This window comes from Sceloporus occidentalis, unplaced genomic scaffold (assembly GCF_023333645.1).
Source record: "Sceloporus occidentalis isolate IW3139 unplaced genomic scaffold, rSceOcc1.0.p SCAF_27, whole genome shotgun sequence".
NCBI lineage: Eukaryota > Metazoa > Chordata > Lepidosauria > Squamata > Phrynosomatidae > Sceloporus > Sceloporus occidentalis.
The window spans coordinates 4706624-4850802 of record NW_028317007.1 but is presented as its reverse complement, the minus strand read 5'-3'; the positions used below and the strand labels follow the sequence as shown (position 1 = coordinate 4850802).

Genomic DNA, 144179 nt, shown 5'->3' with positions numbered 1-144179 from the left:
TGTGTGTGGAAAACCAAATGCAAAAAAATGACTACCACAAAGTTTGACAAAGACTGGTGGTAGATATGGTGCATGGAAAGAGTTAAAATACTAGCATTTGAAATACCCTGGGGTGTCTAGTTTTCAAAAATATATGGGTTTATTAGGCACACTGAAATGGCCCGGCTCAAAGATGTACCAAATAGGGCATGGGCAGTGGATCCCCAAATGCCAAAGTTCAACATTGAAAAATGCACATGCCCCAAATGTGGCCCTTTTGCCCCCAAACAGCCAGGCAAAATCATTCATGTGGGGTATCGCTGCGCTCAGGAGATGTTGCTGAACACATATTGGGGTGTTTTGTGATAGTGACATAAACTAGAACATTTTAATTCATACCTGAAGTAAAATGTGTATGACAAAACAAATGCAAAAAAATGACTACCATAAAGTTTGACAAAGACTGGTGGTAGATATGGTGCATGGAAAGAGTTAAAATACTAGCATTTGGAATACCCTGGGCTGTCTAGTTTTCAAAAATATATGACTTGATGGGGTAAATTGCATTGGCCGGGTTCAAAGATACCCGAAATGGCACATGAGGGGAAGAATTACCAGATTTGGAAAAAATGGCTTTGAAATAGCAAAACGCTACCTGTACTTATTGCCCCATAATGGGTAGAAAAAAGCAAAAAAACATAAAAACATTGGGTATTTCTAAACTCAGGACAAATAGTAGAATCTATTTAGCAGGTTTTTTCATTACCTTTTATAGATGAGTAAAAGATTTTTCAACTAAAAGTTAGAAACAGTCATTTTTTTCTAAATTTTTCACCATATTTTATAATTTTTTTAATAGTAAATAATATGATACAATCAAAACAATGTCATCTAAAGAAAGCCCTTCTTGTCCTGAAAAAAACAATATCTAATGTGTGTGGGTTCAGTAAACGGGAAAGAAGAAAATTACAGCTAAACACAAGCAGCGCAGAAATGTTAAAAAGGCCATTGTCACAAAGGGTACAAAAAGTAAAATCAGCCTTTGTCTCGAAGGGGTTAAATGGAGACAAGGTTTTGTTTTTAAATTAGAATCATCATGGACAATTTACCTAAATTCTAAACGGAAGGAACTCCAGACATAATTTGGACTTTGTTACCCCATACAAATGCATGGAGGGATTCTTCACCACGTCTGGAGCATTTTCCTACCCCCTAACTCTTTGCTTGCAAGAGATGTGAAACATCTGGTGCCAAACATGGATTTACACAGGAGTGGTACAATGCAGCGGCTTCTAAATGTAAGTAAGGAAATGCGCTCTTTGTTGGTGACTTGTATGGGACATTGGGAATTCACATTAATTGAGTTTGCAGAACTAATAAAATGGTGGTGTTTCTTTAAATTTAAACTAGTAATGTTCCTACACAGTCATTTTCATTTAAACTATGATAGAAGACAGGCTTTCGTGACAATACAAGCATCTGGTTCCTGTCCTAACTCAAAAGTACAATATAATATGCCAAGGATGAATGAATGCCAGGCAACAAAGGCATTTGTTGAGTATAGTATATGATAGGATATATTTATTTACTTATGTATTCAGAAAGCTATAACATATAGCTACAGAAAAAATAGAAAACAGAGTAGTGACACATAAATGCAATTGCTTTGTTTGTTTAATGTTCATAACATGGGCATCTGCAGGGGGGACGAGAGAGGACTTGTCCCCCTTTAAAATTTTCTAACTTAAATTTCACTCATCAATCAAAAAAAACCAGGGGCATTTTAAATAATTAATTAAATTATCTATCCTGCCAAACAGGTATGGTTCTCGACAACCTCTACAAAGGCAGGGATAAATCTATTTAAAGCTCTCCTGTCTCTAATTTCCTTTAAAACCCAGGTCCACTGCGGCATGAAGGTAGGCTGAATATCAGAGAGGAGTCGTAGTGTGCTCCTAGACCTTGCATGACGAGACATGACTGTGCAGATGCACTGCACATCCCTGCACAAAGCTAGCCCAGCCAAGAATAATAAATAAAATAAGACAAGTGTGCACTGTATCAGTGAGGCTGTTACAGCATCAATCATGATGATCAACAATGTTGGCAGTGGCAACACTTTATATCTTTCTGATGAAGGCATGCTCCATGGAAATCAGCTGGGTATAGTGGCCCCACCCATGCTCCACCTTATTTTGCCTATGGCCCATACCTTGGGTTTGGTATTTTGACCCCTATGGAAAAATGTCTGTGCGTGACCATGGTTAATAACCATATATTTTCTATTAAGAACACCTTTACATACTGCATGCACTTGAATTTATACCGCATTTTAATCTCAATCCCTTCAATAAATGCTTTGACTCAAAGGACTACCATTTGTAGTGAGATGGGGTTAAACATTGTGAATAGATAATACATAGAGCCTACCTCTTATAGAGGAAGCAATTTTATTTTTCTAAACTCAATGACATATCCACCCATCCATGACAGATCATTCCTGATTAATACTGTATATTTCTTAAATATCTGTAACATGCTGAAATTGCCCTTCAAAATAACGAATTAATTACCGTTCTAGGTGATTGGCATAGTTTGATTGGCACTGGTTACTGTAAAACATTTATCTAGTAAGTATTAACAATTATGACTAATGCCATGTTTGACAGTATTATTTTTTAAGAATATACTTTTCATGTCATTTATAAAAGCAGAGAAAAAGGAGAGAGAAAGAGGGCAGATGATGGAAAAATCTCTGTGCATAGATTTATCATACACAAATATTTTAGAATGAAGGATATAGCCCTATAGAGGGACATTGACACCCATTCACACCTTCACTCTACATTAAGCATCCAATGTCCCAATTGTATGTATCATATTAATATGCATTACATGTTAGTATGTAAGCAGGGATCTTATATATTTATTGGTTTATTGATTTCAGTTTCTCAGATTAAGTTTGTAATACTGTCTAAGCAGTAATCTGTTTTTAATTGATGTGGCTTCTGTCCCATTTCCCTATTGCTAAATAATCATTGTTTTGTATTATAGATGTTTTATACTGTATTTGCCAATATATATATATATATATATATATATATATATATAATAAAATGTATACTGCAAATCCTCTGAAAAATACCCCTCGTCTTATATTTAAGGTTGTTTTATAATCCGATCTCTAATAGAGGTCTGACTCTAAGACTAAGATCCAGATCCCCCGCAGCGCTGCAGGGGACCTGGACCCTCCTCTCTGGTAGCGGGTAGACAACCTCTGCTGCTGCCCGGCACTTCTGCAGGGGGTTTTTCGTCATAGAAGCCCCAGCGGAAGTGCCAGGCAGCAGCAGAGGTTGTCTACCGGCTGCCAGAGAGGTAGACAGAAATATGTTGTCATTGAATCCATTATAAGACTAGAAATGTAACTGTAAAATGTCATATTTCAGTAAAGAGGTTGATGACTGGGGCTTGAGATGATATTTGAAAATGTATGCAATTTCCCTCTGAGGGTTTTTTTTTGTTTAGGACTTAAGAGGGAAAAGTCACTACAAGTCAACAAGGCTTAGAACACTAATGGATGTTGAAGGTTACTTGATTGGTTGAGCCCAGCCAAGGTCATTTACAAGTCTGTTAGAATGCACAAATCATTAATGCTGGTACTTTTTAATGAAAAACAAGTAATTGGATGGGGGTGATTTCTTCCATGTTGTAGAGACCACAGACTGAATTATATTGCCTACTCATCATTGTTAGGGATTGTCTGAGGGGGCTCAGGGGGTAAATGAGTTTATATATGAGGTGTCACACTTTTGGTATTTTTCTATACATGTAGTCAAAATGTAATAAATAGAAAGTTAAATAAAAAATTCAGATTCACCATCCGTCAACATGAACACTAATGTAATAATTGTAATAACGGTTGTCTGACGTTTCCACATTCCTACTCTGTACATCCTTGAACAATAAGCACATATAAACTACTTTGCGCAAGTTTTATGCTTACATTATTTTAATATAAGCATATATCAATATAAATGCAAGAGGGTCTTGTATAGGTCTCACAAGGGTTCTTTTCCCTATGTGATTTTTGGGTGGTCAAATTGTTGTGGTTAAAGATTATTGCTTGGGGCCATGTGAGTATTGAAAACAATAGATTTCAATCTTGATGAATTTTAAGAATGCATTCAAACAGAGAAATTCATAGGTCAGCTTTTAGATTTCTTCAATGTTCTTTAGATAATATTATCCTCACTGTATATTTATTCCAGAAGACTTTTTTTTCAGTTATCACTTTTATTATATAATGTTGATCTATTCTTAGAGCTTATAAATATATGTTCCTCGTGTCCAAAAAAAAATCCAACGTTGGTTCTACTAATGCCTCCTGTGTTCACAATTGGGATCCACCAACAAGCTATATACAGGCTTTAAGGACATTCAATTTAACTACACTTGTGAGCTAGGATATAGTTGCAACCATTCCCCTGTTTAATTTATGCTCACTTCATGAGAACGGACACATAACATCATGACACCAGCACATCAATTCATCTTTTGAGCATTCTGTGCTCTGTGGTAGAAATAACCGCTAACGAATGTAGTGTAGGTATTGATAAGTGAAAAAAGGTAGTGCTTCACTTTAAGTGCATTCTCTTTACTCCATTGCATACTTTATTATGAGGTATACCTGTAGTGACAAGTAAGAGACTTGTGTTCTAGTTTTATGAAATTCAAACTACACAAGTATAAACTTTAATACTATAGGCCATAATCAACACAACCATGAATTCTCTTTGTTTGGTCTGATATCCCGGAATCACACCAAACTTCCAGGTTAGCCTTGATCCATAGGTAGGGAGCACCTTCAGGCTCAGTATCTAAGGATGAGAATTATGCTGTTCCACCCCCAGTGTCTAGTTTGCTATATAGTGAGTTATGCTGCACAACTGTAGTTGGCTGGCTCAATATATACCGATGGGAGTTATGCAGTACAAAAATTAGTATCTGGCTCAATATATAGTAATAAGATTTATGCTGTATAACATATGTCAGGCTTACTATCTGCTTATGCTCACTATTAGCTACACTGTATGTAATCTGTCTGGCTAACTGTATACTGACTATAACACCTACACATGTATAATGGGGGTTATAGTATATAAGGTTACTTCACTGTCCTGTTGTCCCTAGTGTCCCATTAAACTCATGTAAAACTCTTCCTCAGGCCCCAACCAGCACAAAATGTGAATAAATCACTTGGTTGGGGAAAAACATTTTACTATTATTTTTTCATTCTCTGCAGTTCTAATATTATTAATTTCCTTTTTATTTACTTATCTACTTAGGATCCCTACAGAAAGATCATCTATATTGCACTCAAGGCTCAACACTACCCTATGTTTGTAAATGCAATATATTATCTTGTATAACACTTATATGTTTACTTGACAATCTACGCTATTTTTTTTTGCAAATCAAAGGACATTTCCAAGTTCTTTAAAAGGTTGTACCTTTTTATGCATTTTTGGACACCTTCCTTTCCTGTATACCTCACATGGAGGGGACACCATAATTATATTGTATTTTAAGAGAAACACATCTTTTCATACCATTTGTATGCTTTTTAGATGTTTATTTGTGATTAAGGGTATCGCAGTTCAGATTGCAGCTTCACTATCACTTAAGAGCTATAGACACACCTTGTTTTTTCATTGATATAGTTATATTATACATCTTAGAAAGAGATGTTTAATCCCTAAATATAAATTGTTCATGTGAAAGAACATTTTATTCCATTAAGAAAGACGTATGAAGATATTTCCATACCTTACCAGAATCACATAATAATCATTGAAATTGTATGTGTTGTTTTAGTCAGTGTAAACAGTGTTCCCTTGTAATAAGTCTCTTGAGAACTTTCAGTGCAATACATTTCTGCCAGAGATAACAGGATGTTGGTGGTGGGAAACAAAAATGCTTCCCCCAAACTGTGAAAAAAAACAATATGCACAATCTCAGCTATGCTAAGCTGTATCAGGCAATGGAACTGTTTCCACATATTTTGTTAAATGCAAAAGGAAAAAAAGCATTTACAAAGCATAAATGTAAAACAAAGCCCATTCAGTGTTAAGGAATAACACAAATGTGTATTTTACTTGTGCGTGTAAAACTATAAAAGTGAAACTTTTCTTGAGCAATTTGCTACTTTTAAATAAAGGGCAGTAAATATGGTAAAAGGGGCACATTTAAATCAAGCTTTTTTATATATACGGTATATACCGTATTTGCTCGCTTATAAGACGACCCTGATTATAAGACGACCCCCCAAATCTTAATATTAATTTAGGAAAAAAAGAAAAAGCCTGAATATAAGATGACCCTATAGGAAAAAAGTTTTACCAGTAAATGTTAATTCATTTAAACTATTTTTTTAATAAAAATAGAGAAAAATATTTTGGTTTTATTTACTTCTATTTTCCAACCTGCCCCCCAGTTATGCACATCTGCCCCAGAAATGCCTTATACCCCCCTATATGCCACTGTGCCCCATGATATGCCTTTTAACCCTCTAAATGCCACTGTGCCCCATGATATGCCTTTTAACCCTATATGCCACTGTGGCCCATGATATGCCTTTTAACCCTATATGCCACTCTGGCACTTAGAGGGTTAAAAGGCATATTATGGGGTAGAGTGGCATATAGGGAGGTTTAAGGCATTTCAGGAGGCAGAGTGGCGTATAGAGGGTTAAAAAGGCATTTCTGGAGGCAGAGTGGCATTAAGGGGGTTAAAAGGCATTTCACAGAACACCCTGCCTCCAGAAATGCCTTATGCCCCCCCATAACACTCCCCCCCCGACCCACTTACCGGTACTTCTGAGTCTCCTGTCATGTAGCTGGGGCAGCGTGTAGACTCACGCTGCAGCCGGAAGGAAGGAGGCGATGCACGCAGACAACCCCCGCTGCTAGCCACGCCTCCTTCCGGCTGCAGCGTGAGTCTACACGCTGCACACCGGGGACTCTGAAGTACCGGTAAGTGGGGCGGGGGGGGTTGAGACAGGAGGTCTCATAGTCAGACTTTGAGGTCTGATTATAAGACGACCCCGATTATAAGACGAGGGGTATTTTTCAGAGCATTTGCTCTGAAAAAAACCTTGTCTTATAATCGAGCAAATACGGTATATATATATATATATATATATATATATATATATTGTGTGACAAAACCTGTTGCACGAGGGCCATAAATGTCACAGTTAAGGTTCTTAAACACAGTACTCTAGGGCAATCAGAGTCAGGAACACCAACGTGTAGCAAAAAAAATGGCTTTATTTTAACTGTTCAAATGCCAAACCCCAAAAAACTAAATCATAAAAAGAAAAACCTAGCTCCCAATTGGAGCCATCTCTAACTAAACTATACTGGCCCAGACTGACCAGCCTAATCACCCACTAACTTGACCTCCCAGCCAGACCCAGCTACATCAAGCTTTGGAAAACCTCCCCAGACAGCACACAAAATGTCCAGGCAGGTATTGCCTCACTTGGCTCAGGGATTGTCGTCTTCAGGGCCTCTCGTTGCCCTGGGAGCGCAGGGAAACTTCCTCTTCCCCCAACAGTCTCCCTGATTATCAGGCTCCAGGGTTTTTTTTAATGCCCAGCACCTGTGGCTGATGTCGGCCCCATAGGGATCCCGGGCTGAATCGTTGCACAGATCACTGGTGAGACCTCACTTGGAGTATTGTGTACAGTACTGGAGACCATATCTCCAGAAGGATATAGCAATGTTGGAGAAAGTGCAGAGAAGGGCTACTAAAATGGTTTATGGATTACAAGATAAACCTTACCAGGACAGGTTAAAGGATCTTAACCTATATAGCCTGGAAAAAAGACGGGACAGGGGGGATATGATAGAAACATTTAAATACTTAAAGGGAATCAACAAGGTAAAGGAAGAGAGTTTATTTAAAAGGAGAAATACTACCACAACAAGAGGACACAAGCATAAACTAGAGGGGCAAAGGTTTAATGGTAACATCAGAAAATATTACTTTACGGAATGGGTAGTGGACGCATGGAATAGCCTCCCACCAGAAGTGGTAGATGTTAATACAGTAAAGTCATTTAAGCAAGCATGGGATAGGCATAAGGCCAAGCTAGATATAGGATAAGGGCAAGTACTAAAGGAAAGTACTCAGAGGTTGGGCAGACTGGATGGGTCTACTGGTTCTTATCTGCCGTCACTTTCTATGTTTCTATGTTTAATCCTGCAGACTTTTAGCCTCATGTTAAAGCCGGCATGGATTTTCTACATGGTGTGGAACGGGCCATTGGCCCACCCTGCTCTCCAATTGCTCAACCCCAGGGACCTATATTCATGATCTGGATAGCACCCGTCACTCCCTGGGGTTTACAGTGTCACACCATATATATATATATATATATATATACAGGGTTGTGAAACAGGCAGTTAATTTTCTCTTTTAGTGAATGAAAGCCTTAGAGGGTTGTTAGAGATTAGAATGAAATATAAATCTAGTTTGTCAAATGTACAATTAATCTGTGTGTTTGCCATCATGGATTAGCCAACAATGAAAACACTATCTACTTACTCACCTGACACAATGGACTAAAACAGACGGTGACTGATTTGTTAAACCCACAGGAACACGTTCTAGTTCTGAAAGGTTATGTGAGTAATTTAATCTAGCAAAACAGCCAAAACATATATAAAAATGCTGGGATAAATGGTAAGAGTCTTAGAAAAGGATACCATATGTTCCAGAACATTGTCAGCCAATAATTTGTCAGCACTTTCTGGCATGGCAAAGACAATTTTATAAATGTTACAGTGAATGGCAAATAGATACTCAGATATACCTATTAAATCAACAATATTATAAATACCATCAGAAAACAATTATTATGTTAGTGAAATGTATAGTTAGTCATGAAAAGAGTTCTTAAATAAGGAGTGGCATCAATCGGGGGTCCATCTACATTTCAAGCACAAAGGAGATGTGCAGAAAGTTCCAAATGTAGATCATATCTACTATGCATGCATTATTTCATTTTTGTGTGGGAACACTCCATGCATGTCAACTCCAGTGCTTGCCCTCCTCCCTTTATATGTAATCCAGAAGGAGAGGAGCTGGACCACAGGATGCCCCATTTTAGGGCAGAAAAAGGGCACATAGACTGCGAAAAAAGGCAGGAAGTGGGTTGCGCTAAACTTCTAGTCCTCACCTGGACATTAAGGGGACACCCCAGCCCTCAAATGAACTTTAATTCATATGATAGCTGTGTAGTCCCTTTACATTTTTATGTTGTCCATTTCGCAAATGCATGAGGGCATTCTGCAGAATTCTCCATATGTATATCTAAACACTCCCAACTAATTGAATCTGGGCTAAATGTGTGAACATGATCATGAACTATTTTTGTTCTATCTAGTGGTAAGTAGCTACATACTAAAGTAATTTATTTTTCTTATATTGGTAATGTTTTTTTTTTTAGTTTGGTGTGAATTAAATATAGAAAATCACTGAGGAAAAACATCAGATACCTACACCCACACTATCATTTGACTTGCTGCTTTTTCCAGCAATAGCTTATTAGAACACAGTGTAATATTTTCCTGGCATAAAATAGTTTATTTCTAACAGAGAATCCAAAAAACGGAGGCAAACATTTATGTTTCAAAAAGAATTTGTCTAATTTAGATATAGTAATTACAGTCAGGGCCGGCCCTACAATGGAGCTGAGTGGGGCAATTGCCCCAGGCCGCTCTTTTGAAGGGGCGGCACTTTGCCGCCCCAAGCGCTTTTTTTTTTTTTTGAGGCAGAGGCGAGAGAGGGGCGCCGAGTGGTTTTCGCTTACCCGCTTGGCGCCCCTCTCTCTCTTCTGCGAGCCCTCTAGCTCGGTCCCGGTGCTGGCTTGTAATGCTGAGCGCCGGAAGTGATGTCAATTTCTGGCGCTCAGCATTACAAGCCGGCACCGTGGCAGAGCACTGAGACTCGCCACAGGACTGTTTAAAGGTAAGTACAAAGGGGGGGGGGTAGATAATGGCGTCGGTGAAGTTTAAAATGCCGCCCCCCCCCGGCATTGGTGGGGGTGGTGGGGCTTCATTTTAAAGTCTTGGGCTGGCCCTGATTACATAATAGAAAACATATATAAAAAGTATACACACCCCTTTTAAAATGCCAGGTTCTTGTGGTGTTAATGAATGAGACAAAGATAAATCATATCAGAACTTTTTCCACCTTTAATGTGACCTATAATGTGAACAATTCAATTGCAAAACAAGCTGAAATCTTAGAGGGCAAATTTTTTTTTTTTAAACTCACAATAACCTGGTTGCATAAGTGTGCACACCCTCTTATAACTGGGGCTGTGGCTGTGATTAGAATTAACCAATCACATTCAAATTCATGTTAAATAGAAGTCATTACACACCTGCCATCTTTTAAAGTGACTCTGATTAATCACAAATAAAGTTCAGCTGTTCTAGTAGGATTTACCTGAAATTTGCTTAGTTGCATCTCAGAGCAAAAGCCATGGTCCGCAGAGAGCTTCCAAAGCATCAGACTGGTTGCTGGAACCTGGGTACCTGTGCAGACAGTCGCATGTCGCTCATATCTTGTGGATGTTGAGGAAGTCCCTACCACCACAATAGAGTGGTTTTGAGAGTAGCAGAAAAAAACCATGATAAAAACCTATGACCATCTTTCATATAACCCTGCAGAGTAGCTCATTGACCCTACTCCTGCTAGACCAAGCAGGGAAAGCAGAGATTGCGCATCTGTTACATACGATGCATACTAAGAAGAGGACTTAAAGCACGTTAATAAACAGCCTGTGTTTTTGTGCCAAGCACACCATTTGCAGCTTCTAGAGTTGAGCAGCCCACTGTGTGTAAGATCCCTGTGATCTCTCAGTGAATGTCCACTTGACAGACTCAATCTCTAATAGATCTGCCAGTGACAAAATGTTTATGACTTACATAGTTACATACTTACATAGGCTGACAAAAAGACATGCGTCCATCAATTTCAGCCTTTCCCACAGCTGTTGCTGTTGATCCAAAAGAAGGCCAAAAAAATGTTATGAATATTATGTTTTTGCATGTATTCATCCAGATGCTGTTTAAACTTCTGTACAGACGCTGATAAAACTACCTCTGCAGGCAGAGAATTCAACATCCTTATTGTCCTAACTGTAAAAAAACCTTTCCTTTGCCTTGGACTAAATCCCCTTTCTTCCAGTCTAAATGGGTGACCACGTGACCAGACAATGGTTTGTATTGGCCCCGAATATATTTGTATAATGCTATCATATCCCATCTGAGGTGCCAATTTTCTAAACTGATTTAAATCCTTCTGTAGAACAGGTGCCCAAAATTGCACAGCATATTCAAGATGTGGTCTTACCATTGATTTATAAAAATGTAAAATTATATTTTTATCCCGCAAACTAATGCCCCTTTTTATACATGACAATACCTTACTGGCCTTAGCAACTGCTGACTGACATTGCACATTGTTGCCTAATTTAGAAATGCAAATAAAACATGGGAGATATAGAGATATATCATTATGATTTAAAGTATTGTTACCTTGTGGATTAATGTTATATTGCATGAACCTGTATGTGCTACTTAATGTTTCACCTTTGAACATGGTTTCTTAAGTGTGAGTGTCTGGATATGTGTGTTAGTGTAAGTGGCTCGATGTGTGTATGTCCGGGTGTATGTTAGTGTGAGTTTCACTCTCAAGATCAGGCTCTGCAGCACTGGAGGGTGCCCCCTAGAATCTAAGCTTCATGCAGTTCAGGTATAGGACAGCAGTCATGTGCCAATAAAGGCCCTTTCTCCACTTTATATGAAACAGCACTAAACAGATGAGATTTGATGACTCAGATAGAGAAGCACCATTGAAAGTTACGGTATTATTATTATTATTATACTTTATTTATAAAGCGCAGACAGATTCCACAGCGCTGTACAAGATGAAAATGTTACAGATAACGAAAAGTACAATACAGCAATTGACATACAGATACAAGAGGAATGAACGGTAGCTAATGAATTCTGGCTCCTGATCTTTCATCTTCAGTCTAGTATGCTATTAAACATTTTAGCACGCTAACCATAGTAATAATTATGTTAAATAATGACATGTAATACAAAGCAATGGAAGTAATATATCAATTTTAATGTCCACTTAATATAGAAAGATAGGTATGATTTATCTCATATAAATAATCCATGTAAGATATATGCCAATCAAGCACATTAGGCAGTAGTTCAGATATTACATACATACCAATGAAGAAAAGCACCTTTGTATCCAAGATTGCAACAATTACGTTAGAAAACCCCTTAAGGATAATGGGCGGTCCCTAAAACCATTGAAAACAATGGATTTTGAGCCCTTACATGTACGGACTTTGTCATTAAGGGGTTAAGATGATAGAATGCATATGCCATTTCATGTAACCTGTATCCAGGGCTGGTGCAAGGATTTTTGCCACCCTAGGCAAAACATAATTTTGACGCCCCCTGGCTTCACCCCCACAAGCCCCTCCCCTTACCTTGTAGTGTGGCTTCAGCAGGACCAAGTGTATATGTCAGTCACGTGAAAAAAATGGCTGTTAATTGAATTTTAATATTTAATGGGTTATTTCCCATAATGCTACATTTTTACAGTCCTAGTAGCAGATCTCATTTTACAGGATCATGTTCACAGGGCAAAGCCAGTGATAACACGTATTTGGGGCAGTTAATGCCCTTAAGTATCCAAAAATGACAGCATGCATTGTTTCAGGTGGCGGCCAAAAATGAGTAAATTAAGGCAGCCTGGGGGCAATTTCCCCACTAGCTAACCATCCCAGTTTATAAATAAAATGTTGGTTTAAAATGATCAGAAATATAATAAGTGGTGAGTTATAATGAGTTCAACAGAACACATAGATTTTACAATATCACACTAACACGGTAAAGCAGGGCTCTGTAAATTTGGTTTGGATCTAGGAGCCAGCCAAAAAATGTAGGAACCAGCTTTCTTCCTTTCCCAATGGTGTTTTCATTTTCATATATTACCCCTTGTCTGCAGTTAAAGGATGCTTATTAGGGCAATATGACATAAAGCACAGTTAGGCCTTTTATGACAAGGGGATTTTACACTATAAAGACTCAAGCTTGTATGTTTAAACATTATTCCTCTATTCATGCTAATAAATATAATTTATTGGGGCATGTACATACACTATACTAGTGCCTCTCTTCCACTGTAGGGTCATATAACATGGGCGGCTGAACGCCTTGCACTCATGGCAATCACCTCAGCACTCTCTGTAGCCAAGCAGGGGGCAGCTTCCCGGGGGGCCAGGAAGTGAGTTAAGGTCACCATGGCGACCTCGTGTCTGGGGTATGCCGAGCCTTGCCACACACTTACATACACTTACACTCTCCATACAGGAACAGACACACACTAACATCATATGCTCACAAACACTGACAACTAACAGAAACACACATGTGCCAACATTCTACTCTCATGTTACACCATATATGCTAACACCCCACATACACACCCTATCCAACAACATACACTCACACATGCACTGGCTAACACTATACGTCTGTAAAGAATACACACTAACAATATGCACACAGACACACTGAATCTGGCACTACACACTTATACACATACACATTGACTCTACACTTGACACTACAGTATACACACACTCACATACATTGCTCTCTTGCTCTATTTCCCCCTTTATTTTCAGTGAGACCTGCCACACTGTCATTGTGAATCTGGCACCCTATGCTTTCTTGAGGGGGCATTACACAAACCCTGCTGAGTACCTCATGGCACCTGCTTCGCTGCGCCGCCACAGGAAAGCATTGGAAGGCCAAAGCTTGTGAAGTCGGCATACAGCTCAACCGAGTTCCACGCTAGTTGTTATTTTGCATCCCCATTGCTTAATACATGCTTTTTGTTTACAGCAGCAGGCAGAGGGCAGATATGGGGTAAAGCTGAAGTATTGTCACAGATAGTCCAGAACACTCCATGGGTATGACCTAAAAACTCCCTATAAAGTGCATGAAAATGCCTAAAATGTACTGTATTTGCTCGATTATAAGACGAGTTTTTTTCCAGAGCAAATGCTCTGAAAAACCCCCCTCGTCTTATAAACAGACCTAAACTAGGTCTGACTATGAGACTAAGATCCAGATCCCCCGCAGCGATGTAGGGGACCTGGATCCTCCTGTCCCCCCCACACACTTATCTGTACCTCTGAGTCCCCGGTGCTTGGTCCGGGCAGCGTGTAGATCTCTACGCGCTCTACGTGATCTCTGACAGCCGGGGAAGGTCTGCGCGATGGACGCAGATGTCACGGAGCTGGCTTGTCCGACCGACTACCTCCGCTGTCTTGTGCTCCCTTAGCCTGGGACAACACACTTTCCCCGGTTCCCCAGTCACTAGCCGAGACTCAGTGTAGGGTAAAACCAAACGAAGACTGATTTATTTTAGACACACAGAGCTGGATATATCCAGCAAAACACACATTAACATAAAACAAGACATTGGGACACAAACCGCCCCCTTAATCTACCTCTCAGAGACAACAGGGGCAGTAACGGGATTAACAATACAATAGGGGGAGACTGATTTATACAACATTAAACATCAAAGAATGGTGGTCACTCCCTGGTGGCAGATCCTGGCTGTCTGCCGGAGATAATCCTCTCAGCCAGTGATGAGATGATACTGCTGGGGGTAGCCACAGAAGTCTCTACAAACCCAGGGCCCATAGTCAATAGGGAGGAGGCTGGCAGTCAGGCTTCTCCAGTGGCCCCAGTGATGGAGGCTTCCGTCACAGCAGACAACTCCCGCCACTAACCGCACCTCCTCCCGGCTGCAGCGGAAGTTGTCTAGAGCTCTACACGCTGCCCGGACTACGCACCGGGGAATCAGAAGCTCCGGTAAGTTTGGAGGAGGGAGGGGGGGAGTGTTAAATGGGGGGCATAAGGCATTTCTGGAGGCAGAGTGCTCTGTGAAATGCCTTTTAACCCCCTTAATGCCACTCTGCCTCCAGAAATGCCTTTTAATCCTCTATATACCACTCTGCCTCCTGAAATGCCTTATACCTCCCTATATGCCACTCGGCCCCATAATATGCCTTTTAACCCCCAAAATGCCAGAGTGGCATATAGGGGTATAAGGCAATTCTGGAGGCAGAGTGGCACATAGGGGGTCAAAAGGCATATCATGGGGCACAGTGGCATATAGAGGGTTAAAAGGCATATCATGGGGCACAGTGGCATATACGGGCAGAGTGGCAAGCCAGGGGGCAGATGTGCATAACTGGGGAAATAAAAACAAAATATTTTTCTCAATCATAGGTTTTATTAAAAAAATTGTTCACATAGTTTACATGAATTAACATTTACTGGTAAAACTTTTTTTCCTATAGGGTCATCTTATATTCAGGCTTTTTCTTTTTTTTCATAAATTAATATTCAGATTTGGGGGGGGGTCGTCTTATAATCAGCAAATACGGTACAACCTACAATCTCAGACATTGTTTAGACACCAATTTATTTACTTTCACTCAGAATGGTAGAAACACTCAAGAGGGTACTCCAGAAGCACTTTGATAAGTCTGCAAGAAAACAGTTCTTATTTCCAGTATACCCCCATGTCTGGTAAGGTTAATAGAGTAGCACCTTCGTCTCTGTGGAAAGTCAGCCAAAGCATGTGTGGCTCCTATCAAAAGTATAAGTATAAATAAAGTGACTCAAACAACCTCATCACTGTCAGCCAGAGTGTCAGTGTGCAGCTCACCACCAGAGGTCAACAAGGTGTCCATACACAGTGGTGGGGAGAAAGGGGAGAGATTGGGAAAAGAGAAGAAAGGGGAATAACAGGAAGAAAGAGTGTATGTGTATTCTAAAGTGTATGTTATGTTACGAGAAGTAAGGGCAAGCGTATGCTAGAATCTAAGGGTAACATGGTTACCAGTTACCCAGTTTCTTTGATTTAGGATCTGTCTCAATCAATCCAGGACACATGGTTACTCTAAAGAGTAATGTGCTATGCTACCCAGAGCCTATGAGGCAAATCTAGAATGTTCCCAGGGTATGTCAACTATGTACAGCATAGATACTAGACTTGTGCATTCGTCTTCGGGCGAACATGAAAACAAACACGAAGAGTGCGTTTTCGTGTTGGTTCCGAAAACATGCCAAAGAGAAGACAGCGGCGGTAAAACGTAGGCGAAGACGAAGACACACACCACGAAGATCTTCGTGATCGTCTTCGTCTTCGCCTACTAATCTCCCCGATCCCTTCCCCATCTAACTTACCTTATCTTCGCGGCATCGCGGCAGTTCACGGAAGCGGAAATCCGTAGGTTCGCTGTCAGGGGTTACAGGGCAGTGCGAATGAGCTTATTGGTCGCCTACAGGGACCTCCTCTGGCATCAACCAATTGGTTGATGCCAGAGGAAGACCCTGCAGGTGACCAATAGGCTCACTCGCACAGCCTTTGTAACCCCTGACAGCGAACCTATGGATTTCCGCTCCCGTTAACCCCTTCGATGCTGCATTAGATAACGGGAGCGGAAATCCGTAGGTTAAAGGGCAGTGCAAGCGACCAATAGGCTCACTCGCACGGCCCCTTAACTCCTTAAGGTGCAACAAGTTACGGCACCAAGAGCCTAAAAGTCTGTACGAGCTACCAACAGAGTCGCTCGTACAGACTTTAAAAAGTTAACCCCTTATGAAGCAACTTGTCCGGCAGATCCCACTGGTCTCCCTGTTCTATCAGTTAAATGTCCGTACAAGCGACTTTATTGGTCGTTCATACGGACATTTAACTGATAGAACAGGGAGACCAATGGCATCTGCCGGACAAATTTTTAAAAACTTTTAAAACCCTAATGCAGCAACTTGCCCGGCAGATCCCACTGGTCTCCCTGTTCTATCAGTTAAATGATAGAACAGGGAGACCAATGGTATCTGCCGGACAAGTTACGGCACCAGGAGTTTAAAAGTCTGTACGAGCGACCCTATTGGTCGCCAGCAGGGGGCTCGTCTGCCATCAACCATTGGCAGACGAGCCCCCTGCTGACGACCAATAGAGTTGCTCATACGGACATTTAAACTCCTGGCGCCAGAGCTGCTGCAGTACGCGTTAATCCCGTATTAACCCCTTAACCGGAAAAAAACGAAGAAAAACCGAACACGAAGAATCTCCACGAATATTCGCCCAAAGAAAAGACAGGAACAGGCGAATATTCGCGGAATACGAAGATTTTTTTTTCCCCAAAGACGAGCACGAAGACGAACACGAAGAGCCCCCTGATGCCCAAGTCTAATAGATACGAAGTAATGAGAATGCCTAATGCATAACAAGGCACGGATTCAATAGTTGTCCATTCCACATAAAATTAAATGAGTAGTTTCCAAGTTCGTTTGGGCATAACTGGTTCTTGTTTTCCAGCTTATCTGATTTTAAATATGTACAAAAAAACAATGACATAATTACACAATATTTTGTAACAACATCATTTGTTTTGCTTCTTTTTGTTTTCTGAATGTGTATTAATTTTTGAAAAAGGTGTTTATTTTTCTTCATAGCGTTCTTGGTTTTAAAGGGAATATTTATAAGCTATGTAAAGTTGGAAAATAGGTTGCATAGAGAGCTTAAGGAACCAGGATAATTGCTGCAATACTGCACAAGGCTCGTTATACTGTGTAACCCCAGGGAAAGGTAAATAAATGGGAACATTCAGAAAACTAATGAACAGCTATATGACCTGAATAGCCTACTAGAATGAACTATAGACAGGCTTCTGAAAATGAACTAATATTGATTTTCTATTTGTTCCATGTTAAAATATACTTCCTGAAGACACAGCTGCACTTAAAAAAACTTCACATAAATCATTATTTATGTTTTTTCATGTTTTAAGTCATAAGTTATTATGGCAAAAAATTGCTAAAAACCAGTTTACAGCAAAATCACATTCGGTTTCTACTATACATTGAAGTTTACTAACCTTTGACGTACACTAACCTTTGGACGTACAGGTACGTCCGCAAAAAAAGTAGCATGATGCCTTATGGGACATATCTGTATGTCCAGACTTTTTTCAGCGACAGGGACATCTCCACTGCAATTATTTATTACCAGGCATATGCATGGTGTTTGTCATTACATAACCACGTTTTACCAAATCTGTTTTTATTTGCTGCATGATATAACCATGCTGATTTAATACGTTTAGAACTGAAACCGAATATTTGGTGACACAGCTGGTATGGAACCAGAAGTAACAGACAGAAGCTGCCAAGTATATAAAGAAAACAGTGCACAGAAATTGTGGGCATGATTGCTTTTTATGAAAAGATCATCTTTTGGTTTTAAAACCTGCACTGGGGAAAAAAGATTCTTTTTTTATGCTCAGATAGCATTTGCAATCTAAATTAAATCTGATCATAAAAGTAATATTTCATTTAACTGCTCTAAATGACATTCATTTTTATTTTTTTTTTCAATATTAGCCAATGCTGTAGTGTGTAAATTAAACCTTCTGGCAGAAGGACATATAATCACCGGTGTTAACAAATCTTTCTTCCAAGGTCTAGAGAAAAAGCTCATTTAATTTATTTGGTGGTAATAAGACACTACTGGCTAAAGGTCAAATAGGTGGCACACAACTAAACTTTTCAAACAAGAGATTGATATCAGCGGTTATTTTCCAATTACTCGCAACACCCAAATCAACCATTCAGGGCTTTCATTTTCCTGCGTCCTGTTCCGTTTTCAAACGATTGCTTTAGCTAAAACATATGCATTGTAAGAAACTGTTATTTGGCAAGTTCAAACTTAAAGTCACAGACAATCACATTTTGCATTTTTCACATACACTATTTGTTTATATTCCTCCATTTATCCAATTCTTTCTTATCTTAATTTAAAGGACACTGTGTTCCACTGCCAGACAATCTGAAGTCAGACCAGATGTTATCTGCAGTTGAAGCTCAGGTTCAATTAGGAGTTAGTTGAAGCTTGCTTCTGAAATGCAGGGCAGCTCAAGGAATTTACTTAAGTGTTTAGATATTAAACACCAAGAAAACAATGTTGCATGTATATCCGCATTTTACTATTTTTTTGTCTGTGTGTATAATTGTAAAGACCTTATAGCTATGAGTGAGCCTTAAACCGAATTGGTAATGTTTATAGAAGCAATTAGGAGCAAGGTGTTCAACAGTGGGGCTGACAAAGATGTTATGGTTCACAATTACCTAAGGCCTCATCTAGTGTGGCCACAAAAAAGCCATCCTTGTTGCATTAGACGCTTAATTAAAACTTATTAAAAATGATATATGAAAATATTTATTTGGCAGATGTAAGCAAGAAGATGACAGCTCTATTGACAGCTTTGTGACACAGCTAAGCAAAAAAGACTAATGTGTGAGTATCCCCTGCAACTGGGCAGCTACCCAACCCGAGAGGGTATTGTTATATATATATATATATATATATATATATATATATACATACATACATACATATATATATTTCTAGAAATATAGATAGATAGATAGATCTATATATATATTTATATATATATGGATATATTTTAGTATGACTTGTGAAAATTGCTATGTCCATCTCATTGATTAGGAAAGAGCCTATATTACAGTAATCAATGGGTTTCAGAACAAGAGCATACTTCAGCAGTCACAGCTTTCTAGAAATGGGATTTGATAATACCTCATAACTCTCCATGGTGCTTCAAACATAAACTGATACTTCTATCTGCCTTAGAACGGAAAACATCCAAATACCGTATTGGCTCGGATATAGGCCGCCCCCGTATATAGGCCGCACCCTAAAAGTTTGGCGCTTTTTTAAAGAAAAAGTTTTTTTCCTAGACATGCTGCCACTTTGCCCCCCCGAGATATGCTGCCACTCTGTCCCCCCCGAGATATGCTGCCACTGTCCCCCCCCGAGGTATGCTGCCACTGTCCTCCTCCCCCCCGAGATATGCTGCCACTGTCCTCCCCCCGAGATATGCTGCCACTCTGCCTCCCCGACTTACTAGAGCAGACTCCCGGGTGGGGACATCTACGCAATACGCGTATACAACTTCCGGTGCCGGCACTCAGCAGACTGGTGAGTCTTGGGGGCAGGGGTAAAACGCATCGTGCGGACGTTCACCGGCTGCGGCGATGCACATAAAGAACCTCCGCTGCCGGCACGTCTGCAAGATGTGCTTAGACAACCTCCCGTGCCGGCACTACCCCCGTGGGAAGTGCTGGCAGGGGAGGCTGTCTGAGCGTATCAGAGAGTAGGATGCAGGTCCCCTGCACCGCTGTGGGGGATCTGTATCCTAACTCTGCTGCCTGCCCGGACATGCAGTTCCGGGCGTCGGGTGCTAGACCCCGAATATAGGCCGCACCCCCACTTTAAAGACTTAAAGTGGGGGGGGGAAGTGCGGCCTATATTCGAGCCAATACAGTATATTCAGTGGTGTAACTTGAGGGTGGGGGCAGACTGGGTCATGATCCCCCTACATAATATCCCCTTGTACCCCCTTGCATTACCTGATCCTTTGGTGGTAGTAGTAGTAGAGACATTTGTGTAAACCACCAGCAGCACCACCCCCCCTGGATAGGAATATGGCAGACATAGCCTGTGAGGACATTGAGGGAGCCAAAGAGCTGGTACCAGCCTACCTTGTTCTAAGTCAACGAAGGTAGCATGTGCATGTGAATAAAAAAGTATGTTAGTCTGTGTAAGTATGTTGCTGCAAATATATATATGTATGTTAGCGTATGTGTCTGTAAGTAAGGGTGTTAGTCTGTGTAAGTAAGCGCTGCCCTATTGCCCTTAGTTCAAGTTCTGGCAAAATGACAGCGCTGTCGGTTATGTCCTCTCACCTGGGGGATCGGGGAGAGGACATCATGGCAAGCTCTGCCATATTGCGTCGGTTCAAATTATAGCGTCGGTAGTCTGTCACACATCATTAATACTAGCACTTTGCAGCTCCGAACACCATGCAAAGTACCGTATTTGCTCAATTATAAGACAAAGTTTTTTTCAGAGAAAATGCTCTGAAAAATAACCATCGTCTTCTATTCAAGGTCGTCTTCTAATCAGACCTCAAATAGAGGTCTGACTACAAGGCTAAAATCCAGATCCCTCGCAGCGCTGCAGGGGATCTGGATCCTTCTCTCTGGCAGCTAGTGGGCATCTGTGCGATGCACGCAGACGACCTCCGCTGCTGTCGGCATTTCCTCTGGGGCTTCTATGACGAGGCACCGGCATCACATGCACTCCACCATAGAAGCCCCAGCAGAAGTGCTGGCAGCAGCGGAGGTTGTCCCATGAACGTTTGCAGGATGCGCACAGACAACATACGGTGCTGCCGGCACTTCCGCCGGGGCTTCTATGGTGGAGCCCCGGAAGGTCATGTGATGCAGGCGCTCCGTCATTGAAGCCCCGACGGAAGTACCGGCCAGCAGCAGCGGAGGTCTACATCGCACAGACCTCTACCTTCTGCCCCACTAAACGCCAGGGAGTCTGAAGCACGGGGGACAAGTAAAGAGATGCACTGGTAAGTTAGAGTGGCGTGGGGGGTCAATGATTTTCTGGAGGCAGAGTGGCATATAGGGGGTTAAAAGGCATATTAGGGAGGCAGAGTGGCATATAGGAGTGTATATGGCCTATCTGGGGGGAGAGTGGCAAATAGGGGGTTAAAATGCATGTCAGGGAGGTAGAGTGGCATATATCGGGTTAAAAGGCATATCTGGGGCTTATTAGGAGGCAGAGTGGCATACAGGCTAAACATGCCACTCTATAAGGCATTTCTGGGGGCAGCGTAGCATATAAGGCATATCTGGGGGACAGATGTGCATAACTGGGGTAGAGTGGCAAATAAAAGAAAATACATTTTTTTTCAATCATAGTTTTTATTAAATATGAAAAAATTGTTTACATGTGATGTAATATTACTAGTAAAACTTTTTTTCTGTAGGGTAGTCTTATATTCAGGCTTTTTCTTTTTTTCCCTAAATTAATATTCAAATTTTGGGTTGTCGTCTTATAGTCAGGGTCTTCTTATAGGGAAAAGAAAAAATGTCGGTGCGCTAAGCTAGTCTCAGGCTCAAATAATACAAATGTATAATGTGAGGCCTACCAAACAGTGTGAGCATGCTGCAAATACAGTGTGTTGGCTGTACAATGTATACAAAAAACAAAATACTGTCTGCGCTTCTTATAATTGAGCAAATACGGCAGTTTGGATTTGGTGTCTGATATTATAACGTAGGATATGAATAATGATCCTATGCACAAAACATCTAGGGCAGGGGCGTCCAACATGCGGCCCGCGAAACCTCGAGGTGCGGCCCGCGTGAGATCGGCAGCCAGGATCACAAGAGCCCTGCTGCTTACTTGTGGGAGGGTCTATTCTCTGCTCCAGTCCTGCCTCCTCTGTGGGGAGAACAAGGGAGGCCACGCCCCCTGCTGAAGTCTGTGAGCGGCATCGAGAGCTGTAGAGCAGGTAAGGGGGTGGGGGAGGTTGTGTGAATGAGTATGTCTGATTGAGGGAATGAATCTGTGAATGAATGAGTTTGTGTGTGATAGCATAGTGTGTAAGTGCTGGAACCTAGGCATGATGGGACTATGATTGCTGTTAGCAATCACACTCCTATCATGCCAAGTCAGCCAGTACATGCTGAAACCTGGCTAGCTGCCCCCTTGTGTATTGATGCTGCCAGCCGTATGGGATCTGCACTTACAGCCACCCTGTAACAGCATGTATTGGCTGACTTGGGATGATAGGAGTGTGATTGCTAACAGCTAATAGCAATCTGCTAACAGCAATCACAGTCCCATCATGCCTAGGTTCCAGCATTCACTGGTTGCCTGGGTATAAAAAGAGTGTGTTTGCTGTTAGCAATCACACTCCTATCATGCCAAGTCATATTGTTGATTTTTTTTGTCCAATTGTGGTGTGTTACTTTTAATAAAAGTGTGGCTACACACTAAAATTGGACAAAAAATACAATGCCCAGCCAACCAGTACATGCTGGAATCTGGGTATGCCTGAGATTGCTGTTAACAATCATAATATATCATTTTTTTTTTACAATTTTGGTGTGTAACTTACTTTTATTAAAAGTGTGTGGGGGTCATTTTCAGTTTCGGCTAAGTGAACCCTGAATTTTTGGTTTTGGTCCAGAATTTTCATTTTAGTGCATCCCTAAAATAAATAGAACTATTTTATTTTTACTTATACAGAATCCTGAATTTGTAGGCCCAGAAATCAGTGAGAGGAAAAGTAAAGGTTTTGTGTCATTTACTTTATTTTAATCTGCATATTTTATTAAAGGCCATATTTTCTCTCAGTGAAAAATGTGTGCGGCCCTCGCACGTATACAATTCTGATGAAGTGGCCCACTGCAGAAAAAACTTGGACACCTCTGATCTAGGGGTTCAAGGGACACTTGCTATGGCTTGCGCCTGTAGCAGCCACTCCAAATGCCATTTCATCCTAATGCAAGAAGTGGTTAAGAGGATATTTTGGGGATGGGGGGAATACTAAGCTGGTATTGAATTGAGGTTATACCCTGGAATGACAACACCTCGTAACCCTATGGTTTGATCAGTTTATGTTTTAAATCAAGTGGAAATTCAAATCTTTTATACAACATATCTGAGAGGCTGTGAATTGTTATGCTGTCTCCTAGATCTTGTCAATAGTAGACTGTAAGGTTAAGCATGAATATATTCTCCTACACAATAGACATTTTATCAGAAATATTTGCAATATAGCAAAGGTATGGGTCAACAAAGATGCTCTCAGCACAAAATACTGCACTGCAAAGAGGAAAGGAAATGACAGTACTTTCCGGGACAGAGAAAAATACATTTTAATGCATCTCTTGTGCAGACATGATAAAGTGACTGTTCTGTAACCTACTCTGATTATGTGTTTGGCTCATTCAAGCCCTTTCTCAATCTACACATGAGGAACAGCTATTATGACCCAGGATGAATCAATTTGCCTCCACAATAGATTGGAGCTGCTCGAAAAGCATGATACCCATTAATCAAAAAAACATGCGGCTCAGCTACACAGGTATATAATCTGTATAAATGTATTTTTACATTACATATAAATATGAAAAAAATTCAGCTTTTAAATATTATATTTCCGTTTTCATCTTCACAGAGGTACTGTTACAATATAACTTAGGACATATAAATATAATAATTAACATAACAGTGCATTATACATTAAAGAAGTAAAATAATTGCATTGTTTTATGATTAGTGTTATTAAACTGTCCATTGTTTTTGTATAAAACATATAAAGAAACTACTCACAAACAAAAATTCTAAATTATTTTTTGACAATTTTTTCAAGGTTCAAGGTCATCTGTTTTGTTGCTACACATCAAGATTTTATGCCTGGCCATTAGGTTTAATGGAAGTGTTTCAAAATTTAACAGCAAAGGTTTCTCTGTTGTCTATAGCACAATATATACATTCTTGCTTGCGATTGTTGGATGAGTTTATTAATAATTGATTTATTCCTCATTTTTGTACCATAAGCAACTTGTTACAAGTATAAAATAAATCATCACTGTCACCAGAGAGTCTACTGGTGCCTATTTTAGCATTTTGATATCGAGCAGGTTTACAAAAGTGAAAGGTGGGTAACTTGAGCTTTTCTCTTACAATTTTCAGGTTTCCCCAGCAGATTAATGTAATGGGGACTGAACTCTGTTTTTGTTTTATGTTTACCACACTTACATTATTTGACTATATATATAAGGCTATCTCACAGAATCCTAACAGAACATCAATTAAGCTATGTTGTGTTCAATAAAGAATTGGTAGCCCCATTGGCAATTAAGCAATTTGCTTTGTAACTTTAATGCAGCATGTATATATTTTACATATTGTGTGTATTTACATGTCAGTTGTTCAGTATTGTTTGAAGTTAACTGGATTAGTGAAATGTAGTAATGACTTTGTTAGAGAGACCCAAGAGTAGTCCCACTATGCTTGTTGGATATTCAACCTGCGCTCCAATTTTTTGAAACGGTAGATCTATTTTGTACAATAATCAATGGCTACATGTTTTATTTAAGATCCAAGTAGTCATGTCTATTAAGATTTAACTAGTTATAGTGCAAAGTTCACCATTAAATTCATAGGTTAACAAATGAACCTGCGACCTAGTGGTTTTCAGTACTCTCACTGACTTAGGTGCTGACTATTAAGAAATTTACTCTTTAACCCATATTTTTAATCCAACAACAAATTATCTAATCAAAGAGAATTAATATTAAACCATAAACCGATCCTCTCAATAACACAGTTCAAAATTAACTGTGAAACAGTGGATCATCAGTTCCCCGTCCATTAATAATTTAGTGGACAGAAGTATAGATTTGCATTAATGAGAAGGCTTATCTCTCAGCCTAAAGCAATACATTGCATAAGGGATATGGGCAAGGTTACCTACACAGCAATTGTTTGGTCTTTTCTTTTTTTTTTTGGTTCAACACCTCACATTCTTAAAACTGCAACTGTTTAAAACTCTCTTTCATATTCCTTGCCAACAGAACTTGGTCTGGGCAAACAGGTTTTTTTGTGTTTTGGGAAGCTAAACCGTGTAATATTCATTAGATCCCGATTCTTTGGGTATAGTACAAGGCTTGATGTTATAAACCAGGTTAAATATTGTTAAATGAGAAGATACCCATGCAAAAGTTTAAAGGGACAATATCCCTTAAGATGGATTCCAGGCAACAACTCTATTGGCAATCCATAATCATGGACATTGAGAATCATCAGCATTGAGTATGGACAGGAGGATAACTGCTGTTTGTCTCTTTTTAGAATGAATCAGCAGTGAGTGTTATTGACATTAGTATGGAGCTGCGCACTGGATATATCAGGGGGGTTTGGTAGTCATTGGAGTGTCCTGCCCCTTTCAGGTTTTTGGGGTTGAGGCTTGTTGGACCAATTGGAAGAGAACTCCCTCTGGCTGATTTCCAATCAGTGGTTTGAAGGGAGATCAATGAAATTTTATGGGTGTGAGGAAGACCAATGGACACTTCACTGGGGTATTTTAAGCCTGACTGAGCTACCCAGACACATGATCCCCTGACAATAGTGAAGCTAACGCTACTTTTAAACGTGTGTCGGGATTTTATTTTATTGGCAATTGGCTTCAACCTCCCTGGGACCTGTTACTCTAAATCCACAAGCCCAATGAAACCTTTAAATCAGTTCCACGTCCATTATAATTAAATTCATACATCCAGCAGAGCAAATAAAAAGTAATTTGCCCTTACATTTTCACTCTGCTCTGTTTGATTATATAATGTATGATTCATTGTGCTTTATGAATACATGGAGATGACAGTGAAGTAACTAACCAACTGTAATAAATTATCGCTCTTAGGTCTAAATTTACTACAAGGCTAATACATGAAATACAAATGTATACTTATACTACATCTTGATCAGTAACTTATGGCAAATACATTGTTCTAGTTTGGGGTGGGCAATCTATTACACTCCAGCTTTTATTATTACCAATATCAATGTCATTGGTCTGCCAAGATACCTTAGTGGCTCGGGCCTATTCAATATGAAGTGAAGTGGTCACTCGAGTTAAGGTTTAACGCGACTAATAATAGTTGACTTCAGTTGCATGCTCCCACATGCTCACACTCACTTAACAACTTGTAGATTCACTAATCTATGAGTTGTTTGTGAGGGCATGCATCTTTTAAACATGAACTTGCATGTCATCATCTGAAAGACATTAAACCCCTCACTACATTTTTTAAAAAGAAACTTGGGTCCCCAGGACCCCTTATTAACTGGAGGGTCGCAGTTGCTCCCCTCTTTCCTCATTCTGTGCATGGTGGAATGGGGGTAATTGAAGAACCTGGGGGATGGATTATCCTATATATACCCTCCTCATTCAAATTGAAGTAAATGGAGGATGCAGTACAGGCCTTTAGCGTTAGGGACTGTTGGTACATAGGAGTATATAAACACTCCTGTGCAGCCTGTGCCATTTATCCATCCAGTACCATCAGATGACTTTCTTTTAACATTTATACATACAAATATAAAATAAATGAGGGGTTTTATAGTAAGAGTTCTTTTTATTTGCTTTATCTGTTTTATTGACTCCAGGGTAAAAATATTAATACTTATTATTAAACAACATTTTGTAAAATGCTATCTACAGAGTGCTAACACATCAGCTGAACACATCTCCAGCTCATAAACTAGCTGGGGTGGGGGAAGGAGCAAATGCCTATGAGCGATTCTGCAAGAATTTTCCCTTGTATTTGCAAAAGCAATACCATGAATATTTAAAGGGGCCCTTTATCCTTTTTTTGATTTTTGTTAATTAAATGAATGATTTATTTGTGTCTGACTTGATTTTATATTCTATATTTTAAGATATAAAATATTAATAGCAAAGAAGATAGAGTACATTAATACAGTATCCTTTACACATCACAAAGCAATATAAACTACGGTATTAGAGTCCTTTTGGAATGTGAAGCATTTTCACTCCCTGTTCTGTTCCCATTGAAAGCACCTTCTGTACAAAGTACAGTTTAAAATTGTGTGACTGTAAAAACATTTCAGTATCTGCATAATCACTGTGTTTAGGGTATATATACTGTGTATATTTCGTCATTCCTTGCAAAACAAAGATAACACACAAATGATAACACCAATAGACATAGTTTTTAAATAAACAAATGTGAGATGGTGCATATCTGTATTGCAAATAATGTTTATCACTGAATTAATTTTATTGCTGTTGTGTAGCAATATATTTGCCCAGTATGATTTTTGTTGGTGTGTTTAATTAGTTTATCTTAGAGCATCTTCAGTGTCATCCTAGCAACACAAATCCATTAAATTTTATAAGCATATTAGGCAGGTTACCCTCAATTCTTAATGATGGATATACTGAGGCAGAATGACTGCTTATTAGCAGAATCTTTTGGTAAAGCATCTACAATGTCTTAAACAGAAAAGAAACATTGTACATAAGTAGAAAATATGTATTTGTTTCCAAAAGGTTGAAATAGGATATGTACTTAATTCCTTACTCACTTCTTTCCCAAATTTAAGTTACCGTGTGTGGGTGGGGGGTGCTTGCTGAGACAGAGTACAGTAAGCTGATATTAGGTTATTAGGTTAAGGGAATTTTGTTTCTCTTCCACAGTGCAGAGAATCCCAAATAACTCCAAACAGTAACATCAGTTTACTTCTACTGGTGCCATCTAGGATGCTTGTTCAATAATCTAGATTACTTCCATAACCCATTAATGTATCCACTAAATGTAATGACCTTCTTTTTGAGTCACTTTCAGTCACTAAACCACAAAGTTTAACTTGAGGGCTTTTTCTTATAAAATTAATACTTACCTTTGTATTCAATACTAGCTGTACACTGCAAATACACAAATATTGCTTAACTAAATTATCTGTTTCATGTATGCATTTTGACATTCCCCAATGTGATCTCTAATCTCCCAGTATTTAAATTCTTTTTAAAGTTGAAGGTTTTTTTTGGGTTTTTTTTCAGGGATGCTTTGAGGAGTACACTTTGTCAGCCTCTAGTGCTACAATTACCTCTTCTATGATCCCTCGCTGGTTTATAAAGAGAACAAGTTTTAAACTTCATACATAATGGAAACTATTCTGTCCCGGAGTCAGTTCGAGTGGTGGGGTGGATGAGAATAGCTGTGGGTAATTTGTGGGTATTCACTAAAGGGGTATTCATGAACTTGCAACAAAGAATGCTCATGAGTTGCTGAAGCTCTGTTGTGTTGAGTTGTGAACCTAAAAGTTCCAAATGGAATCTAGGAAAACTAAATTAACTAATGACTGCCACTAGTGTTTTGGATACTTTCCAATAAAGCCTTTCTTCAATTGTTGAACTGCTCCAAATTATATGAATATAAATGTACGTGCACGGAGAGAGAAATAAGACACACGACACACTCTGGGTCAGGTCCAAAATCACTCTGCTTTATTACGTTTTGTGTTATAGGTTATATAGTGTCCAAAAAGAAGGACGTCTTAATACGTAAATCACATCAATTGGTTAAATCCTTAAAACTATGCGGATATAGGCAGAAAACCGTTACAAACAGACATTAGACAATGTTAAGAAATTTCCCTGTAACTAGAACAAAATGCTAGCCGGATATCTTTGTGGTTAGTAAAACATAGAGTACTTATTTGTTTAACTGATACTGAATGTCCTAATGTACTGCTACTTGCGTCTCTCGCATATTTGCGTGAGGTTTGACCCTTTATACTAGTCAGAGCCAGCTTATATTCATTAAAGCCATAAGCATTTCTTGCTGATATATATATATATATTCTGTTTCCATAACACTAGCAGCATCCTTCCAAATTACTCCCACCCTTAGTGCATGCCTGGAGTTACTTAGCCCATTCTATATGAATAGAAGTGCATTCAAGAATTAGAATATTACTGATGTGTGCACTAAATTATTGCTTTGTTTTGTGTACTCATTGGTCATTATTATTCTAGCAGCAACTCTGGAATCTGAATGTATATGCCTTTAATGCTTTTTAGGTTGTGCTTTCCCTTTTCTGTATATTTTTTGTACTGTGTATATTTGCAGGCTCTGACCAAACCTCCTGCCATACAGGTGCCTTGTTGATGGTGTCCAGAGAAGGCCTGTCCTGGTATGTGTGTTTGGGTGTCGGTGTGGCACAGCCTGTCCTGGTGTGTGTGTTTGGTGTGTCGGTGTGGCAGAGCCTGTACTGGTGTGTGTGTTTGGGTGTCAGAAAAAAGCCCAGAAATCAGTGAGAGGAAAAGTAAAGGTTTTGTGTTATTTACTCTATTTCAATCTGCACATTTTATTGGAAAGGACTAGTTGCAGGCATCCCGTGTATGATGACTTTTTTTTAGTGTACTGATGTACTCCCAATCCCATCACATTACATAGATATGCGTTAGAAAACCAGGAGAAGATGGGCATGGATGATGAGCTGATTCGGTGGCGCAACGGGTCACTTGACAAGACTTGCCCTAGGCTGCCAGCCCTCCCTTGACTGCAGATAGATTTTATTTCAGTCATTAATGCATATTATTTGTATATTGTTCAGCTCTTACAGTGAATTTCTGTAGTTAAAGCGGATAGTGTACAATAAAACTTCTTAAGAATCATGAGTAAAGTTTTGGCCATCATTCAGATGGGGTCCACTACACGCTGCATTGTTGCTTTGTTTTGTTTACTTCTTGGTCATTATTATTCTATCAGAAACCCAGGAATCTGAATGTGTATGCCTTTTATCCTTTTTAGGTTGCTCCCTCCCCTTGGTTGTATAAAGAATATAACTGCCTATTCTGCTCAATACACAAAAGTAGGCTATTCTGTTATATATGATTGTTATAATTTATATAAATGTAAAGAAAACATGATACATAACAAATATATAACAAAACACTAGAGTTCAATATGTAGGATTTTTGGTTATTTCTATTTTTCATAGCATAGTGTCACTAGAAAGCATTATAACTGTCTAGGGTTGACACGTTTTTTTATTACTTGTTATTACAATGTTAAATGTCATTGAAACTCTGAATTCGTTAACTCAATCTATAAAGAAATCTCCTATAAAGCACATCAATTTAATCTATAGCCAGCTGCAAAAGGCTGCTTCTTTTAGTAAGTGCCTAATAATACTTTGCCCAATGTTAGTTTATAATCATTATGTTTTTTTTCTTTTGTGACTTTTAGATATTTGAATTTGTGAGTTTGGAAGTATGTATGTAAAAAATAATAATCTAAATGGTTACATAATCAAATTATTTTCTCAAATTTAGAAAAGAGAAGACATATGACACCAATAGCCAAAAATGCAGTATCCTTGGGGTCAGCCTTGTATTGTTTTATGTGAGTTATTTCTGCAGAGTATGCAAACAGGATGAGATTTCTCATGCAAATACTAAAAGCTGTATATTTTCAGCAATGCAGCAAGAAAAACAGGGGCTTAACCTAGGGGTTAACAAATTTGGTTGGGATCTGTCAACCAGCCAAAAAATGTAAGAGCCAACTTTATTTCTTTCCCAGTAATGTTTTATTTTTATTTATTACCCCTGCTTTGCAGTTAAAGGATGTCTATTGGGGCAATACAACATAAAAAAACACCTTTCTTTGTACAGTACTGCAGTTAACCTCTTCATAATAAGCTTGTATGTTTAATCATTATTCTTACACACACACAACACAACGCAGTAACAGACACATCCTTATGTCTTATGCTCACAAACACTAACACCTTACAGTAACACACTCATGCTAACACCATACACGTATGTACACACATGCTAACACCATACACACACTCTATATGCTGGCATACACACTCATGCTAATGCCATACTGTAACATATACAATGCCAACACATACACACACTAGCTAACACTATATATATATATATATATATATATATATATATATAAAAAAAAATACACACTCTAACACAATCCACGCATATACATTGAATCTGGCACTACAATACCGTAGACATACTGACTCTGGCACTATATATTTACACACAAAAACACTGACTCTAGCACAGACACACACTCTGACATAGCAGTATACACACGCATTCATAGACTGACTATAGCACTATACATATACACACATACACACTGACTCTGACACTACAGTATACACTCACGTACACTACTCCTGCTCTCACCTTGTGAACTTGCCACGCCTCTGCCTATTTTCTGCCTTTGGCACACTACATTTTGCTGTGGGGGTACAGGGCCACGAGGTGACCAGCAGGGTCATGTAATGTGGCTTAACCAATTCACAGCCAATATCATGTATGTCACAAAAAAACTCCCAGCTGGTATGTTTTAAATCAATCAAAAGCAGTTGGAAACACAACTGCATTATTTATACTTATTGAAATGTGTTCCTATGAGAATATGTATTAAATATAGAGAACATTTGGGAATGCAAATTTATTTTCAACCGTAAAGGAAAGTTAATATAAATAATGGGTAGAACACAGTGATACCTGCAGATGTGTTTCTTCCTCACATTCCTCAGACGTTATCTGAATGACTGCTGAGCCACGTGTGTCTCTCTCACGGTTTTTGAGTAAATCACCATATTGAGGGACCAGTAGGCGCAACAGTGACTCCTATTGATTTTTTTTGGTTATTTCTCATTCTCTGGCTATTCAGGACAAATTCTCTTGCACCTGATTGGCTTCTCTGCTCCTTTTACACTAATGGATCCCTGTGTTAACATGTGACAAAGAAATACCTTATAACCCTTTTTAATATTTGGTAAGATCAGTGTGTCTTCCTAGTCACTGTAACAGTAACTAGGCAAGCCTAGATGTCCAATGGTAGGCAGCAGAGTCCATTTGGCAGATGAGTACGTGAAGGTTCAACCAAAGGGGAAAGGGGTCTGTCATGGGTGAACATTGGCAATTGCACCAGTACCTTGTTCAAAGGCCCTCGATACTTATGCTACAATCTGTTAAACTAAGCAGGTAGGTTATGGAGTTATTAAAGTGATTGTGAAGCCATTGAGTTGTAAAGCAATTTGAGAGATTGAAGGAAACGAGGGCTGTCAAGCAGTGGCGTCGCTACAGGGGGGCAAGGGGGGGGCAATTGCCCCCCCAGGTTAATCCTTGCCCCCCCTGTTGCCCCCCTGCCGAATTTTGAAAAAAGTCGCAATGCGACTTTAAATCCCGTCTTTTTTTTTTCTTTTTTTTTTTAATGCGGAGTAGAGAGAGGGGCGCCTAGCAACCGCTCGGCGCCCCCCATTCTCCTCCACGAGGCCTCTACCTCCGTCGCGGTGCCGGTATTTCATCCTGAGCGCCGAAATATAAAGTCATATTTCGGCGCTCAGCAGTGAAGCAGCGGCCACCGCAGTAGAGAACGACGACAGAAGCCTCGTGCTCCCGTCGCTGGACCTAAAGGTGAGAGAACTACAAAGGGGGAGGGTAGATAGTGAGTAGGGAGAGGGGTTAGAAAGTGATAAGGGAGGGAGAGGGGGTTAGAAAGTGATAAGGGAGGGAGAGGGGGTTAGAAAGTGATAAAGGAGGGAGAGGGTGTTAGAAAGTAATAATGCAGGGGCGTCCAACATGCGGCCCGCGGGCCAAATGCGGCCTGCGAAACCTCGAGGTGTGGCCCGCGTAAGATCGGTTGCACTCAGCAATCACAGTCCCATCATGCCTAGGTTCCAGCATTTACTGGTTGGATGTGTAAGTGCTGGAACCTAGGCATGATGTGACTTTGATTGCTAACAGCAATCACACTCCTATCATGCCAAGTCAGCCAGTACATGCTGAAACCTAGCTAGCTGCCCCCCTTGGGTATTGATGCTGCCAGCAGTATGGGGTCTACACATCACTTGCAGCCACCCTGTACCAGCATGTACTGGCTGACTTGGCATGATAGGAGTGTGATTGCTAACAGCAACCACAGCAAGCACAGTCCCATCATGCCTGGGTACCAGCATTTACTGGTTGCCTGGGTATGATAGGAGTGTGATTGCAGTGTGGACGCCAGGGCTGGCTTTGGGGTATGCAACCTGTGATCTATGCGTGTAATTTAGGGGGTTTTAAATATACCGTGTTTTTTTGTGAATTCCAATTGATCTATACCTGCAAAGCTGAGGTTGTGTGTAATTCTGTAGATCCATATCTGCTATGCTATGTTTCCATACATTATTTATGTAAACCTGCAAATACAGGGTTAATGTCTTATTCAGTTGATTAATACCTGCAATGCTGTTTCCATGTATTTATTTGATCTATACCTGCAAAGCTACGTTTCATATACTATTGTATACCTGAAAATACAGGATTTGTATGTCTGATTCTGTTTATTTGAGATCACAAGTGAATTTCAGTTGATCTATACATGCAAAGCTTGGTTTGTGTGTAAATGTGTTGATCAATACCTGCTATCGGCAACTGGGGCTAATGTTAATATATATGGGCAGCAGGGGCATCAATACACAAGGGGCAAAAACACTAAGGGGGGTATAAACGACAATGCAGTGTGAAAAATCCATCCTGATGTAGACGTCTGTGACGTAGATTGTGTCCTGCTGTTTGTGTGTTTTTGGTTATCAGTGTAGCAGAGCCTGTCCTCTGTGTGTGTGTATAGGTGTTGGTGTGGCAGAGCCTGTCCTGGTGTGTGTTTGGGTGTTGGTGTGGCAGAGCCTGTCCTGCTGTGTGTGTTCGGTTGTCAGTGTGTCAGAGCCTGTCCTGGTGTGTGTGTGTTTGGATGTGGGTGTGGCAGAGCCTGTCCTGATGTGTGTGGGTGTCTGTGTGGCAGAGCCTGTCCTGGTGTGTGTGTGTGTTTGGTTGTTGGTGTGGCAGAGCCTGTCCTGGTGTGTGTGTCTGGGTGTCGGTGTGACAGAGCCTGTCCTGGTGTGTGTGTCTGGGTGTCGGTGTGACAGAGCCTGTCCTGTTGTGTGTGTGTCTGTGTGGCAGAGCCTGTCCTGGTGTGTGTGTGTGTTTGGTTGTCGGTGTGGCAGAGCCTGTCCTGGTGTGTGTGTCTGTGTCACAGAGCCTGTCCTGGTGTGTGTGTCTGGGTGTCGGTGTGACAGAGCCTGTCCTGGTGTGTGTGTTCAGTTGTCAGTGTGGCATAGCCTGTCCTGGTGTGTGTGTCTGGGTGTCGGTGTGACAGAGCCTGTCCTGGTGTGTGTGTTTGTCTGTGTGGCAGAGCCTGTCCTGGTGTGTGTGTTCAGTTGTCAGTGTGGCATAGCCTGTCCTGGTGTGTGTGTCTGGGTGTCGGTGTGACAGAGCCTGTGTTGGTGTGTGTGTTTGGTCATCTGTTTCCTGGCACTTAACTTACAGTAGGAATTATTTAATTTATATTTATCCAGAGATAAAATGCCCTCCTGAAGTTGTAGTGACTTCAGGGGACAAAACGTTCAAGGCCCTGAAATCATTTAGTGGAAAAGTTATTTATTGTGTTATAATATTTATTTCAAGGATTAGTCACACTCAATTGTGGCTTCAGGCTTCCCATGTTGAAAGATCAAGTATTATTTTAGCCCAATAACAAAAGTATAATTCCATAGCACATTACTTTTGGAAATTATTAATGCCCCCCCAGTTTGACTGTGGTATCTTGTGTGCCCCCCCTATATATTGTTTCTAGAGTCGCCACTGCTGTCAAGAAAGGAGGGGAGGAATGATGGAAAAGAAACAAAGGAAGCAAGAGGGTGACATGATGATGATGAAACTCAAAAACAGAGAGTGAATTGAGGAAATAATGTAATTAATAGATAAGAAATAAATATGGTTTTGATATTTCTCATTTCTTTTCACACCATGTAAGTTACTGAAATATATATATATATATATATATATATATATATATACATATAATCTTTAGATTCAGTAAAAAAAAAACCTTGCAGCTTGCAAAATGCTGCTATACTTGTTCCTGATTTAAAAGAGAATTTGCTTATATTTTGTTTGTAACTTTCAGTTAGTGTCCAGTTTTTACTATTTAGTTTAAATAGACTCTGGTTTTGTATTTTTCTCCTGCTTTATTAAGATTTCTATTTCTTTAGTACACGTATTATTATATAACATACTGACATGTTTAAAAAAGTATTTCTTAGCAATATAAAATGCTACCATGATAAAAGGCAGCTTCTATATTTCAAGATCAGTAATATAGACATTTAACTTTTATCTGAAACACAAAAGGATTTTCATGTAAATTATATTTGAATGTGAGCTTCCAACTTGTTCTTTAACCCTTTGAATTTCTGGAGGTCTGACACATTTTCGGTTTGTCTTAGTCTGTCAATTCTTGTCTTGTCATATCCCTTGAATTTATGTATTGTATTAAGCGCTGCGTAAACTGTTGGCGCTATATAAATAAAAGATAATAATAATAATAATAATAATTTTTCCATTTGGGAAGCCAGAATTTTTTCAACAATTTAAGCATCCTTTGATTTAATTATGATTCCTAGGAAAAAGAAATCAGTTGAACTATGGGAAACAATATACTGTATTTTTCATCAGAAGTTCACCTTTTCATTGGTAACTGACTTGTGTTGGCTTTTGCTTTATGGGACACTATTTAAGGTCCTAAGTAGAAAAAATATCCTAAAATAACATTTTCTTCATATTTTGTGAGGTGATCTGAAGAGGGCTGTGCACAGGAGAGGTCGTCGCAATCTGACTTGGTTCAAGTCCTGATTTGGAGCGCTTTTGCAAAGAAGAGTGAGCAAATGTTGCCACGTCAAGATGCTAATAGACTCCTACCCAAAAAGACTGATTGCTGAAATGAAATCAAAAGGTGCTTCAACAAAGTATTAGTTTAAGGGTGTGCACACTTATGCAACCAGGTTATTGTGAGTTTTTATGTTATTTTTTTTCCCCTCAAAGATTTTGAATTGAATTGTTCACATTGTAGGTCATGTTAAAGGTGGAAAAAATTCTGACATGATTTGTCTTTGTCTCATTCTTTAACATCACAAGAACCTGGCATTTTAACAGGGGTGTGTAGACTTTTTATATCCACTGTATGGTGTAGACACAGCTCTCTGACTAAAGAACATCTGCACATGGTCTTGATATAAATAAATTGTTTAATTTTTAGTTATTTAAGTATGATCCAAAGTTGTAAACAGCAACATTATATACTATAATGTTTAGTCAGCTAGACAGTCTGGATCTGTTTTCCAGCACCTATTAATTTATCACCGTTTATCCCTGAACCTACAACAGGGATAAATTAATTCAATACGCTCATAGGAATCTCTTCATGCTTTATAGTGTGTACCTTTGTAGTGAACTAATTATGATGGCACTTTCTCGCAAATAAATTATTTTTAAGGAAGGAATGTGTTCTAGTCGGAATTCCTTTAGGGTTTGCATTACACAGTTTCTAAATATTTATATTATATGTGATTACAGAGACGTATGCAAATTGAGAACATACCTCAGTAAAATGTGCCAGCACTGTAAATATTATTGGCTCTTGCATATTTTATTAACTTGAATGAGTCTGAACATGCATGGTTTTTTTATTAATGGTATTTGCTGTTAAATTCTGGAGTTTTTGACGGTACCATATAGGCAGTTACGAACTACAACTGGGCAACTTTCCTAAAGACAAATAAAGCTTCAGTTAAACTAAAAAAAATGAGGTCTAAAATCAAGCAAGTTTATCCTTTGTGCAGAGACAAGATAATCTGCACAATTAATACAACAATATTTTTTCTTCGTATTCTCCAGTTTTGCCGGCCAACAGAAATACAATTGTGGGAATACTTGAAGAGGCGATAAGCCCCCTTCGTCAGATAAATAACAACAACAGGAACCATGGGGCTAGAACTGATGGACCATGGGTGTTTGGAGTATGTAATAGGCTCCATAATACAGTCAGATGAACGGTCAGCATACAGCAAATTAAATGCAAGAGGTCAATGCACCAGGAAAACGAACCAAAGACAGGAGCTCACACCGAGTCCATTGACTAATCTGGGCTCAAGGCAAAAACTTAATTTTAAAAAGGAAAATGAGAGTTGTAAGTCGACAACTCATCAAATCACATCTTAATCATTTGTGCTAGAAATTTAAAAAAAATTGAATTGAAGATTTATTCATTGTTCCATTTTTTGGTGGTATTGAAATTTGTGAATTGTTCCAATGGCACATGCATTCTATTGTGTATATTTTCATGAATGAGTTGGTAGAGCACGCGCTGAGCTGGCCAGTAGAGCACATGCTAAAGCGGCGCCCGTGTTTCTGTACAGCCAGCATGAATATTCTCTGTATTTTAGTTTCATTTAAAAGAGAGGATCATCTTCCTGCTGTATATCACTGCTGACCAATTTGACAAATTCACCCAAGTGATCAAACAGGATTACTGCTAAGGAATGATGTCTAGTTAGAAGGATTGAATATGCATGAAATATTTGTTCATGGCTAAATGGAATTGGATGCCTAAACCATGAAGATGGCTTTGTTTGTTCTCTTGATTTATGTAAGGCATTCTGTGTCAAGACAGTACCATTCGAATTAACAAGACTATGAAAAAACATTGTTTTCATCATTTCCACTACAGACATTCCTAGGCACCATTGGTTAAAATAATAATAATTAATAATAATAATGATAATTAATAATAATAATGATAATAATTTGAAACACCTTAGCACAATCGGCAAAGTCATAAGATGGGACCGGCAAAAGTAGCAAATGGATAGAAGCTGGTAAGTCTAGTGCTAAGCCTTGCATTTTACCAGTCCTAGTGTCCCTAGGCAGTCTAGTGGGAAGTCTAACATCTAAATGATGTGTGCCGTTTAGAATAAGGGTTCAGCTAAAGATGTAAATACTTCCCAACAATATTCGTCTGGTTACACTGGTATCTCAAAAAAACCAAAGAAACAAATAAGCGTTTATGGTGTAGTACGTTAGTATGGAACTAATGTATACTGTTAAATAGATAAGAAAGACTCTCCTGCTCCTGTATGTGGGCACAGGACAACCCGGTTGTAGAAGTATTGGAAGGAACCGGTCAGCAGCTTCTGTGTCATGGCAGCACTTTTGTGAGACACAGTGTCCAGCCGGACTCCATTTTACATGTAAGACAGATAAAAAAAATATATACATATGTCATATTAAAGATTTGCAATTTAACCCCTAACTTCCACCTTCTTTCAATTTATTTTTTTTCGGGATCCATGTTTTTAAGTCATCCTGTTGGATACACCACAAGACAATCCAAATATTGGAACAGGTTGTCCTGTGCCCAAATACAGTAGCACTGATTTCTCCTGAAATTGTATAAGTCTTTCTTATTTGCTTAGCGCTATAAATAAATTCCATACTAATGTACTACACCATAAGCAGTTATTTGTTATCTTGTATTTGTTTGGAGATACCAGTCTAACCAGACAAATATTGTTAGGAAGCATTTATAATCTTACCCTATCTAGATGTACGGTGAACCCATTTTCTACACTTGTTGTAAGTGTGGATCAATTGTGGAGTTTCCCTCTCTTAGTTTAGCTGCACAATATTGCACTTACTAACATCCCTTTTTTTCACTTATATTATATGTGTAGTTTAGTTTGTATTAAAAACATTTTTGTTCAAATTTTACTCCTTTCTTTATATATTTATTTATATATTGTCTGAATAGTTTGCACAAGGTGTGTGTATAGGTGTGTATGATAGATACATATAGATATAGGCAGACAGATTGATAGATAAGATAGGTAATATAAAGTTAACTAGATAAGTACTTAAATTGCCTTCTTACTATAATCTTATAAATAAAGAAGAACTATTTTTTTGTTGATAATATTTGAAAACTGCTCTTTTTTGGGGGGGATTTTTACCTGAACGGCTTTATAAGCTTTATACGTTGTGTATGCTATGCCACAAGCACAATGCATATCTTGCTGCCGTCAATGAATTGTGACATTGCCCATCTGCCTGCTTGACTAGGAGAACCTGACATGTAACTTCAAGAAGGGCTCCAGGGAAAACAGACATCATGAAACCCAAGATGCTCTTTAACTTATATTCAGTTATATGAGGGGGAAGCAAATCCTTATTTTTCAAGGATACATTTAGTATTATTTATCCACAATAGTTTAATGCACGGATAAGATCATTTAGATGTTTTAATGTGATCTTTAAAGTAGACAAAACATTCAAAGACTGATCTATTATATAGCTATACAGCCATAGATATATTTCATACCGCTTTTCCAGCACCATGTTTTGTCACATGGCGACAAGATACAATAAAATGCCTTAGTATTTTACCTGAATAACAACCTAATGTAATAGAAACTCTACCCTGCTACCACTGAATATCTAAGCTCCGATCAAAAGTTTTTATTTCTTTTGTTTAGTTGTCTCATTTACATGCCCTTGCCATTGATGGCTTCAGTTGTGTTCTATTGTGTTAGATTTTATCTACCAAGGTACTGGAACATTATTTATACAAGCATCCTATGGCATTATTTATTTTTGTCTCTCTTTGTGTATGTTGGGTGTACTGCTTAAGTTATTATATTTGTGGATTGTTGGTCTTTTTGTTCACATTTCTAACATTTCCAACATCTGGGATGTCTCCTCACTTGACCTTTTGTGGCCAAACACCCAGGCTATACTTCTCTGCCTAATGTTTGGGTACCTAGTTTACTTTGTATGGGGTACTCATCATGGTCACTAAGATCAATATTCTATTCCTACACCTGGATTGTATCAAAATCTAAAACTTGTTACTTTTTTGTTTAGCCTAATTAAATGTTGGTTGAGGTGGAGATTGCTAGTTTAGTTTGTGTGATGAAACTCAGCCAGGGCCGGCCCAAGACAAAATGCCGCCTGGTGCGAAGTTTAAAATGCCGCCCCCCCATTATCTACCCTTCCTCTCCCTGCCGCCCCCCCATTATCTACCCTTCCTCCCCCCCCCATTATCTACCCTTCCTCTCCCTGATGCCCCCCCCATTATCTACCCTACCTCTCCCTGCCGCCCCCTCATTATCTACCCTTCCTCTCTCCCCCCCCGTACTTACCTTTCAGCAGTCCTGCGGTAAGTCTCTCTGCTCGGTCTCGGTGCCGGCTTGTAATACTGAGCGCCGGAAATAACGTCATCATCCGGCGCTCAACATTACAAGCCGGCATTGAGACCGAGCTAGAGGAGAGAGTGAGGGGCGCCGAGCGGGTACTGAGAACTTAGTAAGATAAAACCACTCGGCGCCCTCTCTCTCTCTCTTCTCGGCTTGGGCTTGGGGCGGCAAAGTGCCGCCTGGAGCGGTTGCCCCACTCGGCTCCATTGTCGGGCCGGCCCTGAACTCAGCTATGGATGAGTGAAGAAATACCCCTTGCTGAGACTGTACAGGTTGGCATAAAAAACATAGAATAATTAATTATCAGAGTTTTGTGCAGTTTATTGACAGTAATTTTGGATCCATGAACTCTTGTACACTTTGCATCATTCACTTAACATTGAAAAAGTGGTGTTCTCACCCATGACCATAGCAACCAATGAAATGGTTCAATAAACATTTACACCAGGGAGACCTATGCTATTCCTCCCCTTTTGGGACATTAGAGCTGTTAGATTTATATACAGGTTGGTTACAGTTTGGTATGTTATTGCATGGAAGAAATCCCATACATGTATAGGAAGCAAAATAACTTGCACAGTTTAAAGTTAGTCATTGACATGCCTTGGGCGAAATCCGTTGTTGGTTGAATGCTGCCTTCACTTGGATATCATTGCAATGAGATGTTGAAGTACACATTCTCCCCAAGCTACACGCTGACCTTTATTCCTATTGTAACACCAGCATCTCCACATTACTGTCTGCTACGAATGTCTAAACCTATTCTGTTTATTTAGAAATCATCATTTTGAATGTATAAAAATAGGAAGCCCTTCACCCATCCCGAAACAAAAGCCAGACTGACATCTGGATATAAATAGGTTCAGTGTGGGAAAGATTATTTACTCTGGTTTCACACTGAGCATTACAGTACAGTACTAAGGACGCTTCAGTATATATAAAATGCATCATGAAGATAGTGACGTGACAATAATAAGCTTTGTGAATGAGCTTTTACTAAATTGTTAATTGTGAAAAATAGCTTTAGAAAGAAAATGTGTCATTATTATAGGTTTACCTGTACCAGACTGTGACCGCAACAGCTTTTAGCGTTACTTAATAAAATTACATAGTACTTGGAACATTTGAAAAGCTGTGTTTAGTGGCAAAACCTACAAAAAGGATGAATACCTTGTCCTGATCTTTTACTCTACCTTTTAAGACTGCAAACCAGCCTCTACCAAGAAGAAGGGTTTTTCCTGGGCACTGGATATAAAAGATGGCTGCCCTATGGGTAAACATATAAGGTTTTTAATACATACAGTATGAATTCTGTATTTTATTTTTTTGTGTACCATTACACAGGTTTATTAAGTTTAAGCACCCTTGTGCAAGTATTTATTAACTAGCCTTACTTAAAGCCGTGTATTGTTTCAAAAACAGCGGAATCTGTCTGTATTTTTGTAACAATATTCTTCAGCTCAGGCCAGTACAGCCTGTAGTGTCCGATGCCAGCTGGAAATTTGACCAAAAAATGTTTGAGGGTTTAAGATTTATTTATTTTTTTTTAAACCCACTAAAGTAGAAACTCAATGAGAGCCCTTATCGCACTACACAATGGTCTATTTTAAATTTTATGTTGCCTGGAGCACCATTTTGGAAAACAAATTGGAAAAAAAAAATTGGAAACAAGTAAGTTTCACTAAATACTAGCTATAACTGGATGTAAGTGGAAGTCTGCTGCCTAAAAACTAGTTCAACCAACTAGCTGTCTTTTGGCTGTCATAAAAGAAGATCTGGGACTCTGCCAGTGCCTCTACAGCCAGTGAAGATGAGAAGACATGTTGTTGGATTGATAAATTGCTCTGTTTTTTAAACTACTGTATACGCCTTAGGATAATAACTATGCAAACCTTATTTTTAATATTAATGGTTGCTTAATAATATCCTTAAGGCTAGATTTCTATTTTTATTTTTTTACTGGCATATCCAGCAGAATTATCCCATCAAACACAACTCTTAGTACATGTAAGTTTCCAGGAGGCCACAGTTTGGGAAGCATATCCAGTAGCAGGAGGTACAACATTTGGTGACTACGGTATTTATCACGGCTACCTGGCAATAGACATGAACTGTTCTTTAAATTCGATATATTTGCATAATATAAAGCATAACTTCCCATATGCGTTTCACTTCTCTTTCTTGAAACAGTCATGTATTTTTAATGACAATTTAATGAAATCGAAGGGATGTATATTTTTAGTATGTAATAATTATTCGACTTCCATTAATTTTGTTAATCTCTTGTAGTTCATTATAGTAATATGAATAATTACTTTGTATTTGCTTATCCTTTTCTTATTTTGTGCACAAACTATTGATACAGAAGATATGCAATTATAATAGAAACATACTGCGTATTCTGGCAGTTTGAGCAGGAGTCACGTCTCAGCAGCGATGAAGCTTAAGTGAATCTTGGGATTAATTCAGATGCCGCACCCCAGGGCGAAGAGAACAGCATGAGTATTCGGTGCCAGTGGGAGACTAATCTTCTGAGATCCTGCTCTAAAGGTATCAAACAGCTGCATTTTTGCTTAGTGCCAATTCCACAACATGAGACTCCATATGGGTAAAGACCCAAAGACGAAAAGATGTGCTTAATGAAGGCATTCAGTGACTACTGCCATTTGATTCCCACAGAGGATAAATTGCGGTATATGCAACCTGCTAGCTGAAAACCAGTATTGTATAGGCCAACGCTGTGTGAGGTGTGATTTAAAAATGAGATATATTTGCTAAACTTCATGGCAACTGCTGTTTTGTGAGTGAAGACCGGAGAAGTGTGACTTTAGAATATCACTGTTGTGACAGTGTAACTAGGTTGATGTCGATATGCTTGTTGAGGGTAGATGGATGCCCAGGGAGATAATATTTAGAAGAAAATGAAGTTGTATTCTGCATTAACTGCTATAGTAATGTTGAGATATTATATGACCAGGAATTAAACCATGCCATATTTATAAGAGAATCAATAATATGGACGAATAACTATTTTTCATTTAGACAACCACAGCTCGATGATGATGCTTTCATTGCCACCTATAATAATTCAGTGCACCGATCTAATGCATCATTGGGACGGAGAAACACTAAATACTTATGCATGGACAGCCGTACTGCTTGTAACTGCTATATATCGACTTGTTGACTTTTACTTTCTTGTTAAATTATACCACCTATGTAACCATATGGAAAAATAGAATACTAAAGTCAAGTCAATACATAGACTGGTCACAGAAAAGGCAGATTTTTCTTGAAATTAAAAGATAATTCAACTGTTATCACAAAATTTGTGGGTTTTTTTCAGTGTAGCTGTTAGTGAATTTAATATTTCAATAATCAACTAATGTTGGGGAGTATATCCAATCTAAAGACATATAAACTGTCATGGTCCCTATAGAGAGTAACTTAAAGAAAGGTGCTCCGCAACCCATGAAGGCTTTAAGACACTGTCTTATATAACTGTAATAAGCCATATTAGGAATTATTTTTTCATCTCTGATCGAATATGTTAAAGGTTTGGGACATCTTTTCCTTGGTGCTTGTTACATTCTAAATTGCCAGCAAACTTGAATATTGATATTGATATTTTTTTTGTTTTAAATTAAGTGTTTTATTGAAGTGCTTTGTGTGTTTATGACATGAGATGTTTTTAATGAACAGGACGGTTCATTCCTTAAATACAGTATGTCTGTTTTATTAAGACATTAATACGATTCTCCCGGTATCTGCAAAAAGGACCACAGACAAGACGACAAATGAAGTGAGAATCGACAGGTAAGTAAAGGGGTCTGCTCTCTTAAACTTTTCATGGTACGGTTGTGCAAACCTTACTTTTAACATATTCTTGCTAATAGTTTTCTTAAGAGTAAAAATCTTAAAACGCTTTAAAATTTAATTTGAAGCTACCCCAGATGCTGAAATTAAATGTAAGAATATAAAACAGCTTCGTTTTATACTGTACTACTGTCCTGTCGCAATTCAATAGCAGGAGGATTTTTTTCCTGCCCCACATGTGTCCAATTGTTTTCCTCAGTCATTTGCGAACAACAAAAGACCCAACGGCTGCCATTTCGCTGTGCACGCAATGGCCCCATACCCCTGCTATGCTTACATTGTACATCTGAAATAGCTGTATCTATATTTGGTTTGTTTTTCTATGCGGTTAATTGTCTTCCATTCACCTCCGTATTTTTCTCTTCCATACACCCACACAACACACACACCTCTGTTAAGCAAGAATCAAGGCAACATACTGATGATCCTGAGAGATGTGGAAAATATAACTGTGGACTTTATAAGGAAATTTAAAATTGGAAAAGGTAAAGACATTTTTATATAATATTTATTTTATTATTACTTTTTGCCAGTGTTAACCAGTGATATGATGGAGTTTTTTTTACAGGAGTCCTTAGTGGTAGTACTAACAACATCAAGGTCTCATAGTCCTGTGGACAGCAGTAGATCGAACCAGTATAAACAAACAGTTCAGGTGTTACCGATTCATGTGTAATTCATCTCCTACGTACAGAGGAGAATCAATTACTTGGTTGTACACCAATTGTATGATAGCATTTGACATGCCCTGGTAAGCTACATGAGAAATGTATGTGTGTCCTGGATACAAAATGCCAGCCGAGGCCTGTTTTACACCACTGGGTTTTCACAATCAAATAGAGATGCATGAGGACCAGGGAACAAAACTTATTTATTTGAGCCATTATGTTGTTCAGTATAGCATTGTGGTATTGAAATGATTTATCTCTTTATATATTTTTTCTGACCAGTCTGGATTTCATGATGAACATAGACACAAATGAACAAGCAAAAAAAAAAAAAAATACGGGTTCCTCTCTCCCATGCGATCATTACAATAAAAGGCTTTGTGGGCCAGGCACAAGCAGAAAACAGACAGGACAAAGGATAAAATGGAACGTTAGTTAAACGTAGGTAGAGTCCATGTGTTCATTATTTTAAAAATATTCAACAACTGGCACCCCATGGAACAATGGATCTCCTAACTCTCATATGAATAAAAAAATCCATCTTTATTATTAATAATTACAAATCACCATTAATCACCTCTCATTTTGCCCCTTTAGAAAAGTTCCAAACATGCTGATATGGGATGCAGCAGAGCAATAGGCTTGCATAACTTTGCATTATATACAGTATGTATGATAGGAAAAATCATTCATTGATTCTAGCAATTGTATACGATATAGCCTTGTTAAAAATATATGGAAGGTTTTCACTCACAGTAACACAAGTGTATACGAAAGTAGAAATACAAATCATACAGTGTATGGTGAATGTTGACACCCCAGGCCACAACAGGCTTAATGACTTGCCAACGAGGCATTACAGCATCAGGGTTTTTGTGAAGAAAGGGAGCTTTCTAAGCTTGTTTAATGCCATGACGTGCCAGGCATGTAATTGGTCATTAACAGACTGTTTTTGCATGATGTACCAGCTACGTCATTGGTTGTGTATAAAGTTGCATAAAACAATTGGATTTTCCTTTCAGAAAATTATTTATTGGTTTATATAGTTCCATCGTATTCTGTAGTTCTGTTCAATGGGCAAGCACAATAATTTGGACATGCAGAAACAAAAGGTAAGGAGGGCCCCTCTCAAGTAACCATACATGAATGAAAACGTAGGACCGTACACACAAACATAGAATTTGAACCATTCAACACATTAAGTCTCCTCTTTTTTTCCTGATGTAAACACATTAATTAGTCCATGGTCTCATGGCTATATGTCTATCCCATGCATGCTTACATTCCCTCACTGTATGAGCCTCTCCCACTTCTGGCGTGTGACTGTTCCACTTACTCTCCACCAAATCATTAAAATGTAACATACTTTGATCATTTACGCATTATCTATAAAATGAGGCATTTTGTGTGCATAAGGGCTAAAAGAAAATGCAATTCCGTTCGCAAAATTGGAACTGTCAGCTCTTCCCACATAATTATTACCTTTTATTCATATGTATAGTTGGAATAAAAAACACCAAGGTGCCCAAAGATAAGTCTTGTATATGAGATTTCTAGCTCTGTCTCTTTTATATTGTGTTTTTTTTATTATCTTCACTCAACAACATGAACAGTTCTCAGCTGTCCATTTAGCTTTAAAGGAGCATATTCAAGCTTGACTTCAGTCTGAAAAAAATCATTCTATAGCTCATCCTGTTGGGAAGCTTGTGAATTAGATTATTCACACAGAACTATCTAATTATCCGAGATATTTAAATGGGTTTAGAAGCCTTAACTGTATAACTTCCATATTTAATTCCCAAAGGCAGCATGCTTTGAAAATAGAGAAGTAATAGATTATGTTGTTGCTAGACAATAGTCTCATCATCCTTTAAGATTAGCCTTGAGAACCAATTTTCCTTCTGAAATTACCCTATCCAAAAGAGTATCGTGTCACTGAGATAGAATGTTTTTTTTTTTTCTTTTCTTCTTACTAGCAAAATACACCACTCCAAAACATTGATGGTTTCCAGTATTTTCAAACTCACTTTGTATTAAAAGGTAAAGAAAAGCATTGGTGCTACTACAAAAGATATGTTTATAACAAAAGAATAGAACACATACACCATATAAATCAGTAGGCTACTCAAAAAAGGTGAATGCAGTAACTTGTTTATTGTACTTAAATGAAAACTAGTGAAACCAAACAAAATGCAGCGCCCACAATGTGAATGTACATATAAAATGAAAATACTGAAATTTTATATATATCTTCAAGGGTCCAGGGTGGGATACTCCACTTCCCTTGGTGTATATGGAAGGAACAAATAATAATAATAATAAGTAGGACTTACAGATGGTAGATCAAAAAGATTTATCCATATAATGTAAAGAAAGCGTCTCATAGCAAAATCTATAAAATACAAATAATTAAAAAAAAATATATATATATATATTAATAAAACATGTGAGAGACCAAGAGGAGTCTCACATTCAGTGCGTAATCTGTCCCAAGAATGTGTGTATGGGAAAAATAGATTTGATGTAGAGGAAAGCCCGTTTCCTGACCTGGCTGTACAAGTACTGGGTGATAGTATAAGTAAACCACCTTGTGTCTTACATGATCGCGGCACCACATGTTTCACCCAGTCTCTGCACCTTGAAGGAGCAGCCTGGCAGGGCAAAACACATGGTAGAAAAAATACAAACAGCAGCAAATTTACAGGGCAGGAACAAGAAAATAAAATGTGATTTGAATATTTTTCCAAATCTGAAGGTCAGGCGGCTTTATACTGCCTAGGTATAGGCTGAAGTGTTTATGTTGACATGTATAATTTGATATGTGGTTCCTTTATTTAACATGTATGACTGCTCCGTCTGTCCCCCAGCTCAGCCTGGGCCACCTTTGACGCTGGGACAAAGAGCCTCAGCCACAAATCTTTAAAGTTTTGTCTATATTGTCTATGGAACTAACATCTGAGTTTTCAGTCTTTAGTATCATCTTGGGAGGTGACTTCAACATGCTACAGAACCCGACTTTTGACAGACTAGGACCCCAAACATAGTGTCCTCTCAAAACACATGAAGGTGAAGAAATTATTGAGAGGTGGATTGCATCAAAAACGTAGATTTGCCATATTAAAAATACATTTTCTATTTTTCTAAATGATAGGTTTTCCTAGAATAAACTGTACCTGGGCTTAAACATTAAATGAAACCCATTCTATATATGCCATTGATTGGGTACAATCCACCCATACATAGACCGATACCTGCTTAGACCAATCTGCTAGTCTAAAATACTCATGTGAAAAAAATTCACAATGGTGCTGCATTATAACCTTTTCTGGATTTTAATGCAGGTCCTGAGCTATGAAGGAATCACCTCTAAATACATCTATTCTTACCTATTTTTGTGTATATTCAGGCTAGAAGCTATATTATGTCCCAAGTCCATTCCTTTTCGGGGCAGGATTGGAATAATCGCTTTGATGCACTGATAAGAAACGTCCCGAGTCTGCTCCATTCAATGAGAACGATATATCGCACTTTGCAAGCTAAGGAATACCAGAAAGAGTTGAAGGAGGGATTAAAAATTGGATGTTACATATGCCTGGTTTACATTTAGACGGAATCTATAAAGCTACTCTTGTGACTCAGAGGTCTCTGCCCAGTGTCCTTTTCAGTAACATCCCTAAAAATCACACCTTATACATACTTTTCCCCAGCTACAAACAGATGGGTATACCTTTGAAATCTATCACACTAGAACTAGTAATACTGGTAATAATAATCAATATTCTGGTAAAAAAAAACAATTTGTGGGAATTCATGGCTGCAGTATTGCAGCAATGGATTCAGAGTGTGCCACCAACCCTGGACCTTCGTAAATCCAAACTATATTATTTAGTGTCAATGGACTGGCTGGATTCCAGTCTAGAAAAAAAGAAAAACAAGCGTTTTTCATACTTGGTCAAAATGTATTGATTCCTTGCAGGATGACATCAAACAGAAAATTCTACATGCCTATTATTCTCCTATAAACTTGCCTTCCATTTCTAATTTAGTGAACCAAGCATTCATCTCCGCACAGATACGTTCTATAGCTTCCCAGTTCCTACCTTTATTCTCCCCTTGAAAAGCCTCTGTCTTTGCAAGGTTGGATGAGAGGAGTATCTTATGCCCAAAATGCTTACACAAGGGACCTTTGATTCTTGGTACTGCTGCTTAACTGTAGAGGGCTTTGGGATTTTTACCACCAAGAGGCCAATTGTCTAATGAACTGTATATTATTATATGATTGGCTCGTACCATAAAGATTTAAACGATGAGCTAAATATTGACACACTAACAGATCAGACTTTTGTTTGTTAGTAAATTACAACATATTATACCATATCGAAGATTTTACAACATTTTTACGTAACTATTTCTTTTCCTTTACAAATTCTTGAAACTCAAACAATGAAACACAATACATTTGTGGGTTAAAAACGCATTTTAATGTTATAACATTGTCCATATTAAGTCATCCATCGTTCCCTCTCCTGAAGCCTCTGAGGGTGGCTATGGATCAATAGAGGATCAACATCTGCTTGTATGGTAGAACCACCTAAAATTTGGATTACAAGGGTCTATTCAGCAGGATTTCTTATTTATATTCCTGCTTGAGTTGATTAGACCATTCATTTGGTTGCCATGGTGATAAGACCACTTTTAAAATATTGTACCAGAATGACTTTTATACATGTACCCCAGCTACGTTTATGCCTCCAGATCCATGGATCCATCTAAAACTTCTGCAGAACAGTCATAAAGGGAGGTATAATTTATACTGTACATCTCTACTAATATTCTAGTTTTAGCTAGAAACTCACCTTTTTATTTGATAGTATAATAGTAACCTTTGCATGGCTTCTTTGTTGGTGGAGACCCAAGAAAAGCACACATTAAATATGCTCTTCAAGCTTTGAGACGTTGACCTTCATCGTGTCAGCTATTTTCATCCTGCTTAATTACATAAGCAATCTTCCCCTTGATTGCTGATAGCTTAAAATATTAAATAGTTATTGATTTTATGTTGTACATGATGGTGCAAAGCATCAAATCATGTTTATTCTTAGAAGGTTATTGTCTATGTATGAGTTTAGACATTAATGTAAACTACTCCATTAGTAACAAAACATAAATGGAAAAATTCCAAATTTCTATATTTCCTTAATTGTTTTTAATTAACAAGTCTTGATATTTGCACATAATAAATGACGGAACAGGAATATAAAGCAGTTATAATCACATCCCAGCCTGGATAGTGTTCTTATTGGAAGTTGTGCCGGTGTGGATAGTTTAATTGAGTTTTTTTATTTCTATAGTGTTTCGTCTAAGTATTACTGCATTTTATGCCATGTGCGGGAATAAATTGGCATAAACAGTTCAAGTAGAGCAGGCATTTCCCGCAACAGCATAACTTTACAAGGGTGTCCCTGGATGCCGATTTCTTTGGCTCTGTCCCACTTAGGGTGGCGTTGAGATTGGGTGCATCTGGCGTCCTTGTGATCTGAATCACCATGGGCAGGCTAATTGGTTATATCACACTGGACCAAAACTCTGCCAGAACAATGTGCATGTTGTCATCATTCTACACAGCCTATTGATACTAAGTGCCAGGGTATTACATTACAATCTGGCACTCGGCACTACAACACGCACAAACAAACTATAGCTCCCATCATCAGACTCCCTCCAGTGGTAAGCATTGGAAAGCTCAAGATTTTTTTGATTACTGTTGAAAAGGATTCCAATATGACAAAATGTCCCTGCTACGACCCTCATGATAACTTCTGTACATTGCAACAGTGTGTTTCTTTCAAAGAAGAAGTCTCACCATAAGTTTAAATCCTTTTGATATTGTCCTATGTTTGTATGTATGTATAAATGTTTTATAGTTTTGCAAAAAGTTGCATAAATGCTAGATTTATAATAATGAGTGAAAATAGTGTGTGAGCAGCTATAAGGAAGCGCTCCAGGCAAGGAAGGGCGAGGTTGTGAGATGTGTGGCGTATTGTGGAGTTAGTATGTTTTAGTGTAAGTATGTTTTAGAGCGAGTGTGAGTTAGTGTGTTGGTTACTGGTGGAGGGAAGGGGGCAGGGGTGCATACTCAGCTTTACCAACCCAACGGGCTAGAAGGTGCCAGCCTCCCCCTGTACTCCGCTTGCTGATCCAGGGAAGCTGGGACCTAGCAGTTTCCTGCATTCACACCATGACTTACGGATGTTTGAATATAGAGTTGCCGGTTTACTAAAGTAACCGAGTAGGTTTTTTGTTGTCTTTTTTGATGTACCTTGGAGAAATGTTTAATATGTAAACCTTATAAACGACAAATAAAAAAAAAATGCAAATAGAAAGAAGGTAAAAGTAATACATTTGGTAGTGATTCAGTTACCTCTTCTGGAATGATTACAGTGTCTATTTGCCTGCATATCTTTTGCATCATTAATTCAAAGCCATAGTCAGGGGTCATATTTCTTGTATTAACTTCTGAATTTATGCCTATATACAGACATTTTCTTTGGAATCAGGAATGCATATTTTTTACACAGCGTATTATATCAAACTACTGCCATCTTGTGGTTGTTTTGGCACTCAAGGGCACTATGTCCTAAAATATAGAATATGTCACGGTTTGGCCCTGTGTACTCCGCACATTTTACTAGAGGCAAAACCTCAAACCTTGCTTGGTCCTTCTTGTATGTCCAGGAAAGCCTGATGGCTGGTCTGCGCACATAAATACCAGCATTGTATTTAGAGCTTACAATCTGAAGAAAAACACCTTTTCTCCAGCGTTGATTTCTTCCAGAACGTAGTAAATGAAAACTGGCTTATACATTGACACACTGGAATATTCATTTTAGCATTTAAGGTGTTATTCGGTAAAATACCAATAATTACTTGAACAAAATGCTTTTGAAAAGGAGAAAAATTAGACATTGGTTCTTTAGACAGACTCTCCTGCTTTGTCAACATTTGAAAATCAGTCGCATGAGTGCATAGCAACTCCACATGGCTTAAAAGCACTTCAGAAGAGCTTTTAGGGGGTGAAAGCTTATGTTAAATGGTGCGTGCTTTTTCCATATACCGTATTTTCCGGCGTATAAGACGCCTTTTTAACCCCAGAAAATCTTCTTAAAAGTCGGGGGTCGTCTTATACGCCGGGTACTAACCGAGTACCGAATACTTACCCAGCCGGAGAGTCCCACGAAGCCACGAATCTCTAGGGGAGATCACGAGCTCCCTCTAACTAGCCCGACATTAGGGAGCTCAAGGTCTGGCACTTAAGACCTCGGCTTCCCTGCTCCCTAATCACTACGCGCCAAGCTATTGATGCCGAGCGCGGTGATGACGTCATGTCCCGGCGCTCGGCATCAATTGCCGGCACGTAGTGATGAGGGAGCAGTAAACAGAGGTCTGACATGACAGACCTCGTGCTCCCACGACTGGATGGAAGAAAGAAGATAGAAGATGAGAAAGGTAAGAGATGGGGAGAAAGGGGTGTGAGTGCAGTGTATGTATGTTGGTGTGAGATGGTCAGTGTGTTTGTAAGCTTATATATATATATATATATATATATATACATACATATGTGTATATATATACGGTATATACATGTGTGTGTGTATATATCTATATACATGTGTGTGTGTATGTATATGTATATATATATATATATATATATATACATGTGTGTGTATATATATACATGTAGGGCTGCAACTAACGATTATTTTAATAATCGATTAGTTGGCCGATTATTTTTTCAATTAATCGGATAAAAAATGCAAATAATGTAATAAAAAACGTACAATTTACACTTTCATCTCTTTATTGCAATGGCCTCTCGCTATTCACCTTCTTATTTTACTGACATAATAAAAGCTACAAGAACCCAAACACAGTGTACAAAGTTATTAGTAAATATTAATTCATATGTTAACTATTTTTCATATTTAATAAAAACTGAGAAAAAAGCCTTGTTTATATTTTCTTTTATTTACCAAACTGCCCCCAGTTATGCACACCTGACCCCCAGCTTGCCACTCTGCCCCATATATATGCCTGATACCTCTTATATACCAGAGATTCCACTGTGCCCCTGATATGCCACTGTGCCCCCGATATGCCTTATACTCCTTATATGCCAGTGATATCCAACTGAGCCCCCTGATATACCTTTTACCCCCAGATATGTCTTATGCTCCCCTGATATGCCTTATAACTTCCAATATGCCACTCGCCCCCATTTATGCCTTATACCTCCCTATATGCCACTGTGCACCCTGATATGCCACTCCGCTCCCCATAAATGCCCTACACCACCCTGAAATTCTCCCTGATTCACACTCGGCCTCCCCCAGATATGCCACTCTGAAATTCATTATACCCCCATACACCACTCTACCTCCCCCAGATATGCCATTCTGCCTCCCTGAAATTCATTATACCCCCCATACACCACTATAACTCACCCATACACCACTCTGCCTCCTCCCCCCATATACTCCATTTTGCCTCATCCCCCCCCATACTCCACTTTGCCTCATCCCCCCCCATACTCCACTTTGCCTCCTCCCCCTCCCATACACCCCTCTGCCTCCTCCCCCCTCCCGTACTCCACTCTGCCTCCTCCCCCCTCCCATACTCCACTCTGCCTCCTGTCAGCAACGGAGGTTCACAAGACACAAGGGAGCGGGGTAGAGAGGCAGAGTGGCATATGCAGTGCCCCCCTAGGTTAATCCTTGCCCCCCCTGTTGCCCCCCTGCCGAATTTGGAATAAAGTCGCAATGCGACTTTAAATCCCGTCTTTTTTTTTAAATTATTTATTTATTTTAATGCGGAGGAAAGAGAGGGTGCGGCCCGCGTAAGATCGGCAGCCAGGGCAACCTCGAGCCCTGCTACTTACCTGTGGGAGGGTCTTCTGTACTGTATAGAGGAAGCGGAACCTGACATCACATGACTCTGCTCCAGTCCTGCTTCCTCTATGCAGTACCAGAGAACGCACAGGGAGGCCGCGCCCCCTGCTGAAGTCTGTGAGCAGCATCGAGGAGCTGCAGTGCAGGTAAGGGGGTGGGGAGGGTGTTGGAATGAGTATGCGTGATTGAGGGGATTAATCTGTGAATGAATGAGTATATGAATGAATGAGTGTGTGTGTGTGAGATAGCATGGATGTGTAAGTGCTGGAACCTAGGCATGATGGGACTGTGATTGCTGTTAGCAATCACACTCCTATCATGCCAAGTCAGCCAGTACATGCTGAAACCTAGCTAGCTGCCCCCCTTGTGTATTGATGCTGCCAGCAGTATGGGGTCTGCACATCACTTACAGCCACCCTGTACCAAGATGTACTGGCTGACTTGGCATGATAGGAGTGTGATTGCTAACAGCAATCACAGTCCCCTCATGCCTAGGTTCAAGCATTTTCTGGTTGGATGTGTAAGTGCTGGAACCTAGGCATGATGGGACTTTGATTGCTGTTAGCAATCACACTCCTATCATGCCAAGTCAGCCAGTACATGCTGAAATCTAGCTAGCTGCCCCTCTTGTGTATTGATGCTGCCAGCAGTATGAGGTCTACACATCACTTACAGCCACCCTGTACCAGCATGTACTGGCTGACCAGGCATGATAGGAGTGTGATTGCTAACAGCAAGCACAGTCCCATCATTCCTAGGTACCAGCATTTACTGGTTGCCTGGGTATGATAGGAGTGTGATTGCTGTGTGGACGCCAGGGCTGGCTTTGGGGTGTGCAACCTGTGATCTATGCCTGTAATTTAGGGGGTTTTAAATATACCTTTTAATTATGTGTTTTTATGTGAATTCCAATTGATCTATACCTGCAAAGCTGGTTTTTCATACATTATTTATGTATACCTGCAAATACAGTGTTTGTATGTCTTATTCAGTTGATTAATACCTGCAATGCTGTTTCCATGTATTTATTTGATCTATACCTGCAATGCTATGTTTCATATACTATTGTATACCTGCAAATACAGGATTTGTATGTCTGATTCTGTTTATTTGATATATACATTCAGTGCTGAGATCACAAGTGAATTTCAGTTGATCTATACATGCATAGCTTGGTTTGTGTGTTAATGTGTTGATCTATACCTGCTATCGGCAGCAGGGACTAATGTTAATATATATAGGCAGCAGGGGCATCAATACACATGGGGCAAAAACACTAAGGGGGGTATAAATGACAATGCAGTGTGAAAAATCCATCCTGATGTAGACGTCTGTGACGTAGATTGTGTCCTGCTGTTTGTGTGTTTTTGGTTATCAGTGTAGCAGAGCCTGTCCTCAATTGTGTGTTTATAGGTGTTGGTGTGGCAGAGCCTGTCCTGGTGTGTGTGTTCGGTTGTCAGTGTGGCAGAGCCTGTCCTAGGGTGTGTGTTTGGATGTGAGTGTGGCAGAGCCTGTCCTGGTGTGTGTGTCTGGGTGTCGGTGTGACAGAGCCTGTGTTGGTGTGTGTGTGTTTGGTCATCTGTTTCCTGGCACTTAACTTACAGTAGGAATTATTTAATTTATATTTATCCAGAGATAAAATGCCCTCCTGAAGTTGTAGTGACTTCAGGGGACAAAACGTTCAAGGCCCTGAAATCATTTAGTGGAAAAGTTATTTATTGTGTTATAATATTTATTTCAAGGATTAGTCGCACTCAGTTGTGGCTTCTGGCTTCCCATGTTGAATGATCAAGTATTATTTTAGCCCAATAACAAAAGTATAATTCCATAGCACATTACTTTTGGAAATTATTAATGCCCCCCCAGTTTGACTGTGGTATCTTGTGTGCCCCCCTATATATTGTTTCTAGAGTCGCCACTGCTTTTAACAAACTTCACGTTTTTCACAAACCATGTCAAGCAAGATTCAAGCAATTTGTTCCATCTGCTTTGCACTTTTTATGTGCTCCCAGTATTCTCCAAAATGTATTTCTGCCCTTTATTTTTCCATTTCATTAAAAGGATTCCACCACATCTGGTTAGGTTATTCTAGGTTTATAATTTGCCAACTGAATATTTAACATAAATTACACATTCTTAAAGATGCAATATGGTATTAATCTAACCACTAGTACCACGATTTCTTATTTCTGCAATTCCACTGAAATATCCCCTAAGATTTGCGATTTATACAAGTAATTCTAAAATAAATCTGCCATAAATTTCCTGTTTTCATATCAGGAACATTCCTGCTCTGTCAGCCCACAAAATGTCTTAGATCTCATCACGAGGAGCTAAAATATAGTTGAGAGTTACAGAATAATAGCTCTTGGCTACCATTAAGTAAAATCTCTGAAGTATTGTGTTACATGATCACGAGTTTGTAAACTAACCACACAGTTTTTGAAAAACAGAGCTGGAGCTGGAGCTGGTTGGAATATATATCGCTTTTTAAACTTAAAAGGGAGACAGTTTTTTCCAGGATGAAAAATTGCGGTCTCCATTCTTTTCAGCAATAAAACATTAAAAATGGCTAAGATAGTCACTTTTGTCTTAGGAGGGTGTGCCTGGGAGGCATAAGACTTCTTATGTGTCTTTAATCTGTTGATTGCTGTACCGCATATTCCGGCGTATAAGACAACTGGGCTATAATATAGAGTTTGGGCTATACTCGCCATATAAGACTACCCCTCTAACCAGTATACAACCAGCCAATCACGGCAAGCGATGTACCTTACTGGTGATTGGCTGGTTGTTGTATACAAAGCCTGCTTGGATTGGGTGGGTCAGCTCTCCCTAACATATGCCTGTCCACACACACATGTATAGACATACACTGCCCTCACATACCCCTTCCTTAATACACATACACACCAGCTTACAAACACACATATACTGCCCATACACAGACATATACATACATACACTGCCCTTACACACACACTAATATATATATATATATATATACACACACATACTAACATACACCTGTCCATACATACACATTTATACACTGCCCTCACCACACCCCCCTGCCTTTACACACACTGCCACTCTGTGTGGGTGTGTCCCCGAGATATGCTGCCACTCTGTGTCCCCCCCGAGATGTCCCCCCCTCCTCTAGACTTACCAGTGCAGACTCCCGGAGTACCGGGTGTCTTGCGGGACCGGCAGGGGACATCTATTCTAACGGTATACAACTTCCGTGCCGGCACTCCCCCGTGGGAATTCCCGGCAAGGGAGATTGTTAAAGCACACCGAGCAGACGTGCAGGCAGCGGGGGGGTTTCCGCGCATCGCCGCTGCCAGTGAACATCTGCGCGATGCGCTTAGACAACCTTCCGTGCCAGCACTTCCTCCATGGAAAATGCCGGCAGGGGAGGCTGTCTGAGCGTATCGGAGAGTAGGATGCAGGTCCCCTCTGCACTGCTGCAGGGGATCTGTATCCTAACCCTGCCAGACCTCAAGCTAGTTAGAGGGTGGTCGTGATCACGATCTTGCACCTACCTCGGCGCGCCCATGAAGACCGGCACAGGGGAGGCGGCTTCTCCGCTCGCCCCTCCCCTAGAGATTTGCGATTCTCCAGTCCGGCTCGATAAGTTTTAGTACCCAGCGTATAAGACGACCCCCGACTTTTGAGAAGATTTTCACGGGTTAAAAAGTAGTCTTATACGCCGGAATATACGGTATATATACGTAATGGAGTAAGTATATAAATTATTGATATAGAATAATATAATTGATATATCCATTTTAACCATCTTCACATATTATTGTGACTTTTAGGGCTACAAAACACTTACAAACAATATTCTGATCTCATAGAAAAGAGGAACATCAGTGGATAAAGAAGGATCAGTGGAAGGAGTTGGGTCCCCAAAGATAGAATGCCTCAGCTAAAGAGGTACACTTTGGTGGTATGCATTTTTAAACCAGCAAACTAGTGATTTCATTATACTGTACTTCCTTAAATCTGAGCTGCTAACCTCTATCTAGGATTTTTTTTTTTTTTTAAACAAATGTATGATCTACTACACGTAGATGTAAAATTAACAGGTAGATGTGAAATTTAGAATGACAAATTCTACACGCTGCCAGGAACTTGGGAAACGTGTTCAATCATTTTGTAGACCTCCCCAATAGTCCAGCAGCAGATAGGGTACAAGCGATTTAAAAAAAAAAAAAAAAAAGAAAAAAAGAACGAAGGGGAAACGAAATAAGCAGATGCAAATGCAGGCACAATAATTTTATTTACAAAAGTAAATCAGAAAATATAATATTTAGTTACAGAAATCGTTTTTTTTGGAAAATAAACATTTCCTCAACAATTTTCGAAAACATTAATGGAGATCCTTTTTTTTTTTTCTACTGCTTGATTTCTGCAAGGAGATTTTTCCAGGAAAGCGAGTCAGAGTTTGTAGCATTCCTAACCCTCACCGCAAAGCAGGTAAACACCTCCATTTGGTTTATAGATGTTCACATGTATTATGGAAGCAAAATATAAAGTTAGAGTGCATTTCAATTTAACGTCATTTCGTTTTGTGGACCTTATAGTGTCACAAACAGAGAATAAGGCAGCGATAGCCAATGCATTATTAAACTTTAAACAGCTTTTTTAAATAGCTTTTTTCTTAAACAAAAAACAACCCATTCAGACACCCTTGGAAACTCACAACAGCTGAAAGACTCAGAAATAGTTCAAAAATTAACAATAAAAGCTGTCTTTTTACATACTGAATTCAGACATTCAGAACACTGAAAGAGAATTACCTTCCTATAAATACAACACAAAAGAAAAGGCAATTACTACGTCCTATGTGATAGATAACACATGGCTCTTAGACATTCACATCCTGATCTGATCCATCCTCTTCTGCAATTTGTAGAAGTGGTTCAGCATTGATGATGTTTTCACATGGCTGTTGGCTGTCCAGCTGTCAAGTTAGGAGAAGAAAGCCAAATTAATGCTCATGGAATTAAATAAAGCAGTGAGAAACACATTGGTGGTTTATGTATAAAGATCAACTATGGTGCAAAGGCATAAAAGTTTAGCAACGGTCAGGGACATGCCTTCAATGCAAATGATTTCATAGATTCTTGATCTCCGTAAAGTGGAAAAAAACACTACACAACTATATTTGCATACTAATAGTCTTGAGATTAATTATTAACGCAATCTTCGTCTACGTTTTGCCGCCGGTATTCGGGTTGAACAACGAAAACGCACCCTTCGTGTTCCTTTTCATGTCCAACCGAATACGAATGCACAAGTCTACTCTCTACTATAAGTTGCCAGTTCCAGTACCATGAATTGTTTGCTTGCCGAGTGCTATTAAATGTGTTTATTTCCACAGGTCAAAGTTATGCTCATTAAAACTATGTCTAAACAAAGACACAGCACCATGTTTGATTAGATGCCGTCAATGGTAGCCTTCAGTTATATGATGCTAATGAGACTAGCTTGAGAGAAGAAGAGAAGTTCTACATTTATTTTAAATAAAAGACTTTGAAAAGGGCTGAAGATTTTTTTATGCATCCACGTGAACAAAAACCAAAATAAGATTAAAAAAATGTGCATATATATTACACACAAAAAACATATGTACAATATAAAACTTCACCTAGCATAGCTGAATTTAAATACCCTGCTTATTGCAGATCTGCATTGGTAGTATGTAAGCTTATGCTTTGTATTTATGTGTTTCGCCAAATAAAACCTAAACTGGCAAGCGATGCATCTTTCATTTATCCTCATTTATTCTGGGCCTGCATATATATCTGGAGAGCAGACAAGGCTTTACAGCTTCACTAGCCTTCTCACGCAAGCTTACATTTGAATTTGATGTAGCAGCTGTTGCAGTACAGATCATTGTTACGGATTCGGACTTCAGCTCCGGACTGCTTGCCTCCAAGGTCTGTTTCACAGGCAACACACTGTTCAGAAACGTTCGGAGAGAAAGACAGAATGTTTTACAAAAATTCAGCACGCTTCATCCCTGGACACAAGATGTTTTAGACAAATCCAACGTAAAAGTTAGTTACGAAAGCAGCCGGCAAAGCAGATTTAATAATTAATTAGTGATTAGGCAGTAGACCCCGTGCTCAAATTTTGTTATAGCTATAGGCAGGAGAAAGGAGGGAAAAAAATTGCGTTAGGTGGGAAGTCCAGCATAAGCCACCAAGCTCGATGTATGCGTACGATTTGGCACCAAATATACAGAAATCTTCCATGAAAATAACCTGCACATCTAGATTATTTATTCCTTGGAAAGTGACCCGTGTGTCGCTGTTGGCGAGGAAATTGTATCCTTATTGGCATCATTTCCCACAGCCACTTAATTTACTTCTATTATATTTATATAACAAGCTACTGCTTTATATAATAAAACAAATATTCAAAATAGCTTTGATTATTCCAACTTTTTTTTCTTGCAATAAATTTGAGTTCTATAAGGAATAATAACTGTCTATCCCAGATTATCCTTTTTTTTTTTTTTTTAAAGCATAAGGAAACTTTGTAAGCAAAGATATTTAGAGTCTTGGGAAAAGTGTAGGTTGCTTTCTAGATATGCAACTGGTCTGTTTCAATGGAGATTGCCTGAAACAAGCAAAATGAATAGTGCAGCTATTAATAATGTGCTCCGGGGATTCATTTGACTTCCCCGTGCTCTCACCTTAAAACAATGTAAATGAAAACAAAGACCAAGAGATTCGATGATCATGGCTGCTCCTTTGCCCAAACTGTTATTACAGTATGAGCACAACTTCTTGCCGCTCACTGACCTAGATACAGAACGAGAACATGACTGAGCCCTTCTTTGAAGTCTAAGAAACTTCTGGAACGCAATACCGATCAGAAAGATAAATAAACCCATGCATACTTTATCGGAGAATAAGTACATATTATATAAAATTAAAAATAAAAAAACATCAGAAAGTGAGTCATTGTGCAGCATGATCTGCGATCTGGGGGAATAAAGACTTGTTTCTCAATTAACGTAATAAAGGGAAAACTGTTAAAAAGAAAAAAAAAAAATTCTGATGGCTGATTGGAACCATTCAAGACCTTCTAGTCTGCCCCTTTATGCCTGATGTAAAGACGCAAAGCCTAATCAGTCCCTGATCTGGTCTTAGGTTCATTATATGCCTATCCTAAGCATGTTCAAATTCTCTCACTGTATTACCCTTTAACACTTCTGATGAGAGATTCTTTCAAGTATCTACCATCTTGTAAATATAGTAAAACCTTCTTACGCTACATCTAAGCCCGTGACCCTCCAGTTTTAGATTAGGACCTCTTGTTTTAACATTTTGCCTCCTTTCCCGCTTGTAACTAAGTCCCTTACAGAAAACAAAGCAATAATTCATTCCTTAAACCCAAGAGACTTTCAAGCAATTTAAAGCCTTCTCATTATGGTATCGAGAAGGCTTTACATTGTATGAGGGTCTTATTCGGGTTAAAATGCAGTGCACTTTGCCGCCCCAAGCGTTTTTTTTTTTGTTTTTTTTGAAGCGGAGGAGAGAGAGAGGGGCACCGAGTGGTTTTCGCTTACCCGCTCGGCGCCCCTCTCTCTCTCCTCTGCGGCGAGTTTCCCTGTTCGGTCTCGGTGCCGGCTTGTAATGCAGAGCGCCGGAAGTGACGTAAATTTCCGGCGCTCAGCATTACAAGCCGGCACCGTGGCATCACAGGGAGAGTCGCCGCAGGACTGTTTAAGGGTAAGTACCGGTGGGGGGGGGTAGATAATGCCGCCCCCCCCCGGTGTCGGCGGGGGGCGGCATTTTAAACTTCGCCCCAGGCGGCGTTAAGTCTTCGGCCGGCCCTGAATATAGCCATGAAAAATTAGAGAGCACTCGCCGAACCTGGGATACTTTGACACAGTTGTGGGCTAAGCAATAGATGGCCATATAGTGTGGCCAAATAGTGGCCACTATTTTTGCCTCCGATAGGTGTTTTTGAATGGTATAAGTTGGGTATGCACTAAATTCTTGCTTTGTTTTGTGTACTTATTGGTCATTATTATTCTAGCAGCAACCTGTGAGTCTCAATTTTTATAATTTTTAGGTTTTGCTCTCCTCTATTTTTTTTAGATTTATTGTGCAAAGCAAATCTGGTCGGGGGTAATTGGATTCCAAAGGGTACTTTGAGTAAATAAGGTGCCTCCAAGGTAGCACCAAAGTCGCCCATTGCCCATTTACCCCCATGCGGGCGTTTACTCATAGAGCTTATGAAGCAAAGTGAGTGCTGAGTTTTCTACTTTTTAATTTCCCTTTATGCAAGTTCTACTTCACATTCCTCCAGCTGTAACAGGTATTTGTACCAAGGCCTTTCCTCTGATTGTAGTCTTTATAAAAAAAAAATATACCGTAACAAAAATCCAATTTGTGCCTGCTTTCAATTTGAAACAGGTCTTGCACCACTATCCACGTGTATAAGGCATGGGAAGACTACTGCATAGTTATTCAATAATCAAGTTCCCATTCTGCTCTTGTAATCTGTACATTTAACACAACAATTTTGCTTACTTGCTTCGCGTTTGACTAGACATTTGTGTTGAGGCCTGCGTCCGAGGCAAACTAGAAGACACAGATGACTGCGAAAGAGATGCGCTTCTGACTGAGCCAGATGAGTTCTGCTGCAGACTGGAGGATGGGTTGCGCAAGTAGGTGCGGTTTGAAGTGGAAACGACTTGAGAAGAAGGACGACCGAAGTCTTGACTAGATGACAGGGAGTTGTATGAACCAGACTGATTCGCCCAAGAAGATTGTCTCCAAGAACCAGATGTGGAGTCTAAGTTATCCAAAGAGTCCCCTCTGAATGAATAAAAAATTAAATAAAATGTTTAACAAGGAGGAAGGATTTTGCCTAGTTAATCACATGCAAACACAGTTACCCACACATACATTTCAGTTACCACTTAGCTTTGAGTCTCATTGCGGACAAAACAGCTGTCCATGAGTGATCTGGCTATTGTACCTCCTTCCTCGGCTTTGTTTAAAGGCTGTTTAGTACAGCAGACATTTGCTCTAAAGGGATTGTGTATAAATTGGATATAGAGGCAAAAAAGTGATCGCTGTTAATGTTCGCATATGCCTACCCAGAATCCCCTGAAGTGAATGATGGCAAGAATATTTATTGCACAAATTTGTAACCTGTATGTCAACTGGAAAAAACTAGAATAACTAAAGTTATTTATGGTAGTACAGCATAACCCACATCACTATATACTGAGCCTGACAAGGGTAGGCCTCTGCCACTGAAGCGGCTTACCTGTGCCCCCCTCTGCCCCTGAAGCAGCCTGCCTTTGCCCCTCTGCCCCTGAAGCAGCCATACCTAATTTGATTTGTGTGGAACATTCCAGCACAAATAAAAGAATTGAAAGTTCATCTACACTCTACTGCTCAAAAGAACAAAACTATCACAGAGGACCCCTAGAGCTGCAGCTTCTCCAAAAGGTAAGAACTTACAAAGACCGTATGGGACAATGTAGTGTCCCTTTAACTGCACTTTAATTAGAAAATGGAATAAAATCAATGACCTTACACACAGGACCCACACAGCCCAATTATTTTGCCCAACAGTTATCACCTTCTCATAAAACTTGGAACAGATGATGTATCTTTAGTAACGCTGGAACTGCGCTGCCTGATCCAACTGTTGTCATTATGAAGGGGGGCCTTCTTTCTCATTTCTTGAATGATCCGCTGCCTCTCAAGCTCTGCGCCACTCTGCCCTTGATCCTTGTATAAGCTTGGGTGAGACTCTCCCTCGCTCCTAGTGTCATCCAAATCCCGCTCCCCTACAAAGCACACAATAAAAAGGCAATTACTGAATTGAGTGGCTTCATTAAACTGCAGCTTTAAGAGTGGCATTATTTTAGAAAGCAATATACCACGCACCCTAAGAGCTCATACAGCCAGTCAGCAATCTGGTGATTAAGAGACAGCCATGCTGCAAGATCTTAACAACCTAACAGCAGAAGGTGAGAGAAGTTCTAACGTCGGGTATAGTCGTCACCAAGAGGCAAATCTCAAACGCGCCTAAGCACTGGACAAAGCAAGGGCAGAAAGCACAAGCTAAATTCATTTGGAAGGTTCAACCAAGATTAAAAGATTCAGGTAGGAAATTGCACATGGGTTTATTTCATGATCTAGTGAAGCCAAGCAGCAAAGCTATCCTCTACCTCTGCTTTCGTAAGAATGTCGCATCTGCGTGACGGTTTGTTTTCTCTGGACTTCTGCTTCTGAGGTGAAGCTACTTGGCTGTATCCTTGTGCTTGGTTTTCTGGTTTGTTCATCTTCAGTCACCCAGTTTGCAAAACCGTAAGACGGCTTTACATAATCACCTACATCACATGTTTTAGCTGAATTATTTAATCCTTCTCAAATACTTGCCATACAGAATTGCATTGCTAGCCTGATCAACTTCCGTAATGATCTGCCAGCCTAAGCAATATAACTTAATGCTTCACGCGCGCAAACTATTTTAGTGGACTACCCATAAACTGTATGTCAGGATGTTCATGGTGCGCTATACAGAGAAGGTATCCGGCTGTAATATGGCCGATATACAGGGATTACAAACATGGCACAGATTAACAAGAGCCTTTTATTGAGAATAGTCCTAATATGTATTTTTCCCACACTGAATAAAATGTGCCATAGTACACCATTTTTAGGAAAATATGCATGTTTCTTTAAGCCATTATTATCAGGAGGTAGAGCAATTTAAGAGAATTGTGTGTGTGTGTGTGTGTGTGTGTTAAATAATTTATTGAATGCCACAATATTGATTTAGATCTCAACAGCAAAGACAACAAACTTGTCCAAACTAGGTTGAGAAATTCATATTTTAGTATTTGGTTGGAAAGTGTTTAACAAAAGACCTTAAGAAATAAGCTTCAATGAGTCTTACCATTTCCATGTGTCGGATATTCCTTGGAATCTGAAGAATCCTTGACTATGCTTTGACTCCTAAAATACACATTTAGGACAACACTGTAATGCAGTTTAACAATTTACTATAAAGTATCAAAAACCGATAAACATGTTATAGGAAATAAAAAAAATCAGAATAGGAAAAGAGCCATGGATTCTTTCGGAAGGGTGACATCTAATGTGTGAAAAGTAAATATTCCTTAACACATACAAATAGCTTAAATTGCTAAAAAGTAAGAAACCAGTTACCAAATGCAGCGCCTTATTTATACCAGTGTTCGGCAACACCTACTAACCTGCTATAGTCTGGCTCATCAAAATTCTTGGAAAACCTTGTGTAATTGGTTCTAAAAAACATATAGAAATAATTAGTTTGTAATATTTAAACTTTTGTGTAGCAAGTATTGACTAGCAAGTCACTGGTGGTACTCGTGCATATTTATAAACCGCAAGATAACACATGTTAATTCTGTTCGTATGGTTATGATACACATCAATCTGTCTTTTCAAATACAAACCTCATGTATGTCCGTTGGAGATTTTCACTCTCTTCTTTACGCCTCTGCTCATCTTCTCTTCTCTGATGTTCTTCTTCTTCTTCTGTTCTTTTACGACGTGCTAGTTCCTCTTCTCTTTTCTTCTGTTCTTCCTCTTGCTGTTTTCTTTCAATTTCTCTGGCTCGACGTCTCCTTTCTTCCTCTCTAGCTTGTCTTTCTGCCTCCTCTGCCTGACGCCTCTGTTCTTCAAGATAACGCAATCTTTCTTCTTCTTCTCTCTCTTTTCTAAGACAGTCAGCTTCCTCTTTCTGTCTTTCTTGTTCTGCGTTCTCCCTTTCACTGCTGAAAAGATCGTCAGATGCCCCTGTCCTCCAGTAAGACTGCACAGGCTCATGTGATGTAACGCTGGTGTTTGATTTTAGAATGGTATATTCCTGTCAAACATACAAAAATGCATTAAAACATTTCCAAATCTAAAACACAATGTGGTAGGGTGATGAAAAACCCTTCAACTTTAAGTTAAGGGGTAGCAGAGGAATTATGAAACACTCATCCACTTCCACCAGCAAGCCAAAAGACCTGCTTTTCCCACAGAAATCCCGTAATGCTGGGTAGGTATATGTAAATAAGGCCAACAATGATCACCTTTTTCTTTTTTGCCCATAAGCCATTATCCACCCTCATACTGATGAGTCCCATTAAGAACGAAACAGCGTCCATGAGTGGTGATCGGGCTTCTGCACCTCTGTCCCGGGTTTATTTAAAGGCTGTCTAGTAGATCAGACATTTTTCTCTCCAAGGGGTCCATTATACATAGTGGATTAAGAGGCAAAACGATGATCATTGTTGGCATTATTTACATATAGGGCTACCTAACCAGAATCCCTTGCAGTGGTGGTATCGGCGGGGGTCTTCTGGCTTGTCTGGTGGATGAGTGTTTCATAATGCCTCTGCTTCCGTAGCAAATCTAACAGACCAGGCAGTGTCTGTTTATAATAATACAGAACTATTCTGCTCTCCCGCCGCCTCATATGCACAGTTGCTAACAAGCAAATAAAAGACAGTAATGTTGACAAAAAGGCTTAACAGCATTTAACAAAAAAGTGCCAGGAAAGTCTCCCAACCTCATCCACTTGATGTGATTTGCCCTGATCCGCTTCCTTTTGTGCTAGCTCCCATTCTTCTCTAAGCTTTTCTTGTTCACGTCTATATTTTTCCTAGAAAGAATTTTTTCAAACATTATTATACAGAAGTTATCAGGAAGTCCTTCAATTGTCAGGTAGATACATTTGAATGACTTATTTACCGAGTAGTTCACAACTGTTATTGAAGAGATCCTGAAAACCATGTATATTGTGGCATGCCTACAGTTGGCACCATGCAAGTAATTACCTGAAGCCGTTGCTCTTGCTCCTTATGCCATTTTTCCTGCCGTTTTCTTTCTTCCTCTGGATCCCATGACCATCTGGTTGAAGCATTCATAGTCGGCACAGTCACCTGATTAAAAAACATTACAGATTATACATGTGTGTTTATAGATTTACTCATCTACAATTAGTCTATACATTCCTAAAGCATATACGTGTAAATGTATATGCAGAACAAAGAAGGCATGTCCTTGAACCCAATTGTGCCATTAACTGCATAGCCCTTTGATACATTACGGGAACAAGCCATGTACTAGTCACTGTTACAAATGAACACAAGACACATATATTGTTATTTATACCTTTACTAGTAATTTCACTTGCATACCTCCCAACATTTTAAATGTCCAAAAAGAGAGACATTGGGGTTGTGTCTAGGGGATAGGGCCTTTTATTTAGCTTTTTGGCCTTTTTAAAGTATAGCATGTAACCGGGAGTATTTTGAAAAACATTGCATTTAATCTATATAATTTATGAATCATTTAAGTTTTTCCACTTCATGTCTATATGCAGGTATATAGCCTTATTAAATAGCTTCAAGTAAACTTACATCAAGAACTGTAGAGTCCGGGCTTCCTGTGTAATGGAAAAATATAAACAGATTATAATCCACAGGGAACAAAATATAGTTATCAAGGAGTACTTCAACAACGCTTTTCTTAACAAAAAAAATGAAAACAGCAAACGTTGCTATGAGTTTCTGAACATGTTTTGTACCAATTATATAAACTATTAAGGCTGGTTTAACAGGACTGAAAAGACAGCATGCTTTAACATCATGATTCAATCATCGCAAAAGAGCAGAGCAAAGACAATTCACGTCAACGTAAGCATTATAAGCCACAACCTTTGGTCCACCAACTGCTGTTGACTGCTATGTCCAGAAAAAGAATGAAGGTAATATTAAGTAAGGGATGGAAGCTGGTTTTGGGGAAAGGATGCCAAAAGACAGGTCATCGCATAAATGCCCGGTGGGCCAGTGCCTCATGGTGACTTCCGGTATTGGTGCTCATGCAGCAGATGGCGCCTGTGTGTACGGCTACCGGCTGAACTCACGTGGCTGCATTCTGTAAGTGTAAGAGTGTAGTCTGCAGCTGCATTCATCCAGCAGGAGGCCAAACGTAAGCCATTCATCACCCACTGGCCTTAAAGTGCCAGGGCCTATTTTAAACCCAAGCGTGGCCCTTGGAATTATATAGTCTACCTCAGTTGGTGCCTCAGTGGTTGTCTACCTGCGTTACAATAACATAACTGAGAATCTGTTTCCAATTGCTTTACACAAAGGAAAAAAGCAATTGTTTGGATTCCAGCGCAGCACAATAGTAGTACAAGGAAAACAAAACAAGAAATCATGCGTGTTAGACCAGTGGGGACAAGTAACACGGAGCACAACAGAAAAAGCTATGCAACCGGACTTGGCAGCGTTTCTGCATATTGTTTAACAGATCGGAACGAGCAAGCGTATTCCTGTATCAAGGTTATGCCATTCCACGACACATGGAAATAAAACCAGGATACCACTGATTGTGTTCCAACATTTTGTATTTTAAAGAGAATGGTGGTATGATTCAGCCCTTGATGGGTGTGCAGAACTTATGGGAGCCCGGAAGTTCCCACTATGAAACCGATGACTAGAGAATGATGTGAAAAATGAAAGTGAAGTTTAAACATCTAGATGTATATTTAAATCACTGGACAGTGCTGTCTGCTAATCTTGAGCCTTATGTTATCCTCCATGCCGGACTACTAGCTGGCAGAAGCACCAAGGCCAATATTTACTCGTTTTCAAAAATAATCTCACTGTGTTCCGAGGCAACTTGGAGGCGGAAAACATCGCCATTTACACAATACAGAGGAAGATTCCCTGCCCGCTGGCCTGGCGAGTCCTCGTGTATATTTGCAGTCATTTCGGTATCGATAAATTGCCCAATTAAGTTCCCGAATTGAATTTCCCATAGATATTGGTAACTCTACTCAGCGATACTTGATGCGAGAGCTGCAGGGTGCACACCAGATTCACTGATCCATTCCGGCTTTAGATGGGATAGGGGCTGTACAAATCCCACTGAGTTTTTAGTTTTGTTGTAATAAATGTCTTGAAAGAAACGTCTCTAATTGATGGCATTAAAAGCACCTCCCTCTAGCCTGCTAAACCAGCACAATGTAGCTTAAAAAGGTCCAGATTAAGAACATGGCATCTTTATCTTTAAGGAATTTCCATAAATTCAGTTTAAAACAAAATATAGCCTGGCTGCACATTCGTAAGATTTTAAATATAGGTATTTAAATATTATACATTTAGTACATTGTACTCTTTTTTTTTTTTTATATGTATGCATCGTGTGCGGCTGACATAGGCTTTTTCTTTAGAAAAAAAAGAAGAAGGGTGTAGGTCACTCTCACTAAAACACAGAAAGCCCATTTACCACATAGGTAGACCAATGAACTGTAAGAAAAACCGGGTGACCCTGAGAAAAGAAAACATGGGTTATGCAGCTTTCACCAGATGGAGAAATGGCTTGGAACCCATCACCATTGTTAGTTTTAAAGGAACCAGGTGAAAGCCTAGCACTAGGAGAGCACTACAGCAGTTACCTTGCTCAAAAAATTGTGACCTCCTTTTATAGTTTTTCAATGAAATAGGCTCAGTGTCTAATTGAAAAATACAAACAACAACAACAGATTAATCATTGTAGTCCAGGAAGAGGAGGACAGCAGGGGACAGCATTCAATTACAGCAATGTTATGAAACACATCAAGGGTTATGTATAAAAAGTGATTCTGGTCCGTCATTTGAAAAGTGGTCCATGGTAACCAACAGAATCAACCAATCAGCAAAGTCACTTTTTATAGTTAACCCCGTCATAATCATCATCATCATCATCATTAGGAACAGGCAGTAAAACAGCGTGCACATGCTAATTTGTATGATTTCTGATTTTAGCTGAAACATCCCTTTGTTCTCAGTTCTCACTGTATTTTCTGGAATAAAATGTGTATCCTAAACCTTTCTAGCAAAAACCTGGTGAGTTGATATTACTAAATACGTTGTGGTTCTTAGTGGAAAGAAAGAGCATTTTTGCAAAACATTTGCCTTTATTGTACCATCTGAAGGGTAATAGATTATAAGCTTTCAAAACAAAAACAGTATCTTCTCTATAATATTACTGAAGAAGAGGCCTAGGAAATCTTGAAAGCTTACAATCGCTTACTGATTAAGCATGATGCCCATATAGGCTGATACACAGCTTTTCACATTATAGCTTCATACAGATGAAGTTAAATCCAAACGTAGCTGCGTCCGTACAAACACGTTGCAACAAAGCTTTGCGAAGCACAGTACACCCCTGTCTCACAACAGATCGGGTTTAGAAGATGTTCTAAAAGCTCAGAACGGCTGTAAAAAAGCATCAAAGCTTGTAAACTGCAAGTCTATCAACATGAAGATAAGCAAGCGAAGATTGTGTTGTCCGAACTACATATGTTTGGTATGGTAGGGAGAGACTAAAAGGAAAACTATACTATTTCTTAAATACCGCCATGCCAAATGCCTCTGTGTAACAGGATCTGCCGACATCTTCACGCAGAGTACCAGTTCTCTCCACACTCATGAGATATTTAAACAAGGCACAAGGATACGGAGCCTCTGTGCTCGGGCAACACGGGGGTTAAAGTACAAGCAAGGCTTTAGCGGGCTTATACAAGAAACCACAAAATAGTCAGCTATTGCTAACTGCAGATATCGAAAGATTTAGTTAATAAGGTGGTGTACCTTTCCAGCCAGTGAGATAAGAGCCCTTCCTTTGTAGTATATTGGAATTGTAACATACAGGCAATTGAAACCTGTTTCTACATGGCTAAACCATCTAAAATGATCGTTAAACCCTTTGTGTGATAGCTTGTAGGTTATGCACTCGGCTCAACTTTCATTTCGTGTTATCCCTTTTCTTCTCAACCCAATCCCTTACAACAACCATGAACAAGTAAGGAAAATTACCCTAAAAAGATGGTTTTAACCATTTAAAGTGACTGGCCTTCAGTAAACCTTTGATTCCCATACTTGATGTCTTTCAATTAAAATCTTATTAATAAAGGTTTTTATTAATCAGTTTAAATGAGGTTACCATATCCCAACAATCAGGAGCACTGGTAGCCTGAGGAAGTCGTTCCAGATATACGACTAGACCTTTTTTTGTTTCTAGCATTAATCTTAGGACTTGTCACTCAAAATCAGTTTTGTCATCATAGAATGACTAATGTGAAATGCGATAAAATAAACATCCTTGTGAATTACTGGGTGTATATGGTCAGAAGATGTTTAAACAAATAATAAGCTGCGAAAACAAAGTATTTCCACTGTATTAATCACAGTTTATTCCTGTGTTGTCATACATTCCATACAAATGAGATAAGAGTAGCTGGAAATAAGGCAAACAGTGTATTTCATACCTTTTTGTTTGGAACTAGGCTCAGCTTGTAATCCATTCACCTGTCGTGCCTCTTTGAGCTACAAAAAAACAAAACAAAAAAAACACAACAGATTTCAACTTGTAATGCGACTTGCAGAAATAGTTTCTTCACAGAATGATAATTCTTTCTAATGCACCATGGAAAATGCATCTTTACATCCGACAAAAAAAAACCCTTTCCATTACTATCCTTCATCCGTAAAAAAAACAAATTAATAGAAATTAAGGCAAGACTACCCATTCCCAAAAACTATAAAAGATACACTCTTTCAGACTGAATTGGCATTGCCTTTTGGTTAATACTGTACCACTTGGTATTGTGTTCAGTATCATAAGACATACAAAAACATCCAATACCTATGGCAAACCTTGGATGCCCAAGGTCCGTTTTCATCTCCAGGTTTGAGATGTAGTCTCCAAGTGAAGTTCTGCTTCCCCGCGTCTCTGGATCAGTTTCTTCTTTCTTTGGGCAGAGGACCAATGTGTGGGCAATGCCCACACTCTCCCCATTCTTCACTGGTCCCTGCCCAGCTCCCTCCCAGGGTTTAGTAGACTTACCCCACCCCTTCACATGTCTAGCCCCAAACCCCTAACACGATGCCACTTCTCCAGAAGAGGAAGAGCTCCAGGAAGAAATACATAAAAAAAAAAAAGAAATAGACTTACACGTCCAAAGTCAGGGGTGTCATTTTGCAGTGTTGTATTTGAAGATCTTGTCGTGCTTGTGTCAATCCTTTTACTTTCAGGAGAACCTAAAATGTTGGTATCCATACTGGTCAGATTGAGGGTTTTATGGCTTTTGTATGACAGGGAAGGTGGGTCTCTGCACCAGTCTGATTGGTAAGTAACAAATGCGGCAACACAAACAGTGAAGGGTGAAAGTGAGAACGCAAATTGGTAAACAATGAACAACAAAAGGACAATACAAATAGTGGACAACATATAGCAATGAAGTAAGCAGACAAAAGCACAACAGCGGAATTGGTTAGATTTCAGCAAAAACGCCACCTTCCCAACACATGCAATAAAAACAGATGTTAGTGTGTTAGACAACCTCACCAAAATTCTATTTACACAAACTCCAGGTAAGTCACAGATGTGACAACTTCATACCACAACAGTGTTACCATAACCAGTATATATCTTCATATACCTATAGGTAGTTAAATGCTACTGCCATGTTAGCTTTCAAAGTGAAAGAATGAAATACTTTTGTTTAACTGGAAATTCAGATGCTTAGCATTGCAGATTTTACAAAAGCATTTTATTCTCCTTTAGTTAGTATATTGCAACCTTTTATAATACATCATATCTATGTATCTATCTAGCTCTACACATACATAGGTATTTCTCTCTTCATACACGTGTATCTAGATTTTTACCTGAACATTTAGATCTATATACATATCTCCCTATATAACTCACATACAGGTTTTCTCCTTGCTGGCACGTTATAGCATTAGGAACTCACCATTCTTGCCGTATCGCCTGACATCTATTGTTAGGTTTCCAGTTTCTAGCGCACTATCCATGGCTTCCCTCCATTCGCTGTAGTCCATGGAGGAAACCTTTGTGCCGTTGAGAGATAGAATTTCATCGTCTACATGCAGCTGAGAGAACTCTGCTGGACTCCCTGCAAAAGCGCAAATATACGATCACTTGCGTGCATGTTAATCTGACATTACAAACACACCAAAACACGATACCTAGCCAACCACAATTCCGTTTTGAGCTAAAAATTGTAACAAAAAACAAACAAAATGAAAGAAACCAAGTACTAATAATTGAAAAGTGCTCCAAAAGTGGCCATGACGTTTTGTTTTTTCTTCCCTTGCTGTCTTATATCGCTAGAGACATTTAAAAATGGAATTCTGGTCCGTTATGTGAAATAAATATGGGTTACAGGGCTTACAAGACAAATTGGTGCATTAGAGTAGTTACACCATGAAAAGGAAAGAAAAAATACAGTCGGCATATGACCCACACACTAAGCTGTAACTCACCTTTATCGACAGATGTTACAAAAACCCCAGCACTATTCCAATTAGTTTTAAACCCAAAGTCATTGCTGCTTCCTGGTTTCTGGTTAATGCTGATTCTCATGTCACTGTACTGGTCCTGGAAGAAAAGAAAAGAAGTACAACACTTGGGTATCCAGTATCACTGACCTCCAAAGGAAGGAAAGTCTATCCACCAAGAAAGAGTGGCTGCATAGGACATGCGCTGTAATTACCCACCGACACGCTACATTCATAAAAGCTTCTGGATACATTTCGCTAGCTGTATGTGTCATATTACTACATTTACTCATCGGTACATCGAACTGAACTAACAACTTGCTTGTGACTATAGATTAATAAAAATGCCATGCCATTTGAGTTAGCGTGATATAAAATAAAGGAGGATTTGGCAGGTTCTGTTCTAGCAAGTGTACAATTTAACGCCGAGCATATACTTTCATGCTTGATTAGTATACAAACACAATGTACCATGCAACCAACAGATATCATTGACTCTGCCTGTCGGTGCATGAACTTCGTCTAGACGGTGAATAAATATATATAATGGACTGTGCTCCCAAATAAAAACATGCTACTTTAGCATTCATCGGTTTTGTTTGTCTGAGACACACCAATAACTATTCACATGCCTTCAGGCAGTTTACCACTTGCCAATGTCTCCGAAAATCTTAATGTTAATTTAATGTTAAATCATTTTAAATATTTTTTTATTTTTTTTTAAGGAACAAAGCACTACTTTTCTTTGAATCATTCCTACACTTTCCTTAAAGGAATTGGACGGGATTTGTGAAGCCCAGATGAAAGAACATGGTTTTATATATATATTCGTACAAATTATGCTTCAGTAAAAATGTTGCAAACATTTTAGCATAATATATATATTGTTTTTTAAATACACATTTAGGAGATGTTTATATCTTTAAAATAAAAAAAATTATAATAAGCTAGAAGTCAGATTTAATTGCACTTTGTATCCACAATACAGGTTTGTGGAATTAGGCTGGTTATTCGGAGGTTTATTCTCTATATAGAGAACACATCGTTCCTATTCTCCTTTAATTAACTACTAATTTGACTACATTATGTTTTCTACAGTTTACTTGGCAATATTTTATCTGACCATAATCATATTTTTTCAGTGTTAGGGGAAATAAATTAAAAATAGCAGATTCTTTCCAACAGATGTCAGCACAGAGCCCTCCGCAGCGGCACCTCTCCAGATATCTGGCAACAAGTGGTGTGTCTGTGCGTATGCAGACTTACCAGAGCTCCTGTACTCCTATTCTGTTGGAAGTCTTTTGATAAGGCAGAAGATATGACAGCAACTGATTCCGAAATTGTAGGCTTCTCTTGCTGACTATCCAGGATAATGGGTCTTGGTGAAGGGCTCCTTCTCAGGTTTTCTTTTCCGACATCTGTGTTATCTTCACTTTGGACGGAACTGGTGGGTTTAGCCCCTTCAGCTTTAAAATAGGTGTTGAATGTTGAACCGATCTTTGGCACATTCAGATCCCCATTGTATTTCCGAGAATCATCCAGCTAAAATAAAAATATTGCGCATGTCAACCTATTCTCTTGTCATTTGCTCTTTTACAGAGATTGCAAAGTGGCATTGAGTACATTGATCCTTTTATTCGACTGCTCCACAGACTAACATCTTTTTAAATAAGCAGAAGCACTTGACAAACCTGGGAGGATTACGGTACTTACATGTAGAAAGGTATAATAAAAGCAACATTATCATTTTAAGCAAAGTCATTTTCCTGAAAGCGGTGAACAATATCCATGCCTAAGAAATATATTGTCCTGAAACACCAGTTAAAACCTCCAATAGTTCTATAATATGATTCCCATGGAAAATTTAGTGGGCATGCCACAGATACATCAAAATAAAAATATTAATTCAAAAGACTTTCTTACTGTGTAGGATTTGTTAAGTGCGGTGCTTCCTCTTGAGTGTTGACCAAAAGGTCTAGGAGCGACCACTGATGATAGTCTTGAGGCGTCCGTTTTCTGGTAACTCCTTGGCAAAGATGCAGAAACGCGAACTGATCTGTGCTCTGTGGTCAGTGTACTGTGTGTTGGCTGCTGGACCAGCAGGCTTGAATCTACGGTTGGTGAACGCGCTTGCTTTTCATAGGTCTTTATCGAGTTAATGACATTATATGTAGAAGGTGCATCAAGATCAACTGTGTAACTTTTTTCAGACAGTGTCTTAGAGGGTAGCTTTGGTTCATCTTTCTCTGACTGCTGAGCATTCAGAACGGTGTAAGCGTTGCTGGTCTTCGACGTGTAGGAGGCATCTCCATCATAGTTGGTGGATGTGGGGAGTGCTTTGGGCTGAACTGCTTCACTGTCTCTTTCCTGCTTTTCGGTATTCTGATTGACATGCAAGGTAGTGTCTGTTTTTCTTGCATATGGCACATCTATTGTATAACTTTTCTCCAGTGCCCTTTTTGAAAGGCCTGTCACATCACTAAAGACATCATCATTTGAGGAATACAACCTCCTGTGGTCTGCTTGGTGCTGATCATTGTAGACATTTTCAAGATCTCTGCTCTCCCTTAAAACAAAGCAAAACAATTTTATTAGAAGTGTCCTCAATAAACCAATTGCAATAAACATATTTGGTAAATATTATTCAACTTAGGTTTAGCGAAACTTTAAAACTACCAACTAAAAGTTCCAACTAAACAAAGGAAAGGAAAATTTCTGTTAATGGTGACATCAATTCAGAAGCCCTCATCAATTTTACAAAACCCACAATTTGGAAGTCAGAATAACTACTATATGAAGATAAAGTAGATATCTTTATTGCAGTGATTTTTTATATATGTTTCTATCTTCAAATTATATCACATATTGGACAACGCACACTTATTCTTTTGTGTCAATGGAAAAAATGTATTGTCTCACTTAAAATTACACTAATGCTCTCTGACTTTAAAGGTCATAGATGGCTTAAAGCTGTCCTGTACACTATTGTTAAAGATTCCACTCACAGTCAATTCATTGATCCTTATCTAGACTTGTTAACTTAATTTAATGCAACCCTTTCTTTTAAAAAAACAACATGTTGTCCGTTTCCGATGTCTTACCTCTCCTGACGCATTTCTCTGAAGGTTTTGTATGATCTTTCAGGGCCTTCATTTGCAATTTTCTCCAGCTCGTCCCGTTCCTCCTTTTTTTTCTGAAGGTCTGATGTGTAGCTTTTCCTGCGATTCTTCCATTTTGCTAAATCCTAGCAAAAGGATAATAAACATAACAAAAATGATATATCACAATAATTAAAAAAAAAAATAAAAATCTGCAAACGACCACAATGCATACAAGAACTTTACAAAAGCCTGGGCTATGAGGGGTGAAAAGAATAGGTTGAGATACAGTCTTCCATATGCAAAGAGAAAGGAAAGAAAGGGACAACAGGCAAATCATACAAACACAAAGTCCATACATTAACACTGCAAGCTATTCGGAGAGCTTTCACAAGACTCAATATATGAACATTCGATGATGTTCCTCCACTTACATCTTGCCACTTTTGATCCTGTTCCTGTATCTGACTTTTAAACTTCTGCAGCTCTTCAAAGCGATTTTGTTTAAGGCTCTGAAGTTCCTCTGCACTGAAATTTTCCAATGATTTGCTCCTTCAGAATAATAAAATATACAATTAATACATCTACAATACTCTTTTTTAATTATTGACACAAATATTCTAATTTTATGAATATATTGACGGTGTAAAGCAAAAAAAAAAAAAAAATATAAAAGCAAGAAATGTAAGAAATAAAGCACAGACAAACACATTGTCTGCAATGTGTTCTACACAGCATCCATAGGGTGGGGTTGCAGGTCAGGAGAAGCAGGTGGTGGCTTTGTTAGTTCTGGTCAATCAAATGAAAATATCTTCAAGGGAGTCAAAATCCGATTTATGATCTCTAAATATGTGGCAAGACTGTGTCCTCCAGCTATTTGCGGTACGGAGAGCCCCAACGTCTAGGGTCCGTATAGTTTTAATGGAGATTCAAGGGCAAGCACATAGGCTACAAGGTCATTAGGCTGCACTACGACTTTTAAGAGGAATTGAGACCCCCGTTAGGTTAATTCACCTGTCACAATAGATGACTATGGGTTAAGATCTAGGCGTAGTAAAGACTTAGCAAACCAGGCAGATTTAGATTAATAGAACACATAAAAAAGCCTAGTAATTGATGTACCCTAAAGAAAATGCACACATGTATATCTATGGATAAGTCTCTCATATATTGATTACTTTATTTCTATAAATGAATTAACCTAGCTACAGTACCTGGTGCATCACCAAAGCAATCAACTCAATTTTTGGTAACTATAGCAAAAGGCATTCTACAGATATAAGGAGTGCTTTTCATACAACAAATATATTGCAATTGATTGATATAGCTGCAATGCCTTCCTGGTCTCTGCTTAGAGTCCAAGAACATATTAGTAAAATGGCAACAGTTAGGAAATGTCCATTTTGAACACACACACACATATATATATATATACACACACACACACACACTTTCCAGCATCTGTAGACACTTATTTGTGATTATTTCCAGCCTTACAGTAAGTACTCGGCTAATACAGATAACAGGAGCTCTCCAAAGAAGAGTGCTTTTCTGTGAATGGGAATGTAAGCAGCATGGAAACGGAATGTGAAAAACCTGAGAACAGCCACTTGTGCGCACTCGTCTCTTAAGTACGGGCTAGAATATTTCAAAAAGAAATTTACTTCTCTTTTTTTTTTATATTAAATAATGTTTATCCAGTGCCTTTTTTTTTTTTTAATCAACTTAAAATATATTTACTTTCCCTAGCAACAATCTAAGACTCAAGTCTGTTAGACTTATTAAAAATAATGGCAAAAGTTGCCATTTGTTCTGTTTCAACTGCATGTACATGTAAAAATGGATAATCCGGCCAGCAAAAAGTTTAACATGCATAAGAAGCACGTCGGAATGAATTTCACATTTTATTCATATATTTTTTGTTTAGCCTAGCATGCATTCACAACATAACACATTGCGATTTATTTTTTTTCATATTGTCCTTCGACAAACCATTAATTGCACTCTCTAGAAAACAACAAATATATCTGAGCAGATCTGTCATCATAGCCTTTCCTGTGAAGTTTTAAGACAAAACCCTTATGCCTTTTAAGAAGCTTTTTTGTTTTCTATAGCCACAGCCAAAAGTTATAAATGAGGCAGCATTTACTCCATTTCCTTCCAGTTATTTCTGGGAAAGGTTAGGGCATTCAACATTTCTAAGATGAATGTGTCTATTGCTTGTAGTTAAAATAGGTGGAACTGCAGCTTTAAAAAATGAAGGTGCAAGACCAAGAGAAAAAAGTATAAAAATAAAACCTAACGCGACAAATGCTAGAGACAATATTGGCTTTCATATAAAAAAAACACAGTCATGTTAAGGAAGGGAGCTTAAGTATAATGTGCCTTATTCTAGGGAAAATAGGCAAGCCGAGAAAATGACTGATTGAAGCAAATATTTTGTAGGCACAGGTATGTTCTATGGTGTAGCTTTTACCGACACTCTTTAGGGACCCGTACCCAATCAATTTTAACTGACCCCCCCCTGCTGTATATCAGAGAAGCGCTTTCCAAAGGCATTCGCTCTGCTATCACACTGCTGCCAAGGACAACACCAATTAAACCTGGGGGGGGGGGGGGTAGCCTCAACTAGTTTAGATAAAAATACATTATATGGGTAAAATGTGAAAGGTGTCTGCATCTTTATATTATATATATATATATATATATATATAAATATATATACACACATATATATACACACACACACATATATATATATATACACATACATACACAAAATCTAGAATTTGATAAATTTACACTAATTTCCCTGTCATTACATTATCCCCTATAAGGCACGCAATACCCATGCTGCCAACCCAACATTTTGGTAGCCAGGAAAAAAAATCCTCATTTAAAATCAGTGTTTCTCAGCTCCTGGCCGTGTATATTAACCAAGGGTTCAATCTCTTAACGCAACCCGATCTCAAACTTTCACCTCCTAAAGTCTTATTTTGATAATGTCTATTTTCTGCATAAACAATGTTAGGTCATTAAAGGCTTCTCCCATAAAATTAGATCAGCAACTGCTAAAAATAAATAAATAAATGTAAAATGCCACAAGAAAGCAAAGTTTAACCACACAACACATCTATTTGATGAAGAATTTTTTTTGGGGGGGGGGGTTGGGGCTTTGTAGTTGATAACATGCATTCATAAACAGTTAAATGTGGATGCCATCTGAACATTGAGTACTCATTTTCATTTCCTATTTATTTTAGTCTTCACTGCAGCGTTACAATGTTTCAGCCAAAACAAACAGCCAAGTAAAGCTAAGCCAGAATGTGCACGAAAGAGGAGACCATGTAAATGTAAGCACTGCCGGCATGCAGAGTGCTTTCATGGAACATGCACACGGGGAACCAGAGACACCCATTCTGTTTGGCAGCTAAAACAAGGGCATGAAGCACTAAAGCAATAAGGCACCTGCATCGCCAGAGAGCAAACTTACCCGTCATTTATGGAAAGCTTTTCACGCAGTCTGAGAAACCAGAAACAGAGTATTTGTAGAATATTTCTTCAAACAACTGAACATTACGTCCAGTGACACAGTATATCAGTCATGCGTATAATTACTTTAGTTAAAAAAAAAACAAAAAAAAAACACAGAAACCTGGAAAAATTATAGACATCACACATCTCACAACAGCAACATGCCTTCTGAAAATCTCAGAAATTCAAGATTATACGGGTTTGCAAACCAAAAAAACAAAACAGTAATTACTCATATCTGATAATTCCAGTACCTACCTAATGGTACAAAAAAAAAAAAAAAAAAATACCGGTAATACCACACTGATTTATGCTAGAAACCTTAAAACCTGCTAAGCTTTTGTTTCACAAAATAAACTCCATTCCCCTATGTAACCTAATAAAATATGGCGTTCATTTAACCAATATATTAAATGCACAATGTTTTGGGCATCTTTCAATTATTTTGAAACATAAGCCCATCATGCACAATGCAGACACATGCATGTTCCATGGTTCCAGGGTACTGGACACAAAAAGGCCACCATTCCATGCCACAAAATATGCAGTCTGACCTTTCAACCAGCTGCCTTTTCTTGTGCCGTATTTTACTGGCCTCCCTAATGGACTCCCACTTCTTAAAGTCTTCTTCATTACAGGGGCCGGAAACGAAGTCTTTTGGCTTCTTGTTGATGTTTGATCCTTGTAATAAATTAACTTTTCTAGTCAGCATGTCATCTTTTTTCAGTTTTTCAGAGGGTTTAATCACCCTGCCACAATTAACACCCAATTCTGGAGCTTTCTTTACCACGCAAAGGAATTTGGACTGAATTTCTTCAGGTAGAGTCCATGGCTCTGGAAAAGGCACTGGATGATAATGGTCAGGCGCACCAGAAATGCGGACCTCTTTAGGTTCGGTTTGAGTTTTGCGAACAGTCATGTCATCCTTCAATAAATCTGGAAGCTCAGAATCATCTTGCTTTTCCTGAAGGATTATATCTTTCTCCAATTCCCACACTTGAGCCAATGGCGTTCCAAGATTAACAACTTGATTGAGATGAAATGTCCCTGCTCTTCTTGCAAACAAGTCATCATTTTCAAGGTCTGGTAAGACACTTCCAACGCTATCTTCCGGTTGACTTGCTTGGGCATGTGACAGATATTGATGGCCACTCACAAGTCTAGGGCCAGATGTAGGGTCTGTTTTTGATTTACAGTCAGATGACAATACATCTGAAGATAATTTTTGTAATGCCTGGAGCAATAAAAATTGACTACCCCGATGGAAAAGACAAAATACAGAAAAGTAAAATTATAGATATTTCTAGGGACATTGGAAAGTTAACATGCATAAAGTTTCACATGTAAGCCATGCAAATCATGCCAGTTTATCAACCTTGGCTTTTCGTTGTTGTCCATTCCCTCAGCAGTCTTATCTTTAGGGGTTGCGTGCATGCCGGATTGTGACATCTCTTTTTTGCACAATTCCACATCACTTTCCAACTTTAAGACCGATCCTAGGCCAAACGTTGATAAACAGTCCTCTTCAGATCGCTTACTGTACAATCATCATAATAAAACAAGTGAACAAATCGTAGGACTGTAGTAGCTTCCCTACATTACAAGCGCATATACGCTGCATAAATTTGACAAATGCCCGTGGACATTTTTAGAAATACACCTGAAACGTGGCTTGCATAAATACTTAAGGTCATACGTATAACGCATACCCAATAGTAAGGTAAAAATGAGCTAAAATGGGGTCTTCATTTGCTCTACTTAAGCTTTATTGTGAACAAGAGGACAAACCTGAATCCCTGAAACTCATTGTACCACGGTCTAGCACGAATCCCTGGTCGGATTATTTTCTGTTGTCCTTCATCTTCTTGTGTAGAAAACTTGGGGACAAAATTGCCGCAAGGAGTCTTTAAATGGAGGGAAGATAAGTTGACCTTCCTAACATAGAAATCATCCGCCACAAGGTTTGGATAGTTTCTAGCAAAGTCATCTTCTTCATCCGAAGTATAGATGGTATATTCACGTTCTTCCAATGCCGTATCAATTTGTGTTTTCACATTTCTGTCTTGGCTAATGTACAAAACAGCCGATGAGTTAGCAAGTCTCCAGACACACTTTTTCTGAAGCCACACAAAAATATGTTGCTTAATATGCTCCATCAGAATGGAGAACTTTGAACATTGTAAATAAGTAAAGTTAATTTCCCTCCCATTAAACGCGGTTTACACAAACACGAGCGCAAGTAGATTGTTCTTGACACGCTGGTTAGGACACATGAAGTTACATACAACAAAGCCAGACAGGTAACACGTTTACAATACAGCAACACAACCCAAACGTGGTTCTAACCTGCAGGGTCCTTTCTGTGGGGGTGCTGGAACATTATGTTTTAAAGAGGTATTTTGAGAAGCAGTATGAGAAATGAGAAGAGGATCAGAGACAGCAAGAACGGAGGGTCTGCTGTCCATATGAAACTTTCGTTTTGCTAAATCGTCAAGTACCAAGTCGGGCAACTTCCCACCATCTTCTGAGTCCGAACTGCTTAAAAAAGGAGTGGTTTGTGGAGACATTGTAGTAACACACAAGTTAAACCCGTTTACCCTAATTTACAGATACAAGTGGACTTCTGTGTTTGGCTGTGGCCCATGGAGGTCAATCAAAGAATAAAAAAAAGGAACAACCAAATGAAGAAGCAGTGATGGCCACAAAATTACTTGTCTGCAACCAAATCATGGTCATATCCATAATATTAATAATATTAGCTGGAATGCAGTAGACTTCCCAATCCCTACAAATTTCTGCATTAAACAAGAATTAGGAAAATTAAATTACTTGTGCATAAAACAATTTCTGCACCAAACCAAGGAGAACCTGGTCAGTAGCTTAATACCTTGAGAAGGTGCCATCAGACTCTGTGAAGACAGGGCTTGCCCAGCTCTTTCGGTTGTCTTCATTTTTGTCTACTCGTTTTTTCCTTAGAGGTGCTGGTATGTAACCAGGAGGCCGGGATTTGTTTGGCAGGAACTGATTGAAATTACCAGCTCCTTTGGGTTCCAATAATGATATCCTCCGGTAGGACATGTCATCTTTCTTTATATCCTGCATTGTGTATGTTTGTTCAGACTCGGTGTCGCTTTCTCCACCTGTGAAGACAAAACCAGGCAACATCACGGATAGGAGTCAAAGGATGTAATGTGAAACCTTTTTGGGTCAAAATTAAGTTTGAACAATTGGAATAAGAAGCTTTGACATTGTTCACTAAAATATTTCAACAAGCCATATTAAGCATTTCAATATAACATATATTTTGGAAATTGTATACGAAAAGACTACTGTACAGATTCTTTAAAAAGAAAAAAAATGTCAGGATCAACTTTTTAAAATTATCTAGCTTCTGCATCTCATTCCTTGTGAGATTTAAAGACTCTTCATAAATTAGAGGTTTACAATACAGTAAGTGTGACCTTTTTGACTTGGAAAATACCAGATTAATAAAGACGCAAAATAATAATTTTGTAGAAAAGTAAAATGCATTAGGTGGTACGACCATGGGGAGGACTTGGCAAACATTGGCCGAACTTCTCTGACCAAAAATGAGAAAGAAAAGGTTTTCATCTTATGCCGTAGAGGTGAAAACCTAGTAAGAACATTGTATAAAGAAGACAGCTGGTTGTCAGCCATCACTCTTTCAACCGAAAGATCAACACAGGTGATTTATCTTCAGATAGTCGCAGCATATACACTTAGGCGGAAACCATCGTTGAGGGTCTACCATCCAGCCTACCAAATCTAAAACTAATTTAACATTTGCAAGCTATTCTACAAGAACAATGCGTAGCATTTTAACATCTATACAATTGCCTACTTATGTGCTCAGAGTGTTGCATTGTCTAATTTACTGTTACCCAAGTGCACATTCCACAGGCTACACTTTACATACAGGATATTATGCAAGAGTGGAGAAAGACACGTTACTTATCTGTATGTGCTCCTGACTGCTATGCACCATTTTCCTGTATCACCCCCCTGTATTGTACTAAAGTTTATTTAAAGCTGCAGACCGAGTGCCGTGTCCGTCTTTGCCTGTCTGTACGTGCTGCCCTTACTATGAATGTAAATATATAGTTGCAAAAAAATCAAATTGCATGAATATATCTACCCTACTCTACATTGTAGAAGATGGTCTTAAAAGTGAAAATGTAATGACTTATATCCCTTAGTAAATGAATGAAGATTTCCCATTCACAAATATAGAAAAACAATCATTAATTTGACTTACCCTCGCTGCTCCCCTTAAGGGTTGTATCCGATGAAAAGCTTGTGTAAGACCTCGAACCAAACGAGTCCAAGCTATCCCAGGAATCGTCCCTTTTGTGAACTATAGCGGGAAAGAAAACGTCTCCTCTTTCGCTGTACCACAAATCACCACAACCGCTATCTCTCCCACTTCGTTTTAAGGTGCTAGACTCTTCAAGAGCCTGGAAAGTGAAAAGGGGCTTGTGTTATGCACTTATTTACATCAAAAGCAAAATTATTTCATAAATAGATCGCCAAATAAGAGCAACTACCTTGCTCTTTAGTAGCTGGTTGAAAAGAAACATCTGAATTTGGCAGACAAGTTTTTGTCAATTGGTATTGAAAACATATGAAACATTTTAAACGCAAAAATAACTCCCCTCATTTTGGGTGGAAGATAACTGCTCTTTTGTAACATTACAAGAGACAGATGACTCTTTAGCCCACCATAATTCTTTTGCCAACAGGGGGGAAAAAAAAAAACAGAAAAGAATAGTGATTTCTAACAACCATCTCTTTAACGGCACATACGGTATATAAGAAAGTGAAACTTTTCAAACCGTCACTGGATGGGAATGTGCAAAGACAACTATGTGCAAAAGACAATGCACAGCCCTTAGGCTTTATATTACTTAACAAAGAAACATAGAATTTCACGGCTGATGAGAAGAACCCAGCCCACTTGGTCTACTCCTTTTCCCGACAGAGACTCTGACGTTAATCAAGCCTTTATCTCGTCTTAGATTCAGAATAGCCGGTTCATTAAGTCCTTAATAGTTTTCACTATAGTTACAAATTATGTTAATGAGAGCAAAACATAGCATGAAGGGCTAACAACCATTTTAATTCAAAGAAGTGTTCTTTAATCATGGTCAAAACAACAAATCATTTTCATTATTCCTGCCCACTCAACCCATTTAAGACAGCTACCACGAGAGCAAATTAATAAAATGACATGTATTTCAAAATATACAGTAAAACTGGCAAATGCCAATGAGGGTATTACAATAACCGGCATTTACAGTAAACGCAAAGTATGGACTTTGACACTTGTAAAGCCTCACCCTTCCTGCGTAGCAACATAGGAGAGCAAAGGCAATCACCTGCTACGGCTTCAAAGCTTGCAGGAAAAACTCATCCGTCTTTACACACATATGGATTTTCTACAGCATCCTGGCATTTAAACTATATTCATTTTATATATGAGGAAAAAGCTCACAACTCTGTTTTGTTCATATGGAACTTAAGACCCTTTCCCCGTAAAACGTCCATTGACCGAAGGGCCGGGCGCCAGGAATCTTTTAAAAATGGGGAACGGCTTTTACCACACAGCAACAGCTAATACGTTCAGTATTTTTTAGGTCAGTGAATGTTCTAGGATCTTGCGTTGGAGGAATGGTCAAACGGTTTGGACCACGGTACAACATATAACGGCATGTCTTACCTTGGTCAGAGTTTGTCCCAATAAGCCTTCGAAAGCCTTTAGGTTAAGATGCGGGCCCTCATAATACAAGTAACTTTGTGCTTTTCTGCCAAGCCAGTATAAAGTGATCAAAACCTAATGAGGAATAGCAACACAGTTACACATTAAACATCTATGCAAAACACTATATACATATTCTGAACGGCACACATAGCTACGTACAGTTGCTACAGTGTGCAGGGAGACGGACACGCATAGGATTTACCCCGAGAGCATGCTAGTAAATACTTTTATATGATAATAAAAGGAAGAAATAAATAAGAAAAAATACTTAATACGAGTAAGACGAAACAAGAAATAATAAACAATATAGAAAATGCTCGGATAATGTTGTTTAGTTCTAGAATTTGTGATGATGTATGGGAGTTAAATTGCAGAACAAACTTACATTTTTTAACCTCCTGTGGGTTTCTTCTTGTCTGGTAGGAAAAACAGGAAAAAAAAAAAAAAAGCAATAAATATAATACTCAATGAAAACAACAAGGAGGCAAGAGTAACCAATCTAGGCACAACAGCATATATACAGGCTCTTATCCGGATATGCCCAATTATGTAGGAACATTCAGTAATCCCACAAATCCAGAATACTTATTTCCCACAATGTAATCAAACAAAAGAAAAATATATTTTCAGAAAAGGAGTAACAGTTGCTTCATCTGGATTCAGGTGTTGTGTGTATTAAGTTCCTTCAAAAGGAGATTGCTGGAAAAAAGTCACAAAAAAAACTTGGTAGATTTGCAACACTGGTAATACCAAGCACATATCAGAAGTAGCCTGTGAATAAGAGTATGGAAACAAAATGCTACCATTCCCAGAAAACACCGCAAATCAAATTTAAAACAATGAAGATACGAGTTGGCAAACATTACCAACTCCCAGAGCCTTATGGTTAAAATGCAGACAAATCTAATTGTCACGCATCCTGTGTTCATCCTTGCAACAGAATTTTAAATCTCTCCCATACTAAAATTTTAAACCAATTCTCAAGGATCAAATCAGTTAATCCCTTGGCCTCTATTGCCTGCCATATGTGAGAGTTGGATCCAACAAACAGGATTTATCCACAATCTAAACACTATAAGCTACTTGGTTGTGTCAACACAGGTATACACAAATGAAACTACAATGGCCAGTTTATCCTACAAACTAGCCCCATTCCTATTCACACCTCCCTTACATGTACAACACTTCCAGGGCCATCTTTTGTCTCTGTCTAGTGGGCCCATTCCCCCAGCCAGTAGCACCATCTATCAGCCGCCCATTCTGAAGACTTGGCTTCCAAACCCAGTATTATCTGTAGGTCCGCCATGTTGGGTACAACTAAAACATTTCAGAGTAGTTTTTAAAGGGATTAAAAACAGTCCCAAATGTTACAGTAACTTACTGTCAAACACAGAAAACAAAAGTTGGCTAAGGCCCTTCTGTGGAACACCACAATTATCACCAGCACTGATTTCTATATTAAATAGTCAAGCAACCAGGCTTGTAATTGACAATGCGGCTAGGCAGGATAAGGTGAGGTTTAAGTTTCAGGTTTGTTCGCCATTAACCTCATGTATGTCTATTTATAAAGAATGAATTATTGCTTTAAAAGAAAATAAATTCAATTTTAAACTGGCTAGCCAAAAGGCAGTGAGGACTCTTGGCCAATATCATTAGAATGATCCTCTGTTTCGTTTCAGATACAGGTACGCAATACGGCAAACACAATGAAACTTCCCCCTGCAGTCGGTGGCATTGTAAAAAGCCACACGTATCAGGCCTCTTGCTAGGAGATTGGAATGTGTTATGGTTTGTTTCAAACCTGGTTGCCAAGAGACGCATTCCAATACTGGTCACTGAAAACACTTGTCATGAAGTTGCTACTAAGATTATAGGTACAAGCCAAACCCAATCAACATAAAATATGTCTTTAAACCGTGTATTCAAAACATTTTAGCTGTGACATGTTTCTTCTAAAAATCTGCAGAATACAATACACTTATGTAAATACGGGCATGGCTGGAAACAAACAAGCTCTAAAGGACTCCATGTGGTAAACATGAAGATAAGAGCCCAAGGTATAACCCTTTTTAATACTCTGCCCGCCGTTATATAGGCTCCCTTGTTTGGGAACACCTCAATATACATAATCTGGTTAGACTAAGTGGATTTGCTTACATATTTCCAAAAATGTTGGCCCTAGTTGGGCAAGCTGGCTTGTGAAGAGAAGGGTATGAGCCAAAGCTGAGCTACCTCAAACAACTCATTTATAATTTTGGTCCTGGGTGTCGGTGGTCAAGGAGAATTTTCGTCTATTAAAAGTTGAACTCTGCTCGCGCCACATACTAGCCAAGCTCACCCACCTCCACATACAGTTTTTGGACAGAGCATGTTGTTACGGATAAATAATAAACCAAGTTGTTTCTAAAAGAATATCACAGTACTATTCTGGCCTGAAATAAAAGTAGTGACCTTATCAATCAAGCAGTGAGTTTCTTGGTAGATAATATATAGATGAATAAGCAAACTCAGCTGAACGCTTTCTTACTCCATCACATACACACACATATATATATACATACATACACACATACATACATACACACATATCATATATGATATGTGTATATATGTATAGGAGATAGGAGTTCAATATTAGGTCTATAGTGCATCCACCACTGGAACTGGAAACAAAAATTCAAAAAGGACATTTAATGTTAAAGTCATTGTATAAAACAGGAGGATCCAAATTTACACTCTGCTTTACATCAAACTGCAAATTCCTTAAGTTTGATGTACAACAATATATTCAAACACATGGCTAGAAAATCAACAATGCAAACAGTATCTTATTTAATTTAAACCTAAATTAAGTAATACTTCATTTGAACTGGAAAAATACCAAAAAGGGCATAGATGGGGTATTCAAAATAAATTCAACACCTACATACTGCACAGAAATATGTTTAGTCTGAGCTCCAGCCAGCAATCACACATTATATATTAAATTGATGGTTTAGTCGCTGACCAAACGTCGGTACAGAGGAAAGGTGTCATGTTGTACAACGGGACTGTAAACCGTATACGCTCGTTTCACTACACCTTCCGAAAATGCCAATCAAGTGTAACCATCAAGTGAGGCATTCAGGTGCAACATATGTTGTTCACATACAGAGAAGTTGAAGATTAATGGAAGCCCATGAATGAACCAGTCTGTATTGTAATAATATAATCCTATATAGGACACATTTTCCACCATGAGAGGCACAGACTATTTTCTTACACTTGCTATAGTTAGTTGGCAACCTTAGAAGCCTCAATAATATATACAAGTCAAAGATTCCTAGTTTAGGGCTAATTGTGCATGATGTAATGGTAAAAGCACATCTCCTCAGTAAAAGTAAAAAAGTAACACTAAATTTATCAAACAAACATGCTTGCACATACAAACATGTAGATGACAAAACATTGCAGGGCAGGCATATAAGATGTTAAATAAAAAAAAAAAAAAAATACCAACGAAACAAACACGAAATAGCTAATCTATTAAATATATTCTTCTCTGCTGTATTCACAGAGGAAAATGAAATGCCAGGTAATATACAGCAGGATGAGATAAATGCCCCAGTACATGTCGCCTGTCTAACCCAGGAAGAAGTGCAGTGCCGCCTAAAAAAAAATCAAAATAGACAAATCACCAGGTCCAGATGGCATTCACCCCCGCGTTCTAAGGGAGTTAAGTAATGTAATAGACAGACCCCTATTTCTAATATTCAAGGACTCTATAGTGACAGGGTCTGTTCCCCAGGACTGGCGCATAGCAAATGTTGTGCCAATATTCAAAAAGGGGACAAAAAGTGACCCGGGGAATTATAGGCCTGTTAGTTTAACTTCTGTTGTGTGTAAACTGTTTGAGGGTTTCCTAAGAGATGCTATTTTGGAGTATCTCAATGAAAATAAGTGTATGACTCCATATCAGCATGGGTTTACAAGGGATCGGTCCTGTCAAACTAACCTGATCAGCTTTTATGAGGAGGTGAGCTCAAGACTGGATCGGGGTGAATCGCTGGATGTCGTATATCTTGATTTTTCCAAAGCATTTGATACGGTGCCACATAAAAGGCTCGTACATAAAATGAGAATGCTTGGGCTGGGGGAGAATGTGTGTATGTGGGTAAGTAACTGGCTCAGTGATAGGAAACAGAGGGTGGTTATTAATGGTACATACTCTGAGTGGGTGACTGTTGCTAGTGGGGTACCACAGGGGTCAGTTTTGGGTCCTATTCTTTTTAATATATTTATTAATGACCTTGTAGAGGGATTGCATAGTAAAGTATCAATCTTTGCAGACGATACTAAGCTCTGTAACGTGGTTAACACAATAGAGGACAGCGCACGATTACAAATGGATCTGCATAGGTTGGAGGCTTGGGCTGGGATGTGGCAGATGAGGTTCAACACAGATAAATGTAAGGTTATGCACATGGGGAAGAAAAATCCAGGCTGGGAATATGTATTAAATGGGAAAACACTGGGGACGACTGACATGGAAAAGGACTTAGGAGTTTTAGTTAACAGTAAATTTACCTGTAGCGACCAGTGTCAGGCAGCTGCTGCTAAGGCAAATAAAATCATGGGGTGCATCAAAAGGGGCATAGATGCCCACGACAAGGAAATAATTCTACCCCTGTACAAGTCACTAGTCAGACCACACATGGAATACTGTGTACAGTACTGGGCACCAGTGTACAAGAAAGATATAGTGGAGCTGGAGAGTGTTCAAAGACGGGCAACCAGAGTAATAAGGGGAATGGGAGGACTACAGTACCCAGAAAGATTATCAGAATTGGGGTTATTTAGTTTGGAAAAAAGACGGCTTAGGGGGGACTTAATAACTATGTATAAATATATAAGGGGACAGTACAGAGATCACTCCCAGGACCTATTTATACCCAGGACTGTATCTATAACAAGGGGACATCCTCTACGGCTGGAGGAAAGAAGGTTTCTACACCAGCTACAAGTTATGGATATTAGATTAATAGGGACAGAACGTTGATCCAGGGATTTATTCTGATTGCCATATTTGGAGTCGGGAAGGAATTTTCCCCCTGGTATGGGGCAATTGGCATCTGCTTCATAAGGGTTTTTTGCCTTCCTCTGGATCAACACAGTAGGGACACAATATGTATATAGGTTGAACTTGATGGACTTTGGTCTTTTTTCAACCTTATGAACTATGTTACTATGTTACTATGTTACTTAGAAAACACACGTGCACAAGTATGCCAGCCTGTGGAAGAAGGCTGCCCAATCTGCCAACACAGACACATCATATCATGACAAAGTTTTATATCTTCGCTACAGACATGTAAAGCAATACTGGACTGGACTAAAACTGAAAGGCAGTCCAACCCTGGTATGAGGCGAGGGTGTTGTCTTTCGACAGTAACTGACATGCATTCTCCTGCCAACTTCCTGACACTGAAACGAAGGCTGTGGCTATGGGAAGCTCAGAAATAAATCTGTAATTATGTTAATCTGCTCTAAGGAAAGGTAGAGTTGTTTTAAAAGGTAATAGCGTTTTAAGTGCTTTCTATATTTTTAGCAACTATCCACTTATTTCGACTTCACGTTTGAAACATCAAACACGTTTGTCTCCGGCTTCAGAATGATTTTCCTGAACCCCCTCTATTCTCGCATCCTTTAATGTTCTGTTAGATACTGAAGAACGTTTTTCAAAACCAATAGAAAGAAATTAAATATTGCTAAAATGCATATCCATTAAAAACAAAAATTATAGAACATGAATAAAATGTGTTTAACACTGAAGTAGACAGATCAGTGAAGCAGCTTTCTGTGCTTTGTACAACCAAACTAATGACAGCAAATCCTAATTTTTTGTTTAAATTGGGTTAACAAATTCTTTAACATCATACATCAAGTTGCACAGCATCAGAATTAAATAAACAGAAACTGGAGGCGTGGAAGGTTCTGCTTGATCTAAAGGACCAATAAAGTCTATGCTGTTAATGTGAATATTGCAGAAAAATAAAACGGGCGAATAAATGGCCACAAGTATTCCATTTCTATATGAAATTATAACATTGCCCTATGGAGGTAGGGTCAGAAGTGGTAAGGCCTAGGCATGGTTAGTAGATGGAGCTACTTGGCATCCTCCTACCCTGGAGCAAAGGGTACTTGCTCCACAGCCATCATACCTGGAGCCACAGGAGCCTGGCGCAACACGGCTGCTTTGAAAATGCAAACATATAGCGTGTAATTCACTTAAAGTATTACGTGACATAATTTACGGTATGTTGTAATGGCTTCATTGAGCCAAAAGAGATGTAGGCACAAAATATGCAATTAAGTGCATTTCAGAGGGAATCACATGGGACACCAGCCAAGTCTGTTCTTCAAAAAGACTACCTACATATGAAAACTTTCAACTAAGGGTTGTTTCATCCTTTGCTCTTAGTGAATATGCCCAATAGATTAGTTCCGCAACTCTAAAGTAAAGCAAGACATACCATCTTGGCCTGAAAATAGAATAGACGATCATATTGACAATATTGATTTACGGTATAAGCACACAACGGAATTGACCATGAAGACGTTCGATAGATGACTTGGTTTATTAGGATAAACTTATACTCAAATAATAACCTCTCGGAAAAAAGTAGCAAGTGGGGAGTTTGACTGGGCCAGACACACCGTAACACAGGACAAAAACCTCCTATGGGGCAGAAGAGTACAATAAAATAACTGTATAATACAATAAGATACACTTCTACATAAGGAAAGCTGGAAGATCGCTTTTCAGTCTAAAACAAAAACACAAAGACCAGGGACAAGACGGCAGGTGGACGTCCGCACTGGAAGGTAGCTGGGGTAGGAAAGTATGCGGCAATCTTTTCACATAAGAAAATTATTAGGCAAACCTTTCTTAAGAGCAAGTTACATGTTTTAAAGAGAAAGTTACAAGGCCAGACAGAGGAGGAGGTAAAGTATATAATTACACTTAATAGATTTGCTAAAGCCAACATAAATCACACACCAAAGTGTTTTCACATTATAAATGCCAGCAGTTTTTAAATATATTTGAAAAAAAAAATAAAAAAGATAATATGGAAATAAAAAAATTAAACAACAAGAATGTGGGAACTATGAGACCAAATATAAAAAAATCTAAAAGAAAAAAACCCTGTAATGTAATGGCAATTACCCAAAAGCCAAGGGATGAAAAGCTTACTTAAATGGGGCGTTGAAGAGGAAATTAAGTCAATAATTAAGGTTGAGATTTTGAAATGATGAATGGGTGGACAGGATACACCAATTTATTCTATCCAAAGCAAAACTTTGGACAAAAACATCCTAAAATGCCTGCAACTGTGGCAACATTTACTAAACAGTCATCACGTGGAGGTATATTGTCACAAGACGTATTCTATTGCAGAGTGATTCAAAGCTTTATTCCTGTCAGTTACAACAAAGTGGAGGGAAAATCCTGGATGGAAATCCCTTTTCAAAATACAGCTTGTATATAATTTTTAACACAGCCACAATATGAGGCCAATTTTTATTTACCAACTTTGATTAAATTAACAATAACTAGGGTTCTCTGATAAAATCACCTAAAATTTTTGATTAGCTCACAAGCATAGATAATATTTAATGGTGTAGAAGCAACCATCTGTATACTTGTTTTTTTCTTTTCTTTTCTGAAAGCAACAAAGGGATTTAGCAGGATTTTGCTATCAAATATCTTAAGTCGTTCCCATATATTGTCAAACATCTTTATGTCATAATTAAATATATCATGTATATTAGTATTTCGCCATAAACCTATAATCTTCTCACCATTCTCATTATCTAAGGTGTTGTCCAGGGTGTGTCAAAACAATTTAAGAATTGGTTTTCGCTTGGAAAAAAAAATATATTTACCATCACGGACAATTGGAACATGTTCACACGTAACACGGACAAGAATAGGACACAGAGCTAGAGAGGTTTGCTACAGCATAAGCCCAACACAAAACTCAAGGGTTACTTTTGCTGCAACATAAGCATTATGCATCTTTCATATGTTGGCCATAGTCCATGGATCATGAGGTCAGAGCCAACCATAATCTGGGGAGAGGGTGCGTGAAGAAGCTCCAGGAAGCCTGTTTAATGGAGCTGATACTGGGGAGAAGCGGACGAAGAAAGAAAGAAAGAAAGAAAGAAAGAAAGAAAGAAAGAAAGGGACACAGAAGAGGTTGGTGAAGAAGGTAGGAGACATTGAGAGTGAAAAAGCAACAGAATGCAAGCAAAAATTCTGAGTTCTCTGCTTCAATTTAGTTTGTTCCATTTGGGTCCCACCTTGATATACAGATTAACCAAATTGGCAAATTTTCTTAAAATTCATACACAATCCTAATACACAAACCTTAACGATACCATCCAAACCCCCAGGTAACTTTGTCAGACTGTATTAACTATGCATTCTGAAGATCCAGTTCACCCCACCTTGCATGAGAAACTCACCAGAGATGGTCCTTCATCAAATCTAATTCCACTAAATGGAGTCTAGTTTAAAAACCTCTATTAAGCACCCTGTCTCTAAGTAATTGTGATATTTTGCTTAAACGGATTACTTCTCCTTAAAAAAGTCTTAGCTTAAGTATATGTTCCCCAGGTTTGACCAATCTCAGGTAGATCATACACAATTTTGTTGTGAGCAAACCTCCCACACAATCTGAGCATCGCTATTAAACCAGGGCAGCCTTTATTCCGTAGAGGCGCTACCCACACACAAATAGGTATTACCAAACAAAACTAATTTGATGAATCATAGATGATGGTGCAATTGCAACAGCTTTTAAACACTTGTTGGAATACTTGTTAAAGCAACAAGCCATTTTAATATTTCATGTATACATACAGAAGAGACTATAGAGAAACATCACATAATTCCCCAGTAGTGAGGGTCTTACGGCTACATAAGCCACTGGCCACATAAGCCACTGGCCACAGCAGCAATAACAGAGCTTATGCAGCAAAGCAGGACAGTTCTTAGATTCAAAAAGTACTTTGGCTAAAACACTTCCCCTTATAGTAGCAATCAGACCGAATATTCTACATGCATGTTTTACGGGTTGTTTTATGCAAGCACTTAAGAAAGCGAGGGTATTTAAACACGCATGGGATAGACACAAAGATATCCCGAATCTAAGACAAGACCAAGGACTGATTATGGTCTGAGACGGTGTGAACGGTTCTTATCCGCCAACAAATTCTATGTTTCTATTTAAGTCATTAGAGCGTGATTGATGGGATATAGAGCAAAAATCTAAAAGGAGAAAAGAATATTGTAACACCAAATGGTCAGTGATATTGATGGATTCATAGGTCGATGACAAAATATTTGCACAGAGTGCCAACAATCACATAACCAGCTCTTCCGGAGCCAAGCAGAAGCATGTCAATACCGTCGGCCTCTACAAAATGGCAGAAGGCCAGGGCACCTCCATGTTTTTGAAACTGCTGTAAATCAGCAAACACTTTTTTTTTTTTTTTTTTAATGAGAGGAAAGGAAATGGTTCAGAAGAAAATGCAGAACTACAGCTTGTAATACCATGTATTGTAATGTACCATTTTAAAAGAAAATGATTCGTTTGACAGATGTGTCTTAAATCCATTTATACAGGGAGTAGGGTTTCCCATCCCCCTGTTTCCCCCGATAATGGATACTTTATGCTCATGGTTATCAGCGAAGCCTGGCCAAGCCCTGTTGCGCCAGCATGAAAGAGTGCACAATTCTGATCAATATTTTTGGTTTTCAGCCTAAGCACTGATGGAGTGATATTATGCTTTACATTTTCTTTTGTCATGGAATTCGAGACACCATTTGTCAAGTGGCAAAAATTGTACTTGAGTCCTAGTAAGTTACTCATAGGTATATAGAAAAAAAAAATCCCAAAAACCTAAAAAAAACATTTTGTATAGTTCCAAAAACATGCACCTATGTTTGTTTTTGTATGAACCAGAACATGCAGTCTGGACCACAGGCTTGTTGTAACATTTGAAGAGAACAAAACAATTCGATTTACAAAACCACTATTTTCTTACAATCTTACAATTTTGCTTAAAAAGGAAGGGGGTGTATATGCTTGAATAACCGCCAGCTTGATCTCTCCCTGAATCAACATTCCTCAGATGTTATCTGTACTTTTCTTATTATAAAAAATGGTTTCTGTAACTGAAGGTGAAGTCACCTCTGATGAAATCTTCTGTTTCGACCTTGTGTATTCTATGAAGCCTGGTTGATAAAGTGTTGCCTATAGAGTTCTCTAAAACAGCTTCTGGAAAAGGACTATAGTACCTGCCGCCTGGTTAATACAGACTGTATAGCACGGGCTCTATTTAACATCCTACCAAATGGTACATGGCCCGTCGCATTAAATAGCAAGACTTCCCTAAAGTCTCTACATTAGGGTGACAACATCAGCCTTGTTTTCCAGGACACATATATTGCGGACCAGCCCAGATATAATGCTGCCCTGCAGTATGTGGGATATAAAGGCTTATAAAAGGGAACCAATTAACCAGTTATACATCCCAGCATTTTTTCTGGGCTGGTCAGCAATATATAAAAGTTGTGTGTCCTGGAATATATGGCTGATATGGTCATCCTACTCTACATCCTTCTACGTTAGAAGTCTCACTCGGTGGAGGTAGAGTGATCAAATCTAGAATCAGATCATTTGCAGCGAATCCTAATCTGGCGTGCAGTTTCAACACACCCAACTTTCACATATCAACAGTTTTACAGAATACTTTCCCACAAAACTAACACATTCTAAGGGTATCACTTTACACTCAGATTCAAGTGAACAGAGGTTGAGAGTTTAAGAACCCCCGGAATTCTCACCACAATCTGCTATGGACTGCATTGTCCTCATCTATGGAACAAAACAAAAGAGCTGGCATGTTCCGTAATGGTTTAGCACAGTTAAAGGATGCTCCAGCCGTTGGCCAAACAAACTCCCGCTGCCTGCGCCCCCACATGGTACGCTCACCCACACCCAACACCAGCGCCCTAATGAGGACCCTGGTGCACATGCAGAGAAACCACTAGCATGTTTTAAGCAGCCAATTAGTGAAATGAGAAGAAGGATCATAGAAGGGGGTAGTGCCCTGCAGCTCTGGAGCTGCAGCCTTCTCCTAAAAGTAACGTGTTTTTTGGGGGTTTTTTTTGTTTTGTTTTAAACAGGTTGAAGAACAAGTCTTCATAGGACACCAATTGTCCCTTCAACTAAGCAGATATACATAAACTGCTATGGCAAGGTTTTTTGGGGAAAATGCTTACATTTAGCACATTTTCATTATGAAGTAATTTTAAATAATCTTGGTTTGCACCAATTAACTTTTGTATTTTTATCTGTTTTTAACCTTTATCTGTTCTACGTCAACAATATTTGCTATGTTGACAGCATTAATTACTTTTAAAGTTTGCATTCCATGATATACTTTTTTTTCAGGCTGGAAACAAGGTCAGTAGATGAAACCTAAAATGTAAGAATGATGGACAACAGCAACTGGATAATCTGCCAGTATTCCGGTCCTGAAGAGTCACGTCTAAAAGCATCCAGTGACCGGTTTATATATATATCGTCGGCTTGCGTGGCATTCCTCTGAAGCTATACAAAGCCCCTGTATCTCAATGCTTTGCTTTGCTTTAAACCTGCATTTTTTGGTACTATATTAAACTTGTAAAAGCGATTTGCAGCATACAATAAGAATTGAAAATGATTGCCAGCAATTTCAGCGATGATGATAAAAAAAAAAAAAAAGTGTCAAATATATTCTCTAGATCTGAATCCTGACACATTCAATGCTATAAAAAACCATCACAAATTATCCGTTTCAGAAAATATTTACAGGTTTGTTCCCAAAGCCCAATAAACTTGTTTTATATACGCTCAGAGCCCAATGTATGTTTAACTGCAGTAGGGCATCTGTTCCTCTGCACTGCAGGTATAGGTGTATATATATAGCGTGAATTAAGCAAAACATGGCCCAAGGAGCTATACACATCTCACCGACACAAAAGCATACGCAACATATACATACACACACACAAACATACACACACACACACACTTCCTCCAATCTGACAGCCATGTTCTGTATTCACAACGTATTAAACAGTTCCACCTGCCCAGCAACAGGTTTATAGCCTCTGGGACAGAGTACAGTCATCCTGAGTGAGGTACGTGACCCAGTTTGTGTCGTACAATGTCCACAAGACAATGTCCGCAGACAAGAACATTCTTATTTAGCCTACTTTGGCAGTTTTTGCCCTTCCACACGAGATACACACAAGAGTTACAAATCTGCACGATTTTCTTTGGCCTTTAACAAATCGTACAATGAAAGTATATAATATATATAAATATACATACATACACATACATATATAGTTATTGGCATGGCTTCTTTCCCTTTAAGGTTATCATTAGCCTAGCAATGCAGTCTTATTTGGTAGACACATATATGATGCTTTAAGTGCAAATATTGATGCTTCCAGAGTCCAAGAAATAAGGGCACACGATTATGGGGATCGGTTAGGGGCAACTGTACAATGAAATCCACTACTTTAGGGCCTCGTCAGGTACCTGAGATACGGGAGTCTGCAAAATATTCCACCGAGATCACGTAGAGCTAAGCCGAGAGCTTAAAAATTAAAATGTTTACTACAGGAAAATGACACTTTCACCACGCAGCATAGTCAACTAATAAACATGGCATATGACCTGTCAAAACAAGCAGCTTTCCCAAGAATCATAATTATACATTACTGAGAGAAATGCACACTAGCAAAGCCTGCGACTGGTTCCACCTAAGACCCAAAAACAGAAATTACCTATTCTTATGAGAGAACTATGCTTCCATTTGTAAAATACGCACGTCAATTCAACGGTATATGTGGAACAGAAGCATTGATAAAACGCTTAGACACAAAAGCAAACACTCATAGGCTGTTGCCATAGAACATGTTTACATATACTGTATTTGAGTAATCCTACAGAAGATTGAATATGATTTTATATATTATATAATATATGTATGTATATTATACACACAGACATTATCTACTGAGTCTTGTACATAGAAACCATGAATTTGATTCCTCGCAAACAAGACCTATGTATGTTTTTCCTATGGAATGAAGTCTATACGTGTTAAACTTGTGTAACAGCTTCAGGATAGCATGCTGCTCGGCGAGACTAGGAATTAGCTCTGCATATTTACTTAGTAATGGTAATTCTAACATTCTAATTAAAAAAAAAAAAAAAAAAAGCGTCTCAACAGCACTCGGTACTTAACGCACTATTTCATGTTACCAACCACCATCGACCGTGCAGCGTACTCGCCGCGTTAAATGCAACTTACTTGACTGTGACTCTGTTCGATAAATCCTGTAGATCCCCAGGATGAAAAAGTTGAGCTTCTTTTAATCCAAGTTTTTCGCAGCCGCGCAAGAAAACATTGATGTTGTCCTGTTAAGGCAAGTGAGAAAAAAGTGATTGCTTAGCTTAACGGCTCAAAAAAAAATTATAAGAATTGCTTAACAAAGTCCAGAATTCCAAAGTCCAACAAAAACAAGAAGGGGAGGAAAAAAAATGTAACGCAAACGGAGGATTATTGAAATATTATTTCGTGAACAAGAGTAGGCAGGCTCTAATCAGAGTGTCCGTGTGACGCTGCAGCTATTACCTGCTGTACTCGGTAGGGAGGAAAGTACACTTTGATGTGAGGTCTGCAAACAAACGCCCTCTTTCTGTCTTTGCACGGCAAACCTCTCCTCTTAGGTCTTTAAAAATAACTCGAGCTAATGACATTGACCCACCCAGAAACTACTGGCATTGCAGGCATAGGAGGGCGAGGAGAAAGAGGAGGAACATTCTGTTTCTATGATTGCTGAATGACTGCGGTGTCTTGCACCTGGAATCTAGGTTTGGCTGTCAAGCAAGACCTTGACACATTCTGAGCGTGTATAGAAAAAGGGGAGAGAGAACGTGAAATAATGCGAGTGTACAAAGAAGAAGATAGATAAATAAGGATTGCACCTGTTGGGTACGGACAGCTTCAGCTAAACTCAAGTCAGACTATAAAAAGTCCATATGGTTTAACTCGTTTAGCAGAAGGGCTGCCCTGTATATCTCTGCAGCTATATATTCACGTATACAACAGGGTTATCTTTAGATGTTGGACAGACATACTACAACCGACAAACACACCTTCACATTCCTATTCTATCCAAAACACATCAATTTCAACTCTTCTCATCCTCCACCACGGTTCACGACTCACTATCCTTTCTTCTCCCTTGTTCTGTGTCTCCGTCCCTCCAGCGTAAGTTTTATTCACTTTTGGCCCTCCAAGAAGTCCTACCTCTGTCTCCTGTGTGATTCCCAATATCCCCTCTCCCTATGATCCCCAATTCCACTACTTGCCCCTCTCTCCTGCCCCCCATGTTTTAGTGATCTTGTAGAGTAGGAGACACCTGGAACAAACTTCCAGTGAAAGTTGAACAGGCAAACAGTAAATGAGTCTTGGGATGTGCATAACATTATGCTAAAGAATAAGTAAATTGATTAAAAAGGGGCACACTAGATGGGCTATATAGTTATTTCTCATCACTCATTTGTAAACAATACCACGTTTAGCATCATCAGAGTCATTTATTAATACTAGAGATTGTGGGCATTGGTTTATCTTGCTAAAGCTGATTTTGGTGGCATGTGATATGGAAACTAATTAAAATCTTCTCATCATCCCACTTTTGCCCATCAGAAAAGGAATAGCTTCCATGAGACTGCTGCTCCCGCATTGTAGCTCTAATAATCAGTACAATAAGCACCATTAAAAAGATTTATTAGATGTTCTAATCTGTATATTGTAAGGTTTCAGAAACTAGAAGACATTTTTGGGCCCATTTTGAGCCATAACCTCGAGGCCGGCAAATAATGTAGCGCCACCATATTCTGCAGCGCCGTAAAGTACTGGATAACAGAACATGTCGAACTTCCAGGAACAAAAAAAAAAAACCAAAAAAAATAAATAAAAAAATTAAAAAAACAAAAAGGATGGCCCTGTTCCAACAAGCTTAAAAAGACTTAAACCCACTGGTTGGGTTGCGGTGTAAAACTGCTTGGAAAGGTTTCCCCGTGTGCATGATTGCTGAACACAGAGGGAACAAAAAAAACCCGAAAGGTCAAACAACCCCGAACGAAACAAAGGGAAGCCTTAGAGCTAATGAATACCTCGCCAGTGGTGTCAAATAACTGGAGAAATGATACGTTAAATATGGTTTCACTCATAAAGAGCAATAACTCCATGAAATGCATGGCACATCCCTCCAGCAGTCAAGGGTTAAAAAGGCCTAACATTACAAGATATGACAGTCGCTGACATTGATTGTAGCTGATAGGCAAATGTTACGGGCCGCTCAGCTGGCAGACACAATTTGCTTTAGAGGATGTTTAATAGAATTAGGAAGTGGGATAATTTGCCTATCCAAGAAGCCATGTATGTCAGCGCCACAGGGTGGACTCAATCTGTATCTACGTGGGAGAGAGAGAGTGATTGCACCGCACTACCATGATCTATGGTTCTCTTATTTATATGCTTAACAAGAAGAGTATAGTTTTCCCCTCCACGAGGAGAAAAAAATAAATAAATAAATAATAAAAAAAAAATAAAAAATAAAAATTAAAAAAAAAAAATAAATAAAAAAAAAATAATCGAAGGAAAATGCTTAGACCCTTTAGCTGTTTATTTCCAATCTTTTTTTCCAACTTTGGTATGTTATTATCCTCAGTTATTTTTTTGTATCCTTGCTGATAACATCGCAATTTGAGTGGCTCAGGCTTCGTCTGCATAATTGTTATTTTAGTGACCACTGCATTCCAATTGTCCCATTGTTCTATTCTTCCGATCATAGACCCCTTAGAAGAATTAAATAAGTTTCAAACTGCAACGGCTTTTAAAAGCCTTTTGTAAAGGAAATTTGCTCCCAATTCTTTCTAAAATAAAAAGCGGAACCTGTGAGCTATCGCATTTCTTTACTCCATGTTTGCCAAAAAGCTGCCAGCTCACCGTGCTACAGACGCCTTTTCAGTGCCTCCTCTGAAGAATTATGTCATCATATTCTGCAAGTCGCCACGGTAGTGCCATTGGTATTCTCAGCACTTGTCTGTTCAACCACAACTCTCCACATTCCATATACTTCTCGCATCCATTCTAATAAGCATTTCCCCACAGGCATCCAGCAGGGAGTCTTGCCGTCATAGTGAATGCATTTGACCCTTTACTGTTCTCTACTAACCCAACATGGCGCACACACCGCTCGTGTCAATCAAAAACATATCAGCCAATCTACATTCAGCTAAACATACAATTAAGTGAATTGTGTCACCTGTGCTCATACACAAAAGTGGCAAGTGTGTTTTAGTACATTTAACATTTGGTTAGAATGATACATTTTACCTAATTTGTGAAAAACTCTACAAGCATATATTTAATATACCTTAATAGCTATGTTAAAGGGACAGCCCAGTGTCCGATGGAGACCCTTACTCACACAATACATATTAAGCCCCTGGTGTCCCGCTGCACAATAGGCTGGTTACAAGGGAGATCTTTGATCTCCTCTACCAACCTATTTTCGCTATAGAGGCTCTTCTGGTAGATCGCATTAGAAGGAGCCCTCTAAGACAGGGTGCGCTTGCATAGGACATCATATCCTGGCATTCCGTGTCTTAAAGGAGCTGCACATTTTTTATGGATTCTTAATGCCGACCAAAGAGGTTGGGCCTAGGGCAGCCCCAAAAGGTAAATATACCACTGAGCCAGCACTGGAGCGGACGAGCAATACGTTTATCCCAATGGGCAAAAGCCTATGGAGGATCCTTTTACATTTACAACCAACTACCTTTATCTTCTAGTGGCTCAGGTTCGAGATGGTAACACTAAATTTTATCACAGATCGATGGCATAAATTATTCTAGACAATCTAATGACGTCTTTTTGAAGAATATATTTTAAACTAGCTTTCTTACAGACCAAGTTACCTAATCTCTAGCTATTTCATACCACCCAACACACACACCCTGCCCACTGCATATTCCTCAGCAACCAACCGCATTAGTACAAACAAACCATCCCCAAATTAAAAATTCCAAACCTCCCTATTCTAGACGTGGTTGGCATCTAACAGATATTTTGTTATGTTTGTTGCTTCTGCTGCAAAGAAGCGTGATCTACAAATTGACGCATTGTTATTATACACACGTCAGGCAAGGATTAGGCTTCGGTAGACGATGAAAGGTATGGGTGGGTACCTGGATACTACAAGAACCTATATGCCATATACCGTGAGGTTTATTTCAACCGTGGGCCTGGTAATTGATTTATGAGTAGAGACAGATTCCAAACACGCTAAAGGAGTCCACATTCCCGTCACCATTCTACTTTTCCATGGGGAAATAAATACAGATATCATGCAACACTAGTCAATTAGGTTGATCGCAAGTACCTCCACAAAATCTACAAAAAGTATGGGGGAACAACCTGTTGCTTATGAAAATAACTAAATTAGAAATGTTACCACAAATAGTGTACCTACAGCTTGTACTTTGTCAGTTACACTAAATAACTTTTTTCCCTTATGGATGCCAAGACCGGTGGCATCCTCTAGGAGAGCCAGCATTTTCTGAATATCTGCCTGAACCAATAACAGGGAGGGACAAATAAATGGGAATAATCACAGGCTCTGAGAACAGAAAATCGGTTCTCACAACATGTTGAGACTAGGAGGATTTCCTAAAGGCCCAAATGTCCATCTGGTACACCAAGCAGATGACCAGTGGCAAATAGAGCCACATTTTCCGATAATGCCGCCTCAGCACCAGATCAGGTCCTACAGCGAGCATCTGCGCACTACAAATATAAAAAAAAGAACCTGCGGGCATCCGTATCAGGCTGGTGGCCACATGTACATCATTTGGCAGCCAATGAGCCAATGTTTTTAAAATGCGATTTCCAATTTCTTATGTCTTTGGCAATGCAGAGCGGCCATTCAGACAGATATTTCTGATGCACCCACCTGCCCGTCTAGTCTGTTACCTTTTTGAGTTTAATGGAAATTAGTCTTCCGTTTGTGGCCTAATTGTATCTAATGACTAATAGGATTTTCAAGTCTAATTTCTGTTACTGTAAAACTGCATTTAGACAAGACCTTAGATTCTGTTCTACACTACGAGCTTCATGGAGGGTAACAGGCACAAGAATTCAAGCTGTGCTTATTCTGCAAGATTATTCAAAAGGCAGTTCAGCGTCATTTTCATGACAAGTCAATTCTAGAACCTTGTTGTTTCAAGCAGAAATGATTCATGCATTGGGTTACACATGCAATTCACATCACTAGCATGTAACATAACCTGTAGAACAATATACATCATTAAACCAGACATACCCGAGGCCTAGCATGTCACAGCCGCACAGAATACAGTAAACATCAGTTTCTCAAAATGTCAGACAGCTGGTAGTACAAGTTCTCTAGGGACTGTAAAACAAGGTGTCTAATATAGCTGCCTGAGTACCATAGAATAAAACTGATTTTACAACTGACAAACACCAACATTTAATAGCCACTACTCCTAGATCTACAAACATTCACGGTTCACATGGAAGCATACTAGCGGCCAATAACCCAAAGTCTTTCTTTGCCATCTCCTCCTCGGAAGACTTTAGCAATACATACTCCTCTTCCTAAAAGAACGAGAGCTACGTTTTCCAATCAGATCAGATATGCTCACTAACTATTGTGACAGTGTAAACCCCAGGGAGATGCTTGGTGTGGCATTTGGGTACAGGTGCTATCCAGATCGTAAATATGGGTCCCTGGGGTGGAGCAATTGGAGAGCAGGGTGGGACAATGCTCTGTTCCCCCATTCTGTGGAAAATCCATGCCGGCTTTTACAGGAGGTTAGAAGCCTGCAGGATCCGGTCCGGGATTCCTATGGGGCCGGCATCAGCCACAGGTGCTGGACATTAAAAACTCCTGGAGCCTGATAATCAGGGAGACTGTTGGGGGAAGAGGAAGTTCCCTGTTGCCCTGTGGGCAAGGAGAGGCCCTGAAGAAGACCATCCCTGAGCCAAGTGAGGCAATACCTGCCTGGACATTTTGTGTGCTGTCTGGGGGAGGTTTTCCAGAGCCTGGCGTAGCTGGGTCTGGCTGGGAGGTTGAGGTAGTGGGTGATTAGGCTGGTCAGTCTGGACCAGCATAGTTCAGTTAGAGAGGACTCCAATCGGGAGCTAGGTTTTCTTTTTATGACTTGTTTTTTTTAAACAATTAAAATAAAGTGCTGTTTTGCTCAAAGCTGGTGTTTCCGACTCTAATTGCCCTAGAGGTCTGTGCTTAGGACCCCTAAATGTGACATGTATGGCCGTCATGCAACATGGTTTGTCACACTATAAAGAAAGCAAAGATAGGCAACTCATAAAAATGCAACTTTATTATGTATGTGCGGGGCCATGGATTATGTCTGAACTCCATAAGCAAATGTACAAATACATCATACATTACGCATAACACTATATAATGGCATAGAGTTTTCACAGATGCTGGCTACAACAGGTACTGGGCAGAGTTGTGGTCTTCCTACTAGGGGCAGATCGCCTTATTGGGACACCAAAAAAAAAACACAATTCTGGAAAAACATGGGGCGCCAAGGAGTTTTGTCCTGGGGTGCTATTTGGTCCAAGATCATCCCTGTATTAATAATGTACATTATAAAGAAGATGCCATTTTGCCTATGAATCTGAGGGCTCCTCTCATATGTTCCTTATATTAGTGCCACAGAGCTCCTGATAAATACAATAGGTTTTGCCAACAAACAAATCATTTCCCTATCATGACCACACAATTACATAATTCTACACAAACAAAAAATGCTTATTGTAGAATGGCATCTATAAAAGTGGTAATAAGCAAGCTATAGAGTGTTTACAAAAAGTAAAAAAAAAACAAAAAACAGATTATATATATTGTTTATAAGGTGACACACATACACACACTAACACCCTACAGGCAATAAGGCAATAACCCTGGACAAAGTACAATAGAAAAGTTCTCAGATTCCGTGCTCATAATGGTGGAGATTACAGTTCTCTTGAACTATATTCTAAAAAACAAATGGCGGTATTAAGTCTTTTACATGCTGTCTTGCATCCAAATTGAAAAGGTGTGACTTAAAGGCATTTTTGCATGATTGTTTCGTCACAGCATCGTTGGGATATTCGTCACAAGACTATGGGTGCGGAACAAAATATTCAGCTGTCAAAGGCATCCCTTAAAGTGACAACACATTTAAAAATAACCCAAATATTACAAGGAGGTACAGATACTAGCTTTGTGCATAGCAAGCATTCCATTTCATGAAGGACAGGCACAGAAGATAACCAGTCACTGAAAGGCAATTATATTATGTCTGTACACATATTCCTCTCCTTATTAAAATACAGATTAATGGCGCATAAAAACGTACTAAATTCTTTCATTAAAATTGTATTTAGATACATGAGTTTGACAGGATGAAGGAAATATAATTCCTTCCCTATGCAAGCTAGAGAGATGTTATAATTAAGTTGTAGATCTTTCTATTGGGTGACGCGTCACGTTTCTACCAAGTCTGTTTAATTACCTTATAAAAGTAATGTCACATGAGAAAGAAGAAAAAAAAAAAAGATTTTATAATGCAGGAGCTGAAAGCATTCATCATGGGAATAATAAAATGCATCTTCAGTATGTCATTATTTCCCTTACTACTTAAAAGGTTCTGTAAAGTGCATCATACTTTTATAGACAGACAATAATCGAGACTCATCACACCGCTCGCCCACATTCATGGGGACGGTGGAGGGGTGAACTTGCCTCTCGTTTGGGTCTGTCGAGGTTACATTAAGGAACATATCCTCATTAATCTCACAACGATCCAAGGAGCAAAGTTCCAGAGGACAGATCGAAAAACATCTAAGTTGATAATTCTCAGGTTCTCCCAGAACTTCCATTGATTTTGTGAATTAACAACATCAAATCACATAAATATTCAGATAAAGCCTAATTTGGGAATGTTTGCGTGTGTTTATTCAGTAACCACCTAAGTGTTATTTAATGTTTATTTTACGTTCAATAGTAGATACAGCGTTTACATCAGCACAGCCTGCAATACGCTATCAGGTGGTCATTAGTAATAATAGCATGACTTAAGTACTTACGTAATGCGGACACACAATGCTCTTGAGAAGTTGCAACACAGCAAACAATCAGCTTAACACATATAATCGTACACGGCATTCGCCCCACACATCCATGGCATTGGAAAACCAAGGAACCAAGCTGAGAAATGCAGATTCCTATAACAGTTCATTCACAGTGTATCGTTGGCCAAATCCCTGTACACTGCAAATATTTATGTCCCTCCACAAGGACTGACAACCCATTAAGCATAACTGCTGAAAATGTGAGGAATTTAGGTTACACAACCACTAATTACGCAGTCTGTTCAGACACTCTCATAAAGAGCCTAGAAGCTGGTGCAAAAGAAACATAAGTCCTTCTACCATCAAGGCACTTGAGTGCAGGTTATGGCATATTGGAGGGCAAAAAGAGCACCACTCTAGCCCAGGCATTTGGGCTGGTCCCACTATATAGACGACTAAGAGTCTCCTTGGGGATAGGGGTGATGCTGGCTAAGATCCCAGATACGGACAGATTAGCCCACCTCCGAGGATGCCAGCAGCCCATGAGATTAAGAAACTCCCTGCTAGCTACTCTATGTGAAAAACAAAGTGCCGGTCCAACACTGCCCATCACCTGGCATTCAGAGCATGAAAGGTGGTAGGAAGATCTATGCCAGTAAAGGCAATCCGTGGAAAAAAAAAAACCCTCAAAACTGTTCTCCTGACCCAAGTACAGGTAGGATAAAAGGAAGTGGCGTGCACAGATGTAAGTTATCAAGAGCTGGTGCCGTCAGACAGAACTCAATGCAGAGGCTCCTTATGGCTGTTCTATAAAAGATGAGAAGGCAAAGGGCAAAACGATGGAGGAAATTAAAACTAATATTGTAATGGATAGATGGGGTACTGAGGTAGGTGAGGTCCCAAATGAAGAGGCGGTTTACTGAAAGCCCACCAGCTTTAAAGACCTTCAAGTTTATGAATAAATAAATACATTTCTGTAAAGCAGACACTGCTGCCACTACTAAGGTGGCAGATGTAGAGTTGGACCTCTTTTCAGTCAGAAACTACACAAATAAAAAGTGATATTTAGCATATTTGGATGACTCATTTGATTGGCATCCTTATGACATCACTGTATTTTAGAAAACATAACTGCAACAAGGCGGACCATCAAGGAAAAGGTAAAATATTGTAGTCAGACAATTTAAATGACATGCCTGATCACCTCTGCACAATCACACCCAAATGTTCACGTAACTTGTCTGATCTTTACAATAACCACTGAGATTAAAATCGAAATGACATTTCAGTGACTGAAACCATTTAACCCATATTCAAAGTTCTGGCAATTTTAAATAATAGGTTTAGAGTAAAATGTATTGAATTCTAGAATTAAAGAGAAAACTACACCCCTGAAACTAAAGATTGGGAACTAATAATTTAGTAAAGAAGTGTTTTTACTCATTAAGCAACATGCCTTAAGATTATTCAGCGTATAGATATACAAATACACGCACCACTACACAACTTGCACATGAACTAGACACCTAGAAGTGGATCTACCACCTGCTGATTTAATATACATTTTATTTGAGAAGACAGAGTCCCCACGTGCAGGAAGGTGGCACTTGGGTTTGATAAGGTTGATAGGTGGGTCCACATTCCCACCATACCCAGAGTCTGGCCATGCACCCTCCCACCCTTAACATCTACACCCAACAGAGGTGTCCCGATGTTAGGTAACTAAAATTCAAGCACCACAGTTAATCACATCCAGGGACTTTCTACATGAGACTTTTCATATATTAATGTTTGCAAGCAAATGATTTTAACAAAAACTTGCCATAGGATGCCATAATATTTAGAAGTCACCTGTGCACAAGCTGTACATACTGTACTTGTTGGCTTAGAATTTGCCAATTTTGATTGAATGATCATAGGCAAAAGCAGCCAACGCCAAAAAAAAGAAAATCACTCGGTGTAAAAGCAAACTTACAAATGAAACCAGACTGCACTGTGGCATAATATTTTTTATTGAGGTTACCTGCATGTACGCTAACCTCGCAACTGATACATCATGCGCACGCACCCTGTGAAATATTTAACCTTCAGCACCAGGGTGTAGACAGGTGAAGAACCAAGCCTTATTAGGAAAAAAAGACTAACGTTACATGGCTAGTACACACCCCGTGTAGCTATGCTGTCACATATATTTTAACATTCTATTCCAGTAACATCAATATACAGTATTTTATGAGTAAGGCAGCACACTTTAACATGCATCTATGCAGACTACGCGAGAAAACATTATGAAGTACACAAAAGATTAGACAGACATCCTGATGGAAAGAGACAGAAGGCAAAAAAAGAGCATTTACTAATACTTGTAAAATTTTTATTAAAACCTCTCTTTGTGACGGAAGCCAAAGTGACCATTTTTTCAAAATGTTTTTGTAGGGATAATTATTCTGTGATTAGAAAGCCGGCGCTTGTTTTCACAGCAGTGCGTCTTTTTTCCAAGAATAACCACTCCAATTCTGCTCTAATTTTGTGTAAATACAAGCCAAAAGTATGTTTACAGCTGTCTATGACTCTTATATAGAATATTTGTAAGATCTCTTATCACAAGTGTTTCAAGACCTCTGAGACTAGATTAAAATAATAAGGAAGTTAAAATGACTTTAAAGTTGATTCAACATTGGTTGGAGGCTACCCCTATGTGGGTTGATCTATACATTTTTTTTTCTAATCAAATGAGAAGTGACGGTATAGATCAAAAGACAAACGGCCAGATTGGTTCATCTAAGTAGAGTCCATCCCTACTATGTACTGTTCATCAGCGTACATAAAGATGTAATACACAAATTGGTTGCACTTCCATGTCAGGGGCGGACTGGGCCGGGGGGCAGGGGGGCAATTGCCCCCCAGGCCGCCCTAAATCCGGGCCGGTGGGCCGGACGGACGAGCATTCAATGCGGCTGCGGCCGCAAAGTTAAAAACTAAGCGGCCGCGAGCAGGATTGAATGCGGCCGTCATGCGTACCTGGCGTGGGGGGGAGGGGGGCGGTCCGCCCCGGCTGCCGCTCATCTGAGGGGTGCCACCATGCCGGCACGCCTTCAGAAATGATGCGCGCGGCACAACATTGAAGCCACGCCCACCGTCTTCCGCGCTCAGTGCACCGGAAGGACAGGAAGAAGAAGAAGAGGAGGAGGAGGAAAAGTGAGAGTGAAATAAGAAAAGGTAGGAAAGAGTGGATTAGTAAGTGTGTGAGAGTGATGGGTGTTATGCTGAATGTAAGTGTGTGAGAGTGATGGGTGTTATGCTGAATGTAAGTGTGTGAGAGTGATGGGTGTTATGCTGAATGTAAGTGTGTGAGAGTTATGGGTGTTATGCTGAATGTAAGTGTGTGAGAGTGATGGGTGTTATGCTGAATGTTTGTGAATGAGGGTTTCAGATAGCATGGATGTGTAAGTGTTGGGGGATAGCTTGGCATAGGGAGTCCGTAATCACATTCCTTTCATGCCCAGATTCCAGCATGTAGTGGCTGCCTAGGCATGATAGGAGTGTGATTGCTGTTATAAATTATTTTTTGGTCCAACTTCGGTGTGTTAACACTTTTATTGGACAGAATAATTCAATGACATATATATATATATATATATATATAATTGCAAACAGCAATCACACTCCTATCATGCTAAGTCAGCCAGCACATGCTAGAACCTGGGCATGATAGGATTGTGATTGTTGTTTATATATATATATATATATATATATATATGTGTGTTTGTGTGTATATATATATGTTAATATTGTTGTTGATTTTTTTGTCTAATTTTGGTGTTACTTTTAATAAAGTATTTTAAAGTTTTTTTTTGGTTTTTTTTTCAGTTTTGGCCAAGTGAATGCTGAATTTTTAGTTTCAGTCCAGAATTTTCATTTCGTTGCATCCCTACTATATACTATGCCAGTCACTAAAGTGGTAAGCCTACACCACATCAATGTTTGGCTTAGTATATAGTGATAGGGGTTGTCAGTGTCTGGCTCAATGTATAGGCACACATTGACGGTGGTACCGCATAATCCCTAAGCATATAATGATAACAAATATGCTGTACCCCTGTCAATGTTTGCCTAACCATAGAAACTATGCAGTTTTAAAGTGTGTGTGTGTGTGTGGGGGGGGTGCCACATACAGAGTCTGCCACAGGTGCCAAATACTCTCGGTACCCCCCTGCATCATGCGGCTGTCAGACCCAATGGCCATGCCTCAGCTCCTCTTCCCACGTCTTAAAAGTGGTGGGATGAAGAGCTGAGGCATGCGGTGCGTGCACGCCGGCCACTTTAATTTCATTAGGCGCTGGTGGAGTGACTGTCGCACGACGGCCGCTTTCAATGTCGCTCGCAGCCGCTTTGATGGTGCAACGGGCCAGTTGACTAGACTTGCCCCCCAGGCCTTAGGCTGCCAGCCCTCCCCTGTCCATGGTACAATAAATTCATTAAGGGGACAAATCCAAAACATATCCCTGCCCAATTTTTCACATTCAAAACCAGGACCTGAAACGTAATACTTGAACATTGTTTACAGCGGCTGAGCAAAGTACAGTATTAGAAATGGAGATATATTCATATTACAGTCACAAATGTTGTCCTCCAAAAGAACTTTGAATTAGACTGGGCTCTATACATTAGTCAATAGCAAGTTTCTGTCTATTAGAAATAGTTCAAATACATTCCACTTGGGAAGAACCCAAGATACTGTCAACCGTCAATCCCTACTCAGTAGGCTCTTTATCCCACATGTATTATGAACTGGCTTTAGACACGTCTATCCTTGTTTCATTAATGATTGGGAAGAGGCTGCGCACACCTTCATCCCACAACCGATTTTATAAACTGGCATGAAAAATAGGGGAGAGGTTAGACTACTATTTATTTAGCATAGAAAGAGTAAAAGTTTGCAGTCAACATTTCTACTCCACACGTAGGAGACAAGCATGAAATACAAGCGTGTAAATGACAATGTTATTTTTATTGGAGTCATTTTAAGATTTCAGTGTACAACTAGCAGACAGAACTGGTTGGCGGTTTGAAGTGAAATAAGAGTACAGTATCAGAATGTGCCTGTGTCTGAGAAGACCTTCAAAATTACCTCCTTTTCTAAACACCCCAAGTCTCCAGAAGAGAATATTTACAAAAATATAATATACAAAATTTGACATTTTGAGCCAACATTCTTTTTTTTACTACAATTCAGGCTGTGCGTGATTTTAAATGACAGGGGGTAGAGCTGGGGGTCAACAGAGTCGCCTGCGGGAACTGTTAATTTCTTTAGAAAGTCATGCAGTAAAGTGTAACAGGTACTTGCACTGAGCACCATCACACTCAATCAGTTAACATTGCGATAATGATGCTGGTTACTACTGACAGGAAGAGACTGCAGCTTTGGGTAGACATACTGTTATGTCTGAAGGGCCGTTGGTGCCTCTTCACCTAGGACTTAATGTCAAGTTTTAAAGGTGTATTTCAAGGCCCAATAGGGAGGTTTCTGTTTATGGGGATGTTATCAGAGATTGACTAGGACTTTGTGACTTATTGATAGTTATCAAAACAGGCATTTAAATAAAGTAGTAGTACTGATCATTCCTACATCTCAACCACACAACCAATTCCAGGGTGTTTTCAAGCTGGAGACCAGCAGTGTTGGAAGTGATCATGTGGTCCCCTCAAAACGCTATAAAAGTTTTATGTCATAATGATTAACTTAGTGGGAAAAAAAATTAACCTTTGCAGCAAGTGCAATTAATACAGTTAGGGACAGGCATACACCATCCAGAGTCTAAGATGATACCAAGAACTGAGGTCTGAGTCTTTACAGCAAGTAAAATGAGAAGTCTAGATGCGCCAAATGGTTCTCATCTGCCATCAGATGGGATACCATAAGGCTATCCTGAAAATTCTTATTTATGCCAAGACCAAGGAACAAATAAGGGAAACAATCGGCAACTGGGTGGTTCTTATCTCCTGTCAAATTATGTTTCGTGTGTGTGGCATTGGTCATTGAATTGCTCTTCACTAAGCACTTTAAAAACCATGTTGTCTATAGTCACACATAAGAGTTACATTCTGCACAAACTTGCAATCAGATAGTTATTCTTTACGTCCCCTCACATACTTGTTAAGAATAGAACATTTCTGTTCAACTAATAAACAGAAGTACGAGGCTCCAAAACATTAAGGATACTTAAAAATTGTTACAAAACAAATCTGTGAACATCTAGTCACGTAAATGATTAGAAGCTTTTTTTTTAGTGTGTATTTGTAATTCTATAAACAGTCATGAGGGCACCATGAGCCATAAAAGTTTGTAAGCGGCATTTTCTACAGTAGAGTGCTTTTATTTGACTTTTAATGGACAGGACTGATTGTATATACCAAGTATACAATGTGTATATGAAAATAATTTTAGGCTGTTGTGTTAATGGAATATTTGGCCAACCTAGTCTGCCTGTTTTTCCCTACTCTAAAGAATTGGACCTTAATCTAATCTTAGATCCAGGACATCTTTACAACTATCCCATGCATGGTTATATTCTCTTACTGTATACCAGGTACTCGCAAGGATTCCTACTTATATGGACTAGAAACCGTGTTTTGTTTTTCCACAATCTTTTACGGTGTTTCTGCTGCCGTTGACTGTGTCAATCCATACTTGGTGTGAAGACCATTCAAAGTAGGAAAAAACAAATCAGGACTAGCATGACAAGCTATTAAGTGAATGCGAACAATCACTCAGCAACTTTACAGTTTAAACATGAAAGGTGGAGATAAGGACGAAAAACAATTATGTTTTCTTGGTTACCCATTTTAAAAAAAAAAAAGTTTCAGACTTTCCTTCTGCAGACGTTATCTGTAACCAGACTGATTAGAACACAATGGCCTCTTAGGCAACTCTGTTGATTTATTTCACCCGTGCAGTTGGATAACAACACATGCGCCACCGATCTATTTTTAAACCAGTATGGTTGAAACACGAAGGTATAATGAAGCATATCTGTTAATGAGCCAGACTAAGTGAGCTAAATGGTTCTTATCTGCTGTCAAAATGTATGGTTTTAAACATGTTATTCATAAGAGTACAGTGTATAACTTCACATTGTATACAGTTACACAGCCTGGAAATCCAGCTGCCTTTGCTCGTAAAAGTAGCTCTTAAATGAATAATTAAAGCGTTTCCAGGCCAGGGCAGATATTAAACCAGAATGTAGCTAAGGTCTTGCTATGATTACTTACCAAGCCAGCAATAGGTGTGGACAAGCGATTGATCTTTTTGATGATCCCAGGTTTGATCTTGTTAATTAAACTGAAAATTAAGCATGAATACATTCAGTTGAAGCAAGAGTAACATGTGCCCTATGTTACAATTAACAGGAAATGTGTGCACTAGTTTATAATACATTTAGCTACTCTAAAATTTATTAAAAGAAAAAAATTTGATTTGATTCTAGTAATTCAATCGAAGTCAATCCTTTTTAAGCATTTTTAAATACAAAATGAAGTATTTATTTTATAGATAAAAAAAAAAAAAATGAAAGTCACTTACTCGCACAACAGTACACCATTTTCCAAAGCACAGCGGAAGTCCCGATTTCCAAAGCTTTTGCCGGTAACTTCCTACCACCGAACAAAAAAGGAAAAAATGGTAAATGTCGTAAATAGAAAACCTGAAACAAGTTGTAACAAAGAAATAGGTTTGGTTTTTTTTACATCATCTTACTCATATACCAAGTATTTTAGGTTTACTATTTAACCGACGATGCATGACAATAAACCGAGCATTAAAAAATTGTGGCCCAAGACAAAACGTGAGTAAGCTTTTAAAATAACTCACAGAAACCAGTTATTTTTCATCTACCAGTTTTCAGGAAACGAGGTGAATCCACAGAGATCCATCTCATTTTGTGTTCCATTGACAGCTGAGGGGCTGCAGTAAAACATGGGTCATGTCAGTACCTTTCTCAATCAGCTGAGGCTGGGTACTCACGAAATGACCTTCCCCTCAATGCTCCTGCAGTCAAGAACCCTCCACAATGTTTGCCTAGTGTGCTAGGACCTTAGGGCTAACCCTGTACTTTGCAACTATGAAAAGGTTCCGATGTACTTCATTTTTTAAACTTTATTACCAAAGGAATTTAAAATTTAGTATCTAGCATGGCAAACACAACATTTTATACTTGAAGGCCAGAGAAGACCATAAAGCAAAACCATATTATAGAATATTCACAGAAATCCACAGAGTTCCCTTTAAACAGTTCCTGAAGCGTGTTATGTGAGAGAATAAAAGTGATTTGCTCAATAATTATGCTCAGAGTGTTTAATGCTTTACTGAGCAAATCAACAAATTAAGGTGGGGCATCGAATGCGATGGAAACTATGTGCATTCCCTCCTTATCTAATCCTGAAGGCGTTGCACCATTACCTTCACACACCATGACAGAAGGGACAGGCCGAGTTTTTTTTTTCTTTTCTTTTCCTTTGTTTTTAAAGCATTAGCTTCCAAGTAGCAGTTCTCAAGATGATGAACACCTAATCAGCGTTAATGACAGCTCGTGTTGTTTCAGTAAAGACAGCGCTAAACATGGTCACTGGGGTGGGTTGGGCAGGAGAAAATCCACTTAATTTATCAAGTCCAAAACCACAGAACATTGGTCAAGCATGAAAATCATAGACTTTATACACTGTAGCCACTAACTTTGGAAGGCTCACAAATGCCTTAAAGTATGGTCTGATTATGTAAGAAAAGGAGTTAAGAGATCAACCACATTCAACAGTTCAACATTCAACCACGTTCTTTTATTGTAGACTGTGTGATTCAGATGTTATATCTTCCCTACCGCATATCCTGCCCATTTTAATGCAGGGTGTGAGCATACAAAAAAAAAAGTAATTTACCTGTCAGGCCACATTTCTGCTCTTTACACAGTCCAAAACAAAGTAATGATCATCCCTTTAACGCAGGTGCCAAGTTATCATAAAGTCTAGCTCTCAGTAATATTCCGATAGCAGAATTCCTATACAATCCAAAATAAGGTATCACATACCTCCCAATCGTCCTGTACAGTACTTATTTTAAGATATCGTGCTGCCAACCACTCCAACTCTCTGGCTTTTGGAAGAAATTGGACCAGCAGGACATGACACTGATTGAGATCTGTCCTTCTGCAGCACAGACCCCAGTCACGGTTACCACCTCATGACATTTCAACTCAGCACTACAAGGTGGTCGAGCAAGTTGGCAAAAACAAAAGCTTTCTAATATCCTTAGAGTGGATCATGGAAGCTGTAGTTCATCAACAACTGTAAAGCTGCAAGTTACTCGTCCTACTAGCTATAAACTGAATCAATGCTCTATAGAGATAATGTGTCACACATTACTCAAGAGGGAGCGGAGATCACTTTACATTATAAAAAGGTCCAACCCTCAGCTTCATATGCACAAAATGGCTTGGATGGTCCTGTATAAAGAATATTGAAATCATGCTCTCGGAAGTTGCTTCATTGATTGAACCATGTATTAGAGAGCATAGCCATTCTTGCAGGAAAAACCCTGTATACTGCATACTCAATTACAGGAGTCGAAACCACAACTCTCCAGGAAACTCTCCTGCCAACCACTGCTTTAGAGAATAAACTAAGTATATTGTCTGTAGAAACAGCAAATTCTAATGCACAGGAAACTACACACTTTAAAAGTAGTATTTCTCTCCAGAACTGAAATAAATATTTGAAAAACTATAAGAAAAAGGTATATAAAGGAGTGCCACACTTAGTGATTAAGAATGTAATACATTAAAAACAAAAAAACAGCAGAAACAGATATGTCGCAGGAGCTCACAATTAGCCTGACATGCTTTAATCATCATTGAATAATCATTGCATTACAACTCATTGCAGTTAATGTCAAACAAGAAATGCTGACATTTCACACAATTTTGAAGGTGAAAATGATTTGAGTCATAAAACCAACTCAAGTTCAGTTGTGTGAAGCCAGTAAGAGATCATAAAAATGCCTCAAATTGTTCCAGCGGTAATAAAACAAATTGGAGAAGCAGTCAAAGTCCTGCCCTGCAGAGGTAATCTGCATTCCCTCGTTAACTCTATAAAATAAGAGTACAGAACTGTCACCATCGCAGCTTTCTAAAAGAAACATTGCAAGACAGGAATGCAGCAATTATGGTGGAACATTGGGGTCAGGATTCACCCAGGAGTCCCCAAAATGAGAATCAAAACACCATGCATACGCAAAGCAAATATTTATTGGTTAGATGAAGCAAGGGTCAAGGTTTTGACTTCAGCAGGCCTTCATCAAGACAGGCCACAACGAGCTTTCACTACAACTGAACTCATTTAATAAAATTACCTGTAGCTTGCGTCAATCAGTGTAATAGTTTTGAAGACCTTTTTAATGTAGGAAAGTCAAAATCGGTGGCAAACCCATAATATTGATTATTGATTCTGAAACTCTCTCTCTACCCCAACTTTACGAAGGCTGACAAAGCCATTCAACCAAAGCAGATAAGTACATCAACAAATGAAGAGCAATAACTTATTAAGGAGAAATAATTCCGCTGATCCGCAGTAGAGGACGATACAATGTTTCCTCCAGTGGTATATACAAAGTGGCTAACAAGTATATAGTGCTTACTTTAATTTGTAAACCTCATAGCATGGGTGTATTTAGTGCAGTATACTGGTAAATACCGGTAATGCTCTATTTGAGAAAGTGACATACCTGCTTTGACAATAACTATATATTTACACTGCATGGTCAAAAAAAGTGTATTTTCTCAGGCCATGGAACGAACATTGAGCTGTGCAGTTATAAAGCTGTGGCTTTTTAACTACTTAAAGCAGTAATGGGTATTACTCTTTTTTTTTTTCTTAAGTACAAATAAAAATCTTCTTTGATAAATTAAATCCTTTGGTTCCCATCTTTGAAAGCAGATTATAACAAAAAGGAAAAAAACTAACCGCCTGTTGTAGCTTGCAGAATATTAGTGTGGAGAGGTAAGGGAAAGCTGTTACTGATCCCACATTACATTAAAATACTCAGTCCTAGATAGAAGGTTAAAGACATCCTTCCAGTATTACTCTACAACATTTAAAAAGGAACATACAGATGAAATGACATTTTGAGAAATGCATAAGTTTTGATTTTGTTATTAATTCTGCTCATTAAAATCTAAAAATAGAATCAGTTTTAAGTAAAACTTCTACACTATACCCCACAAAAACACAAACTAGAAAAGCAAACAAATAACTCATAGGAGGAAGGGGAAAAAATAATAAAAAAATATATATATATATATATATATATATATATATATATATATAAAATCAGAAGGTCCAGTCATAAATGGCTCTCATGTGCCAAACTGCTATCCTAACAATTCGCGTGTGATATTCATGTTGTCTGAAACCATATTTCAGCTAAATTATTAATCAATATGTTAGGATTATATAATAGATTGTGGCTGCTAAAGCATAATGCAAGGTCATATTTACAAAGTCTCAGAAACTCTGTTAAGGCGATGTCTTCAGGCGCTGCACTGACACGACGACAGTACATATTGGAATGCAACGTTACACATCTACCTAGAAACTCCTAAATATGTCGATGACAAGCCCTAAAACAAACACGATAGGCATCATAAACCTACGATGATGCAGAAGTGAGACCATTAAAGAAACTTGACTCACAAAAAAAAAAAAAAAGGGGATGCGGCCCTGTTTATCTGATTCCAGATGGGGAGATAACCCAAACGGTACGGAGATATTGCTTCACAAGGGAAAATGTATGGGTCTAAAATAGTTTTTGTTTTTTTTACAGAACATGTAATTCCTCAAAAGAATAGCCTCAGCCTGTGTACATTAACAAATCCTGACCTCTGCTGGCAGACTAGGAATTCTTTTTTAGCTTCTGCAAAGAGAATGATCAGCCATAGAGAAAAAGGCATAACATTTCCTTGGGGGCACTTTTAATAAAAATGATTCCCCTGTGTATTCCAAACCAAATCGTAAAAGTAGCTTAACCTGACCCGAAATATATGTTGTACCAGGTAAAAAATAAATAAATAAATAAAAGCGGCCAGGTCCTCCACAAGGAGAAATCCAGCAAGTTCCCGAGTAGAAAAAATAGCCCAGAGATGACCATGTTCTCTAGGTGCATTGACTTTACATTTTTTAATTCTTAATTCAGTATCAAAGGTTAAATAGTGTCCTCAGTGTTGAAAGCATCACAACATTGAGTGAAGTCACATAAGAGCCACCCCAATGTCCTTGTTTAGGAGGGAAAGTTTCTCGTTTCTACCCAAATCCCAAATTCCCTCATTTCTCACCTGAGGTCCCCTAAAGAGTATCACGGTATCCCACAGCGCTAAAAGTCACAATGTGTACATAAACAGAAGACTCTTAAATAAAATTGCATAAATAAAGACACATTGTCCTTGCAAATTGTCTTAGTTCCATAAACAGTTATCTCTCGCAACGCAACGATGTTTTTTGGCAAAAGCTCTTCCCCACTTTCTGAAATGTCAGAAGGTACGCAAGAATAATGGTCTCTAGATTGTAATCTCGTTTGAGCAGGGCCCTCATCACCATACCTGGGAATTCTCCAGGTTTGCTCGGAGATTGCCGGGTGAAGCACCGCTTCTCCGGGTCAAGACCCAAATCCTCAGGGTCTTTACATGCCCCGCCCATTTTCCCTTTAAATGGGGGTGTTTCCCATCGCCAGGGGACCGCCCGCCGCCGTCAGTGGGCAGTCCTGGGCGCGTCCCGCAAGGGAAGGCTCTGGGTAGCCGGAGCCCAGAAATTCCCAGGTATGCTCATCGCCTGTTCTGCAAGCCAAATTATTATGTTATATACTACTTGTTATGTCCTATCTACCCATTCTACAGCGCTATATAAAACAATAACAATAAATCTAGCAGATTATATGCACTTGTCAGGCCCCCCAAACAGTAAACAGTGCCATTTTATTTTTCTGACACTTGTGCTAGAAGATTTTAGACTAAAGGGAGTCCTGTCTTCATCAAAAGCACACATGTCTTTCAAGTGTGTATACCAGATCTCTGTAGGGGGCATGTTTGCGATTCTGGAATGTTATTCCTCAGTGACTTCAAGCTTCACTACCTGTAAATCATTAGCTTCTGAAGTAAAACGGAAAAAAAGTGTTTTAGACATTAAAATCAGACCAGATGGACCCAATAAGGCTACTCTTATAGAAAGTCACACTAAGCAATCAATGGCCTAATGCTAGCACTACGATAGAGATGAAGTTCAAGAAAATATAATATCCAGTAAACCTTTAACATTTTTTTTTCTGTATAAATATTAAACCACCAAATGTTTGTGTTTTTGTTTTCAGCAGACGAAACAGGCCACGCGTCCTAAAAAAAATTAACTTTGAAGTAATGAAATCGGAAATAAAAATACAATTTGGTAGGAGTTCAGCCCCAGTTATAAGCCCCACATTTTATTTTGAGTCAATAGGTATGACGGAAGGATAGGGAAGGTACAATACAGGCAAATACGACAATTCAAATTTTTCTTAAAAATCCACCCTGTAAAAAAGCCATCAGAGAAGGTGATTTTAGTACAACGACACTGAAAACTTCTAACTACTGAAAATGAAGGGCCAACAATGACATGTTTTCCCAGCAAAACAGGCTTATTCAATGGGTGGGAATATGCTAAAGCAATCTGATTTATTATGCATTATACAGGGCCGCCAAGTTCTTCCTGCAACAGAAGCTCACTGGGCTAGGCCTTCATAATGTAGAAAGGCAAGGAATTGAAAATGGAAACCTGCCTTTATTGAATAACCCCCCAAGTCTTCTCCCCATAGGAGAAGGATCTACGGATCTAAAATGAAGCCTGCCTAGACAATTACAGAACCATACAACAAAATCCCAAGAACCATGAATTCATATTTCAGTTTAAGGTTTATGAAAGAAAGAGAGAACATGTTTTGCCGATTACAAAAAAATCTAATAATTTCAAACATTGATCCGCTGCAGGTGGGGAAATAATAAAAATAAATTTTTGGGAAAAAAAATAAAAAAATAAAAGGATTTTTCTTTTTCAAAGGGACCCTCACGAAAGCTGACACTTCAGACACTAAAACCTGTTTATGCTAGTTTACCCCAAAGGCTGTATTTAGTCACGGTCTAAAGTACTTTCATAAAACCACTGGAAAAAATGCCATAACTAAATTCTTTAACCGTACCACACGGAACAGCTGCAAACGCCACCGGATAAACTTTTGGGAAAACATCTAGTTCTGAGCAGACCATGTCTGGATTTTTTATTTTTTTTGTAAGTTAAAAAGCATCAAAAATAAAACTATACATACTTTTCAAAATGTAAACATTTCTAAATGTCATCTAAATTATATATGAGGGGGTAAAACAATTATTTGATTGTACACGCAACTTATATTTAAACTTCTTTTCTGATGAATAAGAATGCCACAGAACACATGCGTAATTTTCGTGGGCAGATAAACATCTATAAATAGCAGGGTGAGAAAAGCAAACACATTCATGGGTTTGGCACACAGAAAATACCTTTAAAACGAATAGAGGACAAAAAAAATGGCCGATTAGTCACGATGGAAATCAGCAAAATGGAACTACCTTTCAGAATTCTAATACAAGGTATGTGAAATGGTAAATAGACTGCACCTGTATACATTCCTCCATCATTTCGAAGTGCGCTCCTTCACAATGAAAATCAATACGAAGGCGGCAGCGTCTAATTTATACGATGGAAGAGCTTGGCTGGCCCCGTATAATGCATAGTTAATTAACTCAATGAGAAGTCAACCTTTTTCATTGAACTATGCTTTATACGGAGCGGGCTCAGCTCTTCGCTCACAAGAAACTTTCATGCATTGATACTTCACTATTTAATTTAATTGCCAATTCTTTAAAAATAATTTAAAAAAATAATGTGATGAGATTGTGTGTGGTGAGTTTCCAAACTGATCCTTGGGGGGCCTATGTGCTTCTAGAAAAGCAAACAGTTTTTATTATCTTTATTTTTTATTAATTTATATAGCGTCAAATCACACAGCGCTTCTTACAATACAAATATTCAAGGGTACCACAAAAACTAGAACTGGCAGACATCGACAAAGCGATACATTAAGCAAAGCAGGCCCCTGTACACTTAATGCACAAACAACCAAAGACCTTACAATTCAATGCAAATAGTATATATTATAGGTAAATACAGTAAGAAAAAAAAAAAAAAAAGCATGAAATTGTAACAATTTGCTCTAGGAGGGGCGCAGTCTGCTGTGAGGTTGGGAATGTGCCAGGAAACAGCCTAAAGCATTCAGTTACCCTGGAGCCTGTAAATGTTTCCTGCATTCATTCAAAAGGAAAAAGCTACAGCGGCTTCTTAAGATTCATTTTATTCACCGGCACACGATGTTTAGGCATAAGCTGGGTTTGGCTTGTACTGGAATAGTACGCACTCGAGTAGATTCTTAGATTATTCCAGGAGACCTGCGGATACTGCAGGGGGCGCTTCGGCAGAAGAACCCCAAGAGTTATAAGAAATAGGTGTTGTGTCATCAACAGCATGTCTATGTTTGGCGTCAATTAAGGGCCTCTTGTTGAAAGTGGGTAAAAACTATAGTATTTTTGTTGGATGGGTGACGTATGGCTACAGACAGAAAGATGCCGATTAACCTATAGAATATTAAAAAACAATGGTGTATATATACATACACTCACATTCAGGGACACTTGTGTATATTGAGAAATGTTTCTACATTTGGTCTGAATATTATTATTAATACTTTCATCCACCCATACAAGTGTAGAAATCTCCTTCATCAGTCAGGTTGTCATACCTCAATTACCATTTTTTTTAAGCTCACACCAGACTCATCATAATAGGCATTTCTTAAATAAGGACACCGGTGATTGTAAAAGATTATCCCTATAATAGGAGTCGCAATAGATAAATGATCCTGTAGCTAAACGCATGCACCTGGGCTGGGAATCGGTCGCTCGGGACTTCAGACAAACACTGAACGGCCCACTCGGCACTTCTTATTACCATGGAGCCCGCTGAGACGACAGGTCAAACCGGAGTCTCAACATGTCCATTCACTTGGTAATCTTAGAATGCTGGGAACATCCCAAACATTTTGGAATTGCAAAAATTAGCGCAAGAGTCAGTCTGCCTTGCTTAAGACAAGAATAAAAATGATCCGGAGAACCTTATTCCTTCTGTGACCATACTGTCCTCAGGCACGAAGAATTCATACACTAGGGTAATCGTTTCTGTGCTCAAACATATTACAAACGTTCCATTCACACAGTCGAGGATCGGCTGCCCTCATTATGTTCATTAACATTTTTAGTGTCAAAGCACTGCTATGCTAAACAGTGCCGCTCACCCTCTGGCACTAACGGGGTTAAACCCTCATCGGGAGCAGTTTGGCGAATCATCAGTTACTATTTGTCTGCGATTCTTTATTATTTACCTGTGAATTGGTTTTACAATTCCACTCTCACCGACTTTTTTTTTTGTAAGCGCTTTAGAAATCATGTTGTTATGTTATGCACTGCTTGTCGTGTCCTGTTTAGCTATTGTACAGCGATGTAGTATATGACGGTGCTATACGAGTCAATAAATCATTAGTTTACAGTAGAGGCATTTGTGTTCATAACCTCCATAATAAGAAGATCAATATTATTATTTATTGTTTTTTTAGTATTATGGATATTATGTCTGGTTTTATTATCAATAATAATACCAGACCAATATCATTAATAATATCAATAATAGAAATATATAAAATTTAAAAAAAACTATATCAATAATAAAAAAATAAAAAAACATACTAACATCAATATTGATAACAAATCATACCTCAACCCATCTTTGTGCTTCGGTAAATGCTAAATCACACGTAGCATCTGAATTTTCTCTCCACTCCATGGCGAGCTGGGGGGGAAAAAAAGAAAAGCAAACCAGTGAGTGCCTTTGATAATAAAAAAATATCACATGGTGCAAATTAAGCGAGCCTGCCAACGCAGGAAGATCTAAGGAAACGGATAAAACTTTGTGAAGGCAGGGATTCTTTTAAACACTGGTTATAAAACTGTAAAGTAAGAATATGGGGTAAACAGCATTTAAATCCTTCATAGCCCATTTCATACTTTTAACTAGAAGGTCAAGGGTTTATTTTACTGAGGAAGTGTCAGATACGTGGAACAGCCTTCCAGCAGAAGTGGTAGAGAGTAAAACATTGAGGGATTTTAGACATAGGTATATGGGCGCCCTGGACCGAAGATGAGACCAAGGACTGATTACGCTTGGAGTCTTTACATCAGGAAGAACGCAGAATCAGTTGGCTGCTGTGACGATACGAGCACTTTTCAAACTTTGCACCAGAATCACTTTTTATCCACAACCCCTAATAAATCAATTGTATTTTGAACCATAATAAAGGGATATTTTGAAGCAAAATCATGTTTTTATTCATTTTAGTGATTATTGAATAAGGGCTGTTAACATGAACCCAATCTCCCACCCAGTAAATTTGTAATCCGGGTTTAGATTCCGTGCAGATTCCAACATGGCAACCAAATCAGTTCAGCGAACACAAACACGCCAGAGCTAAAGGACAAACAAAGCACCTTGCACTGTTGACAGTTCTGTCTGCGCTCATTATTAAGCATTTACTAAGGTCCGACGCGTCTCACATGACAGCGGGAACCAGGGAAAGGATCGCGTGGACACAAAATTAAGTGCTCCGGGTGCGTAGGGGGAGGACTAACAGTAGAGCACAACGTGTGTAGAGATATCTCCAACCCATAACCAAACGGCTCTAATAACTCATGGAAATCTTGAACTGAGTCACCTGCATTCAAGCAGGGATGTCAACCACAACATATATATATATATATATACACACACACACACACACACACACACACAATCAGCAGTGAATAGGAACGAGTCACTTCCAGACTGTGTGACACTGATAATCTGTCCCTCCCCCCCCGAGATTGGGGCAAAACCCCCTTGGGGACAAACGGCACAAGAGAAGATATACAGGACCAGGGGGAAAATGGTTTTAAAACTTTATTTACAACAACAGAAGCCATCACTTCAACAAAGCGAGCGTCACCAAGTTAAAAATGAGGTCAATGTGTCTTCACGCAACAATTACTCCATGCAGTCTCTCCTCCGCCAAACAAACTAAACTATTGTCCTATCCAGAAAACAACGAGCAGAGAGCTCCTTCGGGAGATTCTCAGGAGGACTTCACCTAGCGTTGTGTGTGCTGGGAGTAATGGGAGTTGTACTTCAAAAATGGAGGAAAATGAGTGTATGGGGGAGGTCGCAAACACCTGTTCTAGAGAAAATAACCACTCTTTATCCAGAAACCTGACTTCACTGTGAGGCGTTTTATTATTAGAATTCTTAGTATTATTAGAATATTCACCCTTGTAATTGGGGGTTAGGGGGTCATTTTGCAAGAATCCCGCTCAGTATGAAGACGTTGTTGTGTCGGATATATTTCTATACACCTGTGTGCGCAAAAACGCCCGAGGAACCAATGCCAGTCGGGGTAACATGCGAAAGCTTCCCCCCCCCCCCAACTAAATACGTTACACAACCGTCACACTGACACCGCTGATGAGATTTACTATCGCGACAAATTGATCACAACGCACTTAAACAATACATATGTTGTCAAATTAAGCTTTGCTCTGAAAACCACAGAAACAAACTGCATGCCTGGACCCACGCGGGGTAAGGAGGTGCCACACACACAGACATACCAACAAACACACACACACACACAGACATACCAACAAACACACACACAGACATACCAACAAACACACACACACACACACCAACAAACACACACACAGACATACCAACACACACACAGACATACCAACAAACACACACACACACACCAACAAACACACACACACCAACAAACACACACAGACATACCAACACACACACACAGACATACCAACAAACAAACACATACATATACAAACAGATTCCCACACACAACAAACACATACATATGCACATACCAACACCAGATTCCCACACATACCAACACATTCATACACACATAAAGATTCCCACACACAACAAACACATACGCACATACCAACACCAGATTCCCACACATACACACCAGATTCTCACACATACATAGACACACACACCAGATTCCCACACATACACACACATTCACATGGCGTGCAATGATACATACACACACCAACAGACTGACACAGTGTGCAATCACACATACATACATCCCTCCCCCAAAATAACAGACCCACAGTGTGCATGACATGTACAGGGCGATTACGGAGAGAGGTCCTCTTAAATTAACCATGTGTGAGCCAGAACAGGTATCCCAGCACACGGGTTTAACAGGCACCCACTTTACTGACCGATCATACAGCAGCTTCACACAGAGAGGCCGGCAGCGATAACCACCGACAAACTTCAGCTAGCAAAAGTTACTGGAACTCCGGTAGATGAAGCCGGTCTCCCAGCGGCGAGGCGTCACCTGACTCCAATCTAAAAGCGAGCAACATCCCCAGCCTCATACGTGTTACTTATACGTGCAGCTCTCACCTTCTCTCTGCTAGCTGTGGTTGCGCACAGCTCTGGCGGTCCCGGCAGGTCACAGTAGTCTCTCGCTCACTGTAGCGTCCCTGTGTAAAATAACAGTGTATGAGCGGCAGGTGAGAGTGCGTACTGTGCGGGCAGTTCTACCCCTCCCCCAGCAGAGGGGCAAGAGGGCGGGGAGGCCACGCCCCCCGTACACAATACCTCCTGCCCTCTATCGCTGATGCTGTGCGATGGGTCACTCGGTAGTAGCCCAGTACACCGGTCACTAGCCACACATTCTGCCTGTACAGCGCTACAGTATAATGTACTGATGAAGCCATTAAAGGTGCTGTTCCACCTACTCGTTTCAAACTCAATAAACCTACTAAAGCTCCATCCCCAGTACTAGTGGATCCTCAATCCTTCGCGTATAGTGCCAACATATTCCGCAGCGCCGTACAATGGATGAGCAAAATGATCATTCTCTATTTACATTTTGACTCCAGGTCATTCATTTTCGTACTTGACCTTGTGCTTTTAGGTCATTATCTTGTTGAGATGTAAATTTCTTGGTTAGTTTCAGACACACAGGTTTGTTTGGAAAACAGGTTTCATCTGAGATTAACCTGCAGGGTTCAGCAGGTACCGGACTGATCATCTGGCATACCGGGCAGACCAGCGGACGGCTGGCCTTAAAGTGCCAGGGCCACCTTGTCATCCCCAGTCTAGCCCTGGTGGCCACCATCCATTTCCCTTGTAAGTCCATGGTACCCACTGGGTGATGCCGCCGAGATGGCGCTTAAGGATGTTACTTTCTGTGCCAAAATATTCCAAAATAAAGCAGTAGCCCTTGAATTTTGTACATGAATAACAAGCCCATTATTTACATGGGCATCTGACAGCCCTTTAAGAAAGTCAGCTAATAAACCATGAGCTGCACAACCATAGAAAATATACTTTTATTATTTTTATTATTTCAAAAACATGCATACAAAAACCAATATAGCCAAATAAGTCAATAACTGCATACAAGTCTCAACGGACCAATCGATCTAACGCAAATACAAAACCAGGCTTTTGACCGAAGCGTTGAGGGTTTGTCCGGATTTCTATGTCCTTGTTTGTTTTTTGATTTGCATTAAATCGATTGGTCTATTGAGCTCTGTATGCAATTGTTGACTTTTAGGTTTTTTTTTTAAAAAAAGTATTTTTGTATATTTTTTATGAATGTTGAGCAGCTTATCTTTTATTATTTGATACTGATTTCGCAGGTGTTGGGGAACTGCTAGAGAGTTAGCACCCTTCTCTTTTTTTCTTTTTTGTAAATTTGTATCGGGATTGCTTTACCATGAATGATAATTAACCCTTCAAGAGTGTATCTAATGCACTTTTAATTCCACTAAAAAAAGTGGCAGAAATGATATCCTGGCTAAAATGTTGTTGTAACAGGAAATGGGTGTCTATAAAAAAATTCCAATGTGTTTGACATATGTGCATTTAGTACCATTTTCAATTAAAAAATACTCTTTTTTGAGTGTTTGACACAAAATGGTATTATGCTGGTCCATGATGTGGATCAAATGTTTGCACTCCGTGAAGTTTTCTAATCTTTTATCGGCAGTATCTCCCAAACAGCTTTGCGGGTACAGAGAGAAAATACAGAATACAGATAGATTTAATCCTATCCAGGAGACATAGCTATATTCAGGATTCCAACTGTGGAATGTTACTTTATATGAGCACAAAGTCTTAAGATATTTTGGGTCGAAGATCTCCGACACAGCAGTCTTATCTTCAGCCAACTTCAGTGTTTCTATTTTCTTCTCTGTTATCATCAATCCTTTTTAAATGGAAGTTCTTTGTAAATTCCTGCTCTGTTGAATGGGTATATAGATGGGTAACAGACTGATTTATTAAAAATGTTGCATAGGCTTATTGATGTTTATGCCAATATCCATAAATTTGATGAAAAAATCCCTGATTATGTTGGTTTTTTTAACGCTTAGAACTAGTTTGAGATATAGGTCTAGTTTCACTTGAATTAGCATTACAGAGTTGTGCTATAACACATGTAACGTTGAAATGATTAATGTCCGACTAGGAGGCACCAGGCCTAATGCTGTCCTTTAAGGTATTTTTACCTGCCAGTTTTTAAGGATCCAGAGGTTAAACACTGATTTAATAAGAGTGACCTCCTCACCTTGTTTGTGGAGTAAGTATGGAATTTGGAACTCGGTTAACAGTTGGACACCACTACGTTATCATAGGTAGGTGTAGGTACCAAAGATGAGCCAGGGGTAATGTATGATGTGACCAATGTCTGGAGGCCATGAGACTCCCAGGGACCCAAGGAGCAAGGATACATTCTCAGAGTTGCTCTGGAGCTGATGCCTTCATATTCGACATTGGTAAATTTTCAGCCTCTTCGTCAACACTTTAACCAGAACAAAATGAAAATAATTTATGGAGAAGCTTCACACCCACTCTTGCTGTAAACATGCTTCTATAAGTCCCGGAGCCCTGCTCCTAGACGTTGAGAGGTATAGATCATTTAATATGTTCACGGTGGGTCAGTAAATAGTTTCTAGATTGAAGGGTCTCAGGGTCAGAGTTCCCAAAGTGTGCATGATTAGGTTCAGGAGCTGTGTGATGCCACCAAGACAGACTAAATTAGCCCCTACGTACAATCAGCTAAAGGCTTAAACCAACCCTGGTGTTTAGGCACTGGTTTTATCTTCTAGTAACAATGAACAGAAATGTATTTTGTTCATTGAGCACCCTTTTTAACTTGTTACATGAGTCTACCAGCTTATCAAGAAGTATAGAGACCATTAGGACCATACAGTATATAAGACAACAGAACACATCCAAAAAGAATCATTACATGGTGGAAGCACCTAATGTTAGAAGTACCTTCGGCTTTTGTGTCTCCATGGTGGTCAGCCATTTGTAGGACGCTGCTTTTCTATGAAGCAGGGTAGATGGTTTTATAGATTCCCATGTATTATATGTAAATTACGTGCATGTCCATCTTACACCAAACCTCTCCTTCTTTTGTTCGTTAAAATGTGAAACGCAGACCCTTTTGGCTCACAGACCTGGGGCTTCTACATAAGAAAGGAGCTTTATCACCTAATTTAGGTTACAATAGTACATTATCACCGACAGTTTCTGTTAAAGAATAATTAACAACAGTAAATGTGTTTTACTTGTAAGAAACTACTCAGACCGTATTAGAGTAATTTTCTACATGGATGAATAGAACCAAAAAAGGTTTTTTTATTCTATTGTTTTTCTAAAGTAAAACAAGAGTCTTAATTCACGTATGAAATACACTAGTTAATGAAAAAGTAAATTGTAATGAATGCATATGTTGCATTATTTCTCCATATTCCTCTAGTTAAAAATGCACACTATGAGAAACCAATACAAAGGGCAAAACTAAATGGCATTCCAGTCCCCATTTGACTACTAGTTTAGGTCTAACTCAGCTATACAGATGCATATGGGTTCTCATGATAGAACTGATTTTAGTGGAAGTCTAAAGAGAGAGAACAAAGGTCGGGTCAGGGGAGTACAAGCAGAGATCTTAGCTAAGGTCAATTTATGGAACAAGCGAGCCCAATCGATTCACCAAGGTTCACTAAACGGACAAGAGGTGCAGTAGGCATCAGAATCAAAAGGGCACCAAGGAGAGGGAGGTTGCGGTAATGTCCTGACAACTTTGCACGACAAAGTAGGTGCTATCCTCCACCCATGACAGACACCTCTCGCGATACGCGGCTTCCATATTGGACGCTGTATGCCATTTGTGGCCTTCAAAGATGTTCAAATGATTCTACAGCTTCTATTATCTTGCTGTTCTTCTTTGTATCTCAAACTATATTTTAACTTTTTTTTTCTACGTTTCTTTCGTAGTATGCAACACTAAGGTACGCTCACAGAAATCTCTTTCTTATGCATTCATACAAACAGGATACATACACAATTATAACTAGAATGACTTTAGTATTAACCAGCACCACAATGAGAACCATGTTATGTCAGTAACACGCAGTCTACTGTTAAGCACTGCTGTGCATTGGGGGCGAAATGTAACTAATAGAAATTGTTCTGTGATTATCATCTGATAAAATGGTGGGCGGAATTTTCCATGCCTGTTTTCTGGAATCAGGAACCCCCTTGCACATGTGCAGAAATCAATCTCATTGTTCATTTCAAGCAGCCATACTACACTTATTATCTGAAGAATGTTCTTTCTGCAGTGGTGAAGCGCATTCCTGTTAGTTGTTACCTTGATGAAGAAATTTTCCCTTAGTAGCTTGGAATCGGACCAGTGCTGTACCATTCCAACTTTCAACATTTACACCTCGTCTAATGCGGTCAGGTCTTGGCAAATCCAAGGGGCCAGGAGCCCTATATCCTAAAACGTTACTGCTGCCATTCAACTCTTTTGGATATTTAATATGGCATATCTGAATCTAATTCCTGGCTCATTAAAAAACCAGACAAAATATGTTATGGCACAAAATATAGTGGCCCTGTATTAAGAGGTATGCAAAAATAAACTTTGTCCAACACTGAGACGGCTCTTCTACATACGGTATTTATAAATGTATGTATATATATGTATATAGTTATTTATGTTATTTTGTTCTGCATGTTTATAACGAGGATATCTTTCTACATGCTATCTTGTGCAAGTCTTCAAAGATACCAATGATTTTCTCAATGAACGTCAGAGCTGTCATCACAATTTTCTTCAAATTAAGTAATAGGATACAAATATTTTTGGGCCGTGCCCCCCCTAAGGAGACTGATATCAAATATGTATAGTTTTACGGATTGTTTTGGCAGACGCTGGCATTTAATTAGTAACGCTGAATTTGCCAGGTCTCGGTGCCAAAAGGTACATGCCAACGTCCTTTAGAGTAAAAATACCATGCATAAGTACATGGTTCCTGAAAGGAATCCATCCGTTCGGTGCATTTAGACACGGCTAAAAGCAAACTACTTGTGCAAAATTGAAATAATAAGTCTGTTGAAAATAGGTTTTGTAAGCCTTTGTCATAAAAACTGAAAATAAGCCTTCAGCTTTCAAAATAGATCGTAACTCATGACTCAATTTGTGATGATTGTTTTACTCACACAAAGAATGTTTTTTCACCTTTATATTTCAAGTTTAGAATAGCATTTTAACCATTTTAAAATAAATAGGACAGTTTCACAGAGTAATATAAGTGACACACACACACACACACACATATATATTACACAGTATATATATTGTGTGTGTATATATATATATATATATATATATATACTGTATGTATATATATATATATATATATACTGTATATAGGTTATACACGGTATACAGTGACAATAGCGCAAAGTTTGGAAAGTGGTCATACCACCAGGTCCACAAATGAAATGTTCCTGGTATATTGAACCATTGCATTAGTTGCTATGATGATGACCACTATGAAGGCGACTTTTAAAAGTTTGTGCCAGAATCATATTTTATGTATGCTCCTCCATTGTCTCTTAGGTGAAGCCTAGCCTGGGTGTCTAGTAAACATCAGTTAATTATATGTATCTACAGGTGTAGAATGTCCAAGATTGTGGGTGCCCTTGAGCATCATCGATTAAGAACCTGCCTGTTGTGAACAGCAAGTTGTCAGATGAACAGTGACCTAAAGTCAACTCATAATGGAACCAATTGAACTCTTTGTGCTGATTGTGCCACTTTTATTAGTTGTATCATCAGAACTACTTTTATTCATAATCTGCTTTCTTTGGGACCACATATTCTCTGATAGATATAATAGGTTGTAAGATTGCTTGAGCAGGACCCTCTTCACATTTGCTTTCTGTAAAGTGATGCACTAATTGTTACGTCCTGTTTCCTGTTGTACAGCTCTGTGGAATAAGGTGGTGCTATATACGTCAATAAATAGGTTGATAACAAAATAAATACTTTGTATTTGCCCCCGCTTTATTTATGGTATTCTTCACGCTGAGAGTGTAAAACACATTGAAGCAAGTGTAACAAGATCACCATTAGCAAATAGCACAACAGCTCGGATGTTTCATGGTCCATATGTTCAAACACAGTCAGTTCATGCTTTTAATGTGTTTTTACTATAGATGTTTATAATAACGCTTGACGGTTTGGCAGTTACAATTAATGATCAAAGCTGATACAGGGGACCAAGGTATTATACCAACAAAACAAGGACTCACAATCTTTCCTGATCTGTAACTGATCAAAGAATGTAACAAAGCAAGAATGGTGAGGTATAGGATATCAAGTGATCTATGGAGACCTCATTGAAGAAGGAAGCACGGGAGCTTCCTTAAACACGGAGCTAAGTACTAATGATATGATCAAGTTGTTGTTATTACTAATTGGTCTTTTCATGTTTGATCTGTTGTACAGAAGTTGCTGGTATTTTATGGTTGTACGCCTCATTGTAGTACAAAGAACAACCATCCTAAAGGGCCAATTCTTTCTTCTTGTTGTATTCGCAGTATGATATTGTCAGTAGGCCACCAAGTAGGGGTTTGTTTCTTGAAGCAGAAGAGCAGGAAAAGCTACGTAACAATTTCCATGAGTATTCCTTTGTTCCGTGTATTCCCTGTGTGATTTACAGGCAGTACATTCAGTGTTTGCTGTTGTTTTGAGAATAAGGGATCATACTCGCTGACTTGAGAAGCTTTGTCAGTGAAGAAGTGTTTTGTTGCAAATTGCCTTGTATTACAGACTTCTGCAACAATACGTGACGTTATTTATAAGCTAATATGTGACAATAAAATACTTTGGTTTTGTTCTAAAATATTCATGTACCAAAATTGGTCTCAGTCAGTCAACGAAATGGCAGACACCAATTTCAGAGTTAGTTTCCAATCTGGTGTTAATTCCCCTCTTAAAATTTGGATGCATTTGGAAATGAAAGCTACTTCCCGTGTTTTTTTTTTATTATTATTGCCAAAATTGTGTAATTCATGGAATGGTTTAGAAAAAGATTTTTTTTATTGTTGCCAAAATTGTGTAATTCATGCAATTATTTAGAAAATGATTATTTTTTTTATTGTTGCCAAAATCATGCAATTCATGAAATGATTTCGAAAATTAATCTGAAAAAAATATGATGGTTACCATACATAATAAAAATCATCATATTTGAATAGATGTTGCTGACCTCAATTATGAGATCATTATGTCTAATTATTGCAGTAACGAAACAAAAGAGACTCCAGATTAATACGACAACCAATTTCTGAAAGCCTTACCCGAGGTGATAATAGTTTTTCAGTAAATGATTCAAAACTCTACAAAATAAAAGGTCACACCAAACATAGCCTTTGGAGTTTCCTTTGATGTCACTGAGTTTATATTTTGTTTTCTTTTCTGTCAGTAATTGTGTTACAAGGCCTAGCTGTGGAATGATGGCCTAACCAGATGGAAAGGCTAATGACAGCCTTGGGATGAGCTGAAGTCTCATTTTCCACAAACATTCAGCTATTGAGGAAGTAAGCAACTGCTTGCTCTACAGGGCAAATGTTTTGCAAACAAAGTAGGACCTCGGGATGTTACAGACACTAAAACAAAGCTTTAGCTGCTTAACATTCTCGGACAGTTGCTCAAGCATTTAATAGCTCAAACAAAAAATATAGGTCAACAGGTAGTCAAGAACCTATTGCCCTAAAGGCAAAACAAGTAAAAGGAATTATGTGAGCAGCATTTCATACGGGTTCTTAAAGCTAATTTAGAAGGATTTACTTCTAGTGGCATTCCATTATCTAATAAACCCACCACTTATTATTGATATCCCCATGTACAAACGAGTCTCCAACATTAGGTCACAGGAGAACTAGTCCGTGACTACCTGTTTACGTTGCAACCTTTTCACTTTGGCTACCACTACATGAAAAAGACTGATGTCCAGGGTCGTAAATGCAAGGAAGGGTAATTGACAAGGCGAGATTATCAAGACACACGCATAGACATTTTTGTTTAAAAAAGATTTTTATATTACATTTTAAAATCATTCAATGTTTCGGCATCTACACTACTGCTATTCCTCTGATAACATACTACAGTAAATATGTGTATGAACAGTCAGGAAGCATGGACAAATCTGACACAGAACAGTTGTTTTATCTACAATGCAAGTTTATTATGGAAATGCCCAGAAGGCTGGAGGCGTATAAATGCCCCATAATAGACAGGATTATAAAAATTCATAAGGCTCATTGGTTAGGCCAAGATGTGGAGACAGGGGCATACTAAGTTGGTCACATCAGCCGTTCTTTCCAGGACACTTACAATATATGATTGAAAGTATGTAGACCCCTGACCTTCACAGCAATATAAGCTATTCTAAAACTGTGGGCATTAATATGGATGCCCCGACCCCCTCAGCAGCTCTAACAACTCTTCTGGGAAGTCTTTCAAATATATTTTGCTGTATGTATGTGGGAATTGTGTGTCCATTCAGCCACAAGAGCATGTGTGAGGTCAGGACATAATGCAGTTTGCGTTGCAATTCATCCCAAAGGTGTTCAGTGGAGTTAAGGTCAGGGTTCTGTGATCTTGTATGGTCTACTGCTTTGTGGCTGAGGTGTTGTAACTCCTAGATGCTTCCACAACAATAACACTTATAGTGGATCTATCAGGGCAGAAGTTTCACAAACCGGTGAAGATGGCTCTACAGTATGGAGATGGCTGCCTGTGTGCTTTTAAATACCTGTTAGCAATGTGTGTGGCAGAAACACCTGAACTCAATAATTAGGACGGGTGTCCACATACTTTTGGTCAGATAAAGTATAATGTATATGTTTTACTTGTTGCTGATCTGTAGGATATGGGGTGTGTAACTGCACGCACTTTATCTGTTAGTCAGAAAAATGTGGAATGTGTGCGCTGCTTGGAAGAAATGACCGGTGTCAAAATAATACGTCAAGAAACTAGCAAAGGTTAAATACAAGTAAAACTAGTAAACTCAATACAAACGATCAGGAACAAGGTCAGAGGCAGTCTAGGCCAGAGCACACAAGTTCAATTAAGAGCAGGGTTTATTTAGGACATAAACACCTAACACTTAAATAAGATGTTGACCTCCATTAAACTAACAGTGGGTAATAGATGACTACGCAAGTTGTTGTCCAGAGGTATATTACCATAGTTGACAAACTTTGGTAAACAATGAATTTATTGACCTTGTAAGATTGTAAAATATCCCTAAACCTTTTTATTTGAAGATCTTATATATTTTAACTATATTTGTGAAAAAAGGCAGAGTAAATCCAGGCTGCATCCGAGAGTATTACACGTGCCAGGGGTCAGGGAGTAAATTTGTTCAGTTTAATCCTGTTTCATAAATGCTACAGATTAACGATTTAAATATTTGTGGACTGGAGAGATAACTGAGACAGAGATAGGCAGGGTATTAAAATCAATGGATTGGTTACAGCTTAAAGGAGAGATTGAGCAATACTTAAACAATGTGTTTGTGTCTCTGTCTAAACAGTGAAAGAAGAGAATGTTAAGCACATTGTAAACTCATTCAAAATCAATTCAGAATGAATGAAAACAATAACATAAGAGGTCTTGTCTCAGGCATTACTCTGCATATCTAGATTACAAATCGTTGTAGCCTGCAAAAAAAAAAAAAAGTTAAATTTTACTTTTTGTTAGGTAAATATTAAAAGGGACACTCCAGTGCCCCATGCAGCCCCACCAACAAGTACTCACCAACATTTCCTTCCTGTATCTCCTTCTTGCGTGACCCTACAGCATTGAGCTCTAGGCTACCTAGTACAGATACTGGCTAGTTTGGAGCTCATTAACAAGCGTTTAGGCTATGTTTGTCCTAGATGCACTGTGCATAGGCAGTATTTTTATGCCGGGACAGACCCAAATTTGACGGGACAAGACCCGAAAAACAGGACTGTCCTGGGAAACTCGGGACTGTTTGCAGGTATGTACTCTGTATTCCCTCATGTCCTATGTGATTTGTGCTCCCTCCAAATGTGTTACCCTTTTGGTATTCCTCCGCGGTTTTAAGGAACATGTACCTTAATATTTGTCTCAAACAGTTGCATAATAGCAATTTTATATTTTTTTCTATGTTTTATATAAGTAATTACCTACCGTTGAACCTTTTTGCTATCTATGAAGCACTCACCTGCTCCTGAAGGGTGTGACCCGTGGCTTACATCATGAGGCAGTCGTTGGCCTTAAAAGTGCCAGGGCTGCCCCATCATTGTCACTCTGATGTCCTCCTTCTTAGAAGCTCAGAGTATCTGGTGTATATGACAATATCACAATGCTTTACAGCAATCATACTAAAAATAATACAGTTAAAACCGCATGTATTGTACATTGGATAATGATTATGCTGTTTTGACATCATTTGTGTCACTGTGTATAATGTAAGCACCAAAGCAACTGAATTATATTTAACGATAAGTGAAGGTTTTTGCTATTGGAGATCTTGCAACTGTTCCATTACCTGCATTACAGAAGAATCCGATCACAAACTGGTGAATATGTGGCATGTATGCAACATTTGAAAACCAGTATAAGGATAACATAGGTAAATTATGTATTTTCGGTTTTGTTCAAGTTTAGCACAAAGGCCAAATGAGAATAACAATGTTTTAGTAACTGGTTAAGCAATACCGTCAAAAATCTGGGGCCTCTGAAGTCCTTTGGGTAAGAATAAGTAACATTTGTAAACGAATTGTAAACTGAGAAAGTCACTAATGGATAATGAAACCCTCAGAACATCCGAAACCGTATCCGTTCCTCTGTTAGATTCCTTCATTTGCTTGGCTTTCACCTTAACTACATCTGATGTCCTGTTAATTATCTTTTGTAATCTCTTGAAACAAGTCACAGGAGATCAGGACACAAGTTAAAGTTTCTGAAGTAGGATAAGCACAGGTGAAAGGACTCGGAGAAAATACTTTGGGTATGGTCAAGGGACACTGTTGCTAAGAAACTCTCTTTTTTTCCTCAGAACAAAGAACTTTTCAGCTCATATATTCATGAAAAACATTCTTGTGCCTCTGAAAGATACAAGCTGGCTAGAGTCAAAAAGGATTATGGGACTGAAGCCAAGATGTTCAAAAATACATATTATTTTCAGTAAATAACTTAGTAAATGTCATATATATATATGAAAAGTAGACTATAAATTCATCATATTCCAGGTGTTATTTATCTTGCAACATGTGATTATTTATTTCAGTGGTATAGTAAGGCTGGAGGCCACCCTAGGTCCAACCCAGGACAATCCCCAGCTGCCTCCTAAACACTCACCTCTGCTTTGCTGTTGTTTCTCCTGAGCGAGTGGATATGATGTCATATTATGGTTTTTCGCCTTTTCACATGGCACCGACACCTCATGTAGTGGAGCCTGTGCTGGCTAAGAACAGAAAATACTTAAAATGATGGGATTAGTTTGAGGACTTGAAAACCTCTATAAATAGATTAATTAATTCATATTCATTTTGTGTTATAATAGCAAGGCTAGTCTCCCCTGAAAATGGGGCTACCTCTCAAAATAATTGAAATGGGAAGGGTATGAGCACAGCTACCCCCCCCCCTCCTGCTCAGAGATCAAATAGTGCCCCAGACACCAGGATCTAAGCTTTCATTCTCAGGGTAAAACCCTGAATGTTACCAGGTATGGACAGAGATGCAATCTTGAATGTGCAATCTTAAAAGTCAGCAACGCATTAAAACAATAGTTCATTTATCTGATAAACACAATAAGATGTATGCAACACAAATCCCTTTACATGTTCCTAAATTTAAAATGTGATTCAGTAACTGTAAGAGTAACTCACTGTTGTCTTAATTTTAATAGAAAACCGGGAGGCTTTGTGCGATTTTGGGTAAAGTGCCAAGGAGTAAAATACATTTGAAATCATCTACTCCCTTGAATTAAAGGGACAGTCTAACATCCCTGACACCCCTACTATAGAAGATTGCATGTTCTGTGAGTAACCCTAACTCTATGTGAGTACTCTTCCAAATAAAAAAAACATAAAGCACATTCTTGACACTTGGCACTGATTGGTATTTTTGCTCCATGATTTGACACGTTTTGACACTGATTGGTTGGTTGAAGCTGCCAATCAGTGGCAGGAAGCTTTACACATTTACACATTCGTCCAAATGCATCTCCTGCAGGGCATTTAGATGGAGGGTTGGGAAAGGGTCAGATGCATTTGGTGGGGGACATGAAAATCCCCTATCACATGCATTAAAGTGAATATGGTGGCTGGTGTATCCCTTTAAATACTTTTGTAACTAAATGTGAAAGATCATTCCCAGTACTGTTGAATGCCCAGAGCCTTCCTGGAAACAATGATTTAATCATGTACAATTTTATCTCGCTCGTAATTGTCATGTGACACAAAAGTAATACTTGGGATAGGATTTTGTCATAGAAACTCAACATGCTTCTTAATGGCTTCATTTGGGATATTCAGAGTAAAAAATAAACGGACATATTTGCTAAGATATATTTGCATAACATATTAGAGAATGCCATTAATTCTCATCGACTATAAGAGTTCTGTTCCGTAAAAGGAAGTAGTAAGTATTTCCAAGATAAAAGTCGCACCCTCTTGGCAGTTTGTCCCAGTTTATAGTATGATGGTGGATTAGCCCAGACTTTTCCAACACCACATTTATATAGAAAGCAAACATTACATTTTGAACTTTAATTATAATTTGTGTTTATTCAAGCTTTTCTTTGATGTTCCTGTAAGCCTCCTTGATCATTGATCATTTTTTCCCTCTAAATGTTGGCAGCTTAAATATTCCCAGGGTAGGAAAATAATTTACAATAAATAGGGAGTGGGTGCTGTCAGTAGCATTGGAAATTATTTAAAAAGGCTAAAAATGTTGAATAGAAATAATAAGCGTGCTGGTTAACCCTGCTAACACTGTTTTCCATTACTTCAATGGGCACCATAAAAGTACCCTGGTCTGGCACTCAAAGGGCACTATGCCATAGACTAATAACTTCTTCCTTTCTCTTTAAAGCCACAGCTCAATTCTGGAGGAACAAAATCAGCTTCATCAGCTCTTATGAGTAGATTTAAACAGAATGTATCGAGAAAATTAAAATGATTTCTTAGTCATCCCTGCTACTAGCTTCATTCATTCATCAAACTTAATTCGTTCATCTATAGTTTTCTATGCTTAAAAGGCATTTAAAGTGCAGCCACAATTGTGTAGTTGATTCAAAACATTGCAAGTTTGCAACCATTGTGATTCACATTAGAATTAGAGAATTTGATGGCAGATGAGAAGAACCGCCGGTCTGGTCTGTCAACTTGTCCTACAGTGTAAGACTCTGTCCCTTGTCTTGTCTTAGATTTAGAATAGTCGTGTGGCAGTCCCATGTATGTTATCCTTTACCTCTAGGATGTTGGAGGCTATGTAAGTCGACCACTGTTATTTTATTTATTTTTTGCTTTCCTTAACTGGAGTTGGAAACAAACAGATTTTTTAACCAATTTTAATTACTGTTCATCTCATAGGAGGTCATTCACCAAGCAGGAGTTTTGAGGAGAATTGCCACTCTGACCGTCTCAACAAGGTGAGCTTTGTCTGCTCTGTATAATGTATATTGAAATTGGTGACAAATTCCAAAAGCTGTCACACCAGTTGAGCTATGTATTATACAAGGTCAACTCAGTCCTTCTTGGAGGAGATGCTCACTGAAGTTTTCTTTTCCTTGAATATATAGTTAAGAGTTATGAGTGAGTGGAAGCTGAAGTTTGTTTCCAGTTATTATACTGCTTTTATTGTTTGCATCATGTCATTATGTTGCTTTGATTTTTTTTATGATTGTGTTTGGCCAGAGAAGTGTCCATAGAAGAAATTATTAGTAAATAAACTAAAAATAAAGATAAAATGTGCCAATATAATACAACAGAAAACTGCTTGAATGGCAAAATTATAACATATACAAAGTGGAGAAAAGTTAGGACAAGAGCCCATAGTCTAAAACAACAGAGTCAGAGGTTTACATACAATGCAGGGGAGTTTTATTTTACCGACTGGGTGGTAGTTAACTTGAACAACCTCCCATCAGAATTGGTAGAGGTTAATACAGAGACATAATTTAGACACAGGAAAAGGCAAAATGTTATCCTGAATCTAAGATAAGATCAAGGACTGATTAAAGTCTAAGGCTCTACATCAAGAAAAATGGGCAAACTTGATAGGTCAAATTCTATGTTTCTGTGTTCCTATATACAAGCACTCTTGCAAAAATATAAGAAGAAATATTTATAAGGACAATTTGGGGGGCTAAAACGGTTATGTCACCACATCAATAAAGGTTTAGAACACTAAACAGCACAAAGCAAACAAAATGTCCAAAACAATTATAGATCTACACTTGATCAAACCATGGAAGAAAATGCTAAATAAACAGGATTAGAGATGCACAGAAACTAATTATATTGTAGTGATGCTATTATGGGTGGTTGATAAGTGGATCAAACTCCAACCATTTGTAGAAGTTAGGACATTTCGGGAATTAAGCACTCATGGAATAGACCAGGGCTCAGCAAACACCAGACGCCAGGCAAATATGGTGACAAGTAATCTCTTCCTGGTGCTGAGGGTTTAGCAGGGGAGCACTGGGTTACCCACATAAAAGTTCAATGTGCACATTAGCTAGAGCGCACATTGTACTTTGTGTAACAGGGCAGGGGGACTCCTGCTCAGTACTGACCAACATATCCCCTGGCATACAGGCATACATATGTTACTGTGTGTGTTAATATGTGTGCAAGTATATTAATGTGTGTGTCTATGTATGTCACTATGCGTGTAAGTATGTTACTGTGAATGTGTGTAAGTATGTATTTGTGTTTGTGCGTAAGCATGTCACTATATGTGTAAGTAAATATGTTACTATGTTAGTGTGTGTAAGAATGTTAGTTTGTGTTAGTATGTGTGTGTGGTGTAACTATGTCTGTATAGGTATGTGTGTTAGTATCGAAAAAAGAATGGCTCCTATGTTTTTTAGGCTGGCTCCTAGATATAGACCAGATTTGTCAACCACTGGGATAGGTATATGAATATCTGGAATCTAAGACAGAGGGCTGAATACAGTTACAGGTCTTTAGAAGAGATACAATGGGCAGACTAAGTGGACCAAACAACTCTTCTCTGCCATCAAATTGTATGTTTCTATATATCGCTGTCTACATAGGAAAGCTTATGAATAGTTATGTGTTCACAGAGAAACACATGGAAATATGTTTTCTGGTGAATATAAACCAACAACCCAGAGAGAGGGATGTACTTTCCATTACCTTCAATTAATAGCATTCATAGTTTTTATACCTAAAATCATGTGTGTGTATATATATATATATATATATATATATATATATATATATATATATATATTAGTAAATTTCAGGTGCCAATTTTAACCCTCTTTTGCCTACAGCTGTGTGTTTTCATGGAGCATCCCATTACCCGCTTGGCAACCTGATCTATCTGTTTAGTGAAAAGGTCCTTTCTTTATAGGTATAACCATGTGCTTTGTTACTTGAGTGGTGGCTGGTAAATAGACCTAAAAGTTCCTACTTCCTCCTAGTGCAAGCATTTGGGTGGAGGATATGAGTAAGCTCCAGAACAAGTTTCACACAAGCTTCATTTATTTCCAAAAAACACTAACACTAACATGAAACTATTAACTCTCTCCGAACGTTCATATGGGAGTTCTCTATGACTGGAGTCGAGCCACACGAAGTGTGTAGCCCAGAAATAACACAATTAAATGGGATCTGCGAACATGATCTTCTTGGTACTCAGGGTCTTAAAATATTTTCCCTATAGTCAATAAGCTAGATAAATAAACTGACTATGACTTATTATACTTTAATAATGAAACAGCTGCAAGATGTGGTTACCAGAAGCCCTACAAGTCCTAAAGTCTAGGGCCACAGCAGAACTGATTGTGATGGATTAAGTAGACATGATGCATTCATCGTTTTTTTTTGTCTCATCAACAGGTAACCACTATTTTTTTTTAAATAAAATAAAAATAAAATAATTAATTAATTGGAAGGATAAACAAGACTGGCTTCATTCACTATGACTGAATAGACAGGAATTGTTATTCTATGAATACCTCTGTATGAAATCCCAACATTTACAAACCAAAGTAAAATAGAATACTGGCTTCAAATAAATATGTACTTATAGATTAACATGATTAAATCTTTTGAGTGTCCCTATGGAAAGTATAATATCTACATGAGTACTTTCTTAAATAATATTTAATGAAATCGAGATCGCAGAGTAGAAGAGATATTTGTATTACTATGGCATACAATATGTTTCAATGTTTTGACTGTATAATAAAGGCTTATGGATTAAGTGTTATCAAAAATGTGCCTCTAAAGCTAATTAAACATTTTTTTAGTGCATTGGCCAGATTGACAAACATGTAATTAAATCCGCAGACTACTATTTCAGAAGCAAATTATATGTTCTGTTTTCACATGCTAATTATTCAGATCCAAATGAACACAACACATTAAACAAATCCCCTTAAAGTATCTTGAAATACTTACTGTGGGTCATTCTGTGATTTTAACTCTCGGGAAGCTAGAGAAATAACCATGTTATAATATGCCATAATAATGAAGCATTATTATTTTACAAAAACTTTTTGGTGTTGATTTTGGTGCCTGAGAGACATTGCAGGAATTAGAGTTGTCAACATAATCAACATTGGCAATATGGTAGGGTGAGGACAATGGGAATTAAAAACAGGAAAGTGATTGATATGCTAGTCTTGCCACCTTTCGCCACAAATCTCAGCTTCCCTGGCTTCGAAACTATGTACACTATATGGACAAAAATATTGGGACACACCAAGTGTTTCAATCAGACCCATTGCCACAGGCATATAAAATCAAGCACGTAACCATGCAGTCTGCATTTACAAACATTTATGGGTGGTACTGTGAAAGGATGCCACCTTTGGAATAAGTCAGTTCCTGAAATGTCATCCCTGCTAGATATTCCACAGTCAACTGTAAGTGGTATTATCGGAAAGTGGAAGCATTTAGGAAAAGCAGCAAGTCAGCCACGAAACAGAAGATCACCTGAAGTCACAGAGTGGGGTGACCAAGTGCTGAGGCACATGGTGCGTAAAAGTTGCCAACGCTCTG

The 144179-nt window shown here is 38.8% G+C and overlaps 1 protein-coding gene across 1 annotated transcript; it reads right to left on the bottom strand.

The window, feature by feature from the left end:
• Positions 1–59145: 59145 nt before the first annotated feature.
• On the bottom strand, positions 59146–124283 carry LOC149299874 (LIM domain only protein 7-like). The gene is made up of 33 exons (XM_089485838.1): positions 124215–124283; positions 114868–114938; positions 114558–114627; positions 99411–99517; positions 86377–86407; positions 85950–86063; positions 84489–84687; positions 83100–83352; positions 82559–82750; positions 82001–82279; positions 80767–81465; positions 80172–80201; positions 77113–77230; positions 76682–76824; positions 75504–76146; positions 74847–75122; positions 73566–73680; positions 73034–73195; positions 72229–72314; positions 71543–71600; positions 69689–69745; positions 67644–67669; positions 67059–67163; positions 66791–66883; positions 65688–66100; positions 65466–65516; positions 65147–65205; positions 64416–64577; positions 63821–64031; positions 62758–63045; positions 60909–61017; positions 60066–60168; positions 59146–59168 (listed from the first exon to the last, which is right to left on the bottom strand). The coding sequence occupies exons 1-33, from the start codon at positions 124281–124283 to the stop codon at positions 59146–59148; spliced, it is 5415 nt and encodes a 1804-aa protein (XP_089341964.1).
• Between the last annotated feature and the right edge of the window lie 19896 nt (positions 124284–144179).

Coding starts and splice junctions, on each gene's coding strand:
- LOC149299874 (XM_089485838.1), bottom strand. CDS start 124,283: ATGGAGTGGAGAGAAAATTCAGATGCTACGTGTGATTTAGCATTTACC. Junction 84,688..85,949: donor TGGGACAAACTCTGACCAAG/GTAAGACATGCC, acceptor TTCACTTTCCAG/GCTCTTGAAGAGTCTAGCAC. Junction 73,196..73,565: donor TGTAACATCTGTCGATAAAG/GTGAGTTACAGC, acceptor GCGCTTTTGCAG/GGAGTCCAGCAGAGTTCTCT.